This window comes from Eptesicus fuscus, chromosome 2 (genome assembly GCF_027574615.1).
Source record: "Eptesicus fuscus isolate TK198812 chromosome 2, DD_ASM_mEF_20220401, whole genome shotgun sequence".
NCBI lineage: Eukaryota > Metazoa > Chordata > Mammalia > Chiroptera > Vespertilionidae > Eptesicus > Eptesicus fuscus.
Window position 1 is genome coordinate 102,604,595 of NC_072474.1, and position 140,050 is coordinate 102,744,644.

A 140,050-nucleotide genomic window follows, 5' to 3' on the forward strand; every position below is an offset into this window, starting at 1 on the left:
TAGGAAAACCTGTCTTCTTGTTAATCATCCTCTCTCTCCCACACTGAAACTCTCTGTAGGTTCGTTGGCCACATCTCAACATTAGCTGCTGCTGAGGTGTGGCTGGGTGATATGTACATCAACAAATACATGTTGTGGTTTTAATTACCAGGATCTCTCCAAGGACCCGTCCTGTCCTCCTACGAGTGTGGATTCCAATTTGCCAGGTTTGAGATGTGCTGAACAGGGGTCTGTTCCTGTAGCTGGCAAGAGGTCTTAGCACAGGACGCCAGACTGTTTTGATGACAATGTGGCCGCCCTACTCACTCTGCCTCTAAACAGCTGCCACATTCACTTCTGCTTTTTAATAATCTCTTAAGTTTTTTATTTGTTTGTTTTTGTCCTCCACTGATTTGGACACGTTTATACTTTCCGGAGAGAAGTTTAAACCATTTGTGTTACAGGTTTGTTTGTTGTTTTGAATGGTGCCCTGTCAACAGGACAGTGAGGATGACATTTTAGAAACTCAAAACATGTTTATACACAACCTAGTGCATGCTATGGCTCATCATTTGGCATGCGACCTCTGGTTTCATTGTATTTAATGCCACAATCGACACCCTTACTTTAAAATACTTCCTAAGTTTAGTTTTTGTCTTGAAGGCAGTATTTTGTTTTAATGTACCCCATTCAACTGCCTTCTAATAACACCCTCCTTCAAAATACAGTGGGTTCCTATAGTAATTCATATCTATTTGTTTGTCTGTCTATCTATCTATCTATCTATCTATCTATCTATCTACCATCTACCATTATTTATATATAGAAACTAAAATGGCTTGCTCCGGAAGGTGGTCTTTTGCCATATGGCCCCTGGTAAGTGTCACATGGTATTACCTCGCCAAAGTGACATCCAGTCGTCACTCGCTAACACGACTGGCCTTTTATGGAGTAATTTTGCTGCCTTCCCGCTTCACTCAGACTTTCGAGAGTTAATTATTTAATATGTTTGCAAAGTACATGGAGTTCCCTAGGGAAAGTGTGCCACATAAATATATATAAATGAATAATTAAAGTCGAGGCAGATTACTTGGTGAGTTCTTCCTCAACGGCCCCTTTTGGCTAATGAGGCCACAGGCTGGTTTTGTGAACGGCCCCCTCCCCCTTTCTGGCGCCTTCTCCTTCTTCCTCTTCTTAATTTCCTCCGGTTTAATTCTTTTTCCCTTCTGTCAATTCTATCAGTGCCTGCCATACTGCGGGCGCTCGGTCAATCACAATGATTTAGCGCCAGATCCATAGGTAAAAGTCTTCATTAACTTCGACGGGCGTCATAAGCTCCTCCGAACTCTGGGGTGAGATTAATAATTGGATAATGATTCTCACGCGCCGTGAAAAGGAGAAGCCAGACTCATGAAATGCTGAGCACGGCGTGGTGATCAGTCGTCGAGAAAGCCCTTGTTAACTGACCCCTTTTCCCTGATCTGTTTCAAGTAAAACACGAGCTCCCGATGCCCTAAAAATTAATACAAATGAAATCAGACTCCTCCTACAACCTCCCCTCCTCTCTCGGGCTAGAACAAAACAAGGAGATTGCCACTGTCTTTCAGGGAACAGCAGTCGGATTTAGATCTCGTTGGAAGGAGCGACATACAGTAATTGTTTGTTGAATGTTGATGTCCCAATCCTGGTTATTCCTTTACCAGAGATTAAGGGGAATTAGGGAGCAGTTCACGTCCACCCTGCTAAACCTGACCCAGTTTATTTACCCTGTAATCTTACTTCCAAGCGTGAGAGGTAAAACGAGCTGCTCTTATCAATTAATAGCTGAAGAAAAAATGTAAATTTCAAGTTCAATGGAAGAGCTATTTATTCCAGGGCACTACAGAAATGAAGAGACGCTTCCTGCTCTGCTGGGGAGTGCGGCAGGGGGGTCGGGGGTGGGGGAGGAGAAGAGGGGTGCTGAAGATAATATTTTTCTTTTTCTTAAGAGTTTGAATTACTTGTGCAATCTTGGATTTTCTAGTGACCTGTGTTAAAGCCCGAGGCTAAAGTAGACCTATAATGGATCTATTTCTGGACTCTGCGGCAGTATCGGCGTTTAAAACAGCAGCCATGGTAAATGCATATAATGAGACCAGTACTTCCTTCTCAATCCCGAGGTCACAGCCCTGCTCGGCCTCTCAAAGTACAGAGGAGAGAAGCTCTTCCTCAGCTCACTTCCAGAATCCTCCAAGGCTTCTGTCCTGTCCTGAGCAGACACAGAAGTTGCTTTAGGGATATGAGATGAGGGTGAGGAAAAAGACTCTGCCCTCACCCCCAAAAACCTCCCTACCCTGCTTTGCCCACCCCGACCCCCATCCCACTTCCCACTATCAGAAATCCACTTCTCTGGGTTAAGGTATTGTTCCGTGTTCAAATACCTCTGGGAGGTATAACACATTCTCTTTACCAGTCATTAATAATGTAGTGTTCATTCCCCAAACATTTGATGTTTGTTGAATTTATTCATAACATGAATGAATGAGAGTCAGGGAGCGAGAAGAGACGTGTTGGAGTCCAGTGCTGCCTTGCCGCTGGGAGTGTCCCTCCTCAGGAGATCTCCCTGCCTCTAAGACAGCTGTGGGCATGGGCACAGCCAGGCAGTGATGATGGGTAGGGGGTGCCTGGGAGAGCCAGAGACACAACGGAAGGAGCATGGAGATTCCCCTGAAGGCTCGGGGTCTTTGATCTGCTTTGTATCAACCTGAAGCCTTGGGTCCAGTTTCCAGCATTCAGCACAGAGCCTGGCACACAGTAGGTACCCTGTAACATTGGAGTTAAAAAGTACAGGGAAAATGACAACACCTGTGTCGTGTTCCAGGGCCGCTGGAACAGAGTACTCCAAACTGGGTGGCTTGAAACCACAGAAATGTATTGCCCTACAGCTCTGGAAGGCGGAAGTCCAAAATCAAGGCGCTGGCCAAGCCAAGGTCCCTCAAATACCTCTAGACAAGGATCTCTTCTCATCTCTTCCAGCTGCTGATAGCCCAGGTGTTCCTTGGCTTGTGGCAGCAAACCCCCAATCTCTGCCTCCATCTTCATATGGCCGTCTTCCCTGTGTTCACAGGCTATCCTTCTGTGCATGTCCATGTCCACATTTACTTCCTCCCATAAGGCCCTCGGTCTTATTGGATTACGACCCATCCTAGGATCTCACCCAAACTTGGTTACATTTGCAAAGGCCCTGTCTCCAAATAAGCTCATGTGCACAAGTACCAGGAGTTAGAATACAATTCAACCCACAATTTACAATGAACTGAAACATGGGGGTGGAAGCTCCTGATAATTGGAAAGTGTTCATGCAAATGTAGGCCAAGGAACTTAGCCTTGCCCTTCCTCCCAACCATTAGGATACTCACAAAGAGTTTCAGAACAAGGACTGTGAAGTCCAACTTAGGGCTGTGAAGACAAATGAAGGGGAAGATGGTAGACAATGAGGTCAAGGGCACGAAAAGACAAAGTCTACTACCTTCATGGGGTTGCCTGGACCTCGTTCAGGTCCCAAGTGAGTGAGGTGACCTCAAATATTCGTGTGCAAATACCCAGACTTCCCAGAATGGAACTGGCAGGCAGGTGACACCCATTCACCAAGGCCACACTGGAGAGAATGGAAATCATGGGTTCACAGTCATCTGTATGTCTCTTCCTATTGTGGATTCGGAAGGTCACTTAATGAAGAAAGGCTGTAGTAAGCACCAGTGTCAAGCATTGCACTACTCAGAAAACAGATATGGTCCCCGACCTCCTGGGCATGGGTTCTAAGGAACACAGGAAAGCCATGTATATATTTTATGTCTTTTTTTCCTTTCCTTTTTTGGGGGTTAGCACCAGGGAAGTATTGCATTCCAGTTGATTAGGAACCATAAGTCTAAATTTCAGTTCCAGACTGAATAGTAATTTTTTTCCTGAAGGTTTGAATAAATCATCCAATCTGCTTAAGTTTAAACTATTTTCAGCATTTCTATGCAAGGGGCATTTTCTTGTTTGTCACTATTGCAATTCCTGGGTTTGCAAAACTGTAATTTTGATAAAGATAGGAGAGATTTTCATAGAAGAAAGATGGTTTAATTTTCACACTGATTTGACTGCAAGGAGATAAGTCAGATGAACTATCGGTTCAGGTAAACCATCGAACCACAAGATAATAAGTGCATGCAGTCCATCCTGTTCCCCTTTTCACTTTGAATGCCAGGAAGCTCAAAGCTAACTATACCATTCAGTTAAAATATTAATATTAGTCTAGGGCCCCGTTTCCGTTCTCTATTGCTGTGAACAAACTTACACCCAAACTCAGTGGCTCAAAACAACCATTTATTTTTATCTTTCATGGTCCTGAGAGTTAACAGGACTCAACTGAGCAGCTCTTGCCTGGGGAGTCACATGCAGCTTTGGTTGGATGGTGGCTGGGGTTGGAATCCTTTAAAGGTCTAACGATGCTACATGTTCAACATGGTTTTCTCATGCACATGTCTGGTACCTGGGCTAAGATGGCTGGTGTGGCTGGAGGCTGGCCGAGCACCTCTCTCTCTCCCTCCACGTGGCTAGCTTGAGCTTTCTCAGAGTTCACACATGGCAGCTGGCTTCCCCCAGGGGAAATACCACCCTGCGTGTTATAATGGGAGCTGTGGTTCGTGGGTGGGTCCACGTTGGAGATATGCTACCACAGATATTTGTAACCTCCTTCTATTTGTTATGGTCTTATCAGAGAGGTATCTTTCTTTGTGAGCCTTTTTCGGAAGCAGGCAAGTGTGAATAATACACAAACAATGCTTTGCTCTTGTCTAGGGCTTGATCATTTACCATGCACCCACCTATGCTTCCTTACCTAGTTTTCACGACAGCATGGAAAAGGGCCGATCAGCAACTTTATCCCCATTTTTATAGACTTAGAGTCTGAGCTTAGAAGAGGATTAGTGACCTGCCTGTGGTAACACAGCTAGGAAGTGATGGGCTAGGCCCTGAACAGGTGTGTCTGTCATGACACTCTATGTTCTCAAGCACCTGGCAAAACACTGACGGAGACCTACCGGTAAGTCTAAAACCCAGGTGTGACTCCTCCACAGGCTGCACCACACCTGCTGGCCTCTCCATCACCCGCTTCCGCAGCGGGAGTTTAGGGCAGTGGTGTGAGGTTGAGTCCTTGAGCCAAATGCCTAATCTAAACCTGCTCTGCCACCTCCTGGATGGGGTCTTTCCAATGACTTAGTTTCTTCATCTGTAAAATGGGGCTGCTGCTGATGTCATAATGATTAAATGAATTAATTCATTAAAATAATACTTGATAAGAACTTTAAAAAGAAATCTCTCCCCAGTCGGTGTGGCTCAGTGGTCGAGTGTCGACCTATGAACCAAGAGATCACGGTTCGATTCCCGGTCAGGGCACATGCCCAGGTTTCAGGCCTGATCCCCAGTGGGGAGCATGCAGGAGGCAGCCAATCAATTATTCTATCTCATCATTGATGTTTCTATCTCTCTCTCCCTACCCCTTCCTCTTTGAAATCTATCTATATGTGTACACACACACACACACACACACACACACACACACACACACACATATATATATATACACCAGATATATATAGTATATATATATGAAGAAATCTCTCAGGACAAGCTGTAGAGATAAGTAGCTTCTAAGAGAACCCTGGTCTAGCTTTACCTTCCGTGTGCTTTTCTTGATTTTACCTGGACCTTGCTAAGCATCCATATAGGTACAGATGATCTTGACGTTTCGTTTAACTTGACATTGTATATTACCGATAGACGGAAAGCTGCGTCGATGTTAATGTTTGCCTGCGCATCGTGATTCCAGCAGCAGGATGCCGTTATAAAACACTGTCAGGACTTGTAGACACAACCCGCGTTCCCCACGCCGGCATGTGCACTCGCTCTCTCTCCTCCATGATTTACAGTGACATTCCCTCCCTCGGTGCCCAGGCGCTTTCTCCTCTCACTTCTCTGTCCCAAGTGGAACTGCACATTCACACTCAGCTTCTCTCCACTCCACTCCTTGTCACACGCAGGTTCTCAACACGCTCACCCAGAGATCGCCTTCCGCCTACGGACACGCGCCCTTGACCTTCTGCCTCCCAGTGCAGCTTCCTTCCTCAGACCCTCAGTATACAGATATTTCTGTGCTCATTGAACCTGAAATGTCCCCCTTCCCATCTCAGTTCCCCCAGGGATGGCAGGAGAAGTCTCTGCAGCCATGCCCAGCTGGGCAGGTTGCAGACCAAGGTTTGAGTGAGGTGGCTGCGGACATCTGGCTGCACCTGCCCAGCGGGGTTCAGCTCACAAAGCTCTTTATTAATGACCAGAGAATGGATTGCCCCCCCCCCAGCCTGCCCACCTGGACACAGCAAAACAGCCCGTGTGCAGCCCAGAGAGCATCTGGCAGCAGCTGCTTAAGAGGCAAGTGCTCCTGACAGGAGACAAGGCTTGGTTAAGGGAAGCTGCCTGCTTTTTCCCGGCTCAGGATGGGGAAGAATCCAGCTGAATATGCACCTATTCAGAAGGGCAAAGAGCCAAAAATAACCAGGAGCAACAGCATTTCAACTGACAGGTCCGGAAATACAGCTCGGAGCACGCCAGGGCTACAGAGTGCATGATTCGCAGACCTTCAGCATTCCCGTAGAAATACCCGGTAAACTCTTAGGTTACACACGAGCTCCCATCCCATCCCCTCTTCACTACAGCTTCTCAAAGCAAGGGCTCTGTGGCCCATAGGGAGAGAGGGGGCGGAGTCAGGGACTCGAGGCTCAGAAGGGGTGTGGGGACCAGGATGTGAGAATAGTTTTTGGTAGAATGTTCTAAGGGAGAAAGAAATAAGAAGTAATTGGTTAATATGGAGGATGCAAAACAGACAGGAAATGGACTTAGGGAAGGTAAAGCCTAAGCGTCACAGGAAACATGGAAGCACCAACGTTACACGTGGCACGCAGGAGTGAGCTAGATGCTGACGGTCACCCTTGGTAGAAAAACGGGCCCGGCTTTCCCATCGAGATGGGAAGTGTGCTGTCTGACAGCAGTCTTCTATTTTTGTTTTATTCTCTTCTATTTTGATGTAAAGGCAAATGTCACAGTTCATTCATCTTTATTCTGAATATCTGCAATTGCAGAAAGGGAGGAGGGGGTGGGAGGGAGGAGAAGGCTCCAGGATTCCTGAGAACCTGACTGCAGGAAGAGCACAGAGGAGACAGCCACAGGTGAAAAAGGAAAAGAAGGAGGGTGGTAAGGAGGGAGGCAGACAGGAAGGGAGGATGGAAGAAAAAAATGAGAAAGGAAGAGGATGGATTCAATTTTATTTAGTGAACTAGAGGCCCAGTGCATGAAAATTCATGCACTGGAAGGGTTCCCTCAGCCCGGCCTGTGCCCTCTCACAGTCCAGGAGTCCTCAGGGGATGTCCTACTGATGGCTTAGGCCTGCTCCCCGTGGGTGGGAAGTGGGCTAAGCCACAGTCTGGCCTCCCTCTGTGGGAGGTGACCAAGCTGGCTGATCAGGGGAGAGTACCACCCCCATCACCCTGCCATTGCTGCCCGGCCTCCCTCTGTGAGAGGCGACTGGACGGGCTGATCAGGGAACAGTGCCGCCCCTCCCCCCCAATCACCCCTCCGCCGCATCACCGTTCCCTCCCTCTGCCCGCTGGCATGCACCTTGGCTGGCCTGGCGCCACCTGCTCGCCCGCCCCACCCCCACCCCCTGCCAACTGGTTGTTCTGCCATTCGGTCAATTTGCATATTACGCTTTTATTATATAAGAACTTTCTAGGCATGAAAGGAATACCCGGAGCTGGTTAAGAAACAACCTCTGCTTTGAAGGAGCTTACAGTCTACTCGGAGGAGGAGACGAGGCCAGCAAAGTGATAGAGATATGAAATAGGATTAGGCAGTTTCCACATGGGGCTACAGGCAATGCTCAGTGGGGCAGAGACATGACCAACTGAGTTTGAACCTGAGGTCATGAGGGAAGGCTCCCTAGAGCCAGTGGCATTTGGGCCCAGAGGTTTAGGAGGGAAGTGGGGAAAATGAGCGTTCCTTACTCACAAGTAGTGCCCTCTCTCCCCTCCTATAACCCACAGGTCAGGTGTCTCTGTAGGGGCCGATCTCTGTACCCTATGTGCCCTCATTCCCTAGAAATGTGGTTTCCAGGTATCAGCATGGACAGTGACAGTCCAAGGGGATGTTCCCACTGGTGCACAGCAAAAGGAGACAAAGACCCGTTAGGAGTTTTTCACAAGCAAATTAGATTCCGTTTCAAGGACTGTCTTTTATTATGTTCTAGGGCCTTCCTCATTTAGGATGGTAAAAATGCCCTGGCTTTCCAATGAAATAATGTCGATAGAAGATATTATAAGTGTATCTGGGGGCTGTTTTTGCTCGTTTGAAGTATTTTTACTTGGCAAGTTGACAGCTGGCCAAGGGCATTGGTCCTTGAGATTTTACTGATCTCAAACCATTTCAGCACCTGAGAACTACTGGCCTAGGATGTCATTCCGTGCCCACGGAGGCAAGCAGATTCAGTGAAGGTTCTGCCTTGTTTTTAACACCCCCTCCCCTCCAGGCCCCGGATGCTTCTCCCCTGAGCTTCCGTAAGGGACCCTGTTGCCTTCATCCTCGTCCATGCTGAGGTGTGGCATTCGAGGGGATGTGATCAACGGACTCACATAAGCAGCAATGAGAGATACCAGATTAACACAGTCTCCAGGGGCCCGCACATTTTAGTGGAGTATTAAAACTTAATTCAAACTGATGAATTATAATGGCGGGGTTTTAAACCCAATGGGAAAGCATGATATTTTAAAAATAAAGGGCCTTCTCCTGAAATCAGACCACACCCTTCAGATTGCTGACACAAAGGGCTAGAGAGGCAAGGGCAGTCACGATCTGTCTTCTGGATCAGAATGTCACACTGCACTGTGAATAGAAATCCTGACCTTCTCTTCTCTGCCCCCTCCAGTACAGAATTAATCAGTCACCACTGCCACCCCCGCTCTGAGGCCACACAGCAACCTGCACAGCCCTTTTAGGGAACCCCATTGTGTCTTGGTCAGTTTTCTTCATTCCTGCTGCTCCTCGATCCCTTGGAAAGGGATGGCCCTGCCACCTCTGGGTTTCTGGGGCCTTGGGTGGTGCCTGACACACAATAGGAGCGCAATGGGAGATGAGAAAGTGAGGGACTGGATATGCCTGATTTGAAATAGCCCAGCCCCCCCCCCCAACTGGTGTGGCCCAGTGGTTAGAGCGTCCAACAATACACTGAAAAGTCTCGGGTTCAATTCCCAGTCAAGGGCATGTACCTGGGTTCAGGTTAGATCCCTGGCCCTGGTCAGGGTTGTGCGGGAGGCAACCTATCAATGTGTCTCACCTTGATGGTTCTCTCTCTCCACCTCCCCCCCTCCCTTCTTCCCTTCCAGTCTCTAAAAAGCAATGGAAAAAAATATCCCCGGGTGAGGATTGAAAAGAAATAGCGCAGTCCCCGACAGGGGGGCTTCCACATTGACTACAGTTAGGTAAATTCAAACCGTTAAGGCTCACAGGCTTTGAAGGCTCTAATTCCATGAATCCTGATAACGAACAACCTGAGGGAACCATTCGGTTCCCCCAAGACCAACCAAGTCCGTGTCCAATGAAGGAAAGAAACTCTGCAGAGAGGCCCAGGAAGACAGGTGGAAACCCCGTGATATTATGAAGCGCCCCCCCGTTCTCCGGAAATGGCCAATTTCCTTCCACAGACATTAAAAAAAAAGTAGACTGTATATTTCAGCCCGACATGATCTGGGCATGATCTGGGGTGAAGTCACCAAATCCTTTATCCTCTTGGGCACCTGCTAGAATGAATGGTTCTCCACATCACACGGGAGAATTTGAATCCCTCCGGGTCTGTGGAAGTGGGGCAGGGTGATGGTGACATCTGTCAAACAAAGAAACCCTCCAGCGCTTTCATGTGGGGACTGCTAGATGTGAGAGGAGCAGTGCGAGCCTTTCCTGCAAGCCAGCGGTTCTGGAAATGGGGTCTCTGGACCAGCAGCGTCAGCAGGACCTGTGAGCTTGTTAGGAAGGCAGCTCCTCAAGCCCCACCCGGGACCCACTGGCTGGGAAAATCCAGCGGGTCTGTCCAGGCACATGTTGGGTTCACAAGCCCTGGGGGTGATTCGGCTGCAGGCTTAAGCCTGAGAACCACTGATAGGAGGCATCATCTCGCAGCCAGTGAGTGACTCTGGGCCAAGAGCCTGCCCCAGGGCCACAGCCCTCGGGTGACGTACAAAAGGTAAGGGATGACTCCTCGAGGAGCTGAGGGTGGCCAGGCCTGGAGTGAGATGGCTGAGGGCATATCCAGGCCCAAGGGATTCCAAAACCGGTCAAACCCAGCCCCGGGCATCCCCTATGTTCCACCATACTCTTCCAAGGCCTTCTGTGCCTTGACCTGCCTTCTGTGCCTTGACCTACCTTCTTTGCCTTGACCTACCATGGGAGCAGCTCCTCCGGGAAGGGGCTGTGACCTCTCACACTCCCAATCTCTTATTAGTTCCAACCCGCACAAATCCACCAGGGGGAAGGGAGGCTTTTGCTAACTTTCGAAGATTGGGCTGTTTCCCAGCAGCAGCCCAGGGGCCCAACCAGTTGTCTGCGCAGCTAGGCAGAGCCATAGCCATGCCCTTCCCAGAGCGCCAGGGCGGGCCTCGAGACGGCCCCGCGGCCTGGTGACCCAACTTGCGTCCCCAAGGCCACGATATGCCCGGATTTTTTATTTTATTTTTTAAGCTGTTTGTTCCCTTCAAGAACCTCACGCCTCCCATTTGGGGCTTGAGTGCAATTGCCTTGGCCTAATTAATTCATTTTCTTTTCCCTCCAAAGTGGAAGCCGGGGCACGTGGATACAAATTAAATGCAAACCCGCTCTGGGCGCGGATACTCTGGGCAATTAAAACAAAGAGCGCGGCGGCGGCGGGAGCGGCGGCGGCACCGCACAAAACCCTCCGGAGCCGCGCAGAGCCTGCCGCGAGCCAGCCGGCAGGGTGGGGCGCACCCCGGGCTCAGCCACGTACCAGCCAGGAGCTGCCCCACCCCTGCAGGTGGACAGGTGGAGGGTGGCCAGGGTCAAAATCCACCCTGAAGGGCTGGATGCCGGGCCGCTGCGTGGCGCAACTCCAGGGGGCACACGCGCCCCGCGCCCCGCGCCCGGCGCCCGGCGGGCATGGCGCCCTCGCCAAAAAAGCAGCCGAACAAAACCCATTGCACCGGCGGGAACTGGGCGGCGCGCCCCGCCAACGGAGTGGGGGTGGGAGGGGAGGGAACATGCGGGGCGCGGGGGGAGGATTAGGATGAGAAGGAGAGAGGGAAAAGGAGAAAGTGAAAAAAAAAGATGGGGTTACGAAGATAGAGGTGAGAGAGAGAAGAGGGGAGAGGGGAAAAAGGGAAACGGAGGGAGGGGAGAGGATCTCGAAAAGGAAGAGCGGGGAAGGGGGGCGGGGGAGGACAGGAAAGAAAGGGGAAGGGGGGCGGGCCGGGAGCGGAGCCACCCGGGCGGGGGGCGGCGGCCGAGGGGGCGGGCCCGGGGTCTGTCCCCACCTGCGTGGGCGCCGGCGGCCGGGAGGGGTGGGAGCCCGGCGGCCGGAGGGAGCGGCCGGGAGGCGGGCTGGCCAGGGAGCAGGGGGGAGGGAGGGGACGGGGACTAGGAGGCGGGGAGGAGCCGGCGCTGGGCTGGGGCTGCGGGGGAGGCGACGGCGGGAGCAGCATTGGCGGCGGCGGGTCCGGCAGCGGCGGCGGCGGCAGGTGGCCCCGCGCGCGGCGGCCGGCCTGGCCGGGGGCGGGCGCGAAGGTGGCGCCTCGGGCGGGGGCCGGTCCCTGCACCAGGTGACCTGTTCCGGCCGGGATCCGGGCGACCTCGCCATGCAGCGGCGCTGCGCGGGGCTCGGGCGGCCACGGCGGCAGCAGCAGCAGCGGCAGCCCCCGCCGCCCGCGGTCGGTCCCCGGGCCGCAGCCATGGTCCCCCCGAGCGGTGGCGGCTCCCCAGACCTCGGCGGCCGTCCTGCCTGCGCGCTGCTCCTGCTCTGCTACCTGGTGAGCGCCGGACCCTGCCCGGGTCCTTCCCTCCGCGCGGAGCCCGGGGGGACGCGGGTGGAGGGGCCGGGGACCTCGCCACGCGGAGTGGGTGCGGTGTTGCTAGTTTTCTCTTCGCCTGGCCGCTGCGCCCCGGGCACTCTCGGCACCTGGGATGGGCACCCGGGGTTGCGGAGAGCGGTGCGTGGACCAGACTTGCTCTGTGCTCTCGTTCCTGTCCCTCTCCCTCCCGGACTCGCGCCAGACCCGGGTCAGGTTCCCCCCCGAGACCCGGACTGTCCCCCCACTCCACCTGGGATCTTCGGTCACCCCCGTTCCTTCCCCACTCCGCTGCGCACGGCTCTCCAGCCCCTTCCTTATCCGTCCGGAGCTTCCCTTACAACCTTCTCGCAGCTCCTTTTCTTCTCGCGCCCAACTTCGCCTCTTTCCCTCCGCGAATGCCACCCGCCTCGACCCTCCTTTGAGTGCCCACCCGGTCCTCAGGGCCCTGACCGCTTTCTGCCAAAGCGCCGGGCGAGGCACCTCGGGTTTCCAGCTATCTTCAACTCCTCCGTGGTCATTCTAGCCAAGTTGCGGATGCCAGAGAGAAATGGAGTTCTTTGTAACACGCTTACTACCAGAGTGGTGACTTTAGCTGCGTCTTGAACGTTGTCATTGCCGAGAACCCGTCTGGCTTATGCATGTCTGTTACGATGTGCACACTTCTTGGCCCCGGCCTTAGTCATCAACTAAATGGCAGGAGCCTATTTTTCAAAACCAACTCCTTTAAAATATCAGAGTAACTTAGACCCTCACCGAAAGGTGGGAGAAACACCCTCAGTTCCTTGGCTGGCGTCCCTTTCTTGTGCTTGACTTCAGAACAATAGTAAATTTACCGAAGGTGACACCCTTCCAGTCCAACCTACCTTGTTTTCCAGGATCCTGCAGAGTCCTTGGGTTATCTCGCCATATATTACTGTAAATAAATGAAATGGAAAATGCTGAATCATGAAACTGATGTAATAGGAAATTCACAGAATGTGGGGGAAAAAAATTTGAGCAGTGTCATTGTCCAGAATTTTTTTCATTTATGTGATTATCATTATTCGGAGCCTTTCTTCTCAGAAGCTAAAAGCTGCTCAGGAGACACTTGCAGGAATTAGAATTTGGTTCCAAGATAATTTGCCACTCAGCCCAAGTTTCTCTCAACATTCTTTAAGGGTGTGTGAAAATGCAAATTATACTTCTGCTTTAGCATCTACCTGTTGAGCAAGCCATGCTTTTCTTCATATTTTAAAATTAGCCGGTACCAGGTTTTGTGGTTGGGGTTACTTCGTATTTTCATAAGAAGTTGTCAGTTAGCATGATTTTTCTTTCACCCAGGAGATATTATTATTTAATATTTATGCCACAGGGTTACAGCACACAGGCTCGTAAATAAAACTGCCTTAACAAATGACAGGGTTTCGGGTTTAAACAGATGGTCCCCGTCCACAAGTCACTGGTTACCCACAGAGGCAGACATGATGCAGTGGAGTACAGGGTGAAACATGAATGTACAGATGGTCTGGCAATGTTAACGCCCTGCAAAGGGAGACCACTTCTTGACAATTCCAAGAAATCAGAGTAACTATTGGAAAGCCTCGAGGCCTCGTGGTCTGTGGGAACACAGACAGATGGAGGACCACATAAGGAAGTTCTGGATGGACCAAGGTGGTTTAAGAGAACATCACAGACAGAGGGAAGATGACGCTGTGGGTCGACTAGAGTAAGGTAGTGAAGTGGTGAGGTGGGGCTCCGGAAAGGGAGGTTATAGACAATACTGTCACGTGGGAAGTAACTAGAGCGTGGCTGAATGTCTTGGCAGGCAGGGACCGAATGGGTTTTGGAACGATGGGGCGGGAAATGTCAGTGCCTCCTGACTCTGCCTGCTCCCTTCAGAGGGGCCTCAGGGATGCCGCTGAAAAAGCAAGGCTTTTTGCAAAACCCAAGGAAGCAAGAGTGTGAGTTGGAAGGTGGGCTTTCCCGTTGGTTCCGAAGGTCTGGCCACTCGCGAGGGGATTTTGCTCCAGAGGTATGTGCTGAGATATCGACCACAGGTGAGGCTTCTTGACCTTGGAGAGGGTTAGCCTGCAAACTGTAAACATCGGCATGAAAAACATGAAGTAACCGAGAAAACAGTTCTTGACATACATGCTTTCTGCTCATCAAGGAAGACTTCCTAGAAGAAGTGACCCATCTGGGGAGGGAGGGTAGACAGGTGGAGGGGGGTAGAGGTTGAGCAGAATAGCTAGGTAGGATCTCAGGAACATGTAGACACTAGAGGGAGAAAGCTATCATAATTTTAAAGCCTAAATAATAATAATCATAGCAATAACAATGCTAAGTTATTTATATGCATCATCTAATATTAACTTTAGCTATGACCCTTTAAGGGAAGAGATATTATGATCCCCATTCAGATGAGGTAACTGAGGCTAAGAAAGGGTAAGGTGCCCTGGGCCACACAGGCAGTCCATGATTGAAACCCAAATCTGTCTACTTCCAGAGCCCCGGCTCTTAGCCATGTTAACTGATTGCCTTCTGGATTTTGCTGCTTATAACCCATTCCCCTCATGTATAGAGATGTATGGGCCATTAGCAAAGCATTTGCAATTAGCAGCTACCGTGCAATTGGCCAGGATGTGAGGTCATGTCTAAAGTAGCCTAAAATATACAAGGCAGGAAGCACAGGCCACAGAATAGAAGCAGGATGTTAAATAGGAAAAAAAAAGAAGAAGAAGAAAAAAAAAAAAAAGAGGTAAAGCCAGAAGACATTTGCCATCCGTGAGGGAGAGGTAAGAGAGTGGGTCTTTCTACAGCCCAGAGGCAGCTGGTAGTCGAAGTTTAGCATTTGAGTTTGTATAAATGTGTGTCCAAGTGTAGAGCCGAGTGTGCCTAGGAATCCATTCCAAAGCCAATTTTCTGTGATTTGGGGACCAATTCCCAATTTGTGTGATCCCCACCAATTTCCTTGTTCACAAGAGCTGGAGGTTGAGCGTGGCTTTCTGAGCAGGTGCCTTGAAGGCCCTGCCCTCCTTGGAAGCATGCTTCCTGCAGCCAGGGTCCAGAGGCAATGCCCCCCCCCCTTCTCCATTGACTGGGACAGAGTAACCTTCAGTAGCAGCCTAAGAATGGAACTGTGACTGTAGCTAGGATACTGCCGGAGCATGAATAATTGTGACGAGGCCTGAAAGATAAGTCACGGAATGATGCCAAACAGATTTCTGAAAAGATGATCCCTGGTCCTAGCAGCTGCCAGAAAATGCGGAGGTCACTAAAGGTCAAGATGCAGAGAGCCTCCCCAGAGAGGGTGAGAGCCTCAAAAGCAGAAGGTAATGAGATCGAGTCCCCTGAGGCCACGGTGCTGAGTGGTGTAGTCCACACAGGACTTGCTCTGCCCAGCAGACCCCTTGCCATTCTCTCTCATTGTTAACTCTTACCTTTCTCCAGACTTGGCTAGAACATCCCAAGGCTGCCCCAGCCCCATCTGTGACAATGGCACTTGTAGAAAGCAATCTTGTCCATTCTGAACTTTGGTGTCAAAGTTATGATTTCTTTTGTAAATGAGAAGACAAATCTCACAATGGCTAGTATTATTGATGGTCAGCTGTAGACATTTGCACTTGTTAGCCAGAGGACAAAGAAATAAAGAGGACATCAGCAGTGCAGATGTATGTGAGGATCGTTAGCTGATGGTGGCTGTGGCATTTTTGTACAGGATTCTCTGTGATTGACCACTGGTTACCCCTCTAGAGGAATGTGTGTGACACAGGACCTGGAAGGGCAAAAACAGTGAAGAAGCCTCGATTGTCCAGCTTGTGCGAGAGTGATTATGAGTATCTGAAGTCCGGAGATCTCCCTCAAACTGCACATCAGCCAGTAGCTTGCCCATTCATCCTGACCAGAGCTGCTAAAAGCTCCCAAGTGATGGTATTTGCCTCTTGCTTTCTAGCCCTTCTCTTCTTGTTGGTAAAAGTGTAGGAGCCATGAATTGACTGACCCGAAGCAGCTGGGAGAAAGGTTAGAAGAGAAGACATAAAGAACCCCGGTATTTCACAGAGAAGATGCACAGACTCATGTAGAAGATAAATAGCCTACAGTGGGTTCAGTTACCCTGTTTTTTGGCTCATCCCAGTCCCCTGAGGAAGGAACTAAAGGGGCAGGAGGGTCGTGCAGAGTGCAAGCAATGGCGGAGGAGATGCTGACTTGGCAGCTCTGGTCTCCCATCCTCACCCTCAAAGAGCCTGCGAGGGGGCTCAGTGCAGTGTGTGTGTTAGTGGATAGATAACATCTACCCTCTCCAGACCCGAGGGCTAATGACCCCCTAGATGGGAGTGAGGGAAGTTCTGAGACTCCCTCACCTATAGCCAGAAAGCAGTGAAGGTGTAGAGGTAAGTGGGTGAGTTGAGGGTATCATTTGGGGTGTTTCTGGAAGGCAGGAGGCACACCATCCCTGACTTCGGAGTCAGCAGCTATGGATTTGAATTTTTTATTCTGCTGGTTGACCTTGGGCAAGTTACTTACCCTCTCTGAATCCATTTCATTCCCTCAGCTGGAATTCTCTGTCCCTCAGAGGGCTGTTGTGAGGATCAGGTTTGAAGGGAGAAGTTCTATGAAGTTCTGTGTGAAAGGACGAGGTTAAACCCGAGTGGGAAAGTCTTACCGAACCTGCCTGGCACACAGGAGCTGCTCAGAGAAATCAACCCAAACCACGGTTCCCCTCGTATGATTTGAATTAGAAAGAAATAGCCAATCAAGTCACATCAAAGAGGAGAGTGCTCCTACTCCAGCACAGTAGGAGTATTGATCGTCATTGCGATGGCGGGTCCCTAGCCAGCTCTCAGGTTTGGGAAGGCACACTGAGCGACTGGGAAATGTTCCCCAAGGCATATCTTGATTTTGAAGGCCATATTGACATCATCGCCCATTCTGCTTAGTTGCATGCTTCGTTGACATAAACAGAATTTTTGCTTATTTCTAGTCAGCAGAAATTGGAAAAGTAGGCCTTTTAAGCCAATACAATTACCCTTTGACCTGTGGAAAGTTTGATCCAGCCCGTTTGCAGGGAAAGCCCTCATGAACCAAGATTTTCCTAGATGACTGATGGGGCAGAATGGACAGGAATGAGAAAAACAGACAGTCCATTGTTGTTTGCATATCGGGCATACCCACATACACCTGTAAGTGTAAATGAACTTCCCCTAGTGAGATGTGAATGATTTAAGGTTTTCCAATCTCTGTCCCTTCCTTAAATAACAAGTGAGTCAAGTAGAGAAAAGAGCCACGCTTTCTCAGGGCTTTAGAATAAGGGAGGGTTATTTGAATAGAGTTTCTTCTTATTGATTTTTTTAAAGGAATCAGATGCAGTCATCCTGAAAGAAGTTTAGGTGGTATTGATAGATTTCCCCCCTCCCCCCCCCTCCATCTAGAAGATGCATAAATTCATCTGTTTCTCAATTCCCAGGCTGAACTGAATGCATTTAGATCTCCAATTTGGGGTCTTTTTTATCAAGAACACACATGAACCGATCCCTTTCTTTCTTTGACAAAAAAATTTCAATACATATACAATTACACAAAGACAAAGGAATCTGTGTTTTGTGACTGTGTGTGATACTGTCAAGCTTGACTTTGATTAGGGCTTACTTCTGGTCGAAACAGATGTTTGAGGGCTCAGGCGCCTCTCAGAGCTCAGCTCCATTGTGTGCGGAGCAGATCAGTAGCTTCTGAGGTGGAACATCCATGTGGTTGCCTAGATGGCGTCATGGGAGAAGCACAGACATGTCCCCCTGGCCCCCACATATCTTGCTTACAGCTGCAGTGCCTTTGGCCTTTGCTGTTCGGGCATTATTTCCACCAGGCTGGCACAGAAATGCAGATATGTGACATTACTGCAGTATTTTGTCATTATCACATTAACATGGATAAACTTGCCAGATGAACAGGAGCCCGATGGGGGTGGAGGGATATGCATCTTAAAATTTTCCTTTGTGTTTCTGGCATGGAGAAATGAAAAAGTTCTAGAACATGGGGTGGTTGTCTGAAGGTCTGGAGGGACTGGACAGCTGGGAGTCAGTCCACTCCATGTGGGGATGGTGGGTGCCAGAGTGCCACCTTCCCTGACCTCACTCATAGTCCCCACCTCAGCTCTGACCCCCAGGGCCCACTGAGATGCCAGAGGGAAAGGGCTCTTCGGAAGGAGGTTGATGAGGCTGGATGGAGAATAGAGAATTGTCGAGAACTTGTGAACGTCAGGAAAGGGTGGTGGGGGACTCAAGTTGGATCAAGTCCTTTGGTTTATATGCAGGTGCCCCCAGAGCTGTGGAGCAGTGACCTGGGATGGACTACCAGCCACCTGGTAGAAATGCCCATGCCCAGGACTTTATTTCAGGAAGAAACACTTACCAAAATCCTGTGTACCAAGCCGGAGACGTAACAATGAGTACGACATGGACTCTGACCTCATAATTCCTCAACAAAGGAACGTTTGGGTAATTTTTAGCTTGTGTTAATGCAACCTGGCATGTGAAAATACCTATGAAGGTTGTACACGTGTCATGCCTGTAGCTGAAACTCTTCAAGTTAATTGCCTTGTTTTCCTGGCAGGAAACAGCTCATAACCACACACATGACTTGAGCCAGGAAATCAGCTTCAGCTTAATCAATATTTAGAGTGTGATGTGTTGATAATCAGTGTTGGTTTAGTACATAGCAGAAGTAGCCACAGCTCATGATGTAGCAGCTGCCCACTGGGTCGGCTCCAACCCACAAGATGCCAGCTTCCTGCATTGCACAGGTGCCCAAAGGACTGAAGATTGTAACACCCTCTTGCGTGGTTTAGACCACGTTCCTAAAGCTACAATATGGTGACTTTATGGTCCTGCCTGGGGCCAGCACACCTGTGTCAGAGTCAGAAAACATTGCCTAATCCCTGAACTTGTTTTTCTTTTGTACCCCAGCTGTCAGTCAGGCTTTTCCCACTTCTCGAATAATCTTTCTCAGTCCAGGCAATTTTATCTCTTTTCCCAGTCTAGCTCCAACGTCTCATCCTGCTTAGATCTTTCTTGAGAGAAACAATAGCAAGATGTCAACACCACCACCAGGGAACCTTAGCGAAATAACAAATCAAGCCCCAGCAGCTACACGTGTAGGAAATTATGCCTAATTGGGTTATTCATCTCATTTCGCCTATACCAGTGGTCGGCAAACTGCGGCTCACGAGCCACATGCGGCTCTTTGGCTCCTTGAGTTTTTAGCAAAGGCCAGCTTAGGAGTACCCTAATTAAGTTAATAACAGTGTACCTACCTATATAGTTTAAGTTTAAAAAATTTGGCTCTCAAAAGAAATTTCAATCGTACTGTTGATATTTGGCTCTGTTGACTAATGAGTTTGCCGACCACTGTCCTATACGATCATAATTCCTTTAAAAAAGTTATGTCTTCTGTCACTTTGTGTTCTTCCGAACTCCATCTGAATAGAAGTTTGATAATCCAGAAGAGTGGTGGTCAAACTAAGGCCCACAGGCCCATCCAACCAGCCGCCTGTTTTCGTAAATACACAGAGTTGCCCTGGACGACAGCCAAGCTTATTGGCTCCTGCGTTGACGTGGCTGCCCTCCCGATACCACGGCAGAGGGGAGTAGCTGCGATGGACACCGAGTGGCCCGAAAACCTAAAATATTTACCACGCGGTCCTTTGTTACAGGAAAAGCCTGCTGATCTCAAATCTAGAATAGTGCCATCCAGTAGATTACACAAGCCACCTGTGTAATCTCAAAATTTCTAGTAGCAACATAAAACAAGTAAACCGAAAAAGGTGGAATTAATGCTGGTAATATATTTCATTTAACTCACGGTATCCTAATACCATTTCAACATGTAGTCAGTATAAACATTACTAATGGGCTACCCTGCCTCCTTCTTTATATCGGTTTTGAAGTCCAGGGTGTATTTTACACTGACGACACCCCTCAATGTGGACCAGCCACATTCCGAGTGCTTACCGTGACTTGTGGCCTCGGTATTGGATAGCATACAGCCAGAACCCATAAGCCTTGGATTTACTTTTACTGCCCTTGGAAGCAGGTGGAAATAAAATAATCTTCCTAGAAGTGTGTGGAGGTTCCCTTTAAAACAGAATTTCGAGTTGAAGGCCCTGGGGAGGGTCTGCAGTCAGGTGTCCCGTACCTTCTTCATTCTCATCTGTCACCATCGATCTGCAGTGATGAGCCGAGGTCTGGAAAATCACGGGCCATCAAGCGGAACTGAAACCATGCTCAGCACACTGCACTTACTGACGCGGAGAAGTGGGCTGGTGCATTTTTAGGAATAAGATGTAAAATAATGGCCCTAGCTGGTCTGGCTCAGTGGATAGAGCATCAGCCTGTGGACTGAAGGGTCCTGGGTTCAATTCCTGTCAAGGGTACATACCTGGGTTGCGAGCTCCATCCCCAGTAGGGGGCATGCAGGAGGCAGCCGATCAATGATTCTCACCATTGATGGTTCTCTCCCTCTTCCTTCCTCTCTGAAATCAATGAAAAATATATTTAAAAAAAGAAAAGGAGCCGGGCTTCTGGGCTTGCCTCTGCTAAGCCACCAGCTCGGTGATGTTGGAGATCGTACCTCGTGGTTGCCATTTCGTTGTCCAAAACTTGGGGTGGGCTGGCTCGTCACCAAGGGCTCACCCGCTCTACCATTCTCTACTTGTAATTATAAGACTATTTTTTATATCTGTTCTCCCTCCACCCCTGTGATTTGGAAGTATAAATGAGAACCTAAAACAATTCAACCTCTTCCTGAGGGGTGGACAGTTGGACTTTATACATTTCTTCCCACAGGTTTCCCATCACGAATCAAAGAGAAGGGCCAGCCTTTCTAGTCTCCCTCCGCAATTTGCAGAAGCCAGGTTTTCCATTTTTATTTTTTTAGGACTGGTGATGCTTCCCTCTCTGCCCTCATTTTGGGGAGTGTTCATGTAGTACAAAATTAAATAGATATGTAGGGATGGCCGTGCTGGTCTCTCTCTTAACCCTGTCTCCTGGTCGCCTCGTCCTTCTCCATAGGGGCATCCAATGCTGTGTACCCAAGCAAATCTGTCTGTGTTTCTTCTTCTTCTTCTTTTGAACCCAAATGGTACTTAAGAACTTGGAAGTTCAAAAAAACCCCACAACTTTGAAGATCATCCCGTTATCTGTGCAAGAAGATCTTTCTCATGTCACTAGCTGTATTGTACTCCAGAAGCAGAGGCACTGTCATTTCCTAACCTGCCCTGTCTTGATGGGCATTTAGCTTTTCCATCTTTTGCTGTTATAAGCAGTGCTGCAGCGAAAAGCTGTACATCCATGATTTGCACAGATTTGATTATATTTGTAGGGTAAAGTCCTAGAAGAGGAATTATTGGGCCAGGGGGCGGTGCATGGCCTGATTGCAGTCCACAGGGATCACCCCACCAGCGGGCTATGAGGGGCCATGCTGCCCTCCACTCCAGCCACTGTCATGTGTTATTGGGCTTTCTGATGTCTGTGACTCTGCCAGGTTCAAAATGGCATCTCGGTTCACTTTCAGCGCGCATTTATTTCTCTTACTATGAATGAGAATTTACTTATCAATGAACTCAGTCGTTTGCTCCTTTCTCTTGCTCAGCAGCTTTGCTTCTAATTGTTGACTGTCAGTGCTTTGAAATAGAAACACCACCCCCTTTTACAGAAACTTGCATTGATTCTTTGCCATCAGTAGAATAAAAGTCAACCTTTTTTGGGTGGGAATTCAACGTCCTCCAGAACCAGGATCCTGTCTCTTTTTTCAGCCTCATATCCTCGTGTCCTTTCTATTCTCTGGCCAAACCCAGCTGCTTGCTTGCCCCCCAAGGCATCTGCATTTCCCTGCCTTCTTGCCCCTACTCAAGCTGGTCATAGTACTTGCAGTGTCTTCCCTTTGCCCCCCTACTTAAAGAACTTCTCTTCATCCCTCAAAGCCCACATGAAATACCGTTCCTTCCATAGCACTTGTCCTGGACACCCCGGTCAGAATTACTTTCACCTGGGGCTGTGCTCCTTCGGGGCTGGTATATAGTTTAGGTTGAGGACTGGCCACGTCCTGCTTTGTGTTACAGCTATTTGTAAACATGATTCCTTGATACCATCTTTCTGTCTTGGCCACCTTTCCCTAAACCAGAAGTGAAGAAAGGGCTCCCTAGTCCGTCCTTCTTTGGAGAAGACTACACTGACATTTAAAAAAAATTGTGGTAAAAATATTCGTAGTATAAAATTTTGCCATTTTAACCATTTTAAGTGTAGAACTCAGTGACGTTAAAGTACATTCACGGTGTTGTGCAACCATCACCACCACCCACCTCCCGACTCTTCATCTCGCAAAACTGAAATGTGCCTGTTGAACAGTCATTCCTCTTTCTCCTCTTCCCCCAGCCCCTGCTTTCAACTCTTTGGGGTATAATACACCCAGGAGTAGAATTGCTGGATCATATGGTAATTCTTATGTAATTTTTTGAGGATTCACTGTACTGTTTTCCACAGCTGTTGCCCCATTTTACATTCCCACCAGCAATGCACAGGCTCCTGTTTCTCTACATCCTTCCTAACACTTGTTTGTCTGTTTGTTAATATATTTTTATTGATTTCAGAGACAAAGGGCGAAGAAGAGAGAAATAGAAGCATCAGTGATGAGAGAGAATCATTGATCGGCTGCCTCCTGCACGCCCCACACTGGGGCTTGAGCCCACAACCCGGGCATGTGCCCTTGACGGGAATGGAACCCAGGACCCTACTGAGCCAAACCAGCTAGGGCTGTTCTGTGTGTTTTTTTATAATAGCCATACTAATGGGTGTGCCGTGGTCCCAAGTAACCTTTTTGCGACTGTGTTTGGGGTGCCTGAATCACAAAGTCAGATGTAGGAGACCTCTCTTAGCACCTATACATCACGCCCAAAACATTGCCTTGACTTCATGACCAAACTTTCCAGGTTTCTTCTGGAACGAATGTCCGCGTGGAGAGGGCTTGGTCATTCAGAGAACTAGATAAATAACCAGGCAAACAAAACCTTCCTTGGCACGTGTTGCACCAGCCACGGTGAAAGAATCAGACAACACGGTCTGTGGTCCCTGCCTGCCCGGGCGTGATTTCGAGCAGCAGAAACCTCCTGCTGGTCCATCCATCACGCGTGCTTGTCCTGGCTCAGAACTTACGGAGAAAATGAGGCCGGGTTGGAGTCCCTGCCATGTTCCCTCTCGGGTGCACTTTGAGCTCTTCTCCAGCCCTCGGATTTGGCTGCGGCTCCCCAGCATTTGCAGTCAGGACAATAGTTTGGAAATGTCTGAAGCCCGATTGTTCTCTTTTTCACTCAAAGGCAGACGCATTGTGCCTGGGTGTGTTATGAACTGGCTCCTCCGTTTGGAAACCAGCTCTGGCATGACTGCCACGCAGTTTGAGAGGCACGTTTCTGATCAGCAGATGCTACTGAGTCTGGGGAGAGAGTTAATGTGGCCTAATCTTCATGTGTATGTGTGTGTGTGCATGTGTTGGTTTTTCTGCAATTGCTCAGTAGTGATTTCGACATCTTTTATCTTCCTCATTCGTTGCTTTATGGACATGGACTTTTTTTTATCCCGGGAAAATCGTGATTCACTTACCTTTTAACCTTTTGCACTCGGATGTCAAGTGTGACTCGACACGGTTAGCATTAGAATAAAGGAATCAAGAAAAAAGCAAGCTAGTGCAAAGGGTTAATATGATCATTTTTAAACTTTCTCTACATTATTTTTCTTTTCAGAATTTTGTGCCGTCTTGGGGCCGGCAGACCTCCCTGACCACGTCCGTGACATCCAACGCTGAGCAGAGCGTGGCTCACAAAGACTTCATTTATTTCACTGTCGCTGAAGGAAATGTTCGCAACATTTCTGAAGTCTCGGTTGAGTACTTGTGCTCTCAGCCTTGCGTTGTCAGTGTGGAAGCGGTGGTCTCCTCCGAGTTCAGGAGTAGCATTCCTGTGTACAAAAAACGGTGGAAGAACGACAAGCACCTTCACACCAGCAGGACACACCTCGTGCAGGTGAAATTTCCAAGCATCATGGTTTACAGAGATGATTATTTCATCAGACACTCCATTTCCGTGTCGGTGGTGATACTCCGCGCCTGGATTACTCACAGATACAGTGGTGGAGACGTGAATGTTAAATGGGACGAAAACTTGCTACACGCTGTCGCGAAGAATTACACTCTGCTGCAGACCGTCCCGCCTTTCGAACGCCCTTTCAAAGACCATCAAGTGTGCCTTGAGTGGAACATGGATTATATTTGGAACCTTCGGGCAAACAAGATTCCCCAGTGTCCTCTTGAAAATGGTAGGTCACTTGCCTGGCCAGGAACCTGATTCATTTCTTCAGATAGCCTGTACCATAAGAGGGGCAGGGGAGAACTCTTATATTAGCAGTTGGGGGAGACTGAGGGAAATGGAGCCTGTAACCTTAGACTCTGGGGATGAAAGGGGAAAAGTGACTAGGTGAGGAGAGGAGAAGCAGTTGGACAGAACAGGACTGAAAGGGAAAGAGAGAGGGGGACAGAGGGTCTATGGAAGGGGGACCTTGAGAGGTGTGGATCTGCTTTAAGTTGGAAAGGAGCATTAGTGCCACTGGAACAAGCATTGGGAAGGTCTTCCTCCCGTCTCCCCTCTGAAACCCCTCCAGCAGCAGTGAGCTTCCCAGCCAAGCAGGCCTGGCTTCCGCTCCTGGCTCTCCCACTTTCCTGCTGCCTATGTAATTTCGGAACTCTTGGAGCCTCAGTTTTCCTCTCTGTAAAGTGGGAATACTAAATAACAGTTTTCTCAGAGCCATGTTGTGAGAATGAAATGAGTTGTAATTTGCTTAGCACATAATGAGCCTTCAGTGAGAAGTAGCCGTGATGACGGATGATAGAGTCCAAACTCAGCGCTTTATCCTCAATGCCATGTGGGCACAGCCTCCGAAGGATCCGTACAGGAGGCTCCTGCGCCCTTCTGCAGTCTCCCTTAAGCACGGGGGTTGGACCGCTCTGACTATACACAGTTAGAAGAAGGGGTCTGAATATCGCTCCGTCGGTGACAGGGGCACCTTGCTATGCCGAGTGCCTGCCAGCTCTTCTCCGTGCCCTGCAATGGGGAGCCACCCTGGGCATGCTCCCAGGAACCACCTGGGTCTGGTAGCGTTTCCCAAAGTGTGGCCCTAGGACACACTGCAACAGAATAAACCAGCCAGGACTCTAGTTGCAAGTGAAAATTCCCAGCACCCATCCATACAGACTTGGTCAGAATCTGTGGGAGCAGGGCCCTGGAATCAGCATTTACACATTCTCATGACGGTTCTGATAGGACCCTAAGGCGTGAGAACCTCTGGACCGGGGTAGAGCTGCGGCCAGACCCAGGCAGGGTTGGTGGGTGGAGGAAATCCATGGGCCTGTGACAGCAGACCCTTCCACAGGAAGGGGCTGACACCTCCTGATCGTCTAGCTCAGTGGTCGGCAAACTCATTAGTCAACAGAGCCAAATATCAACAGTACAATGATTTAAATTTCTTTTGAGAGCCAAATTTTTTAAACTTAAACTTCTTCTAACGCCACTTCTTCGAAATAGACTCGCCCAGGCCGTGGTATTTTGTGGAAGAGCCACACTCAAGGGGCCAAAGAGCCGCATGTGGCTCGTGAGCCGCAGTTTGCCGACTACGGGTCTAGAGGACTGGTGCCGGGAAAGGTGACTTAAGGACATGGGGAAAACAGCATTTCCTGGGGCCATCCTCACACAGCCCCGCATGTAATGAAAACTTCAAGGCCTGTGCAACTAGATATTATAGCCTGTCAGAGGCCACTTTCCATAGAATCAACACATTTGGCATTAAAAAAACTATTTTGAGATAATTACAGATTCATAGGAAGTTGCAAAAATGGTAACGAGTTCTATGTATCCCTCCCCTGCCCCCTCCAGCTGCCCCTTAATGGTGACATCAACCATAGTGAGAGCACGGTATGGAAACCAGGGAAGGGAAAACTGACATGGAGCTAAAACTCTTAACTCAACTACTGGCCTTTATTCAGACTCCACCGCTTTGATTGATTGATTTCAGAGAGGAAAGGAGAGGGAGAGAGAGATAGAAACATCAATGATGAGAGAGAGTCATTGATTGGCTGCCTCCTGCACACCCCCTACTGGGGATCAAGCCCAAAACCTGGGAATGTGTCCTGACCAGGAATCAAACTGTGACCTCCTGGTTCATAGGTCAACGCTCAACCACTGAGTCATGTCAGCTGGGCCAGACTCCACCTCTTTCTTTGTGCACTTTTGTGTGTGTGCAGAGTTCTGTACAATTTGATCCTACATTTTGTTTTGAATCTCCGTGTTCTGTGTCTGGCTTAGCCCGTGTCTGTGTGGTGCTTTAAGTATGAGATACCTGGAAGCAGAAGACGAATCCCTTTCCTGCGTGTGTGAGCATCGGTGTGGGGTGGGTGATTAAACGTTGAAATCAGTGAATGGCATGCATTTTAATGATCAGTGCGCATCCCTCTCCCAGTCAGAAGCCTGCGCCAGCGTCCGTCTGAATGGCCTTCTGCAGGGGGACCTGGTTTGTTAAGGAGAAGGAGGCAGGGGGCACACACAGCCACAGTCTTGCTTTGCCTTCGATTTTGTCAAGATTTAATGATCCCATTTCGTATTTGGCCAGATCACATATTTCTCATTAAAGAATGACTGGATTGCAAGCTGGAAGTTTTCAAATGAAGTCATTTGCGGCCTGGCTGGGTTCTTGGGGCCCCTGATCACAGCCTGAAAATGGCTTTTCTTGGACCTTCCCACATTCACAGGGCTCAGGTTTTTCTCCCCACCTTGTCCGGACCGTGCCTTGTGGGGCGAGAACCGATCTAATGCCAGCATAACACAGAGCCACTGAAAACGGGGGAGCTCGTGCACCCTCAAAACCAGCTCTGCTTGCACGGCTGTGATTTGTTCTCCGGGAATGGGGAACGTTTCCTCTCCCTCCCTTTAAAAGACAATCAAAAGAGCAGCCCTGTGGAAAGTACCCACGACCTCTGTTCTCGACCTCGGCTGTGTGTGTGTGTGGGGGGGGAGGGGGTGCGGGGGTGTGGCAGGAGCCAGGCCTCTGGCTTGTTCTTTGCAGGGACTCTTGGTGAACGCAAGTCAAAACAGAACAAGATGGCATTAGGGAGCCGAGCAGCGCCTTTCATGTCGGGGTCCCTGTCTGTAGCCGGCTCTGGTGGCGGGTGTGGGGACCGGTTTCTGAGTCAAGGTGCCTGGTATCCTACGAGGGTGCTGCCTCTGGACTGAAGCACCTCCTTTCTGCTTTCGTTTTCTTTTTCCTTTATAAGGGGAGTGAGCCACAGTCCCCGTGCGCGGTGGTGCCGTGACTAAGGCTGGAGTGACCATGCGCATGGCCGAGGCGAGGCTGTGCCCATGCACACACCGCTGCAGCTGATCTCCGCTGCCAGGACCCGTCCCAGGCCAGGCCGGGGGTCTGATTTTCGGGAGAAATGCAGCAGACTTTTGTCCGGCCCTGCTGCGTAAACTTACCCTGGGTCAGAAGTGGGCAGTCGCCCAGGACACCTGTGTGGCCAGGCTCGGCCACCTGCATGCTGGTGCACCTGTTCCTGCTATGTTCCAGGCGCATGGGCCGTAGGTGGCCAGGTACACCACACCTGTGGCTCTACATACTACTGTCCATTTCCTTGGTGGGGGGGGAAACCAGGCCTTGGCGGAGGGGGGACCAGGCCTTAGCCGTGGTCCCTCACCCATCACATGTGTGCCTGATTCGTGAACTCACCCAGAGAGAGAAATCCACCACCCGGGTGGGTAGCTGTAGGCCCATCAGACTTCTCTTTCCTATCATGCCCTACTGTGAGAGGCCAGCTAGTCCTGTTCCCTCTATCTTCATACTTCATTGCATATTCAGTTTCCTTGTACCACCTGCATTGCTGTCATGTGGTCTAAACCTCCCCGGCTCCGCCTGGACTGTGGCCACGGCCTGCAGGTGGCCTCCCAGCTTTGCTTCCTCCCCCACATAGCAGCAGTGCTAGCAGGTTCCATCACCTCCCGCAGGCAGTTGCTCCTATGCCAGTCGCTAAAGGTCAGCCTGTGTCGCTTACCATGGCCCGTGGAATCTGTTCCTGTCCCCGTCCCGCCCCATCTCCTGCCACGCTTCCCGTGCCCACCTGTTCTAGCCACGGGAGCCTGTTTGCTTCTCCACCAATGTACCGAGTTCTTTCCCACTTAGGGGCATTTGCATTACTGCTCCCTCCTCCTACGATGCTCCTCCCCCACCTCTCTTACCTCATCATACCCCTGCACAGACGGCATCTCATCAGGCGAGACTTCCCTGCCCACCTTATCTCAGACAGCAGCCCCACCCCTGCCACCCCACCCCATTGTTACCACCTTTCTTTTCCTCCATAGCCTTATTGCTCCTGGACGTCGTCATTGACTATCTTTTATTGCTTTTTGCTGGTTGCGTGTCTTCATCCTAGAAACACAAGCTCCATCAGGCCGGGGTCCTGGATTGTTTTGTTCCAGGGACACAGTGCCTGTGTGTGTCAGGTGTGCGGTGACTGTTTGTCGCTTGAGTGATGAGACTGAGTAATGAATGCTCTTCGCCAAGGGGCAAGGACCTTGTTCTCTCTTATGCTTATGTGTGACCGTCACGCTGTGACAGCATCCTCACTCTGCGGGCTATTGCCACATTAGGGAGCGTGTGGGGGTAGGCGGGGGCTGCGTGCCTTCCCTGGGGCTCCGTGCACACACTCACACTGCAGTTTCCCAGGTGGGGCCCATGGGGGCTGTGCTGGTTAAGGCTGCAGGTCAGCGATCCTCCTTTGTAACCACACGTGAGCTCGCCTTCACCCTGTGCGCCTGCCCTTGTAGTTTGAGTCTGATTAGTTTTATTCTGCACCCCTATGCCTTGGCTAAAGCAGGTCCTTTTACCTGGATAGCTGCCATCCCTGACTCCCACTCCCCACCAACATCCCCCCACCATTGCCACCTGCCCTCTCTTCCTGGCAAAATTATGTCCACATTTCAGTAGGCAGCTCAGATTTCAACCCTTCCCTCACCCCACCTCAAAGCATCTTTCTTTCCTTTATTTTTTTTTTCTTTTGGATCCCCACAATCAGAAATTAACTCTCCACCCTTTGGCCTTCCCTAGTCCTCTGTTGTTCCACCACCCCATAGGATGTATGTCATGTTCAATTTAATTAAACAAAGGTTGATTGAGTACCTACTATGTGCCAATTTCTTTACTCAGTCTGGGCACTCAAAAATGCAGACACCATCTTTCCCTCTTTGTAGGGAATTATTCAGGAGGTAAATATAGCTACCAATAGAATAGCTACTTTCTATTACTGCCAGGCACTATGTGAAGTGCTTTCGGTGGGTATCTAATTTAGATCTGCCCAGTGCTCTGGGTCATATTTATAGAGGAGGAAACTGACTCAGAGAGATAGCGTAAATTGTCTAAGGTCACACAGCTATTCATGATGGAGCCTGGATTTGAACCCAAGTAGTTTGGTTCCCAAATGCAACACTTAACCATTAATCACTGCTGGGTAATCCCATGGAGCTCTTTATTTAAGTCATTAATTCATTGGAAAAAAAACGTTATCAAGCAGTCTTTAGTGTTAGGTGCTTTGCTAGCCTTCTTCACAGAGGAGGTGACATTTGAACAGAGACTGGAAGGATGAGTTGAGTTTTTCATAGTCAGAAAAGGAATGGAGGGAAGGGCATCCAAGCAGAAGGGACAGGCACAGAGGAGGGCGTGCAGGCTGATGGGGGTGTGTCGGCGAGTCTGCATCCCTTCATCTGAGGGATAGCAGATAGGTTTCGTCTTGCATGCTGACCCAGAGTGGTTGGGTGTGGCTACCTCCATTGCAGTGTTGCGAAGGGTTCTGAGACTGAGTCTCTGCCTAGGGAGAGAGAGTGCCATGTGGATGGAGCACCAAAGTCCACCACAGGGTGGAAACGTGGAGGAGCAGCACTCGAGCTATGCGTATGTTCAGCTAGAATCTCAGGTGGAGATGAGCAGTTCAGGAAATAAGACTAGAAAGGCAGGTTGGAGCCAAGCCAAGGTGTGCTAAACATTCTGCCCTGCCCTAGCTGGTTTGGCTCAGTGGATAGAGCCTTCAGCCTGTGGACTGAAGGGCCCCCTTGGCTTTAGCCAAGGCATGTACCTTGGTTGCAGGCTCCTGGCCCTGGTTGGGGGCATGAGGGAGGCAACCAATCTATGACACATAAAATCGGTGGGAAAAATATCCTCGGGTGAAGATGAAAGAGAGAGAGAGAGAGAGAGAGAGAGAGAGAGAGAGAGAGAGAGAGAGAGAAAGAGAGAGAGAGAGAGAGAGAAAGGAAGGAAGGAAAGAAGGAAGGAAGGAAGGAAGGAAGGAAGGAAGGAAGGAAGGAAGGAAGGAAGAAGAAAGAAAGAAAGAAAGAAAGAAAGAAAGAAAGAAAGAAAGAAAGAAAGGAAAGAAAGAAGAGAAAATTCTACCCTCATGTTTCCCTGTATGAACATTTTTCTAATCTTTCCTCTTAGTTCAAAAACTGGGGAGCATGGCAGTTTCCTTCTTTCCCACGTTTCTTTCCTTTCACTTAAAATGTATTCTCATCTTCAGATCTGTTGGATTGGAAGAATGGTTTCTTAGAACAGAATTCCATTATAACAAACCAATAGGAGATTAAGTCAAATATTGGAGCCAGACTTCGCCTGTCTCTATGAAATATCAGTTTATGCAGCAGGATTATTCAAGTCAATGACATGATGATACTGTCTGTAATTACAAGAACTGTGTATTTGGCACTTTTAGAAGAAGAAGAAAAAAAAGACTTAGTTCCTTTGTTTTCCCCCCAGTTAATCACAGTTGTCTGAATCTCCCCGTAAGAACACTAATTAATGCCTTGTACCTGCATTGCCCTTTATGATTCTCAAAACACCTTTTCCATGCACATTGCCTCATTTAATCCTCATAATATTCCCGTGGGAAAGAGTATTATTCTCGTCCTCTCTTTACGGAGGGGAAGCCCAGGCTCAGGGGCGTGGTTAGCTGGAGCCCAACTTCCTGGTGCTCCTGCTTTGCTATTTCCGTCTTTTACTGAAGTATGTTCATACAGTCCTAGCCCAGGTTCCAAATCAGAAGGAATACCCTTTTTTAAAGAATTCTTTAGTTTTATTTTTAAAATATATTTTATTGATTTTTTACAGAGAGGAAGGGAGAGGGATAGAGAGCTAGAAACATCGATGAGAGAGAAACATCGACCAGCTGCCTCCTGCACACCCCCTACCGGGAATATGCCCGCATCCAATGTACATGCCCTTGACCGGAATCGAACCCGTGACCCTTCAGTCCGCAGGCCGACGCTCTATCCACTGAGCCAAACCGGTTTCGGTGATCCTTTGTTTTAAGTTGAATTTTCACCGATGTGTATCATCCTGTTTTCCTCCCCCGCTGGACTTAGTCTTTTTGAAGTGGACAGAACGTCCATGGAGGCCCAAGGGCGGGGAGGCCTCTGAATATGACCAGTCCCTTCTCCCTGCCAAACAGAAATGCTCAGAGGATGTTGTCCTCTTTTCTTTTAGCCAAAACAGTAACACGTGCACCCGGTTTACAAAGTTCAGATGGTGTAAAAGGGTTTGGGGGAAGAGCAAGCTCCCACTCCCCGCACCCCCACACCACATTCTTCTTGTCCCGTTCCTAGAGGCAAACTCAGCAGTGCTCATTTCTTGTGTCTCCTCCCAGAGATGTTCTCTGCACCTGTGAACATTACGTAGATGGCCCCTTCTCTTCGTACACCGGAGGGAGGACACGATACGCTCTGCCCCGCACTCACTCACAGGGCAGCCGAGATTTCTCTGTGCCAGCGCGTGCTGCACAAACTCATTCTTTTCAATAACTGCTTAGCATGGCATTGCCCGAAGGTCCTTCATTTCACTTGTCTCCCGCTGATGGTCATGCAGGTCATTTACCATTAACAGCAAGGTTTTGCCACACATCCTTGTACATGTGTCTTTTTGCACACATACGTATGTTTGGAGGGAAAGTGACTGGGAGTGGAATTTATTAAGACTCCTTGTAGTGAACATTTCACAGACATCCTTAGTCACTCACTTCCCTGCCTAGCATCTTTTGGGGAAAGTTCTGACCTAAATTGTACTTGCTGGAGAGTAGGGTGTTTGTTCTCCGTCTTCGGCTTTAAGGAAAATAAAACCCCCGCTCACCGCTGTCTTTTGAATGCCCCGTGCTTGGAAAGCATTATTGAGTTACCTGCGCTCTAGCTTTCCTTCTCCAGGTTGAAAAATCTTAGCTTGTTGTCCTCTAGGTTCTGTTTACAGATTTATAGTCATAGTTATTCCTTGCAACAAGACTATTTCTTAACTTCTCCACAAAGGATCTCAGCCGCATTATTGTGACATGTTTGATGCACACCCAGAGTAGGGCTTTGTTTCATGGAAACGAATCTTCCCTGGAGCAGGTGCCTTTGTCAGGGCTCTGATCGCTTAGCTGAACCAAACAATGGGCTCCTAGACGTCCCAGCCACCCCACCCAAGGGTGATATGCAAAATACTTAATAACCAGGAAGAGGTGGGGGGTGGGGCTCAGTCAGTCCCCAGGCGCTAGCCCTAGTGCTGAAATAGGACGGTGCTGGAGCCCTGCTGAGCCAGGCTCTACCCTGAAGGAGAGGCCAGGGTGGGTGGTTGGTGGTGGGGCCTTGGACATATATCTGTATTTAACAACCAGTGTGGCCTCACAGGGGCATGCCAGCTGGACATCAGCCCTGGTTCTCGGGGAGGCCTTGTGACATGTGATGTGGTTTAAGAACGAGCCCATTGGTCTGTAGTTGGAGACCAGGTTTGTGTCATACCTGGGTCCCTTATTAGCTATACAACCTTCAACAAGACCTCACACTTTCCTTGTCTTCAAGTGAAGGAGTTTGCACCACATGACATCTAATGCCTCTTCCTGCTCTAAAATTAGAGGAAATAAAACAAAACAGCCAGGCAGGTGTAGCTCGGTGGTTGAACGTCAACCTATAAAGAAGGAGGTCACAGTTCGATTCTTGCCCCGAATGGGGAATAACAATCAGTGCCCAGCTTGTGGGCTCAATCCCCAGTAGGGGACATATAGGATGCAGCTGATCCATGATTCTCTCTCATCATTGATGTTTCTATCTCTCTCTCCCTCTCCCTTCCTCTCTGAAATCAATAAAAATATTTAAAAGAAATAAAACAGTCAAGGAGGCGTGTTCCAAACCTGAACTTTTTTTCCTGGCATTTTATGTTTATGTTGTAATGATGGCCTTTTCCTACCCAACTTCCTCATTCCAGAGAAGCCAAAGAAATGGATCTGGAGGGAGGACCTGAAAGAAGAGAGACTATTATTTGGCTTAGGCAGCATGGGCCACATTCTAGAATTGTGGAAAGTGTTGGGCCAAAGAGAGGTTCAAATCCTGACTTGGCTACAGCGATAGTCATTTGTTCGTTTATTCATTCGCTCACTCACTGAATATTTCTGGAGCTTCTGTCAAGTGTCGGGCCCAGTTCTGGGCTTTGGGAACGGAACAATGAATGACGTAACATCCCTGCCCTCGTGGAGCTTACATTCTAGAGGAAGTTGGACAAGCCACTTCACCTCTTTGGAGCTCAGTTTTCCCAGCTGTGAATTCTTTCTTGGTGATTGACACTGGTTGTTACTCCCCATTCTGGTGCCTAGGAGAGCCACCACTAACCAGTTGCCTCATTCCAAGCAGCCACAGGCAACAACTAGAAAGGAAGCCCGTGTGTTCTCCTAGGCTTGGTGAATTTGGAAGTCCTTTCCTGCCACAACACTTCATTCTCATTCACTCTTTCTAATTAAGTGTAAAAACAATATACTACTGAAGGGAAGTTGCACTAGAACTCCACATCATAGAACTATTATTGAAGCTACAGATTTTATAAGAAAACCACCGTCACTTTGGCCTTGTTGGCTACAGAAGGCGTGTGTTCTTGTAAAATGATTTTAGATCTTTGGGTCTTAGGTTTTCCCTCCTCAGTGTCTTCGCTGCAAGTTCCCTTGCTCAACCTGCTTTACTTTGATCCCGAGCTAAGGGCAGGCTCGTCAGCATTCACTTTTCATTCCTGGGTGGAATGAAATAAAGGAGGTCTTCCCTTTTGGAGACCTCCTTTATAACACCGCCCTTTACTGGAGTCAGGTCGGGCAGAATCAAATCCTGCTCATTTGGATAACTGCTGCTAATACCCACTGGATAACTCAGCAGCAATCGCTAGCAGAGGGCCTGGGGGAGGGGGGTCGGATATGGCCATCTGGTCTCTTCTGTGCCAATCAACACGGTGGAAGCCAAACCAGAGTTGGGCTGATATCAGCCTCTTGGTGATTTTTTTTTTTTCCTCCCGGATTCCAAAGACACATTGCAGTATTTTTATTTCTAATCCCCCCTCTCCATCCCCATTACCGACCAGCAAGTCCAATGTGCCCAACTTGGGCTCAAATTGTAAAGAAAAAAAGTTTGAAGTGTTTCTGTTGGAAGTGATAATGCCACACTTTTGGGTTTCCAAATGCATCTGTACATAACGAAACAGGTGGGTTTGTGGGCACCGGGGAGATTTGGCTTACTTACTAGTAATTCTATTAGATATGTACACAGAAGCCTGAGATTATGAAAACTTTACTCCTATGATGTCCAAGTATTAATGATCCAGAGGTACCTCTTTCTATAATAAAACGCTTTTATTTTTTTTCATAGAGAAATGAGAGCTGGGGTGTTCATCATCCCAGACTGAGGCTCCCATGATTTGTGCCATATTGGCTTTTGGTAACTTGTACAGAAATCAAACCTTCCCTCTCCAAGAAGCCCAGGGAAATAGAATATTTCCACCATTTTAATCATGGGCGTTTAAACCGAGGAGTACTTTAAAGCAAGAAAAAAGTGATCTTTATTACTAGGTTGAGTTTAGTGAATTCATTCTTTCTGGGGAGAGAGGTATAGGAAATAAGAAATTGACATTAGCCTTGTTTAAAGCAATAGGTATTAAATATAGGTGAAGTAACTCAGTTCTCCCTTTAAGATTTGTTATGGACACCCTCTTTTCTAGAGCCACAGAGTTCTCCCACATTAGCAAAATGAAGTGGAGGGCTCTCTATTTGGTTTTGAGGGGTATGGTTAGTAATATTTGCATAGGGTATTGTGTTGAGTATATTAGAAAAGTCTGCACAGAAGAAAAAAACATAACTGTGCAATTTTAAGAGCATGGATTTCTGAACCCAAACTGCTTGAGTTTGAATCCCAGCTCCACCTCTTACTATATAACCTCCTCTAAGACTCGGCATCTATTAAATGTGAATAATAATAGACCTCATCTCATAGATTGTTGTGAAATTAAATGAGATTTTTTTTTCCCTGAAATGTGCTTTGCATATTGCCTGAGCATAGTCTAAGTGTTAAATAAAAGTCATTATTTTGGCAACTGATCTTCCATTTCTTCACCTGTAAACTGGGGACAATAATGAGGATTAAATGAATGTATATATTTTGTACATTAAGTTATTATTATTTCATAGCATTGTGGACCATAGTGTATGCTGCTGACGTGTTAGCTTACTATTATGACACAAATTCAAAATGCTTTTCTTAGCATTAGAAGGACAGCATGTAAAATGGTTAAGCTCCTAGGAGCTGAGCTCACAACGTGAAATTTGGATCCAACAGTTAGTAGCTGTGTGACCTTAGGCAAGTAATTTTACCTCTCTCTGCCTCAGACTTCTCTGTAGAACGGGGAAAATAATACAGTCTAATTTATGGGGTTGCTATGAAAACTAACTGGGATAGCTCTGTAACGTGCTGAGCAGGTGTGCCTGGTATATAGTCTATGTTTGAGAAATGTTTGCTAAGCTTTGCAGACTATTTCCTTTCAGTGCTTGACTGGAGCGAGGCAGAGGGGTCCGGGAAGAAGGTGATTTGGGAAGCAATGCTTTTCTGGAGATAATTGAAAGGCAGCGTCTTGTCTTTTGCAGATGCGGTCACCCTCCTGGGCTTTCTCTATGCCTCCAGTGGAGAGAACACAGGCATCGTGAAGAAGTTGCCGAGATTTCGGAACCGTGAGCTGGAGGCCACCCGGCGCCAGCGGATAGATTACCCAGTGTAAGACTGGGCAGAGGGTGGGGGCTGGGGGGACCATGCTCTTTTTGTTGTTGTTAATCCTCACCGAAGGATATTTTTTCCATTGATTTTTTTAAAGTATATTTTTATTGATTTCAGAGAAGAAGGAAGAGGGAGAGAGAGAAAGAGAAAGAAACATCAATGATGAGAGAGACTCATTGATCAGCTGCCTCCTGCACGCTCCCCACTGGGGATGGAGCTGCAACCCAGGCATGGGTCCTGTCTGGGAATCGAACTGTGACCTCCTGGTTCATAAGTCCACACTCAATCTCTGAGCCACGTAGTTTAGTTCCATTGATTTTTTTTTTTTTTAGAGAGTGGAATGAGGGAGGGAGGGAGGGAAGGAGGGAGGAAGGAAGGAAGGGAGAAAGGGAGGTAGGGAGGGAGAGAGAGAGAGAGAGAGAGAGAGAGAGAGAGAGAGAGAGAGAGAGAGAAACATCGATGTGAGAGACACATCAATTGGTTGCCTCCCACCTGAGCCCTGAAACTGCAACCCAAGCACCTGCCCTCGACCTGGAATCAAACCTGTGACCCTTTGGTGTGTGGGCCGATGCTCTAACCACTGAGCACACCAGTTAGGGCTGGCCATGCTCATTTTACCTGAGGGCCAGAGCAGGTGAGTGGAATCCCTTAAGAAGACAAGAAAAACCTTTCGCCATATACTTTGAAAAAATGTTGAGATCTACATGGCTTAGGCAGAATTTGTGGACCGGAAAACTTCAAAGTATTCTTGAGTTATTCTTGCACTTACCAACCCTCAATTTGCCTTAGACTTTCCATGTCACGGTCCCAGGAAAGACACAAGTGGGGGGCAAGGTGTGGGAGCCTGAGGCGTTTGCAGGGTTTCGAGGGCAGCCAGCCACAGCCAGCACAGATTGCCGCCTTTGTCCTGCCTTTTCTGTCTTGGAAGATTGGATGAGCTGCTGGAAATCGCACCACTTCTGATCTTCGTTGATTTCAGCAAAATCCCAGATATATATTTTTTCCTTCTGCTGAATTAAAGATGCTGAAAATGGTTCCTGGTTCACCTCAGACGGGATGGATTTAGCAGAGTGATTTAATTCTTCCCCGGCTGCTGGCTGTAGAAAGATCTTGAGTCACTTTACTGAGCGTATGTTCTTGCTAAGCTTCCTTGTAATAACTTATCTTCATGAGCTTGCTCAGCTGGGTGGGTCAGGAGGGAGCTGTGTGGCACCATCTGTCTGCATATCTTACCACTGATTTGGAGGCCAGATTACAAAGCCCAGAATAAGCTAAAGGACTTGTTTGGCTATATCCCCAAAGGGCCCAAGGCCACTGCCACGTTAGCCCCAAACTGTGAATCGGTTCCTGGGGGGATGGAGAGAACTCTGTGCCTTTGTTTTGACCTTGATTCCTGTTTCATGTATGCAGTTACTCCCCGTGCCCCATTTCTGAGCTGCTGGCCACTCACGCAGTGTGTGACACCAAGCAAGTGTTCAGCAAATATTTGCTGAGTGATTGATGGGTCCTATATCTTGGCTAAAATCTATCCTAGTTAAGTTGATGACTGTTATTTTATCCTCTCTCCACAAATCACAGATGTACAATATTTTTTTTCCCCAACTAAAACAGCCCCAATTCAGAAATGAAATAATTAGATTAATTGTCCCATATTGGTCAGCCAGAACTGATACTCAACCTAATGTATGCCTTAAAATAGTATACACGTGTCCCAATTAGCATTAGTGATGCCATTTGCAGATTACGATACTTTTTTCTACCTTACGCTTTTATCCTTGAAAGAGACAAAATTGCTCAGAAAGCCCTAATTATGTTTTTCTTTTAATCATCGAAATTAGAATAGTTTCTTATCAAATCACCCCTTATTAAAATCCAGATTCTCATTCTGCGTCTGGCTTTAGAAGACTTAATCAAGAATTCGAATGGCAGGCCTGTGAGGTTCTCAGAGAGGCACCGAAACAGAGGTTTAGGTGCAGGTAGAATGTCTGCCAGTTGAGTACCATGATGCTTAACTCCTGTCTTTTGCAGTTGCCATAACTATACCTTCTTTGTCTCAAAAACCAAGCTTTGCAAGCTGATCTCCCCGATGAACACCAAGGCAGATCTATCCCTTCATTAAAAAGAAAGCAATTTACTTGGTCATTGTTAACTATAATTACCTGTGCGTGGATGATACCAATCTGCATAATTTCCTCCCCCTCACTCTTATAGGTTTACTGTTTCATTGTGGCTTTATTTACTCCATTATTGCAAGGCCAGTCTCTGCGGGATTCTGTACTTTGTTGATTCCAACGAGATGTACGGCACGCCTTCTGTATTTCTTACCGAAGAGGGTAAGTATGAAATAGAACCTTAAAACGATATTGTCATTTTCTCATGCTCTGTCTATTGGCATATATGTCTGTCTAGAATAAGGAAGATACTGTCAACGTGGCAATTTAGTGAGAGTGATGGTTTTCAAATGCAGGCTTCAAATTAAATTTTTTTTTTTCTGGAAGCTTAAAATAGCTGTCTCTTTACAAAAGAATGCACGCATGCAATTTTTTCTTTTTTTTTTTTCTTTCTGGTTTTGTTTTTGTTTAAAGGGAGAAGGAACGTGAGCTAGTCTGGTAGCTTCTTAGGATAATTGTTGAAAAGGTGTAGCCACTTCATTCACGCCTGAGTTTTTGGTGGTTGTTTTTTTGGTCATTTTCATGAGTTTTAACTTTCCCTTTAGGCCTCTTGCATATTCAAATGCACCTTGTCCAAGGAGATGACCTTGCTGTCAAGACGAAATTCCCCCTGCCTTTGAAGGAGTGGTTTCGCTTGGATATCTCGTTCAATGGAGGCCAGGTACCTATGCGTGCTGCTCTGAGACGCCTATCAGCTCATCACGTAATGTGAAGCCTGGCTTTAACGTCAGGAAGCAAGACAATCTCTAATAGCAAATTTGTGGCAAATGGTAAACTCCTCACAACTATACACTTTTTCAATCAAACTTTTATGGATGGAAGTTTAAATCAAAAGAATCCCATCCCATTTAATTGGGTCTTTAAAGTGCTTCTTTCGACCATACTGTGAATGAGTAAATAAAATAGCCGGCTATATAGCCACAATTATCCGAGGAATCCAGCGCTTTTCCCCTGGCGAGATAGGCTTTGTGGAGATAAATGCGAAAACAGCACCAGCCATGTTTATATAGTGTCATTGGATCTACAGCTTTTTTTTTTTTTTTTTTACAGGAAATTTATTAGTTAGTGGAGTCAAGAAATTGTTTGACTGTTTTTGGCAATTGAGACAATTGCTTATGTTTGGCATAAACAGACAAATAATAATTAACAAACCTAAGTGATAATCCTAGTGGGACGAAGGGTGTTTTTCTACTTCGTGCTATAAAAAAAAAAAATGTTCATAACTGTTTCAAACTCTCATAAGGCAGATATTATGGATTATGGCAAATCCGCTGTTATAATTGAATGCAATTCCCTTTTTCAATCTACACAATGTCAGTATGCTACTTTTTCTTCTGGTGACTTTATTTTCTCATCGGCTTTCCTTATTGATTTGTGATTTTCCGGCAACAAAACTGGAAGAGACGTCTTGTTTGTCTCGTGTATTATTAGATGGTACGCAGACCTCCCTCGGTGGCCAGGTTTATCTCATTTCCTTTTTCTGAAGAGAAAAGAAATCAGGCCAGTCCTTGTTGCATTACTGAGAAGAGTCTGTGAGATGTTGGCTAGGGTTGTTTTTATGTTGGTTTATTTCTTTAACGATGTTAGGTGACATCGCTGTGGTCCGTGTTTTAGCTTCTCATTTCCATGACCATTTTGATGGCATAGCTTGGTTGCTGCTTTTCTCCTAACGAGGTCAGCTTAGGACTATGTGTCACTTAGGTATCAAATCACGTTAGAGCAAATCACAGATCTTATTTTGCACCTGCTGTATGCAAGACACTGTGCTCAAGCAGCTTATAGACTATTTTGGGGATTAACATTGAGCGGGTGAAGGGATGTCATAAGGTGAGCTTAATTGCCAAATGACTCACAGTGATTTGGAGACGAGAGACAGCGCTTCATGCTGGGATGCTCAGGGAAGCTTTCACAGAGAGGGTTCCTACGGATGGGCAGGTTGAGATGCAGAAGAGAGCCGGGAGCATCATAGCATATCGCTGGGGGTGAGCGGATAAGCCAGTTTGACCAGAGTAGAAATTTGTAGACCACGGGACACTAATAGTAGAAAACATGTCTTCAGGGCTAGCATGTGGAGAATCTTGATTATCATGGAATTTGGGTTTCTGCTTGCAAAGCAGCAGGGTGTTGTGGAAGCTTTGAGAGCAGAAGAAGAGTAAATCAAAGTAGTTCTTTAATTAAAGAGAAGGATTCAATGGCAGAGCACATGCTCGGATAAAGCAGGAGAGAAGAATTAGGCAGGCCAGATGGGGTGGAAAGAAAAAAGATTTTTTTTTTCCTAGTAGACTTTTTATCTGTTTCCTTTCCATTCCATCAGTTCTGCCTAAAAAATGTAGGCCCCGAAACAATACTTAATTGTTTTCCTACACAAAATCCATCTCTGTGGTGGGACGCCCATATTCATCACTTTGACTAAATGGACAAATTGAATGAAAGTGAATGGTTGGTTTGGAGAAACAACTGGCTTGAGTCATTTCCTTCATTTTGTAGTTGGCTGAATTGGGTTGGTTTTTATGGGCTCGTTTGTCTTTCAGAGACACGGTGTTGTAGGCACATCTTTGAGAACCTAGTTAGGCCCGCACGTGTTTGGCAAACACTGGCTCTGGGCTAGCGCTAGGAGGGTAAAGAGCTTCTTAACACCAGGGGTTTGTGTTGGAATCCAAGATGCCAAGAAGAATACATGACATTTAATGACAGCTGATAACATCTGGGACACAAACATTGTCACCATTGAAATGACTTGGGAAAAGAGAGTGGGAAACAGCAGTGCGTGAAGCCAGTCGGCACCAATTTTGTCTCCCGCCCCCACCCCGCCCCCCAAGGCTTTCATGGAATTCGATAAAAATTTCAAAAACTCCTTGTAGTAGTCTATGCATTTTCTTGTCTTCCTTCCTTCCTTCCTTCCTTCCTTCCTTCCTTCCTTCCTTCCTTCCTTCCTTGTTTACGATTTTTAAAATTGATTTTTAGAGAGAGGAAGAGAGAAACATCAATGTGAGTGCAGAACATCCATCGGCTATCTCTTTGGCTTGTAGTTTGGAAATCTCTGAAACCCACCAGGAAAAACTGCTTTACAGATCTTTTTACTATATCAAGTCATTTAGAGAAATTAAATTTCTTAAGTCTTGCCCTCGCTGGTTTGGCTCAGTGGATAGAGCATCAGCCTGTGGACTGAGGGGTTCCAGGTTCAATTCCAGTCAAGGGCACATTCCTGGGTTGCGGGCTCGATCCCCGGTGGGTGTAGAAGGCAGCCAATCAATGATTCTCTCTCATCGTTGATGTTTCTATTTCTCCTTCTCCCTTCCTCTCTGAAATCAATCAATCAATCAATATATATATATATATATATATATATATATATTATAAAAATAAATAAATTTCTTAAGTCTTAAAATACACACAGGGCTAGTAAACTGTTAATTTTATTTTTGCAGAAACTGATCAGGCAAAAGGCTATGCACCCCTTTTTGAGTAATTTATATTCAGGACTATATTTATGATGTGGGGTGTTAAAGCATAACTGATTCTTGTGTACCTCTCCCACCACAGGTAGTAGTCACCACCAGCATTGGACAGGATTTGAAAAGTTACCACAATCAGACCATTAGGTAAGTGTGATCTTTCTTGTGATTCAAATGTTGCTGAATGAGGGTTAAGGAATCTTCATGCCTTAGCCTTCAACCCTAACGTTATTTGTTATTCTCACACCTCCTTATTCAGCTTTCCAAGCATGGACTAATCTGCCCTGTGGCTAGTCTTTGTACTTTTTTTTTTCTTTCTCCTTCTTACTGCCCACAAACTCTTCCTTTTGCCCCACAACCTTTTTTCCTAAACAGGAGAAACTACTTCTCTCTCCAGACCGCATTGTAAATTCTTTCTTTCATGGCATTTTGTATTATTCATTTTCTTTGAAATTATCTTCTACGAAGGATTCTGAAAAATAAATCAAAATATTAATGTTGCTTATTGAGAATGGTTGGTAACGTTGGCCTAGTATAAGACATAAAAGCAGACAGTCTTCATATTTATGTTTATAATCTAAATTTGAAATGTATGCAACTATTGATATTGGTGTAACTTTTCATCTTTATAGAACTGTTCTCTATAAGAGTTATAGAAACTGAGGATTGGGTCCTTTGCCTTGTATTTCATAATTTTTTTTTTTTGAATTTGCTTCTTCATCCCTGTATAATAGCAGGTGTTAGTGGCAGAACCACAGGGCAACCTTCTTTAGGAACTCAGGATACCTCATCATAGTTTGATAATCCTATATAATAAAAGCCTAATATGCTAAGTGGCCAGTTGGCCAGTTGGCCACTCACCCAATCAAAGTGTAATATGCTAATGATATGCTAAGGCTGCTCAACCGCTCGCTATGACATGCACTGACCATCAGGGGGCAGACGCTCTGACCAGTAGGTTAGCTTGCTGCTGGGGCCTGGCTGATCAGGACTGAGCAAGATGGGCCGGACACACCCTGGAGCCCTCCCACAGTCCCTCCCCAACTGGCCAACCTCCCTCATCCCAATCCCACATGCCAGGCTGAGGGACCTCATTGGTGCATGAATTCATGCACTGGGCCTCTAGTATATATGTAACCAAATGCTTAAGAATGAGTCTAAAGAACAGAAACAAAAATTACCAGCTTCGAACATATAGTATTTTTTAAAATGTATCAGGACAGTTGGACACCTTGCCTGGGCTGGGGTGGGGGGTCATTCGTCCCCCCTGTAGTCATTGACTACATCAAGCACAAAGCTGCCTTTCCAAACACTTCCATTCACTCAAAGGCCCCTCACAACTCGTATTTTCTTGAAAACCAATTATTACTGCAAGGAAAGCAAACAGGAGGAGACAGGGGAATAAAGGGACATACTCTCTACTCCCCGCCCCGCCACCCCCTCACCTCAGCCATTTCTGTTTGTATTTAAGCCAAGCTGATTCCTTTTAGGCCCTGGGCACATAGAACAATTCTTAGTGTCATGGCCGGATTAGAGGATTAGAGTTATAGGAAAGGCTAAAGAAGTGTTACTCCTTAACGTGCACAGATAGGTCAGTGGTGACTTGATAGCTCTATTGTACGTAGACCGAGGCCCAAGACTGGAGCAGAAGTCTGCATGTGCACTGACTGGATTTAGACCAGCCCAAAGGCAGTTGGCAGGTGTGAGTTTTGCTGTGTAACAGGTGGCTGTGAACTCTTCTCTGAAGAGTGAAAGAATAGGAAGGCCCTCGCGTTTGCTTTGGTGAAACGGATGATAGTGGCTCTTTGGAAATCCCTCGAGTACCCTGTAAAGGGGACTCCAGAAATTCAGGGTTTGTGTTTCAGGATATGAAGTCTAAAATAATCCCTCCCTCAGCCCAGCCCAGCCAGCATAGCTCAGTGGTTGAGTGTCGACCTATGAACCAGGAGGTCATGGTTCAATTCCTGGTCAGGGCACATGCCTGGTTTGGGGCTCAACCCCAATGGGGGTTGTGCAAGAGGCAGCCAATCAATGATTCTCTTTTTTTTAAAAATATATATTTTTTATTGATTTTTCACAGAGAGGAAGGGAGAGGGATAGAGAGTTAGAAACATAGATGGGAGAGAAACATCGATCAGCTGCCTCCTGCACACCTCTCACTGGGGATGTGCCCACAACCAAGATACATGCCCTTGACCGAAATCGAACCCGGGACCTTTTAGTCCGCAGGCCGATGCTCTATCCACTGAGCCAAACCAGTCAGGGCTCAATGATTCTCTTTCATAAATCATGTTTCTATTTCTCCCTCTCTCTTCCTCTCTGAAATCAATAGAAATATATTTATTTAGAATAATCCCTTCCCTTTCTCCCTTGACACCCACCTCCAACCCCAGGACATTTATGACCACCAATTGAATTTCATAGGCTCTTTTTCATTTTTTATGTAAAGGCTTTCTTTCCTTCTAAATTCCAGAAATCTAGAGGCTGACATGAGTGAATCATAGACGCAGAGGTCACAGTATGATCCAGAGCTGGGAACAGGGTGAGGAGAGAAAGCGGGGGGAAAAGCCAACCACCCTCAGTATTGTGTGTATTTGCTGGGGCTGCTGGAGCAAAGTCCCACAAACTGAGTAGCTTCCACCACAGAAACATATTGTCTCGCCATCGAAGTCCAAGGTCACGGTGTCAGCAGAGCCATGCTCCCTCTGAAGTCTCCAGAGACGGGTCTGACCCAGGCCTCTTTCCCAGCCCCGGCAGTTCTTTGACATGTGGCAGCATAACTCCAGTCTTCACGTGGTGTTCACACGGGTGTGCGTGTCTGTCTTTGCCCAAAGTTCCTCTGATTATGAGAACCCCAGGCACGTGGGATTAAGGGCTCCTAGGATGGCCTCCTCTTAAGTCACTACATCTGCAATGACCCTGTTTCCAATAGGGCCACATTATGAGGCCCTTGGGAGTTCAGACTTCAACATACGAATGCTGAGGGGGGATACAATTCAACTCATAACAATAATCACGGTAGCTAACATTTACTACAATATTTTCTACAATCAAAATTAATGTCAGGACTCCATGATGAACAGAATATCACAGTGTTAAGAAAAGACAAAATCAGTGTGGTCATAGAAGATTGTAGAGATGAGGGCTGGTTTCCCGGTACGTATACACACCAATCCAACATCCCAGGTAAAACACCGAAGTGAGTCCTTACCTGGCAATACTGGCAGTGCTCACACCCAGGAGTGCCCTCCCCACCCTCAGCTGCCCTTCCCTGATCCCTGGAACCTCTCCCATCAAACTAAAGCATTAACACCAGGCCCCCTGGGGTCCTTGTGGTTAGATATTTGCAGTTGCACTTTCAGAGTGGGCCAAGCCAGTGGACTAAATAGTCCAGATGTTTCTAGAGGTTCCAAGGAAAGCCTCTTCACCTTCCTTTCTATTTAGTTCTTAAAGTGCAAACATAATGACAGCTGCTCTCCCACAGCAGTGGTGTAGGAAGGTCAGTAACTGACTGCTCAAAAGTGCAGTGCTACCCATGCATGAAAGGCTGCCAGCAACACTTGGTGGCAGGTAACAACTGAACACCTGTATAGTGTCAAATTCACTCACCCATCCATCCGCCCTTCCGTCCGCCCTTCCGTCCACTCATCCATCCATCCCCATCCATCCATCCATCCATCCATCCATCCATCCATCCATCCATCCAGTTTATATTCACTCATTCAGCACAGCGGCCACGTGGCAGACACAGTGCTGGACTCGGACCAAATACAGTCAGTCCCTGCCTTCCTGGAGCTACGAAGTCTAGTGGGGGAGACAGATCTTCGACAAATACACAAATAAATTTAAAATGACAAATTGTGGCGAATGCTGGGAAGGAAAGGAGTAAGGCAGCCTGAGAAGATGACAAAGGGTCAGCATTTAGAGCAGGTCCTGAGGGAATGACATTAAAGATGAGAATTACTCTCAGGAGTGAGGGGGGCAGCTAGTTGGCGGCTCCAAGTTCCCCTATGAAAGCCCCCTCGAGCTGGAGCTGTTTCCTGATCCTGAGTGAGGTCTGTTTGACAGCACTGGCTGCCCATGCTCTGCAGTTATAACCCGGGAAGCTCTCCTACGTCCAGATGAGAGTAGACGTCTGCCAGTGTGTCTGAGTTTTCTAAAGGAACCAGCCTGGGTGCTGGAAGATCCAGCTCAGCTCTTATGTCAGAGAAATGGATGACCACCATGCAGTGCACCCCACAAGGAATCACTTGCAATGAGGATTTTAGAGGAGAAAAAAATGTTGGAGACCAAGCTGGAAAGATCTCCTATTTGGTTATATTATCATCATGATGAAAAAACTAAAAAACATAACCCAGTATCATAGGCACCAAGTAATTTATTGTTCAACGTCAGTTAAAGCAACGTTCTATTTTAAAAAGATACCTTAACCATTTTATTTTAACTAAAAGATAGAAATGTACAATCATGGCCAGTCTTTCCAGGTAGGGCTTTTCCTTTGAATACGAACCTCCCGATCAGAGTTCTCTCTGATCTTTTGAGTAAACGGCATGCAGTGTCTGTTTCTTCCAATGAAAAGGAAACAAAGACACTTGTAAAATGATCAGAGCCTAAAATCCATCTAGATGTCTTTGATTTCTTTTTCCAGTCTTTTACAATTGTCTTACTTCCACAACAATTTTTCAGTAACCTTTTTTTTTTTTTTTTGTCAGAGAGGAAGGGAGAGGGAGTGAGAGATAGAAACATCAGTGATGGGAGAGAATCCCTGATCGGCTGCCTCCTGCACACCCCACACTGGGGATCAAACCCACAACCCTGGCATATGCCCTGATGGGGAATTGAGCTATGACCTCCTGGTTCATTGGTCAACGCTCAATCACTGAGCCACACTGGTTGGGCAGTAACCATTTTTTAACTGAGTCTCCTCGAAGTATTCAACTCAGAATGAACAACTTCTTTTTTTACAGAATGAACAACTTCTGCTCCACCCATATTTTATTGGGTAACATAATATCTACACTAATAAAAGAGAAACATGCAAATTAACCATCACTCTGCTACACCCACTAGCCAATCAGGAGGAAATATGCAAATTAGAAGGACAAACATGGCGGCCACCCAGCTGCTCCAGGTGCGGAGTGGCCAGTTGGGGCAGGACACCTACTATGGGAGGGCTAAAGGGGCAAAGGGATCTACCAGAGTGGCACTCTGGCAAAGCGAACACAAAGACTGCAGACTCCGGAGTCTGCAGCAAAGACCAAGACGGCAGTCTCCAGCCGGGGTCTGCAGCAAAGACGAAGAAGGCAGACACTGGCCAGAGCAAAGGCCTGTGTCCCGGATGCCGGAGGAAAACCGGTGCTGGAAGCCAAGGGAAGGAAGGCCTATTGCACGAATCTCTTCGTGCAGTGGGCCTCTAGTTTAAATATATTGTACAATTAAGTGACCATACAATTGGCATTAACATGTTTGGAAACAAACACATCTGACTTGTACTAAGCATGTCACTCAAGAGGTGGTAGAAAAAGTCCAACTGTGGACTAGGTTAATAATAATAATAATCATAAAGTTATGGTGCCTACTATGTGCCAGGCACTGTTCTAAATGCTTTGTTTAAATACTAGTTCATTGAATCCTCTCAACAATGCTGTAGACAGGTATTATTATGATGTCCATTGATAAAATGAGAAACAAGGCTCCAGCATGCAGGGATGGGCCGTCAGGGGAGCGGGCAGGCTGGTTAAGCAGGTTTCCTGAGAGCTTTTACTCCAGAAGCATTGCTTGGTACCCACGGGGTGCCGGGTATTGTCTCAGGAGGGCAGTTCAAGTCTTTCCAAGGCCTAGGAAAACAGTCAGTGCACAGCTCTGAGATAATAACTTTGTGGTCCCACCTAAAATAAGCGAGGGGAAGAGACCGTCCTCTTCTCCTGGTCCTTCAATTCTGAGATTCTGCAAAGAGAACTATGGGGAGAGGAAGCACTTCTTTTCCATGTGAGTTGCCTTTGTTTAAAGCGCAATCCGGAGTGCTCATTCCTCATTTGGTTCTGTCTGCAGGGGCCCATCTCAGGCCCATCTAGTCACTCTTTTGTCTCCCTCTCCAGCTAGATGTGCCTGCTAAGGGTCAGGTTCCTTGCTAACAGTCAGCCCCCTCCTCCCCCCACTCCCTGCTTGGCTTTTTTTGATGCAGCCGCTGGTAGCTTTCTCTGTCCCCACGAGCATCACCCTGGCCCGTTGCCCCCGTGGCTCGCTGGGCTCCTGGAGGCCTACCTGACATTTTATGCTCTTTCTTTCTGCTTCCATCTGCCTTCTGCGCTCCCTGGCTCTTTGCTCTTTGCCTGGCTTGATGTCCACCCCCACCCACTTGCTGGTCACATATGCTCTCATCGCACCTTTCCTATTTTAATTTTTAAATAAATAGGCAATTAATGCACATGGTTTAAAAAAAATTAAAATGATATGAACAGGTCTACAGTTAGATGTCTTGCCTCTCTCTCTGCCCCATCCATTCCACCCCTAACATCCCCACCCTGTGCCATGAGGAAATACTGTATTTGTTTCCTGTATACTTACAAAGTTTTTATGCAAATACAAAAAAATATATTCATTTTCCTCTTTCGTAGGTTAAAAGTATACCCTTTGTTCTGCACTTTTGTTTTTATATTTTTCACTTAAGCAGTGAATTTTGGAGATCTCTCCAGGTCAGCGCACTGAGTCCCCATCCCTTGTTTAAGCTGTGTAGTGAGAGAGCTCACGGCCAGGCCCCAGGATGGATGTGGTCAGTCCTCACTGACAGACATCTGGAGCCCTCCAGTCTCTGGTGAATATAATCAAGGTTGCAAGGAACAGCTTTGGGCATTTTATTTGTGCTAACCCAGTTTTCCTTCCATTTTCCTTCCTGATCCTTTGAGTCTTTGAGGACAAAGCGGACTTTCGTTGTGTCACCTGTGCTGACCTTTTGTCTTTGGCCAAGACCTTTGACCTTGCTGTGGCCTCCTCCTCCTAACTGAATTTACATAAGTTCTTATTTAATAGGATATGTTTTTAGTTTTTCTCCACAGATGCCTTCTATCCATTCAAGGTTTTTTTTTGTGGGTTTTTTTTTTTTCCTGTTAGAGTGAAATAGTTCCTGTTATGGCCAGCAATTCTGAATAATTTTAATGATTCCAAACAGTTTCACCAATTTCAATAGCCATTCCTTTCTGACAGTGAGCCAGGCACTCAGCTAGACGTTTTATGTCTTTCTATTCACTTAATTCTTTTAATGATCCTATAAGTGAGGAACTAATTTACTAATAAGAAAACTCAGTCTCAGAGAGGTTAAGCCACTGGTTCGAGGTCACACAGCTGGTAAAGAGCAGAGTTGGAATCGTAGCCCAAGCCTGCCTAACTCCACCATCATCTCATCTGCTAGAACTCAGAGTGAAGGGCCTGTGGGAATTTGGGATAAGTTAATGAGGGTCAATGCAAGAGTTTCTTTGTCAAAATCTGATTCAAGCACAGAGCCTTTGTGTTTTTCTGTAGATTCCTGGAGGACTTGCATTATAATGACACTGCTGGGTACTTCATTATCGGAGGGAGCAGGTATGTGGCCGGCATCGCAGGGTTTTTCGGACCCCTGAAATACTACCGCCTCCGCACCCTGCACCCTGCACAGGTGAGCCCTAGGGATCGAGGCGAAGTTTGTGGGTGCTCATGGGTGTGTGGCTCAGGCTTGGAACCCTGGGGAAACAAAAGATTTATTTAAGCGGGATCTCTCATCGGCTCTGTCACCAAACATTATTAATATTGAGTCGTTTCCCCTAGCTAACACGATAATAGATTTCTGTTAACGTTTGGTTCATTTAGTACTCATAAAATGGAAACCATTTACTTCCTCTGTTTTAATAACCACTGGCTTAATTATAGAGTAGGTTTTTATCAGGCTGTTGCCCATCCAGTGATTAAACTAATGAAAGGAGAGAGTCTTAGTTATTTGGTAAAAAGCTTCCGTTAGATGCTATTTTTTAAAGTAGCAACGGAGCAGCCTCGCTAGCAGATGAGGTTCTGTTCACCACGCCCTTCAGAAACTCGGGCCTCCCGCTCACACCAGAGGGCTTTGTAGCTGCTGTTGGATGGCTCTCACTTCCGAACCCACCCCCCGAAAGCACCTGTCCAGGTGCCTAGGCCAGCCCTCGGGGCTGCTGCCCAGGGCGGAGGCTGCCCCACCATGGCCTTCACAACCATTGTTTTCTCTGCTTTTGTAAAGAGATCACTGAATACCTGAAAAAGGAACTTTCTTTCATTCCTGTGACCCCGTGGGGTTTGTTCTGGAAAAAGCAAGAGTCACTAGACAGAGTCATTGAGGAAAAAATGAGGATCCCTACCACCCATGGTGCATCTTAGTACCCCAAGTGAGAGACCTCTATGAAGAGGAAAAAATGAGATTTATTCATTTGTGCGGCCAATACTTATTGAACACCTACTCTGTGCTAGCCTCTGTGCCAGGTGCTAAGGTGTCCAAGGTTAATTAAGATAGTAGCTTTCAGCTTTGCGTAGTGGCAGTATCATAGCCAATGAGGTTTATCCAAGGTGTGATTATCGCTAATTGAAGAAAAAAAAAAAGATAGTAGCTTTCAAACTTGTTTTTTGAAGATGGTCCACAATAAGAAATTTATTTAATATCATGAACAGTACATATGTATGCCCATATATACACACACATATACATATATACACATACATATACACACCCTTGCTACGTTCAGTGTACTGTGTTTTATTTTTTTTTAAATCACTGCTTGTGACAGCCACTAAAGTGATTTCATAACCCTCTAATGGGTCACAACCTATATTCTGAAAACCACTGAGTTAGGACAGGCCTTTATATATATTGATTTCAGAGGGGAAGGGAGAGGGAGGGACAGATAGAAACATCAATGATGTGAGAGAAACATTGATCGGCTGCCTCCAGCACACCCTCTTCCCCCGCCCCCTGCCCCCAGGGTATCAAGCCCACAATCCAGGCATGTGCCCTGACTGGGAATCGAACCGTGACCTCCTGGTTCACAGGTCAATGCTCAACCACTGAGCCACATTGGCCAGGCCGTGAGACAGGCCTTTTTTCTTAAGGAGCTTCCTTATCTCTCTTAAGCAAATATGTCATGAAAGAATGTGGTATGTGCATTCATTCAGATGTGAGCACAGTGTTTGGGAGCACCGAGGTGGGAACATGGATGAGGGCAACCAGGTGAGGGTGGGGTAGGCTGTTAGGGAAGCTTCCCGGAAGTGATGACCTTGAATCTGGCCCTTGGAAGTTGAGTAGGAGCCTGCCAAGCAGAGGAAAACAGGAGAAGGGCTCCCAGTCAGCTGCACAGCACAGGTAGACTTCCTGTCCCTTGAGAACTGAAGAGGAGATGAATATGATTTTCTGGGGTCAGCATGCGGTGGGAGCAAGAAGAGGGTGGAGGCCTGGCCTCTGGGAAAGCCTGGCATTTAAGAAGCTCTGCGGAGGAGAAGATGCCACAAAAAGAAGGCAGAAGGAAGTGGCCAGAGCCAGAGTGTCCTTGAATTACACCCTCCCTTTGCGAATCCAGATTGGATGATCTGAGTACAAACAAGCCAGCTGGTAATGTCAGAGGGAGAAGGACATCAGCCCGGACACAGCCTCATAGGTATTTGATGGGTGTTTGATGACAATTGATCACTTGATTTTCTTGCCTACTTATAGATTTTTAATCCCCTCCTTGAGATGCAACTTGCTGAACAAATCAAGTTATATTACAAAAGGTGTGCAGAAGTTCAAGAAATAGTGTCTGTGTACGCATCCACAGTACAGCAAGGCCACGGGACCCAAGAAGCATGTAAGTATTGAGCTTCAGGAGAGCAATCTTTTTTTTTTTAAATATATTTTTTATTGATTTCAGAGAGAGGAAGGGAGAGGGAGAGAGAGATAGAAACATCAATGATGAGAGAGAATCATTGATCGGCTGCCCCTTGCACTCCCCGTACTGGGGATTGAGCCCGCAACCTGGGTATGTGCCCTGGCCGGGAATCGAGCCGTGACCTCCTGGTTCATAGGTCGATGCTCAACCATTGAGGCACGCAGCAGGGCCAGGAGAGCAATCTTTAGCTCTGTGCATCTGTGTCAACACGTTTGGCTTCTTTCTGACGGGGTTGGGATGGAACATATGTGACTTGACCGATGGGGAGAAGTATGACCTCTGCAGACAGATGCAAGGGAAGGTGTCTATTCCACCTGGATTCCAACCAAACCAACGGCTGACAGCAGCCCAGCCTGCCTCGTAGCTTTCGCCGTACGTGGTTTGGTTTAAGCGCATAAATGAGAGTGTTTTGAGCCTCACATTTCATTATTCCCATTCAGAATGGGATCTGAGGCCGGTCTAAGAAAATAAAAATGAATTGGAAAATAAATTAATCATTAGAAACGTTTCCCCATCGGTGCACTTTTGTCTTGGACCATTAATATCTGAATATTAGCTTTCAGAAGTGTTGAACAATGACTTTGTTGTTCGGGGCTCGGTTTTATTTTTTAAATCCTTGAAATCGACTCATGCTGGAAGACATCGGTCATTTGTAACAGAAGGAATGAGTTTCAAATAGAAGGCTTTCGTGCCTGCTCAGAGTGGCGCGGGCATCCTTTCACTCATACGGGGTGTGTTTCTGTTATAAAATGGGTCTCGTCTTGTCTTCCAACGTTCCAGCTCAGATCTGGCACTTACCAATTTCTCTGTGCTAGGGATCTTCTTGCTTAATGTGGTGGCAATAGAGTTAGTCACATATGTTCCTTCTGGAAGAGAAGTTTCTCTGGGGCCTTTGCCATCAGCAAAAGCAAATTGAGTATTTCAGTGCTTCCCCCCTACCTCTCCATCTCCAGATCTGAACTTCCCGTTTTAGGCCAGGGAGGAACGGATGCGTTGTGAACATACCCCAGTCCCACAGGGTTCCCGTAGCACAGTCCCAGGGAGTGACTGGAGGTGGTGATAGGTAAACGTGGAAGGACGGCTCTTCTGCAATTCGATTTAAGAATAGGCTATACTGGTCCCCAGCTATTGCTCTCACTGCTGAATCATCCAGAAAATATGATGCTGTCAGAAGAGAGGGGAGATATATAGGAATAGGAATATCCTGAGCAGGAAAGAAACTGATATTGATAGCTGATGACATTGTAGGAGAGGTAGCCTGCGTGGGCAGGCCAGCCTTGCATGCTGATCTGTTTGGGGCATTGGGATGAATTTTCTACCATCTACCGCCTTGTGTCCCGGGGGATCGTTGGACTTTGCTCCTCAGCTCACACTGCCAACAAAATGGCCTAGATATTGGCCTCCTGGGGACCAGTCCGAGGCCAGCTGCTCATTCTGTAGAATTATTCAACAGCCATCAGCAGCTTTGGCACATTTCCCTCGGACTTGGCTATGAATTTGTGACCTCAAGGCAAAGGCATCGTACCCGTTTCAAATCCCTAATGCAGCCCAACCCATATCCTGCAACGGTACATCTGACCTCTCATTTCTAGTTCCCCTTAGGGGGTAAGGGTGCAGAGAGGGGAGGCTTACCCCGTCCTAAGGGGAGTGGTACCTTATGCTTCCATCTCCTGCAGGTGACCTGCAGAACTCCTACGTGGACCTGAGGCGCAGGTACGGGAGGCCCTCGATGTGCAGAGCCTTCCCCTGGGAGAAGGAGCTGAGAGCCCAGCACCCCAGCTTGTTCCAGTCCCTGATGGAAATGGGTCTGTTGACGGGTAAGTGTGTCTCTGCCTTGCCTTTGGATACCGGTTAGGAAGGCTCCCGGGTTTCCCACCCTCTTTGGTGATTTATGCCTCCAAGTTATTTTTAACCCTCGTCTTCTAGCTTAACTTTAAATTTAAATTCTGCCTTATCCACAACCCTCAATATATCTATGCACACTTCCAACACTAAATACAAAAACTTATATTTAGGAATTGCTTGAGCAACTCTCTCCTTTTTTTTTTATTTTATTGATTTCAGAGAGGAAGGGAGAGGGAGAGAGATAGAAACATCAATGATGAGAGAGAATCATTGATTGGCAGCCTCCTGCACACCCCCTACTAGGGATCAAGCCCAAAGCCCAGGCATGTGCCCTGACTGGGAATGAAACTGTGACCTCCTGGTTCATAGGTGGATGCTAAACCACTGAACCACCCTGGCTGGGTGCTCAAGCAATTCTTTAGTTAAAGCCAAAAACCTCAAGTGGACAGCCTGCAGCCAGAGCTGGTCCCCAAATGCAGTTGGTTTGGCTCAAATATTGTTGTTGATTAAAAAAAAAAAAAAGTTACCAGTATCAAAAAACCTTGTGTAAAAATGTAAATTTTTAGCTTTTCTCAAAACGTTCAAAGACCTGGCAACCTGGCCTGCATCGCAGCAACCCTGGAGGCGAGAGAACGCTCGGGCCATTCGTAGCCTCTTCTCTCTATTTCAGCAGCACCTCACCTGCTTGCCTCTTTCATGGGCCTCACCTGCCTGGCCATAGACACTTGAACTTAAGACCCCTGAGATGCTACTTAAAGTGCATCTCAAGAATCTTCCCAAATGTGGCCAGCTTCTCCCCCTTGCAATTTGGGTTTGCTCAGGAATTCTGTCCCCCCTGTAAGACCATGAGTTCTCTTGAAACCATGCCATTTAGGAAGAAGAGAGAAGCTGAGATGTTCCGTCTGGGGAAGGGGATTCCAAGGGGAAGGGTGATGATAATTATCTTAGAGGTTAGAGGCAACCCCGTGGTGTTCCGGGCACAGGGCTAGACTTTTGAGTCAAGGCATTGCTGAAACTGACTTCTGCTTCATGTAAGAAGGAACTCAAGCCATACGGGATATTTCATCTTTCATTCATTGATACTTGCTGAGTGACTGCTGAGTGACTTGGCCAGATTTCAGAGGTAAGGAAGACAACACAAGGCCCCTGCCCTTGAGGCACAGACTTGAAAGCAAGGAAAAGGGCAATAATATTGAATAAAGGCTGTGGAAGTAAATGGTAAAAGAAGGGCAGAGTCAGTTTTACCTGGGGGGCTGGGATGTTCAGAGGCTCCCAGGGGAGGTGATGCTGGAACTGCTATTTGAAGGGTCAGTAGGTGTTTCCCAGGTAAGTAAATGGAGGTGGGCACTGCAGACAGAGTAGCTTCGGGGAGGTGGGAACAGCACAGCAGTGTTCATGATGGGCAGGGGTTGGAGGCAGGAGAAGGCCTGGAGCGGAATGATTCCCACCAGAGCTCAGACACCATTGGAAGAGTTTGGGCTTTACCTTGTAGGTGATAAGGACCTGTTGAAGGGCTTCAGGCAGCTGGTAGAGGTGGGATCAGATTTGGGTTTTTGAGGTCCCTCTGGCAGCCGTGGGAGGCTGAGAGGAAGCAGGGCTGTGGAGCTGGAAGCAGTAAGTCCATTGCCACGGTCCAGGGGGAGAAGACACAGGCCAGAATGGGACAGAGTGATGGAGTTAATGAGGCCTGTAAAGAGGTTGGCTCAGAGTCAGGCAGGGGAGGCCATGCAGAGTCGTGTGACAGCATAGCCTCTGGACCAGGTGGCCTGGGCCCCATTTCAACTTCGCACACAAACTAGCTGTGTGATCTTTATCCAGTTACTTCATTTCTCTGAGCCTCAGTTTCCTCATCTGCATGATGGGAGTGATAATGGTACCTCTCTCCTAGTGTTGGGTTAAATGAGTTGATCTATATAATAAAAGCCTAAGTGACCGTTATGGTGGAACGACCAGAATGACCAGCAGGGGGCAGACGCTCAATGCAGGAGCTGATGCCTGGTGGTCAGTGCACTCCCACAGGGGAGCACCACTCAGCCAGAAGCCGGGCTCACGACTGGTGACTGGTGAGCACAGAGGCGGTGGTGGGAGCCTCTCCTGCCTCCGAGGCAGTGCTAAGGAGCAGCAAGTAGGCAGGTGGTAAGGAGCGAGGAGTCCTGGACTATGAGAGGGATGTCCCACTGCAGGGGAGTGGGCCTAAGCCAGCAGGCGGACATCCCCCAAGGGGTCTCTGAGAGGGTGCAGGCCTGGCTGAGGGACCCTTCCCACCCCCCCCCCCTTACCCCAGTGCATGAATTTCATGCACCAGGCCTCTAGTAGAAATATAATACTCAGAACAGTATAGCACACAGTAAGCTCTTTGTAAGCAGTGTTTCTGAACCTTGGACTGGATTCTCTGTTGTGCGGGATTTGTCCTCTGCTTTGTGGGATGCTTAGCTGTGTTTCTGGCCTCTATCTGCTAGATATCCATAGCACTCCCTCCCCATGACTCCCTTCTCCGGTTGACAACCAACAACTCCCTCAGGTGTTGGCAAATGTCCCCAAGGAGCCAAATCGCCTCTGGTTGAGAACCACCGCTATACAAGTGTTAGGGCTCTTATCACCCGGCAGAGACAATTCCCAGATTTTTGTTGGTCACCTGGGAGGCGATGGAGCCGCCCTGCAAGACAGGCGACCAGGAGAGGGAGGCCCATGCCGGACAGTGTAGGCCAGTGGTCGGCAAACTCATTAGTCAACAGAGCCAAATATCAACAGTACAACGATTGAAATTTCTTTTGAGAGCCAAATTTTTTAAACTTAAACTTCTTCTAACGCCACTTCTGCAAAATAGACTCGCCCAGGCCGTGGTATTTTGTGGTAGAGCCACGCTCAAGGGGCCAAAGAGCCGCATGTGGCTCGCGAGCCGCCGTTTGCCGACCACGGGTGTAGGCGAAATTGGTTTCTGGGATTTCCAATCCTATTCAAATGTCGTTTTGCCGATTAGGAACACGAGTGAATCAATTCCACAATTCTTTTTAAGGTAAATACTCTCAATAGGATGTTTTCATGTTTTTACAGCTCAGGAGTTTTGTTTATAAGAATTCAGAACGATTTCTTCTCCGTGGAGTTCTGGAAGTGGAATTTAATTAAAAACCCAAATCATGTGCTCCCCAAACCCGAGGACTCCCTGGGCTGTGGTGCTGCCGCTTGTCACATCGCAGCCGGCTGTGAACACCGCTGACCCCAAGGGCCCCCGCAGCCCCCGTTCTGCCTTCAGCCCCTGTTCTCCCAGGTGACGGTGTAGGCTCCTGCAGAGTCCTCATTGAAATTCCTCTCTACCTGGCACACTGCCCTCGCTTGGGGCTGTCACAGTTCTCCGCTCACCCTGGAGAGGCTGGTGCCAGACACTGTGCCCGTTTTCTAACAAGGCTGCGAGCAACGCAGAACACTTGATTTCCTAAATCGAGGGTAAAAAAGTAAGTGTACAGTTCTTACCATATCTTTCCTCCGGTCTATAAATAGAAGAGTAGTAAGACTGGTGTGACTGTGTTTCCATTCCTGGTTTCTCACACACCTTTCCTTCCAAGCTCATCTTGCTGTGCGTGTCTAGCCGGCTCCGGAGGGCTCTGACCCACTCCAGTTGACAGGAGCTATGTTCGCAGTGTTTTCTGCCGCCGCCCCGCGCTGTCCAGTCTGTTGACTAGTGGGCTTGAATGAAGTCCGTCCTCATCATAGGACAGTGTTCGTTTCTGAGATACGCCAGGAGGATGGGCTCGAGGATCGGATGCTGGATGCTTGGGATTCTTGCTGTGGGAACTGACCGGGTGCAGGCACAAAGATCAGGATTTTAACTGTCTCAGGAATTTTTTTTCTTTTTTAAGAAAATTTTCCCTTTTCCCCCACTCTCACCAGCCCCCCCTCCCCAGGACTTCACTATTGTCTGTGTCCATGGGTTACGCATATATGCATGTGAGTTCTTTGGTTAATCTCTCCCCCACCCCAATCCCTCTTAACCCTGAGATTCCTCAGTCTGTTGCATGCTTCCATGTCTCTCGATCTGTTTTGTTTGTCAGTTTCTTTTGCTCATTAGGTCCCACATATGCGTGAGGTCACCTGGAGAGTATGATGCTAAGTGAAATAAGCCAGTCAGAGAAGGATAAGTATCACACGTGTAAGGAATTTCTTAAGTTACTCGTGTCACAACTTTCCCTCCCCCCCTCCCCCCTCCCTCCTTCCTTCCTTCCTTTCCTTCCTTCCTTCCTTCCTTCCTTCCTTCCTTCCTTCCTTCCTTCCTTCCTTCCCTAAACAAGTGTTGACTGAGTGCCCTCTGTGAGCCAGGACAGGACAGCAATGGGTCCGGGTTTCTTTATATTTAGGGAAATATAAAGAAAATACCAACACCCCTAATTTCTACCAAGGGAATTACTTTATGGGATTTTCTTTTCGTGGCATTTTGAAAAGAAAAAGAAAATAAGACAGCGTGAGACACTGGCCTGCGATTTCCGGTTCTTGGCGGCAGCGTCCCTCTTCTTGGCAGCCGCTCCTCAGCGAGACGGCCGACTCCACTTCCAGGCGGCCACGCGCGTGTGCGTCTCAGACTGGAGAGTGTTTTCTCCCCACGCTGTGTGATCACCGGCCCTCACTGTAAGCTAACAACACTCTTCAGAGGAGCCACGAGAACCTTGCAGGGGTGAGGGGTCAGCAGCTCGGGCTTCATTAGCCACCGGCAGAGAGAGTGTCCCCTGCTTTCCAGCCAAGTGTGGTCAGGAGCGGTCACCACCGTCCAGTGTGCCCAGAGGTGGGGCTGTGTGTCCTCCTGCAGAGGAGAATCACCAAGTATTCCCACCGCACTCTTTCAGGACTGGAATTAGAAGTATCTCCCGGCCGGCGTGGCTCAGTGGTTGACCTATGAACCAGGAGGTCACAGTTCAGTTCACGGTTGGGGCACACGCCCAGGTTGTGGGCTTGATCCCCAGTATGGGGTGTGCATGGGGTAGCTGATCAGTGATTCTCTCTCATCATTGATGTTTCTATCTCTCTCTCCCTCTCCCTTCCTCTCTGAAATCAGTAAAAACATTTTTTAAAGGATATACAAGTGTATACGTTTGTGTGGTAAAACACAAATGATAGCATTCCCCATTTTTTAAGTGTACTCTAAAGTAGTGTTAAGGACCTTCACATCGTTGCTCAACGGATCTCTAGAACTTTCTCATCTTGTAAAACTGAAACTCTGTACCTACTGAACAACAGCTCCCCCTCCCCGCTCAGGCCCTAGTCACTACTGTCCCACTTTCAGTCTCTATGAACTTGGCTATTCTGGATACTTCATATTAAGGGAATCCCACAGTGTTTATCTTTTGGTGACTGGCTTATTTCACTTGGCACAAAGTCCTCAAGGTTCTTCAGCATTGTGGCATGTCAGAATCTAATTCCTTTTTAAGGCTGAATAATATTCCATTGTTACGTAGACCACATTTTGTCTGTCGATTCATCCGTTGATGGACATTTGGGTTGCTGCCCCCTCTTGGCTATTGTGAATAGTGCTGCTATGAGCATGGGTGTGCACATAGCTCTTCAAGACTTGGCTTTCAGTTCTTCTGAGTATATACTCAGAGGTGGGATTGAGGGATCATATGATAATCCTGTTTAATTTTTTTTTAAATATATTTTATTGATTTTTTACAGAGAGAAAGAGAGAAGGATAGAGAGTTAGAAACATCGATGAGAGAGAAACATCGACCAGCTGACTCCTGCACATCCCCCACTGGGGACGTGCCCGCAACCAATGTACATGCCCTTGACCGGAATCGAACCTGGGACCTTTCAGTCCGCAGACCGACGCTCTATCCACTGAGCCAAACCGGTTTCGGCAATCCTGTTTAATTTTTTGAGGAACAACCATACTGTTTTTCTTAGTGGCTACATCATTTTAGATTCCCACCAACAGTGCATAAGGTTTATGATTTCTCCACATCCTTGGTAACCCTTGTTATTTTCTGTGTTTTTTTAAAATATATTTTTATTTACTCCAGAGAGAGGAAGGGAGAGGGAGAGAGAGATAGTAACATCAATGATGAGAGAGAATCATTGATCAGCTGCCTCCTACAGGCCCCCCTGGGGATCTAGCTCACAACCTGGGCATGTGCCCTGACTGGGAATTGAACCCTGACCTCCTGGTTCAGGAACTGACATTCAACCACTGAGCTACCGGGCTCTTGTTTTTATAGTAGCCATCCTCATGTTTATAATTTATATACTGGGAAAGTCTGGTTTAACATCAGTTAAGAATAATGCTGTCATAAAAAAAGAATAATGCTGTCATAAAGTGACATGATGTCTATGAAAGAGCTTTGTGGATAGAAAGGTACCATATGGATGTGAGGAATGGAAAGGTACCATATGGATATGAGGGATGGGATTGTCTGAATAGAACTCATCCACTCTGCCCTGAGTGACAGCCATTTGATCCCGTATATGCCTCTATCTCTCGCTCAGTTGCAAACTTGTTGAGGGCAGTGCAAGCAGTGTTAGTATCCCACTTACACTTTTTTTACATACATTAGTCTTTTAATTTAAAAAAAAAGCTACTCATATTTCAATCCACTTTTAAAGTCACTCTTTCTTTTTTTTTTAAGTATGTTTTATTGATTTTTTTACAGAGAGGAAGGGAGAGGGATAGAGAGCCAGAAACATCGCTGAGAGAGAAACATCAATCAGCTGCCTCCTGCACACCTCCTACCGGGGATGTGCTCACAACCAAGGTACATGCCCTTGACCGGAATTGAACCTGGGACCCTTGAGTCTGCAGGTCGACGCTCTATCCACTGAGCAAAACCGGCCAGGACAAGTCACTCTTTTATTTTTCACTTAAGACTGATTGGTAATTTATTTATTTTTTTTAAATAAATCTTTATTGTTCAGATTATTACAGTTGTTCCTCTTTTTTCCCCCCATAGCTCCCCTCCACCCAATTCCCACCCCACCCTCTGCCCTTGCCCCCCACTGTCCTCATCCATAGGTGTACGATTTTTGTCCAGTCTCTTCCCGCGCCCCCCACACCCCTTTCCCCCTGAGGATTGTCAGTCCACTCCCTTTCTATGCTCCTGATTCTCTTATATTCACCAGTTTATTCTGTGCATCAGATTTTTTATTCACTTGATTTTTAGATTCACTTGTTGATAGATATGTATTTGTTGTTCATAATTTTTATCTTTACCTTTTTCTTCTTCTTCCTCTTCTTAAAGAATACCTTTCAGCATTTCATATAATACTGGTTTGGCGGTGATGAACTCCTTTAGCTTTTTCTTATCTGTGAAGCTCTTTATCTGCCCTTCAATTCTGACTGATAGCTTTGCTGGGTAGAGTAATCTTGGTTGTAGGTTCTTGCTATTCATCACTTGAATATTTCTTGCCACTCCCGTCTGGCCTGCATAGTTTCTGTTGAGAAATCAGCTGACAATCGTATGGGCACTCCCTTGTAGGTAACTAACTTTTTCTCTTGCTGCTTTTAATATTCTCTCTTTGTCTTTTGCTCTTGGCATTTTAATTATGATGTGTCTTGTGTGGTCCTCTTTGGATTGCTTTTGTTTGGGGTTCTCTGCGCTTCCTGGACTTGTAAGTCTATTTCTTTCACCAGGTGGGGCAAGTTTTCTGTCATTATTTCTTCAAATAGGTTTTCAATATCTTGCTCTCTCTCTTCTTCTGGCACCCCCATAATTTGGATGTTGGTACACTTGAAGTTGTCCCAGAGGCTCTTTACACTATCTTCATATTTTTGGATTCTTTTTTCTTTTCCAGTTGGGTGTTTTTTGCTTCTTTGTGTTTCAAACCTTTGACTTGATTCTTGCGATCCTCTAGTCTGCTGTTGGATCTCTGTATATTATTCTTTATTTCAGTCAGTGTATGTTTAATTTCTAGTTGGTCCTTTTTCATATCCTCGAGGGTCTCAATAAATTTATCGGCTGTTTCTAGAAAATTCTTGAAAAACCTTATAACTGTGGTTTTGAACTCTATATCCAGTCGTTTGCTTTCCTCCATTTCTTTCATCTGTGACCTGTTTCTTTGTCTCCGCATTTTGGCTGCTTTCCTGTGTGATAGAGTGGCTTTGTGTGCTATGTGTCAATAGGGCCCAGTGGCTCAGCCTCCCCAGTTACCTGAGGTGGACACTCTTGGTGCACCCCTTTGTGGGTTATGTGCACAGTCTTGTTGTAGTTAAGCCTTGATTGTTGTTGGTATCACTGGGAGGAATTGACCTCCAGGCCAATTGGCTGTGAGGATCAGCTATGTCTACGATGGGAGAACTTCTGTGCTGGAGACACCCTTATGAGGCAAGACTTGCTTCAGTGGGGCTTTGGTGCTCACTGAGTCTGCCCCCTGAGTGTGTTCCTTATGGATCTGAGGAGTTGTAATCTGGATGGTCCCACTCTGACCACTGGGTACACTGGCTCTTGGATCTCCAAGGAGGTGCTAATTTAGCCTCCGCCTGACGCCACTCAGCAGGAGCTACAGAGAGATCTGGAGATTCCTCTTCTTTGTTTGGGGTTTGGAGGTGCCCAGATGAGGCCCAGCTGTGAAGCAATGCAAGCTGCTGTGGGGTCTTGGGCCTTCTTTTGGATGTTCTGGGTCTCTCTGACTCAGCTGCAGTTTGTTAGGTAATTTTAAATTTCAAAGGACCAGGCCATTCATATGCAAAAAGCTCTGCGCATAGCTTGGGTGGGGGCAGGGTCTCAGGGCAGAGCAAACAGCAATGGCTGACAATCGGCCCTGCCCTAAGAGGCCCCCGGGTCTCAGTGTCCCATGGTAATCGCTTAAGCACCTCTGAGAGAAAGCCACCCTCGAGTTCCGCCCGATGCCAGACAGTCCAGTTTCTCCCCGTATGAGTCTGAGTCCCCAGAGTCTTGCCCTGAACTGGAGTTCAGAGCAGTCGGGAGCTTGTGTCTCCCTCCAGCTTGAAAAAGACAGCGTACTCAGTTGCCAGCCCTTTCCGCATGCGTGCCTCCGTACCTCTGCACTTTACTTCCGCACCTCCTCTGAGTCTCAGTGTGCTTTTCTCTTTCCTTCTAGTTGTAGAATTTCCACTCAGCCTGCCTTCCTGTGGTTCTGGATGATGTCCGTTTTGTCTTTTAGTTGTAGTTTTGAAGTGGTTGTGCGAGGCAGCAATTTCAGTTGTCTACCTATGCCGCCATCTTGGTTTCTCCTCCCCACTTACACTCTAACTCTCCACAGTGCTGCACGGTGCTGGGCATACGTTAGCTGCTTAGTTGCCATTCTTGCATATGACCCCACCCAGCGTGCTTCTGTAGCATTCCCCTCAAAGAACATACCTCGCCCACCCACGCTTCTCAGCTCACCTGCCCTGCAAACAGCCTTCAAGTCCCACCTCAGGTACTGCCTCCTCACGTCATCTTTCCTGTTCCCCAGGCAGACGGCTCCATCTCCCAGGCTGTCCCCGCCAATGTGTAGGTTTCCCCTTGGCAGTCCCTGTCTTACTGCATTACAGTGGATTTGCCCATCCGATTCCACAGTGGAGCGTACATGACAGGAGCAGGAGTAGGATTTCTTTGAAGACCCGCAGGAAGTATTTGATGAGTAACTGAATGCACTCTAGGTGAATAGGTGATCCCATTGGAAGGACTAAAACAGTCTTTGTTGGGTCAGTGAGTCACTCAAGGAGGGAGGAGGTAGACTTCTGGGAGACACAGGTTCAAGGTCTGCCCTAGCCAAGCCGTGACACCACTCCAGCCGGAGAGTTCTGTGGGCTCATTTGCTTTCTCTCTGTATTTTTCCCATTTCTCACGCACTCCTTAGCCTGTGACCTCTCAGGAGCTGCTGTCCTGGCTCCGAGATCACCTCTACAAACGTAGCTCTGTTTCCAGGTCTCCCAGGACACTGTTCCCCAACTCTCCCCGGCAACAAGAGACCAGAATCCCTCTTAGTCTATGCACGCCCATTACAAAAGGACTCTCGCAATGGGGCCCTCACAGTTCTTGCTTTCATATGTCGGTGGTCTAATTGCTGAGGTATGCGGGTGCCCAGATGTAAAACAACCCCTAGGTCCAGAGCACCCACGTGTTGGGTACCTCCGAATACTATGCTGGGCCCTGGGGCAACCGTGATGAACAGCGTGGACCAGCCCCCACACGGATCTCTGCCAAGTGCCCGGGAACGTGGGGGCGGGAGACTCCATGCTGACAGCTGATGCGCTGCTAACCTGGTGTAAAATGCAGCTGTCCCCTCTGGTGGTTCCCATTCTGAAGTATCCTAGGACGAATGCCTCGCCTCCCAGAGTTGGCATGCCTTTGAATGAAAGGTGGCAGCGCTGCTCGGGGCCCCAGCTCTATGCAGTGCATTTAGATGTGGCAGAAATACTCATCCTGCCTCCCGGCATGCCCGGCCGCTGCCCTGCACCCCCATGTCCTTGCTTGGCTCGGGAATTATCCTGGGCTGCTCTGTCCCGAAGCCCACCACTGTCCAGCTGCTGGCTGGCATCCAACACTAGGCCCCCCCACCATGCTCAGGTCTTCAGGGGGGCCATGCTGATTGGCCAGCCTCTGCGTGGTTTCCTGGGGAACCTCCAGTTCTCCAGGAAAATGGCTCCTGGCAGAGCATGGAAATTGCCCTATTAGCATTCGGGCTTTTTCTGATGCTAGGACGGTAGTATTTCAGTCCGCACGCTTGTTCACTGTTTCAGAGGTGTGCTGGCTATTTCTTCTGCTCTCCTTCACTTTTCCTTGTTGAAATGGAATGCTTTGAACCCCAAACCCCTTTGAATGGGGCTCTGGCATCCAGGGAGAAGGGGTGGTGGGGACTGGGCTGGGATGACAATGACAGGGGGGGCTCGAGGCCAGAGAGAGCTGGTTGTGGGAGAAGTGAGAAAGGGCACAGAGACTCCGGTGCAGGTGGGATCTGAAGAAAGGGAGGGACGAGTGAGGGAAGCAGGTGAGCTGGCCGGCCCCTCCAGACATCTGCCCGAGGCCAGAACAGCTTGCTCCCTTCTTGCTCCCTTTTATCCTGCCCTGGGCACCTCTGAGCCTGTGGCTCCAGGAAATCCGAGCTCTGCCAGCAAATGGTTCTCTGGAGAAGGCCAGGTCTGAGGATGGGCTCGGCTCGGCCCCCAGGGCGGACACCATCTGTGTTTCCCTGCAGGGCCGGGGCCGGACTCCCGCCCCAGGCTTTGCCGAGCCCAGCGCTGGGGAAGAGGTGCCTCCGCACAATATGCCGAGGTTGCCGGCTGCCCTGGCTTCACTCTAATTTGTCATTAACTCTTCTCATTGTGGCCCATGATCGCAGTGTTTATTTGGAGACTCTGAAATGCAGAGCATGGAAATGATGTGACTTAATAACTCCAGGATACTGTGTCCTTTAAGGGCTATTTCATTGTTGTTCGTTGCAGAGCCATCATCTTTATTTTTTTTTTATTTAAGAAAGCATACGTTATAATTTTTTTTTAACTCACTGAAGCACAAAGAAAGGGCCCTTTTTTTCCTGCCCAGATAATCCCTGATGACAGTACGGAAAGCTGGGAAGGAAGGGAGGAGGGAGAGAAATTCCATGTATAAAACCAGAAAATTTGCACAGTACAGTAAAGTACAAATAGTTTCCTTTTGAGATCGAAGTAAGCTACCCCCTTAGGTCTCGGGAACCCAGTGGGGCTCACCTGACCAGAATGCACACGAGGAACACCCTGAGTTTTTTAAACCAGTAAACTTGGCGAAGATCTTCCTTTTCTGGTTAAATGACATTTTCTCCTTTCACTTTCCCCCCACTTTCTAACTTCTACTTTGGATGCGTTACACCTTTCGGAAGCTTGGAACGAAAAATGACTTTCCTATTGATGTCCCCATCCCTCTCCCAAGAAATGAGTCTGTCTTTCGCCTTCTGAATTCGCAATCACTCCGGCCAGTGGCTACCTTCTCATTTTCTGCTTTTTGCCTCTGGTAACGATAAGTGCACACACGGTGGTGACCTTATGACGTTGCTATAAAAAAGAAAAAAGAGGGAAATAAGCAGTGCTGCGCTTTCTGGAAAACAGTAAGGATTAATTAACTGGTGATGTCGGTTGTGTCCTTAGCTTCTGATGCAGGAAGAAGAAAATGGGAAAATGTCTCTTTTTTTCCTATTTTGTTTGTTTTTCATTACACCATTAATCTCCATAAACAAGGCATGTTTTTTTAGTTACAGATCGACTAGAAAAAATGCATATGCGGAACCAGATGGGTGAAATTAACAGTTTCATTAAACTGGTTTTCAAATTGCCAGTTCTACAGTTATCACCAGTGGCATCATGGCTTGGATTTTGTGCTACAGTTAGAATTTGAACTTTAAAGAATGTGCAAAAAGGAGCAGTTTTACTCTAGACTTGTTTTTTTGTTATTATAGTCACTAGTGCAGAAAATTGTTTAGATGCTTTCGCAGAGGAAATACTGATTGGTATATTTGGGAGGGAATTTATTTTAATATGTGAAAGAACTAACGAAGCCGTCTCAACCTGCCCACGTTTCCGTGTACAGAGTGTTTTTGTGCTACGGCTTAGAGCTTCTGAATGATTTCCCTTTTGCTCCTCATTCTCCAGCAACCCCAGCTACCTGCACACTCTGCTAATGATTTCTGGGGTTCTGTGCCAGGGGTCAGCGGGGCGAGTGTTTCATTTGGAGCTTCATTTGGCTTGGAGTCTCTTCTCTCCTCTGAGCCCACAAAGCCCGCCCGTCCCCGTGGGCACTCAGGCAGAACTCATTATCTAGGTTGGGGGTTTGGCAGAACAGGTGAGGCAGGGATGAGTTGTTAACAAAATGCTAATGTTGCCCTGCTCTGGATGTGGACCGAAGGGCATCGGAGATGGTACATATTTAAAAGCAAACATAATGCCGGGCCGGAGTGGCTCAGTTGGTTGAGCATCATTGTTCTATGCACCGAAAGGTTGCTGGTTCAATTCTCGGTCAGAGCACATAGCTGGGTTGCAGGTTTGATCCCCAGTCGGGGGAGCATCCAGAAGGTAACGGATTGATGTTTCTCTCAGATTGGTGTTCTCTCTCCCTCTCTCTCTCTCTCATATTTTCTCTCTCATTTTCTCTTTCTCTCTCTCCCTCTCTCTCCCTCTCTCCCCCTTCCTCTCTAAGTATTCCTCAGGTGAGGGTTAAAGAAAGGAGGAAGTTTAAAAGTAAACATATGCACAAGCAGAAGTAGGATTTATTTTGCAGCTCCATCGGAGCGCTGCAGGCACTGCACCCAGGGAAGGTTCGCATCCTGCCTGACAGCGGAGCAGGATGGAATCCTTCTCTCAGCTAGGCAAAGGGAACATCCGAAATGAGATCTCCAGACTCCTGGTGGAAAAGGGGGTTGTTATTCAGATATATCCCCACAGATGAGCAGAGGGAACTATTCAAGGATGCTCACTGCCATCTTGTTGGTTAGAGCAAAACCAAGGGAAGCAACCCAGGAGTCTAAAAATAGAAAACCGGTAGGACAACAGTGCTTCTTTAGAATGCAATCCTATTGAAGCTTTAGAATGAATGAGCCTCCAGCCATAGGCAGATACTCAAGAGATATGGTTAATTTTTTAAAAATATGTTTTATTGATTGAGAGAGAGAGAGAGAGAGAGAGAGAGAGAGAGAGAGATTGGTTACTTCCCCTATGCACCCCAACTGGAGATTGAACCTGAAACCTGAGTATATGCCTTTACTGGGAATCGAACCAGCAACCTTTTGGATCATGGGATGTCACTCAACCAACTGAGCCAGACCGCCAGGGCTGAGATATGGTTAATTTCTAAAAGCTGAGGGTCAGACTCTATAGGAACTTTTTGGAAGAAATATGTGTATGTATATATGCAAAGAGATGTGTATGTGAATTATTGTCTGTGCAAAGGAAAAGTCTGGAAGCATGCATACCAAGCTTTTAACAGTGTTTCCCTTCGCTATTAAAGAAGGCTTGGGAGAATATTTGTTTAAATGACGAGAATCATTTTGCTACCCCTGACACAAAAACATATCGAATTACTTGATTGTTTTTTTATTCTTATTTTATAATGATTCTTCTTATTAAAATATCCAAAAGCAGCAGCATTTTCTCAAAATCTTCATTAGAATCATATATGCTGCCTGTTTACAGCCCATTTTTAATTAGTGAAGAAAACTTTAATGGAGTTTATTGTACTTTTGAAGCAAAATCCCTGAAACAATGACTACTTCTAATGATAAAAAGGGCACTATTTTTAAATCTCCTGAGGATAAACAGGTTTTAATTTGAGGGGCGGGGGAAGAAGGATAGGGACAGAGGGAACTTCTGTTTTTATTTTATACAAATCTGCACTGTTTGATTTTTAGTTTTTTTTACAAAAAGCTGCTATTTCTTTAGGGATTAAAAAATACAGAAAGAGGAGCAAATTCCATTTGTTCAGTAATGTGATTTTTTCCCAGCACCTACCACTTGGGGTGGAGAGAGTAAAGGCGGGCCCAGCTGCTGGCTCAGACCCTGTGAGGGCTGGAGCAGGAGTGCCAGGAGCCAGGACATGTGACTTCTTAGCTCTGGGTGCAGGTGCTGGGTGGCCTCCTTCCCCATAGCTTAGCCGAAAAGACACATGCCACCTCTCGCCAGCTACTGTAACCTTAGACAGGTTCATTGGACCTCTCCAGACTCCGGTCCCCTCTTCCGAAAAAAATGAGGATGCTAATTATAGTACCACCTCATAAAATTGTTGGGATTACGTGACATACTGGTAATTTGCCTACGACACCTAACGCAGTAGTTGGCGTTTTGTAAGCCTTCAAGAAACGTTGACTAGTTATTGTATTTAGAAACCCACGAGAAAAATTGGAGACAAAACATAGGAGAGCATCTCAAAACAAGTTTCTGTTGCTCAACATTTTAGAACAGCACCTAGGAACTAATCCTGAAATAAAACACATTCTTCTTCAGAGAGTCTTAGAGGGGAAAAAAGTCTCTGGAAGATTCGGTGATCCTGATTTGGTGATGACTTATACTGGTTGAGTAAATTACTCCCAAGGCGCTGTCTCAGCTATATAAGGCACATCCTTTTTTTCCCAGGATACTAGGCTGTCATTTGGTGCCAAAGGAAAAGCTATTTACAGAATGATACCGTGGCATCCCCAAAGGGTTTGATTTATCTCCCCACAAGGTGGTATATTTTAAGGCTCTGCAGAACCAACCATATTAATAACTTAGGGGGGGGTTAATTGGCTTTTCCCTCTTCTTTCGAAAGCCACGTCGATCCCATGGTAATTAATTGTGTGGGCTGTGAATTGTGTGACTTACAGTGCCAACGCACCAACATGAGTCCGTGTTGGAGATCGGCGGGATGATATTTGAGAAGGCTGCAAAGAGACTCTCCAGTGTTGATGGTCTTCACCAAATTAGTTCCGTGGTCCCCCTCCTGATGGATTCCAGCTGCTGCGGGTATCATAAAGCATCCTACTACCTCGCAGTCTTTTATGAAACTGGATTAAATGTACCCCGGGATCGGCTGCAGGTAGAGTATTTCATGGGCTCCAGGAATATCCATCACCCACGTTATATTTGCAGAGTAATGCTCTCACGCCCCCGGTGGACCTGGACAGGTGCATGCTCCCAGGTCTCCTTTAGAATCTTTACATCAAGATGAACATCCTAGCCCAGCTGGTGTGGCTCAGTGGTTGAGTGTCAACCTATGAACCAGTAGGTCACAGTTTGATTCCCCATCAGGGCACATGCCCGGGTTGCAGGCTTGATCCCCAATGGGGGTCATGCAGGAGGCAGCCAATCAATGATTCTTTCTCATCATTGATGTTTCTATCTCTCTCTCTCCCCTTCCTCTCTGAAATCAATAGAAATATTTTTTTTTTAAAGAAAAGATCAATATCCTAGGGCTGGGCTCAATACAAGCTCTGGCTTTCAGTATCCCTTCCTAGGCTCTGGGATGTGACTGGTCCATGCTAAGGAACAGTTTGGGCAGGGCTTACCAGAATCTCAGCCCTTCACGAACAGGCGCCTCTTACCCAATTCTTGTAACTGCTCTGGCTGTGGGACCATTACCCCATGACTTCTTAGCTAAGTGAAGTCATTTAGACCTAGAAACCAAGTATTGACACATCCAGCCTTTAAAATAGAAGCTATCCCAGCCGGTTTCATTTTTGGTTCTGGATCCAGATGTGTCATGCCACTTGCGTAACATTTGGAATCACGTTTGTGTTAAGTGCTGCTGAACGGTCCCCGTCACCTTTTTTCTGGATTTGTTCGTCATGGGTTTGGAGAGTCATACTGCTTAGACATGCCCAAGTGGCTCCGTTTTTTGTTTTGTTTTTCGGTGACGCCTTTGAGCCTGTCTCTGGCTTGTAGAAGCTCGTGAGGGATGGCATGCTTTCCTGAGTCCCTGAGGCAATCCCCACAAAGTTGGAATAGTCTAGAAGATTCTAGCCCTGTCTCTGTCTCAAAGTGGCTGGCTGGTTGGCCATAGACAAATGACTTCACCTCTCTGGGCCTCTATTTCCTCAACTATGAAATGAGGTTGTTCCATCAGTTGATCTCAAAAGACCCTAACACTGACATTCTGAGAGCATGGGGTTGGGACATGGCCCAGTCTTCAGATCACCTGGCCATAGATGATGTAGCTGAAGCAGACCAGGGACCCTTAAAGCAATCGGCGGATACACAGAGATACTGGGAGAGAAGGCAGGGAAAGCCCCGTTTTTCATTGAAGAAGGGCAAAAAATCAAGGAATTTTAAGCTATTAGACATTTAGAAGGCGTGATATCTGGGAATCTGTAAGCCATGAGAACGAGGCTGTGCCTTCTCTAAAGAGATTTTTAGGGCCTGTTAACGTGCTTTGGAATGACTCGGATCATATAAGGACGGGCCCCATGACCTTTCAGTGGTTGGATTTTAAGACCCTTATCTCTAACCTTCTGAACACTGTCCATTTCCTCCTAACAGGGCATGTTGTATAGCTTGGTTGGAGGCCAGGGCAGTGAGAGGCTGTCTTCAATGAACCTTGGGTACAAACACTTCCAGGGTATTGACGACTACCCCCTGGACTGGGAGCTGTCCTACGCCTACTACAGCAACATTGCCACCAAGACACCCCTGGACCAGCACACGCTACAAGGAGATCAGGTACGAAAGACAAATGGGAGGAAGTGGCCGTGGCCCTGCCTACCAGGGCTTCCCGAATTTTCATAAGGTGCCTGCACCTGTGGCTGTCTACCTCCGCTGGCCTCCTGCGGATGAGCGTCACTGCATGGAGAGAAAAACTTTCTTGCATTCTCCACTTCCTGTTTTCTGTCTGTGCTCTCAGGCTGAGTGTAGGACCAATCCTCCATGTGTCTATGCAAAGCTTTTCGTGAATGGGAAGACTCGTACACAAAGGGTAGATCTGGCCCTGAACAAATTTTGATTTTGCAAGAAAATGTGTTCCACAAATATAGGTGTCTTGACTTTGTTCCAAGACCATGTGACATGGTAGGTCCAAAGATGTTAGGGGACATTTTGTCAAATGGAAAGGGGGAGATAGTAAACCAAGGGCTCCTATCAGTAGGTAATGAGCAAGAAGGGTCTATGACATAAGGAAGCAAGCTCCGTCCCTAGCTTTGCTCCCCCTGCTGGGTGCCTTGAGAAGCGTCTATCCCCATTGTGTAGCCTTGCTGGCCCAGTGCTCCCACGTGACTGACAGCATGTGACGCTCGCACGAACTCCAGCCCCTGACTTTGGAGGCTCCCAAATCTTTTTGACTCTTTGGGCAAAGCTATCAATGGCTCATATCAACTCACAGAGTGTAATGTGTTATGTTAGACCAACCAATGGTTGTTTCCAGACTTGAATGGGTGGCAGCAAATAAAAGGGTATGAGGAAAGGAGACAGTGTAAGAACAAAAGGGAGGCTGTCTCCAGATGACAGAGATTTGTATCCGGTGGGAGTAGACCCTGATGCAGTTAGCTTCTTGGAATGTGTTTTATATACACTGAGTGGCCAGATTATTGTGATCTCTGAACGCATAATAATCTGGCCACTCAGTGTGTGTGTGTGTGTGTGTGTGTGTGTGTGTGTGTGTGTGTGTGTATTAGAGACCCGGTGCATGAATTCGTGCAAGGGTGGGGTCCAGCCAGCCTGGCCAGGGGGAGGGGACATGGGCGGTTGGCCGGCCTGCCTGCCGGTCGAACTCCTGGTTGAGGGGACAATTTGCATATTAGCCTTTTATTATATAGGATATACACTGAGTGGCCAGATTACTATGCGTTCAGAGATCATAATAATCTGGCCACTTAGTGCATATACCCTCTTTCTCCAGAAAGGATTTAAGATGTTTTAATGGTCTAGCACTGGAGATGGTCGAGAGGAAGCACGAGTAGTCTGTACCAGGCGTCAGCAATGTTTCTCTGTAAAGGGACAGTTAGTAAATATTTTAGGTTTTGCCTATATAGTGTCTGTTGCAACTACTCAACTATGCCAAAGACAATATATAAATGACAGGGGTGCCTGGGGTTATGCAGCCGCAGATAGTATGTAAGCTGCGTTGCCGCATTTGGCCTTGATCTAGGCCCGTGGTCAGCAAACTGAGGCTCGCGAGCCACATGCGGCTCTTTGGCCCCTTGAGTGTGGCTCTTCCACAAAATACCACTGCCTGGGCGAGTCTATTTTGAAGAAGTGGTGTTAGAAGAAGTTTAAGTTTAAAAAATTTGGCTCTCAAAAGAAATTTCAATCGTTGTACTGTTGATATTTGGCTCTGTTGACTAGTGAGTTTGCCGACCACTGCTCTAGGCCATAAGCTCCTGATTTTCCCTGCTTATGCTCTGTGAGCCAAGGGAATGGGCCTGGCTAGGGCAGGGTCGTGGAATCAGGCTGAGCAGCTAATTGGGAACCAGACCCCTCACTGTGCCCTCAGGAACCCACAGTGCAGAAACCGTGTGCTTTGATGATGGGGAATGGATGGTTTCCGGAAAAGAAATCCACAGTGACCGCTGTGCAGTTATGAAATAAATGACTCGAAGATACATGCCGTCGGTGCACATTAAACATGAGTCAGGCTATAAAACACCAAAAGGCTGTTGGTGTAGACATCGAATTCCTTTAGAAAGTGATTTCTTTGCAATGAACTTACACATTCTTATCATCATCGTATGTATTCTCTCAGTGCATATGAGCCAAGGGCAAAATTTGATCGCCATTTGACAGGAATTAATTTAATTGATAAAGTTTTGCTTTTAATTCTACTGAAAAAACATTTCATACAAAATCAAGCCACGAAATAATATTGCCATTGTTCTACTAAGCCTGGATATGTTAATGATGCCCTATATGTATAATATACTTTTAAGAATCCTAATTCAGCATAAATTAGCAACGGGAAATGGTATGTTGCTAACAAGATCTTCTCCTTTTGAAGATTTGACACATGAAACGTTATGATTATGAAAGAAAATGTTTAATTGGTCAGAACCAGCGAAGATGAATAGAAATGATCCATCTTGCAGCTGAAAAGTCGTCTGATTAAGAATGCCAGATACGAATTACACAGTTAGAAGAGTTGCATCATAGCTCATTTTCTTAAGAATGTGTAATTAATGGCTGCTTGAGAATCTAAGCAGGTGTCATACGTTGATGTAAATGTCCTTTTGTCGAGAAATCTATTAGCTCGGCAGCAGCACGTAACAGAGGAGGAGATCTGGGAGGCCAGACCTCTAATTAACAAGCCGAGGATCCGTCAGAAATTCTTTTCTTGATTCTTGTGTCATTGTCTCTTTTATGTACCTCGCGGTTCCCATCACTTCATCTCCTTTATGAGGACTCTCACTTCACGTCACTTCTTTACGGTTTCATGGGGCTCTGCTTCGATTGCAGAGAAAGAAGATGCTCTCGGGTTTTGTTTGTTTTTGTGGCTTAATCACAGATGTGTTCCTCTCAGTCTCTCAGTACTAGCTTTTCCACCAGATTTTGGTCCACAGCCTCCTCTCTCTACGCCTGCCAGTGAGCAGGGGTCTCAGCTCATCCACACCCTGCTTTCAAGTCCTCCATATGCTGATGACGCTCAAACCTTCCTCTCCATCTGAGCTATTTCTTAAGCCCCGCTCTGCAGTCTTCACCGAAAAGGCAGCCCAGCATCTCCTCCCCTCGTTTCCTCACAAACACCTTAACCGGTGGCACCATTTCCCATGCTAGCGACTGGCGTGTCGTCTTTGATCCCCCCATCATCTGATCAATTACAGTCCACAACAGCTTTCATGCCAGTCTGTCTCTTCCCATTTCCATCCCTGCTGCCACAGCCTACAGCCTCCATTTGTCCTTCATCGTCTGTCCTCTGAGCCTCTGTGACAGCCTCCTGTACGGGCTGAATTATGTGCCCTCTCCCCAAATTCATATGTTGAAGCCCTGGCCCCCAGTACCTCAGACTGTGACTGTTCTTGGAAATAGGGCCTTTAAAGAGGCAATTGAGTCACAGTGGAGTCATTAGGTGGGCCCTAATCCAGTAGGACGGTGTCCTTACAAGAAAAGGAGATGAGGATGCAGACAAAACAGGCAGAGGAGTGACCCTGTGAGGACCCGGTGAGAAGGTGGCCATCTGCATGCTAAGGAGAGAAGCTTCAGGAGAAAATGAATCTGCTAACATCTCGGACTTCTGGCCTCCAGAACTGAGGAAATAAATGTGTGTGGTTTGAAGCACCCAGCCTGGGTTATTTTGTCACGGCAGCCCTAGCAAACTAATACACCTCCCAACTGTCACCGGTCTTGTCCCTTCCCATGCTCTTCCCATTCTTACGGAGGCCAACGTGGGCTGTCGACCGTGGAGGTTTGAAACCTGGCTACGCATCACAATTACCTGGTGGCTTAAAGAACACATCTACACAGGCTCCACCCCATAATCTTACAGAAGTGAGGGGGGCCCAGACGTATAACATGCATTTACACTGAGTGGCCAGATTACTATGACCACCCCATCAGTACTTCGTTGGGTCACCTTTTGCCTTCAATACTGCGGTGATTCTTCTTGGCATTGACTCCACGAGATGTTGAAAGGTGATGTGAGGAATCTGACACCATGCCTGATGAATAGCACTCTCCAGTTCTGTGAGATTTGATGGTTGTGGAACCAGCTGCCTGATGGCTCTTTTAACTTCGTCCCATAAATGCTCAATTGGATTGAGATCTGGTGATGGTGGGGGCCACCTAAGCAAGGTACAGTCTCCCTCATGTTCTTGAAACCACTCCTGCACAATACGAGCACCGTGGCATGGCGCATTGTCTTGTTGGAAGAAGCTATCTCCATTGGGATACGCCATCAACATGATAGGATGAACTTGATCAGCAACGATACTTAGGTATGTTGTGTTATTCAGATGTTGTTCCATATGAATTAAAGGGCCCAAATCATGCCAGGAAAACATGCCCCAAACCATAACACTGCCCCCACCAGCTTGAAGGGTTGTACTCATGCATGTGGGGTACATGCTTTCATGCTGTTTCTGCGTAATTCTCACTCTGCCATCTGCATGATGCAACTGGAAACGTGATTCTTCGGACCACATGACTTTTTTCCAATACTCGACTGTCCAATCCTTGTGTTCCTGTGTGAATTGGAGATGTTTTATCTTGGTAACTGCAGACAGCAAAGGTGTTCGAACAGGCCTTCGTCTTCCATATCCCATACGATGCAGTGTACGGCTAATTTGCCTATAAACGTCAGGTGGTCATAATAATCTGGCCACTCAGTGTATATATATGTGTGTATGTGGATGTGTAAAAGCTCCTCCGATGACCCTAATGTGCAGCCAGTGTTGAGAAGTACTGACCCAGAGCACTAGGTCCAGCTCATCACGTAGGAGACACTCCTTGCCTGATTTCTCTCTGCTGCCCCAGCCTCAGCTCTCAGCCATCCCCACCCGGCCTGCCCACCCAGGAGAAACTAAGTTTTTGGCCACATTTCCTGGCCTTGCTGGGTCTCCTCTGCTTGGGGTCCTTTCTCCATGCCCACCAGCCTTTCCCCGCCTGCTGACTCCCCTCCTACTTGAACACAAGGCTCAAACTTCACCTCCTCCTCCTGACCTTCCCTTTGCTATGGGCCTTGGAACCAGGCACCTCCCTGCCATGGCTCTTATGGTGAGTGTTGGGTACGTGGTCATAGCCCTGGCTTCCCCAGTAGACTGTGAGCTCCGAGGCAGGCACCTTGTCAACTCACATCAGTGGCCCCAGTGCCCAGCCCTGTGCTTGACATACAGTTGGCGCTCAGTGTTTACCGATCGGATGATGGAGAGGCTGGGGGTGCACAGCGTCCAGTCCAGTGATGAACACAAAGGGACTATAATTTCTTGTTGACTCTGGTGCTTTGTGATGCGACCGGTGTTCATTGTTGACGGCCAGGACCCAGAGCAGTGGCTGTCAACTCTGCCTCTCTTGCGTTCAACACCGCTTAGTATGCGGCACTTCCTGTTTGGGGAATCTTGGGTACTTGCTTTCTTGTCTCTCCATAGTTACTGACAATATTCCCTCATTCTTACTTTAAAATCCCAAAATGTTACATTTCAACAAAGAACACACACACACATACCCTATTGGGAGCCAGCCAACCATGATAGCTGATTTTAACACACACACACACACACACACACACACACACACACACACACGGGCAGGTGCACAATGGGGGCTCCTACAGGCCCCGGAGGAGGTTAGTGGAGGTCGCTGGTTTAAGTGGAAGCCCTGAAATGGCTCTACACTGAGTTCCCCGGAGTCCTGGCTGCACCCTCACATTTCACACCCCCAGAGAACACAGGTGATGGGAAGGGGCGCTGCTGAGGGCCTTCGTGCCCAGCTGCAAAGTTGGCGGGTTTTCCTTCCATCCTCTTTTCTCTGTCCCTTTCTCTCTCCCTCTCCTCTCCCCTGTCCCCCACTGTTTCCCTCCCTCTCTTTTCTTCTCTTCCTTTTTTCTTCCCTTCATTTCCTTCTCTCCCTTCTTTATATCCCTACCTCATTTTCTCCTTTCTCTCTCTCCGCCCTCCTCTCTCCCTTCTCTTTCTCTCCCCCTTTGAACAAGTGAAGGAGGAGAAGAAGAAAAGCAACTCAAAATCCAAATTCTCTAGTCGGCCAAAATACTTCTAGGTGAGAATTCCATTGTTGGAGCTGCGCAAGTTCAGGAGGTCATAGGCTTGTCTCAGGAGGTCATAGGCTTGTCTCAGACGACTGTGTCCCGGAGTTTAAGCTGAAGCACCCGCTCGTTGGCCAGACAGCTGGCGAAGAGTTAACACAAGAAAGTGGCTCGTGCCCAGGCAGGATTCCAGGACCTCTTACTGCTGGTAGAGGACTTCATGAGGGAGCTGATCTGAGCCCTGCCTTCAGACTCAAGCCAACCTGGCTTCCAGGGCCAGCTCTACAATGGGACCTTGGGTTCACCTTCTGCACCTCGGTTTTTTGCTTTGTGTATAAATTGAGGACAGTGTTATTTGGGTCACAGCCCTGTTGTGAGGACTAAATGAAAAAAAAAAACAAAAAAACACGAAAAAAACAGTTGTTAAACATCCAGCACACAGTTGGTTTCAATAAGAGGCCGTGAGCATCATTATTCTCACTGTTGCCCTATGCATGGTGGCCTCCCGAGTTAGACATTTGGCAGGAATTAATACCTGCTGGGTTCTGAGTCCTCTGTCTCTTCCCCAAGTCTCAGTGCCCCAGTGCCTGAGGGACCTCTGACTCCACATGGTGACAGTGGAGAAGGCAGCTGAAAGACCTTCTCAGGAATGGGGTTGTGGGCGAGTTTGTGAATCTAAGTACTTTTTATTTGTTTTTGCTTTTTTGTTAATCATCACCCGAGGATATTTTTCCATTGATTTTTAGAGAGAGTGGAAGGGAGGGGGAGAGACAGAGGAGAGAAACATCAATGTGAATCAGACACATTGATTGGCTGCCTCCCACACATGCCCCGGCCAGGGCCAGGGATGGAGCCTGCAACCTAGGTATGTGCCCTTGACCGGAATCGAACCTGGGACTCTTTAGTCCTTGGATCCACACGCTATCCACTGAGTCAGCCCAGCTAGGGCATAAGTACTTTTTAAAACTAACCAACAGAGAGGCCAGAAGGGAAATCATCTCCTTGTTCTCTGAGGCTTCCTTCCCGAGCTCACCCAGATCCAATTTTCCCACCCTCTGCCTGTGGCTGCACTGGCCTGGGAAGCCCTGGCCAGGACTCCTCGCGGTACTGCCGATAGATTCATTATGCCTAAGGGGAAGCCGAGAAACAACGGGACCGGTTTTTTTGATAAACAGCCAAAATTTATACTTCAAAAATGAATCTTATTTTCTCCAGGGGAATTAGAGACCTGGGAGGCTGTTCACAAATTCAAACCTTTTGTAAACTTTCCCTGCGGGTTGGTCTCCAGCGCATCCCTGTGCATCCTCAGAGCTAACCTGCCCTCTCTCTTCTTTGCGAGGTGGATTGAATTTTTGGAAATAGCCCAAAGATATCTGAAGCTGAGCCTGCTAAATAAAAAGGATTAGTCATGCAGGATAATAACACTTTGGGATAAAAAAAATAAGGTTATTCTTAGAAAATATTGATTTACCTTTTTCGATGCTACGTTAATCTGGCTCTGAGATCGGAGGCACAAGAGCAGACTGCTGAATACATACGCTTAAGCGTCAGAAGTGGAAGTGGAATAAATTGTGTCCTCCCAAGGCAAAAGCTTCCATAGGAACAAAAATCCTCATTTAGATACATTGGCTGTGATGCATTTGTTTAGAAAGAACTTGAGCTGATGACATAAATAGTGGACAACCCTCACTTATCAATTATTCGTAGAGTTTTCCTTGAGCAATGCCTGGTTGAAGAATGATGTCCCATCTTGTGCATGCCCATATCATTTAGATGTTTCCTGTCTCCTTCTCTTCCTTTCCTTCTTCTCTCCCTCCCTCCCGGCCTCCCATCCTTCCTTGCCTTCTTCCTCTCTCCCTTTCTAGGCATATGTTGAAACAATTAGACTCAAAGATGATGAAATACTCAAGGTACAAACCAAAGAAGATGGGGACGTCTTCATGTGGCTGAAGCACGAAGCTATCCGAGGCAACGCGGCGGCTCAGGTAAGGATGTGGCCCACTGTCCTGAAATTCTCAGCGGTGACAGACCAGGTTATGCCATGGTAACAGAACACCCCAGCCACAGTGGCTTAAAACAACGCTGGCCTCTTCTCAGAAAGTGGCACAAGCCACTCCTCACATTTCATTGGCCAAAGCAAGTCACTGGGTCACTCTTGACTCCAGGAGGCCTGTCGTGTAGTCCTGCCCTGAACACAGACAGGGACAGCGCCACCGTGTTTATGGCCAGTCCTAAAGACCACCAGTGGACACTCCCGTGCATGAGACAGAAACAAAAAGAAGCATCTTGGAGTGCAGGAGAGCGTAGATGGACATCAAGAAGGCCATGATGCCCTAGCGTTTGGCTCAGTGGATAGAGCGTCGGCCTGCGGACTGAAGGGTCCCAGGTTCGATTCTGGCCAAGGGCACATGCCTGGGTTGCGGGCTCAATCCCCAGTAGGTGGCGAGCAGGAGGCAGCTGATCAATGATTCTCATCATTGATGTTTCTATTTCTCTATCCCTCTCCCTTCCTCTCTAAAATCAATAAAAATATTTTTAAAAAAACAAGGCCATGAACTCAGCTAGAATAATAGAAAACCATGTGCCAAAAAGATCGACTCTGTCTCTTGAATATGTCTTGAACATGTCTTGTCTCTTGAACATGTCTTGTCTCTGGTTGGACTTTTAAGAGGTACTAGGAAGGGCAGGGGGCTGGAGAATGGCCCCTACCTGCCTTTCTGCCTTGATTTCACTATGAAGCTGAGCCCCGGATGGGAGCCTGCTAAAGTGGATTGCACCGGGAGGGTGGGGCCCCCTTCCCGGAGGATTTAGCTTTGGCTTCATGCTCCTGATGAGCACAGTGTCGAGAACCGCCTCTGGGTCTGCGAGGCCAGAAGACCAGGAATGGAAAGAGAAAGGAAACAGCAGAGAACAAACACATCGACAAGCACACATGTCAGACACTAGTAACGGGTCTCCCACCCTCTGTAGAAGTCCTCCTAGCCTTTCAGGAGGAACTTCACTGGAAGTTGTATTTGGCGGAGAGTGGATGGGGGAGGAGAAGGGAAAAGAAGGAGATGAGAAAAGAAGCAGAAAGAAGGCAAGACAGTCAGGGGCCCACATGGGGCCAGAATTAACAGACGTTGCTGCTGGCTCCATTCGCGGGCATCTGTCCCCAGCCTGCACGCTTTCTGGTGCAGGAAGGAGTTCCAGTGCATGGTTCTGGAAGGGCCCCTGCGAGGGCCACTTCCGGGTGCTTTAGAGCCTGCGTGAACTTTCCCAGCAATGGACACTTCTTCCTTCCTTCCTTCCTTCCTTCCTTCCTTCCTTCCTTCCTTCCTTCCTTCCTTCCTTCCTTCTTCCTTCCTTCCTTCCTTCACTTTGTGGAGTGGTTCCTATGAGTTCTGCTGGGTGGAAGCTGAGGGGACAAGGGCAGACAAATCACATCTTGGGCTTTCTATCCCCCAGAGGGCTCCCAGTCTTGAGTATAATTGTGAAGCCAGGCTTGTGGACAAATGCTGGGCTAGGAGGAGATGGATGCCATAGAAAGACACCCTAACTGATAGGGATGTACAGAGGCCTCGGCGCTGTTCACTGGGCCAAGAGGGCGGGCAGTACCTCTAGAAGGGGGCTCTGGAGGAGAGGAGACAATGTGCTTGGGCCCTGGGTGCCATTGATTCGTTCATGCACTTGGACGTACACACAAGCACACACGCACACTCAGACGCAGCATTTCCAACGTGTGTCAAGGACTTGCATTGACACAAGTCCACCTTTAGGGCTCTCTCCCCCCACACCCCCACACCCCTTTTGGAAGATAACAGGTGTCTACCTCATTCTTGGTTCTCAATAGGAAAACATTTCAAGCCAGCTTTGACCTCCCACCTTTCAAAACCTTATGTTGAGCATCACGCAGGAAAGTCATTATTCTAAGTTGCTCTTGTCTTGCAGCAACGCTTGGCCCAGATGTTGTTCTGGGGGCAGCAAGGCGTGGCCAAGAATCCTGAAGCGGCGATCGAGTGGTACGCCAGGGGTGCCCTGGAGACTGAGGACCCCGCTTTAATATACGACTACGCCATTGTGTTATTCAAGGTAAGAATCACTCATTTTGTGCTGAAGTTGTGCCATTCTCATCAGACTTCTGGAGCCATTGCCTGTAGGCATGCGTCAGACGGAGTCCAGAACTGAGGACACTTAGTGTACGCTTCTGCCACTCCTAATGGAGAGGGGTATTTGCCGAAAGGGCAGTACCCTGGCCTCGTTTTTAGTCATTCGTCTCAGGTTTGGCACCTGGATTCTCTTTGCTTTTGCCAGAGCTGTGGCATTCTGGAGGAGACACCCCGTGTTTTATGGATTGGAATGTGGCCGCCAGCCCCCAAGGTGCTGCAATTTTGCCGGCAGGCGGTGTTGTCATTAAATTGCAGCATAGAGTGTGTGTTTGGGCGGCATCCCAGCAGTCCTGTTGATCAAACGAAGATCTTGGTTTTAAGCCCGAGGAGAAGAGGGGGACACGTGGGAAGAGCATTAGCCCAGGACACAGGATGGAGTTCAGGTCCCTCTTCTCCTGTGTCCTTAAACTTACCTGGTCTCATGGGACAACACTGGATTAAATAATATGATGAATGGGCCTTGAGAACCATAAAACACTGTGTGTTTTACACAAAACAATAATAGTTCACAGTGATGGAGCATTTATTACCTGATTTACATGTGGGAACGCGTTTAATCCTCACAGCAACCTGGCGAGGTAGGCACTGTGGTGTATTATTATTGCGGCTCATGTATATGGTAACAGGGGCACAGAAAGGCTTTGTCACTCGCCCAAGGTCGCACAACTGGTACATTTCAGACCTGGGACTGGGACCCAGGCAATCTGCCTCCAGCGTCTGTGCTCTTCCCCCCAGACACAGAGACATCAGCTCGCCAATCTGGGCAACGTGAAAAGCTGTTGGTCCGGTAAGGAAACCCTTAGACCCTGTGCCCATGCCCAAAGGAAGCAGCTGCCCCCCAGATAGCAAGTGTCTTCAAACAAAGGCGTGGATTCATGCGGCCAGGCCCACCTCCAGAACCACAGCTGTGGCCACTCGCTGATTAACAACCAGGACTGTTCTACGTGCCTAACCTTCCAAAGCTTTAAAACCTAGTACTGGTTGTTATGGTTTCCAAATTTATAGCCTGGACTTTCTCTTTCCAGTTGTCAGATCAACATAGAAATGATTTGACTCTTAGCCATATGCCAATACATTCGTGTATTTGTTCAATAAACACTCATTCGGGGCTGACGAAATGCCAGGCTCTGTGCTGGGTGGAGGGACATATGGATGCATGAGCCATGTTCCTGACCTCCGGGGGCTCATGCACGGGTGGGGAAGGCAGGAGAGACCGGCATGGAGGAGAGGCACTTGTCCAGCAGAGCTGGAGCTGGCCACTGCCCAGAGTGCACGACTCAGACCTTAATTCTGCCCACCAGGAACTCGAAATCTACAGGGAGAGGCAGACACATAAATAAATTACTCTGCAGGTGGCAATGTTTCTCCGGGGCCTAATCCCAACCCTTAAAGCTTTTTTTTATTCTCCTGCATTTTAACTGAGTTATTCCTAAGTGGGACGAGGAATGCCCTTGATCAGCAATTACAGGAAAATTTTTAACTCTGGCCAGAAGGTCTCTTTAAGTGTATTCCATGTGAAAAGCCCCATTCAGAAGATGCGCTTTCCAAATGGGAAGAGCAGTAACGTGCACTTACTGTATTGTGAGGGTATCTGGCTAATTGTATTCAAGGATGGCGCCATGCTGGTGGCTGTGGTTTGCCCACAACAGCCAAGTCCATCCCACTTTGCATCCACGTGAAGATGGTGCTTTGACTTTCACTGCGTAACTGCCCTCAATGAATTTATTCGGTGAATATTATTGGGCACTTACTATGTACCAGGACTTTACACTTTACACAGCTCCTTCCAATACTACTCAGATTTCAGTATAATGAGTAGTCGTTGTGCATGACATTATCCCATTTCTGATTAAGTAACAAGTATACTGGAAAATCCCATACCTAGGAATCAGAGTACCTGAGTTCTAGTTGCAGATCTAACCATGAGTTTTCAGATAAGTCAGCCTCTCTGAGCCCCAGTTTTATTTCTTCAAAATAAAGAAGATGGAAAAGATCAACTTTGGCTTCAACATTCTGTGATTCTGTTGCTTTCCCAGAAGTAAAGAAAGGTTGTGCCATTGGCATCTCCAGTTATTCCAAGTAGCCTCATGTCTCCTTCCCCCTCCTCTCCCTCTTTAATTAAATGAAGTAATGGTGCACTTCTGAAAAATATTTTCATCTTCCACTTTGCTTCAGCTCATCGGTTTTACTAAATAGGTAAGTTAAAGTCTAATAGAAACGTGGTGTGTATAATTTAACCTGCAGCTGGATTCACAGTTTTATTTTGGGTCTTGAGAAATAACAGAGACAAACATAGTCTGCGTGTTTTCTGTGTCCTGCAAGGAGGTTATGAATCGTTATACTTTCTCAGCACAGAACTGAAACAGGGGGAAATATGGTGTGGGGATTCTAAGCTTGGGCTCTGGAGCCCGCCAGCCTGAGTTCGAATCCTGCTTCTACGTCTCTCTCACTGTGTGACTCTGGGCAGATCTCTCAGATGAGAATGACAGCCGCACCTTGGCGGGGTTGCTGTGAGGGTTAAAGATGATGGGACAGTGCTTGACCCTCGTTAATTAACACAGGAATGCTTACTAGTGCTGTCTCCTTTACCATAGAGCTAAGTGTTTAATTAGAGTTAAAAGTGGGATTCTTTGCAAAACCTGCTCACCTTATATTATACTAGAGGCCCGGTGCATGGAATTTGTGCACTGGGGAGGGGGGGTGTCCCTCAGCCCAGCCTGCATCCTCTCCAATCTGGGACCCCTCAAGGGATGTCCGACTGCCCGTTTAGGCCCGATCCCCACTGGGATCGGGCCTAAACGGGCAGTCAGACATCGCTCTCACAATCCAGGACTGCTGGCTCCCAACTGCTTGCCTGCCTGCCTTCCTGATTGCCCCTAACCACTTCCACCTGCCAGCCTGATCACCCCTAACCACTCCCCTGCCAGCCTGATTGATGCCTAACTGTTCCATTGCCAGCCTGTTTGCCCCCAACTGCCCTCCCCTTCAGGCCTGGTCACCCCTAACTGCCCTCCCCTGCAGGCCTGGTCACCCATAACTGCCATCCCCTGCAGGCTTGGTCCCTCCCAACTGCCCTCCCCTGCAGGCCTGGTCCCCCAAGCTGCTCTCCCCTGCAGGCCTGGTGCCTCCCAACTGCCCTCCCCTGCTGGCCATCTTGTGGTGGCCATCTTGTGTTTACATAGGGGCAGAATCTTTGACCACATGTGGGCAGCCATCTTGTGTGTTGGAGTGATGGTCAATCTGCATATTACTCTTTTATTAGATAGGATAGAGGCCTGGTGCACGGGTGGGGGCCAGCTGGTTTGCCCTGAAGGGTGTCCCGGATCAGGGTGGGGGTTCCCTTGAGGCGTGGGGCGGCCTAAGCGAGGGGCCTGTGGTGGTTTCCAGGCCGGCTACGCCCCCTGGCGACCCAAGCAGAGGCCCTGGTATCTGGGATATATTTACCTTCTACAATTGAAACTTTGTAGCCTGTAGCAGAGCCAAGCCTCCTGCTCGCTCTGTGGCCACAGCCATTTCTGTTGGGATTAATGTATCTTCTATAATTGAAACTTTGTAGCCTTAAGCGGAAGCCTGGGCCAGCCAGGGCTGCAGAAGCTTTGCTTCCTCCATTGCCGGTGGCAACCTTTGCCTCCTGCTCTTTCCAGCTCCGTGGCTGCCTCCATTTCTGTTTGGATTTGTTTACCTTCTATAATTGAATCTTTGTAGCCTTGAGTGGAGGCTTAGGCCAGCAATGACAGGTGGAAAGCTTGGCTTCCTTTGTTACCGGGGAAACCCAAGCCTCCCTCCTGCTCTCTGTGGCTGTAGCCATCTTGGTTGGGTTTATTTGTATATTTGCTCCTGATTGGCTGGTGGGCGTGGCTGGTGGGTGTGGCTTGTGGGTGTAGCGGAGTTAGGGTCAATTTGCATATTACTCTTTCATTAGGTAGGACTAGAGGCCTGGAGCATGAAATATGTGCACTGGGGGAGGGAGGTCTGCTCTCTTGCAGTCCAAGAGCCCTCGGTGGATGTCCAACTGCTGCAGAGGTGGGAGAGGCTCCTGCCACCGCCGCTGCGCTCGCCAGCCATGAGCCCGGCTTCTGCCTGAGCAGCGCTCCCCCTGTGGGAGTTCACTGACCATCAAGGGGCAGCTCCTGCATTGAGCATCTCCCCCCTGGTGGTCAGTGCGCAACATAACGATGGTTGTTCTGCTGTTCGGTTGATTTGCATATTACCCTTTTATTATAGGGTGTGACCCCATCAACCACTCTGAGGGGCATGTGTAGGGGGAGGGGTGTCCATAACAGACTGAGTGAGTTTGCTCTCTTTGCCTGCCATCCTCCTTGTCAGAGCCATGTCAAGAGAGACCTACGGGAACCTTCCCCTGCCCCCACCTCGTCTCATTCTCAGACCCACCATTTCCCCACGTGGTCCTGCAGACAGCTCAGCACCGTCCCGTGGAGGTCCTCTCTTGTAACAAGAACCTCAAAGCCATTTCTCTCTATAGTATACCAAACACCTCTGCTGGGAAAACTTGATTTTACTGGAAGAACCTTGTTCGTTTCTGTCAGTGTTTGACACAGCCAATTCCAAGGGTCCTTACTCCTTCAGAGAAGTTCTCAAGCTGGTTCTGAAGCCACATGTCCCACCCTGGGGACTCCGCTGAGGACCCCGGGGGCTGCAGATGACAGCCTAATAACTCTTTCCTGTTGGACACAGATCAAGTGCTTTGTCTGGCTGCAGATTAGATAATCCCCAGAGAAACACATCCAGGATGACCAAACTCATTCAACCTCATTCCCGGCTTCTCCCAACAGCACCTGTGGGTTGACAGACATGCCTGTCACTCGATGATAAATGGGGGCTTTTGTATGGATGCTGAGCTGGGAAGCAGAGGATGTTGCCTCTGCTCCATAGATAGAAGCAAAATGATGATGATGATGATGATGATGTACAGCACTGCTTGTAGAAATCTTTAAGATTAGATTTATAATTAAGAAGGCTTGGGTTTTATTTTTTTAAGTGTTTTGTATGAAACACCAACGTATCTGTGTGATATTTTTGAGTGCAAGCTGAGTTTCTTTTCTTAGTAATCTTTGCTGTTTATCATTGTTTAGGGTCAAGGAGTAAAAAAGAACAGACGGCTCGCCTTGGAGCTGATGAAGAAAGCAGCTTCCAAGGTAACACTTTTGCATATTGTCAGAGGAAAACATTCGCACCAGACACACCCATTGGAGAGAATAAAAGGCCAGCGTCTCCCCACAAAGCCCCAAGGTAGAAATGAGGTGGGGAGGGAGGGATCACTAGCATTGCAACATTAGTCATTTTTGAGCCACACACATACAGAAACCCACTACAATGGGGACAGCAACATTCAAAAGCGGAATTCACCTTCAGTCAATAGAATTCAGGCCAATTTTGTTTGAAGGCTAAAATTATAATCAAGGCTGCCCATAACAAGCAGCAGGGGCTCCTTGAAAGTGAATGGATATAAATGCCATTGAATTAGGAAAACCAAAAGCCTAATTCCTTTGAAGGTTAACCCTGTCATGGCCAATGCCCACTTGCTTGAATAATGGGGCTGTTTATCAAGGTTAGGGCTAGGTTTAGGAATTATTTTGCTTTTGTCACTATTTACTCTTCAGTGTTGTCACCAAGCCTGCTACTTGTGATATAGCACTACAGAATAGGGGTTAGAATGTCCCTTATTGAGGACACACACACACACACACACACACACACACACGTGCATACATATCACTGCATGGAAACATATGCCCAATGCGTGCCCACCCACACATGTATACTCATGCACATGCATGTAGATTTGCAAATAAATAGACTTGTAGAAACCACTGTAATGTTACAGCCTTACCAGGCCCTTGATAGCCCTTCTGGCTCTTGACTGCTTCTCCATCCCCAAGGCCACTCGTGTTTGCCTCTCACAGACTCCTGCTCTTCCTCACTTCCTTCCTGTCGGGAGCCCCAAGTTTCTCTGTTTCTGTAAGTGAGGGCCTGGAGTGAGCAAGCCATGAGGCTCTCCTCCACCTGTGTGGTGGCAAGAGGGCGTCGGACCCAGGAGCAAGGAACCCCCCGGAGTGCACAGCAGCTCCTGACCCCAGCACAAATCACAGCGCAGAAATGGAAAAGCAGCTGAACGCTGGTCACAGGAGGCACTAGTTTCAGAGCGCCCTAAACTGGGGCCGGGCTGGGGGGTGGGGGGAGGGGGGGGGGGCCGTCTTTCCTGGCAGGTGTGAAATTTGCATCTCTGTGGCCGTTCTGGCGGAGCTCTGGTATCTGACGTGCTCTATTTTGGGTGTATTTTTAGCCGGGCTTAGACAAGCCTTGAGGGAATTGCCGTTTTATGGCCTGGAGTAGTCACATCCTTAAAAGTGGTGAGTGAGACGCACTCATTCCCTCTGCAGGGAGTTGCTCAGCCCCTCCTCTGCGCCAGACACTGTAGTGCAGGCTGCACATAGTTTGATATTTTGGAATTAGCCAAAAGTCACTTGGAGGTAAACCTGTTGACTGAGCAGTAAATGTCCGGAACAAGGGATGTGTAAGAAACAAAACAAGCCCTACCTGGATAGAGCGTCGGCCTGCGGACTGACGGGTCCCGGGTTCGATTCCTGTCAAGGGCACATGCCTAGATTGCAGGCTTGATCCCCAGTAGGGGGCGTATAGGAGGCAGCCAATCAATGGTTCTCTCTCATCATTGATGTTTCTAGTTCTCGCTCCCTCTCAGCTTCTCTGAAATCAACAAAAATATTTTAAAAAAGAAAACAAGATTTCTTGCGGGGTTCCTGCATGGGGTCCAAATACAATTCCTAGAGGAGTTCTGCGGACATTGGGGTGATGGCCGTGAATGAGCCTGTGGCCTCTGGAGGAAAGCACTGCGAAGCCGTGTGGGTGTGCCCGTCGGGGGTCTGCTCAGAGCCGGCTCCTGCCTCTTCATACCACGGCCTGGTCTATTACGTCATTGGAATGCACAAGTTCTGCAAGACCCACCGGGAGCCTGCCTCGCCCCCGGAACTGTGCGAGGCTCACGAAGAAATGAGTGGATCCACGGCACGGACTCTTTGCCGAGCGTCAGCTGTCTGGGGGCCCACAAACCTGAACCCACTCTGGATCCTCAGGGTGTCAGGTCTGGGTTCCATTGTGTTGAGCATCTGCATCCCGAGGGTGGCTTTGGTTCACCGGTCGGATACTTGACTGAGCACTGACTCTGTGCCAAGCACTAATGTAGGTGCCTGGAACATAGCGCGAAGGCCCTTGCCCTCATGGAGCTCCCATTTGATGGGCTTTGTTCACTTCTTTCTCTTGGTCTTCTTGGCCCCCGGATTCCACATGAGGACCAGGAGGTGTAGCCTTTGGGAGCCATGGAGGCGGGAAAGGCTGCAGGCTAGGACCTTAGCATCTACCGTTAAGGGACACCCGGTCTTTGCTTGTGAAAAGGGAGGTGAAAGAGATTTGGCTCTCACTTAACAAGTCTCGCAGATGCGAGGGCACTCTGCCCGCACGCCTTTCCCCCCTGCTTGTTCACGGTCTCATGGGTCTGGCAGGAAGGGAGGAATGAGCGCCGTAGGCCCAGGTTTGCACACACACCGCTGCAGGCACCTGAGCCTTCAATCAGCAGGCCGGAGGCTGCCCGTGGAAGCAGGCGGGAGCCCTGGGGAGAGCAGAGGCCACCTGAGAGTGAAACTCAGCAAGAACAAGGAGGCTGGAGGCTAGAGTCACAAACCAGCCCTTCCCTGGTACCAGCCCCGGTTCAGACTCAGTTCTGAAACCCTCCTCCCTCTTCCCCCCCCCTCCCCTTCTGCCTCAGCCCTGAACTGGGACGCTAAGCAGTCACAAAGCACCTGTGACTGCAAGTAGGCTGTCGCAGCCGCTTCCTTCTCCTTCAGCGGGTTTGTGGGTGTGCAGGACAGTCATCAACAGATGGGCAGACCGGTCACCTGGAAACCGTCCCCACCAGGGCAGGTTGCAGCCGCCTGGCGCAGCCGAGCGCGCATGGATGTCAAGGGCAGCGTTGATACTGCAGGACAATAAGAGGCTTTTGCAGACAAGGGCGTCGTGTCAGAGCCCAGAGGAGCCGAGTGATGATTCGGGGCCAGCGTCGCTGCCGAGCTGGAAGGCAGGAATCCCAGCGGCAGCCGCGTGGAACCCACCTGGGAAGACTCTGAATCGGGCTCGTGTGTTCTAGCACTCAGCTTCTCTTTCATGCCATCTGCCCAAAAAAGAGACTGGGGAGATTTTGTTTAGACTCAATCAGAATGCTCTCACAACAATTGATTCTCTTTAGGTTTCATTAAAAAACAATAACAATTCTTTCTTGTTGTTCTAAAATCCAGGGATTGCATCAGGCAGTCAATGGTCTGGGATGGTATTACCACAAATTCAAGAAAAATTATGTCAAAGCGGCAAAGTACTGGTTAAAAGCAGAAGAAATGGGGAACCCAGATGCGTCCTACAATCTTGGGGTCCTGTACTTGGATGGCGTTTTCCCAGGAGTTCCTGGAAAGAATCAGGTGAGTAAGACTGGAGACAAGCTGGGCAGCTGGGCAGTCCCTCGTTCATGATGCCCTCATGAAGGTTACTGTGTGCACAGTCCAGACAAGGCCCCGTGGGTGGTACAGACACCACCCAACACGCAGACCACGTTCTCGAGAGGCGAAAAGGTCCAGTTAGGAAGGTAGAGAGTGGAGATCAAAGAATGGCATTTAGCCAGGTGCCCAGAGTGTGCTAATTGATCCGACCCGAACAGTTCTGGAAAGGGGAAACGTTGAAGGTCAAAGCAGTCAGGAAGGCTTCCTGGAGGAGGAAGGCTTGAACTGAGGAGAGATGGGGAGATGACACAAGGTGAGGATGTACAAAAAACCAAGAGACAGTGTAGAGATTGAAGAGAGCTGGCTTCCGGTAGGGTGGCCTGATATGAGAACAGATTTTAAAATAATAAAAACAACAGTGATCATCTTTAGTGTTTGTTGAACACTTCTCTGTGCCAGACACTCACAAAGGGTTTATATGCTCAGTCCGTGTCATCCTACCTACCTCTGGAATAGTTACTATTAAGTCCATTTTACAGAATAAGCAACTAAGGCTCTGAAATGTATGGGACAGCATCATACATTCTTGGAGTCAGAATCTGGATCTCTATGTAACATTCAAGCCCCTCCTATTACTAATAATATTGATGATGATAATAATAATCTGAGTACCATTACATATAACAAGGTTCATTGAACACCCGCCATGTGTGCGAGCGCTCTTCCAGGCACAGGGATACAGCAGTGGACTAAACAGTCTCTGCTCCTAGGAAGCTTACATTGCAATGGGGGAGAAAGGCAACAGACTATTAAATATATAATATGAGGATGTTATGGGGAGAAATAAAGCAGAAGAAGGAGAACAGGGAGGCTAGAGGTTGGGGGATATTATTTTATAGAGGAGATCAGAGAAGGTTTCTCTAATAATGTGACATTGTACAGGCTCCTAAAGGAATCTTGTGGATATCTGGGAGAACATTCCAGAAAGAGGGAACAGCCAGGGTAAAAGCTCTGAGAATTTCCAGGAACAGCAGGGAGACCAGAGTTGCAGGAGCAGGAAGCAGAGATGAGGAGGTGGGAGATAGGTCAGGAAGGCAGGTGCCCAGATCACTGTGATGACTCAGCTGCTCTGAGCAAGATGGAAAAGCCCGGGACAGCTTTGACTTGGGCAGGATGTGCTGTTTTAAAAGGCTCCTGTGTCCTAGCAGAGATTAGGCTTGTAGGAGACAAGAGAGGGGACGGGGTTAAGCATTGAATCCAAGTGAGAAAGGATGGGCAATATCTCAAGAAGGGCTGTGATGTGACTGGATTCTGGGTATATTTTGAAGGTCAAGGTACAGGATTCGCTGATGATTGCATGTGAGATGTGAGAGGGAGAGGAATCAGGACAACTCTGGAGCACATGGCCTTTACTGAGATGGAAAGAATGGAGGGGCCATTTGTGGGATGGGCAGTAGCAGATCTGGGGGTGGGGAATCTGATTATTTTTCATGAAGCACCAGGCTAATTCTGGAGAATTTGTTTTCTCATTTAATCCTCACAACAACCTTTCATGCTAGGTACTATCAGACACCACACTTTTTAAAAATATATGTATTTTATTGATTTCAGAGAGGAAGGGAGAGGGAGAGAGAGAGAGAAACATCCATGATGAGAGAGAATCATTGATCAGCTGCCTCCTGCATGCCCCACACTGGGGATCGAGCCCACAACCTGGGCATGTGCTCCAACCAGAAATCGAACCGTGACTTCCTGGTTCCCAGGTCGATGCTCAACCACTGAGCCATGCCGGCCGGGCAACACATTTTGTAGTTGAATAAAATCTCTCAGGTGGAGAGATTAACGTGCCCAAGGTCTCACAGCTAGTAAGGCGCAGAACTGGGATTTGAACCCAAACCTGTCCAAAGCCCATGCTTAAAAATGTCAGCTCACTGCCTCAGGAAAATAATAGTAATCAGCGGAACATATACTTAAGTGTTTTATTTTCCCCCCTCTACCTCTCTCTGACGACATGTGAGACTGTATATTTTTATGCATTGCGAGAATCCTCCCACATATCTGAGAGCGTGGGTTTTTTTATTGTCATTTTTCTAATTCTCACTTTCCTCCTAGAAATGCAGTTTTTGTGCATGAGTTTGAAGAAAGGTCTTAAGCAAGGTTAGGAACGCAAATGCCTGAATTTTCGCCTGGTGTGACTTCTGATACAAGTCTTCTATCTTGCTGGCAGGGGTTACATGAGGATCAAATGAGGTGACAATGACATTCCTAGTTACATGATGTCTTACTTCCTTGGCCAGCCTAATCAACAGAATACCAGGGCCAGAGGCTGGCTTCTGTGATTGGCTGTCTTACTTGACTTGGTTTCCTTAAAGATGTCAGACGTGATAAGCCTGTGATAATACCTTGGCTCTGGTGAAACCAGCCCAGCCAGGGAGACTCCTCACCAAGGAGACTGACGTTTGTTCATCTCTCTTCACAGACTTTAGCTGGAGAATACTTCCATAAGGCTGCGCAAGGCGGACACATCGAAGGAACCTTGTGGTGTTCCCTCTACTATATAACAGGCAACCTGGAGACGTTCCCTAGAGACCCCGAGAAGGCTGTTGTGTAAGAATCGAGCAGATGTTGGGTGTGAAGGGAAGGCCATCCACAGTAGTCCCCCCTTCTCCTTCAGAGATATGTCCACGACCCCCAGTGGATGCCTGAAACTACAGATAGTACTGAGCCCTATAGATACTGTGTTTTTTCCTACACATACAGACCTTTTCACTTAAAGGAGGCACTTTACGGCTTCTCTGTGGCATATCTGAATTGCCAGCATCACTACTCTTGTGTTTTGGGGCCATTATTAAGGGAAATAAGGGTGACCTGAGCCCAAGCACTGTGATCCTGCAGTAGTCGATCTGATAACCCGGACAGCTGCTCAGTGGCTAACGGGTGGGGAAGTGTCTACAGTGTGGAGACGCTGGACAAAGGGATGAGTCACGTCCCGGGCAGGACAGAGTGGGATGGCTCGGGATTTCATCGTGATACTCAGAATGGCACACAATTCAAAACTATGAGTTTTCATTTCTGGAATTTTTATTTAATATTTTTGGACCATAGTTGACCATAGGCAACGAAAACCTTGGAAAGCGAAACTGCAAATAGAGGCGACTATACTACTATATTCACTGTGCCTGGAAGAAGAGGTCCTCTTCTTCTTCTTTTTTTTTTTTTTTTTTTTTTGCATTTAAAAAATTTTATTTTTTATTGGGTTCCAGTCAAGATGGCAGAGTAGAAGGAAAAAATAAAACTTCTTAATAATAAAAAAGGGAAAAAAATTAATTTTTATTGGTTTAAAAACTGATGGAGTTCACATAGTTTAAAGATCCAAATAATTTGACAAGACAAAAATAAAAAGAATCTAATAAATAGAAAATAATTCGATAAGAAAAAACCAACAACAACAAAAAGGAACTCTCTGCCTATAGCACACCAGACTTTTTCCTGCTCCCAAAAATAAATCACTTACATTTTCACATTTTTAACCATACTTTTTTTTTTGCCTCTACTGCTAAATAACATGCATCTCCCGCTATTTCTTGTCATCTTCATTATAGACATTGTTTAAGATGTCTCACTGTGAAAGATGAAGATATAAGTCCTCTCTCACTCTGCCACCTCGCTACCCCACACATTCCCACTTTTTATTTCTCTCCCATCTTCCCAATAAGTGTGTCATTATTTTGGTTAGATTAGTATCGGGGTTTACATTATTATGACTATGTAAATCCTATTCACAGCTGAGCCATGTAGTATTCTATGACCACCTTTTCTTTCTTGTACAACTTTGTGTTTTCCATGGAGTAATAATTATATTTTATTGTTCTTTAGCTGCTTGACTTTCTGTGTACTCATCATTTCCCTGTACTTGGTCTCCCAATTCATCTACAGTTGTCTAAATCTCTTAGTCTGTCCACACCCACCAGGTATTAATTTAATCTTGGTGATGTCTCTCCTGGAGTCTTTGTTCAGGCCACAGCTGCCCTCCCAAAATTGACTTTGTCATCCTTTCCCTTCATCTCTGGCTTTCCGGTCCTCTTTGTTGGACCCCATTTCTTCCTCTTTCTTGGTTAACGCTTGCATTTTGGTAAAACACATCCTACAGAGGCTTCCTGAAGCACAGGGAACAGGAGGCCCATTTTAAAAATATATATATTTTACTGATTTCTTACAGAGAGGAAGGGAGAGGGATAGAGAGTTAGAAACATCAATGAGAGAGAAACATCCATCAGCTGCCTCCTGCACACCCCCTACTGGGGATGAGCTGGCAACCAAGGTACATGCCCTTGACCGGATCGAACCTGGGACCCTTGAGTCCGCAGGCCGACGCTCTATCCTCTGAGCCAAACTAGTTAGGGCAAGGAGGCCCATTTTTGATGTCATGCATATCTGATCATGTTTTACAGGGGCTGGCAAACTATGGCCCGCACATAACATGTGGCCTGCCAAAGAGCTAAGAGCACTTCCTACATTTTTAAAGGGTTGTAAAACAGACATGGAAAAATATGCAGCAGAGACCATAGGTGGCCCACAAAGCTTAAAATATTTACTGTCTTACCCTTTGTAGAAAAAGTGTGCAGACCTCTGCTGTAGATCACCCTCACACTATAGTCAGCCTCTCCAGGGGTGTGTCTTAAGGCATTTGAGAGCAAATCTACCTGAACTCAGTGATGAAACTCACCTGAGACAGACTTGAGGCTTTTGTCATTGTTAGTTGGTGAGGATACTTACTAGTATTGTGAGCATTCATATATTTCCACGGACTTTTGTTATCCTTTTGTTATTGATCTCTAGTTTAAACACATTGTGATAGAGAGTATATTCTGAATGACTTCAATCCTTTGAAGAGGGTTGGGGCTTGCTTTATGACCAGCATAGGGTCAATTTTGATGTATGTTTATCATCTCTTGAAAAGAGTGTGATTTTCTGAACTTGTCGGGTACAATGTTCTACATATATTATCAATTACGTCAGGTTGGCCCGATCTCCTATATAATTCCTGATGTGTGTGTTTTACTACTTGTTACAACAGTTACTGAAAGAAGTGCGTTAAAATCTCCCACTATGAGTGTACACTTGTCTCTCTCTCCTTTTAGTTTTGTCAGTTTTTCACTAGATATTTTGAATAATATTGGGTCAAATAGGATGAGAATTGTTTTTCCTTTCTCGTTGACCCCTTTATCGTTTTTGCAGTGTCCTCTTTATCTCTGTTGGTGGTCCTTGTCTGTAAAGTCTACATTTTATGTTAATATAGTTATATGTGCTTTTTTTGGTTAGAATTTGCATGTTCTATTTTTTCTACCCCTTTACGTTCAGTCTTTCTTTGTCCTTATTTTATCTATATCTCTTAAAAGCAGCATATAACTTTTTTGTGTATTTTTTAGTCAGTTTGACAATTTTAGTATTCAATTGGTGTAGTTAGAACACTTACATTTAATTAGGATATATTTTATTTTAAATCTGCCAGTTCACCATCTATTCCTTATTGTTACATCTGTTTTTGTGCCTTTTTTCTTTTATATTGCCCTTCCTTTATGTTAATCAATATTTATTTATTTATTTATTTATTTTGTTTGTTTGTTTGGTTAATCCTCACCTGAAGATACTTTTCCATTGATTTTTTAGAGAGAGTTGGAAGGGAGGGGGAGAGACAGAAAGAAACATCGATGGGAGAGAGACACATCTATTGGTTGCCTTCTGAACGCAAACCAACCAGGGCCAGGGAACCTGCAACCAAGGTATGTGCCCTTGACTGGAATTGAACCCAGAGCCCTTCAGTCCATGGGCCAAGGTTCTATCTACTGAGCCAAACTGGCTAGGGCTAGATCAAATATTTTTTAAAAAGCATTTCATATCCCCATTTCATTAACTTGTTAGTTATGCATTCTTTTAGTGGTTGTAAATCTAAATATTACAGTATGCTAGTTCATTAATGGTAGACCCCCTTGAGGATAAATTAGGGAGCAGAAACAAAATAGGAAAACCTTATAATAAATCAGTAAAAATGTTTTAATGAAGTAGTAGAACTCTTGGTAAAGATGATCTTTTCGAAGGTGAAGGGATATTAAGAAGTACAAATTGGTAGCCATGGGGATGTAAAGTACAGCACAGGGAATATAATCAATAATGTTGTAATAATTATGTGCAATGCTAGGTAGGTACTTGAAATATCAGGGGACAACTTTGTCAAGTTTATGATTATCTAACCATTATGCTGTACACCTGAAACTATCCTAGCTAATAAAAGGGTAATATGCAAATTAACTGTCACTCCATCACAAAGATGGCGTTGCCGATAGCCACAAGACGGCGGCGCCCAGGCCCCTCAGCCTTGCCGGAGTCCCCCAGTCCTGGGGGGGCTGCCGCTGAGAGCAGGCAGCGTGAGCAGCCTGGCGGGCCGCCTGCCTCTGGGGGATGGTGGCCGGCCCGCAGCCTCCCTGGCCAAGCGCAGGCCCTGAGAGGAGACAGCGGGCCCGCCTCCCACGGAAGCAGTGTGGCGGAAGCGGCAAGCGGCCTACTGTGCACGATATCGCACAGTGGGCTACTAGTGAGAAAATAATACTGAATGTCAACTGTAATTTAAAAATAAAATTAGCTCTGCTGGTGTGGCCCAGAGGTTGAGTGACGATCTATGAACCAGGAGGTCATGGTTCAGTTCCGGTCAGGGCACATGCCCAGATATCGGGCTCAATCCCCAGTAGGTGGCATGCAGGAGGTAGCCAATCAGTGATTCTCATCATTGATGTTTCTCTCTCCTTCTCCCTTCCTCTCTGAAATCAATAAAAATATTTTAAAAATGAAAATAAATAAATAAAAATTTTTAAATACCCAAACAATGTTATAAATCCTCATTCTAAAATCTAGGAAAAGAAAAGTATTATTGATTAATTACCATACAGATGCCAAAGCAAAGATCCTCTTTCCCTATAGTGGTGGATATTGTTCATTGGGAACCTTTCCTGTCCTGCCTTTGTTTCCATAAACCACAACGCCTCAGCATTGCTAAGAAAGGACCCTGGTTACAAAGCTCTCAAAATGTTTCTCTCCTTACCTTCTTAACATTCAGTTCTGGTTTGTTGCTCTGTAAAAATTCTAACAAGCAAAATATTCCCCAAGTGGGATTTATTGCCATCATATGGAGAAAGAAGCAATTATTTAATTTGCCACAGTTTGGATATTTTTCTCTTCCCTTTCCTTTTCAGGTGGGCAAAGCACATAGCTGAGAAAAACGGCTACCTGGGCCACGTCATTCGGAAAGGCCTCAACGCCTACCTGGAGGGCTCATGGTAAGCTTGGGACTCACGTTACCCTGAACTTCCTCGGCCCTCACCTTTCAAAATATGAGACGGAGCTTAAAATGCAATCAAACAAAAGCAATTTGCAGGGAAATCACGGCCTCTCCGTAATCCTGTTCGGAGTATCACAGACTGATTGGCTGTTGATTGGAAAACATAGCATTTCCATGTTTAATTATACTCAAAAATTAGTTCTCTAGGGGGAGCATGCACATTCATCAAGTTGAAAGACCCACGAATGTGTTGACTTCCTCCCCTCAAGCTTGTTTCTCTTGGTTTCAGAATCTAAACACAGCGCAGGGCGTCTTGGCTGACGCTCTGCTTCTCGCTGGCAGGTCACAGGAGGTCTGGGATTCCCGCCTTGTCTGTGGGAAGCCGAGAATTGGGGCTCGGGCTACATCCTTCCATAGCTTGTACTGCATCCTCCGTGGCCAGGAGCCTGGGATTGCAGGAAGTCACTCACAAGACCTCTCATGTCACAGCCAGATAGGCTCCCCTTTCTAACCTTCTTCTGATGGAGGTAGCAGATGAAGAACCCCCATGACACCGCGCAGGAGGACTGCACATGCCCCCCATTTGCTGTTACTTGATTTTACAAAGAAGGGCACATCTCTCCAAATGCCACCTGACTTCATCTTTTTCCCTTCTGTCAGTGCTCGCGCTCCGTCTTACTTTTCCCTTGGGCTACATTTTCTTGGCTGGTTTATTGCCTAAATGATCTGGGTATTTCAGTAATAACTGGAAAGGCTATGCAAATCAGCACATATCCCTTCGGAACACTGCCTCAGAGACATTAGACCAGACTTACCATCGATCATTCTCTGATCCGAACCTTAATTAAAAATTTAAATATGAGTCCAAAAGAACACTATTTTCTCCTTTGGTCCGTGGGTGCCCACGTAATCAAAAGATAGCATCGCAGTAATGGAGAATCTTAAATTAGATAATGCAGGGGAAATGAACCCAATGGAAAAAGCACCAAGTAGCAATGTTTATTATGAACTCCCGTGAAAGTTTGTTATTTGTGGCCTCACTTTGCACAGCAGGAAAGAAATTCTTATGAAATTGTTATTTTCTAATTGATATACCTTACAGTTTTTGTGCTATTTCATCTTGCAAAACTCCCAAATTTGACTTTAGCTCATTCTCTACAGTTGCCCTCCAAACTTCCCACCCTGACTCCTCACAAGCTTCTTAGGGGGAACTAAGCAATCAAATATCAAAGTGTTTATATGTGGGGCATTCCCAAAGGGAGAGCACATCTGTAAATAGTCCCCCACAACACACACACACACACACACACACACACACACACACACACATACACACACACACACACATACACACACACATACACACACACATACACACACACATATATACATACACACATACACACATACACACACATACACACACACACACACACACACACACACACACCCCAAGATGTCTGTCACCTTTTCCCATAAAGAGAGGATAAGTCAGTAGCTAGGCTTTTTTTATTATTATTATTATTTTTTTTGCCTATTTTTGAATTTAGCATCCCTTTAACATTTAAAAATTTGCAGTGAAAGTCCAGAAGAATTAAGATTTGTGTGGCCTGCTATCTTTCTTAGACTATGCAGCCAGAGATCGATTTTTTTTTTCCTGGTTGAAAGGATCAGGGAATTAAGTGTGCTCTACACTATTTGTGTGTTTGCATTCAGTTCATCAGACTTGACTGAGTCCACTCGCAGGGCACCTTGCCATGAGCTTCAGGGATGTCACCAAGAAGGGCTTGGGGTAGTTTGCTGCCTCAACTCTTCATCATGCTGAACTGCCTGCAGTTTCCCACATGGCCGTTGTGCTGTCTGACCTCTGGGCCTTTGCACGTGCCCCGGAGTCTGACCAACTTCTTCCTTGCTTGGGTCCTTCCATGGATCATGCTCGCCCTTTACTTTGATTGCCCTCTGACTTGTGTCCCAGTGCCCAGCACTTGATGGCACCTGTGAAGTGCTCAGAAACTACTGAGTGGATGAGCTGAGGCAAGTAGAACAAACATAACGTAAGCGCCATGAACAGTATTTGAAGAACATTGGGGATTCTGAGGAGGAAGAGATGCTACCTGGTTTGAGGGACTTAGGCCAACCTTTATAATGGGGGCCTTGGGGGATGGTGGCATGTCCACCCTAATGGGGGCCTTGGGGGATGGTGGCATGTCCACGGAGCCATGCAGGGAACAGCATTTTTTGAGAAGGGAATCGCAGGAACAAAAGCAAAGAGATAGGAAAATTCTGGAAGTCTCTAGAAAATTTTAAGCCACCCAGTTTGCCCTGAGGGTAAGATTTGTACAGGGAGTGATATACAACAAGACTAAAGAGGTGCTACTTTATGGAAGTTTGAAGGGAAGGGTATGTACTTTCTACTTAATTTGTGGAGCAGCAGGGAGCGTTGATGGTTTGGAGAGAAGGTCGTGATGTGACAGAGCTGGGCTGTGAGATGCTTCACCCAACAGTAAATAATGGTGAAGGGAAGGAAGATCCGGAAAGAGTTCTGGTAAAAGACGCTGATCATTTGAGTTGGGGAAGTGGCATGAGCCAGTTGAGTTGTTTTTCTCTTTTTTTGTGATCTGAGTTGATACATACGAAATAATATGTGATATATATGTAAGTTCCAACAATAAAACAAACACCTACTTAAGAAAATGAACTATTGAAGCTCCCTGCATTGCATGTCCCTCCCAGATTAAACCCAACCCACAGCCCCAGCACCCAGAAGTAACCATCATCCTGAATCTTGCTGTCTTTATAGTTGTTTTTTTGTTTTGTTTTGTTTGTGTGGTTTTTTTTTGCTAAACATGGGTATATTCCTAAGCAATAGATTTAGTTTGACTTGATTCTGAGCTTTCTGTCATTAGAATATTATTATACATCAATCTTTAACTGCTTCTTGTCACTTAACATTATGTTTCTAAGATTCATATATTTGGATGCATGTCCCTGTAGGTCGTTCCTTTTCGCTGCTATCATATACCACAATTTACTTACCAATTCTCCTATTAACACGTATTTGGGTTGCTTCCATTATTTTGTTTTAAGAACAGTGCAACCATGAACATGTTTTATATATCTCCTGACCCATAGAGGAAGAGCTTTTCTAGAATATAAACTTAGGAGTAGGGTCACATATTGGACTTCACAAGATAATGCCATTTGTTTTCTAAAATGATTTTATCAGTGGATTCTCCGGTTGATCGTCAATATTCTTGCCAATCTTGATGCTGCTACTAAAGTATTACTAAAGATAAGTCTTCATCTGAATTTGAGGCCTTTTCATAGCTACAGGAAGAAACATCTACTACCCATGACAGTGGGAAATTTTTGTCAAAATCTATTTGACAAAGAGTGCTTTCATCTCTCCGAGCCCCCAAACTTGCCCTGGGGGTTAAATAGGAAATATAAGAGCATGGCCTTCCCACAACATGGCTTTTTCTGGTACCATCTATTTTGCCATCACAGAACTACACCATCCATCAATGTCCCAAGTCCATCCCCTTCTTACGTTTTCTGTGAGTGAATTTATTCTGGAGTTATTTTCAGATTACTCATGCAGGTTTGATGAGCTTGTGTTTTTCTATGTTGCTCCAAGATTTCTATGGGATAGCAGAAAAGAGGAGGGTGTTGGAGAAAAGGGCTTTTTGCTGTGTAGGCATAATATGGAAGATAATGTTGTCGTGCCTGAGGCTGTCCTCAGATACCAGGAGCAATCAGCAAAGGAGAGGCCAGCTGTCATGTTTCGTTTCTCTCTGCCTTACCTCTGCGTATGTTTTTTCTGTGAACTATGTATCTTATTGTCCTTTGTCTTAAATACACCCCCAATACTTAACCCGATTATGGTGGGCTTGAGGCAAGACAAGTAGGCATGCTAGGTCCCAGTCCAGAAACTCACCTGTTGCCCTAGCTGGTTTGGCTCAATGGATAGAGTATAAGCCTGACTGAAGAGTCCCTGGTTCGATTCTGGTCAAGGGCACATGCCCGAGTTGTGGTCTCAATCCCCAATGGGGGGCCGTGCAGGAGGCAGCCGATCAATGATTCTCTCTCATCATTGATGTTTCCATCTGTCTCTCCTTCTCCCTTCCTCTCTGAAATCAATAAAAATATGCTTTTTTTTAAAAAAAAAAGAGAGACTCACCTTTTGGCAATGGAGCAGGGGCCCTGAAATCCACTGAGACCCCAGGATTGTTTTTCCTCCTTCCAGTTGGAGCTGCTTCAGGCATCATTAGCAAGGAGCACAGAGAAAACAATGTAATTGTTTGAGAAGCTGCTCAGAGGTCGTCCGACGCACAGTTCACAGCCAGCAGCCCAAGGAGTGGTTACGAAGCATCGTTAGGAAAGTTCTATAAATGTGTACGCTGGCTTTGAAGCGGGAGGGTAGCAGATGTGCCCCAGCCTCGTTCTTTACTCTAAATTTCCTCCTCTCTGCATCCACCCCACCTCCCCATCACAATGACTGTCTGGGAGACAGTTTCACTTGAGTGAAATAAAACTCGAAGCTCTGGCTGGCCTCCTAAACCTTGAGGAAATGTCTGGAAGGGCAGTACGGTCTTGTGGCTTGTTTGGGAGCTTCCTGCACGTAGCAAATGCTGAGGACATGACTATCCCAACAACACGAGTCTAGAAATATCTGTAATCAATGCTTTCAGGCAGTTTCTGTTGAAACACAAGCAAGAGCCCAGTGCCGGGAGGGAGCGTGAATGTGGACAGGGTTGCTGCAGACGGGGTGTGTCTGGGAAGTCTGAGTAAGCTGAGGAAATGCGGTCTTCCGCCTGCTAACCCTGGCCTACAGCTCACTCCTCTGTATATGAGAATAGATGGCGGTGGAGTCCGGGTGCGCCGGCCTCTGCCGATTGCTTCTGCAAGATGGAAGACAGAGGTGGATTTCTGCTCAGCACTTCTATTGACCTCGCTGTTTCCTGACGCCTCTTTTTGATGGATCACAGCGCTTCTTCAAAGGAAATGCACGAGGGTTCTATGAAATTTCCTCCCGGCTTATACAATTATTGGACAGGGAAAGTCTCTCTATAAAACTTGTTTCCCCCGTCCCTCTCCCACCACAGGAGAGACTGTCTTTGCCAAGTTTATCCATGGTGACTCTGTCTTACGGGAGTGTTGGCCTGGTGCCCCCCACCCTCGCTGCAAATTCTAATAGTCTGCCCGACTGCTGTCTAAGAAAAACTCATGTTGTTACAGTTTAATAACATGACTCACATTCCATGCAGCCACAGCAGCAGAGGGGGCCGGCTCAGTATTCGCGTGTGGGCTGGCAAGGGTCCACTGTCTCATTCCTTCACTCATCCCTGGGGAAACCGAGGCACGGGTGCAAGCCCAAGTGTCTCAGAAGACACTTGAGATGGTAAGACCTTTGCAACAGGACCTTATGGCAGAATGACGGGGAGTCGGTGCTGGGTCTGACTGGAGGATTCTGGTCACCAGACATGATTTTTGCAGTCCGTGTGAGAAAAACGCCTGTGCAGCCCTAGTTGGTTTGGCTCAGTGGATAAAGCATCTGCCTGGGGACTGAAGGGTCCCGGGTTCGATTCCTGTCCAGGACACATTCCCGGGTTTGGGGCTCAATCCCCAGTAGGGGGCTTGCAGGAGGCAGCTGATCAGTGATTCTCTCTCATGATTGATGTCTCTATTTCTCTCCCTCTCCATTCCTCTCTGAAATCAATAAAAAAAGAAAACGCCTGTGCGTTTTTCGAAGTGTTGTTTCGGCTCCAGTCGTGGGCTTGTTAGCTGACCTGCCTATGCAGGGGACACCGCATAGCCAGCCTCGTGTCTCTTTAGAATGAGTCATGGCTAATTGGTCGGCTGCCTTGGGTGTCTTGGAGATGGAGAATCGGCTCACTCAGCAGCCACGTGGCCCGTGACCTGCAGCATGTCTGATTGAAGATCCGCTGTTCTAACTTGACTCCCAGTCACCTCTCTCTGTCCCCGAGGGATGATCTGCCAGAGCTGTTTTAACGATGTAGAAAAGGTGATCTCAGAGTCGGCCTCCCTTAGTCCCCCTCACCCAACCGGCCCCTGCCCTTCCTTAACCCACTTCCTAGGGGGAGTGGAAGTCCAGGGAGAGTTCTTCATGTCAGCTACTTGAGATGAAAAAGATGCTTTCGAAATAACTTTTATGGTTAAAATAAATTTTTATTCATAAACTGGGTGACACTAAGAACATGGAGGGATGGAGGGAATCAGATAAGTCAAAAGTAAAGAATAAAAGTGACTTGCATTGTCACCACCTCGTGATAAGTACTGTTAGCTTTTTGGTAGATAATTTTTATGGTTTAGTTTTCTCGGCATATATGTATCTGCATCTGTGTGTGTGTGTGTGCATGTGTGTATTCAGTTTTATTCCAAAAATGGAATTGCATTGGTTTTTATCCTGCCTCTTTTTTTCACTGAACAGATAATTTTGCATAGACATCTTCCCACATTTTTGGATATGTATTCTTTCACATCATTTTTCATGGCCTCATCTGAAAGTGGCTGTACCAGGGGTTAATTTTTTTTTTAATGTATTTTTATTGATTTCAGAGTGGAAGGGAGAAGGAGAGAGAGATAGAAACATTAATGATAAGAGAGAATCATTGATGGCCTGCCTCCTGCACAGCCCATACCGGGAATCGAGCCCGCAATCTGGACTCTGTGACCTGACCTGGAATCAAACCGTGACCTCCTGGTTCATAGGTCGATGCTCAACCACTGAGCCATGCTGGCCAGGCTGTGGGTAAATTTAAATAGTCATCGATTTTCAGATATTTAAGTTCTTACCATTTTTTAAAAATTTTTCAAACATAGCAAAAGCTCTGCCGTAAACTCTCTTGCCCCAGAATCTTGGCACGTCACTGATTTTTTTTTTTAGAATGAACCCCCACAGGGAGAACTGTTGGGCAAGTGGTCTGTGCAGTCTCAGGGCTTCCCACAATCACCACATTGATTGACCCTCCCACCAGCAAGTGGTTGTAGGAATATGTCCGTTTCCCCGACCCCCTTGCCCTTACTGGTATTACAAATCGTGTGGCAACCTTTCAACAGGTAAGGAGTGGTCTCGCTGTTTTACAATTATTCAGTTCCTAGTGGTGTCGAACTTTTATTTATTTATATGTGCTTCTGGCCATTGCTATCCACACTCCTGTAAGCTGCATCTCCTTTGCCAGACGTCTAATGCGCCACAAAAGCCCCGCTTTAATTACGCTTGTTCGGAATCCTAAGCCCCATAGAGCCTTTCACAAAACAGAGGGACTCACAGGACTTTTGTGTTAATACCACTCTCTCCTCGAAGCGAGGAAGGATCCAGGGACCTGAGGCTGTTGGACATGCCATTCGGCCAGTAGAGGTAGCTGTTGCATTAACTAGATCCCAACCTTATCTGCCACTTCAGCCTTTAAGACAGAAAATAAATCAGTACATGCAGTATTTTTAACAACAGTATTTATTTTTTTAAAAAAAAACCAACAAACTCATGGTTTTGTGCTTTAAAAAGAAAACTGCTTATTTTGTGCCCTTATGTTAGAATATCGAGCTCTCTGTGAATATTAGTAAGAGCCACTATATGAAATTTATTATTAATCGTCTATTTTTAGGCACGAAGCTTTGCTGTATTATGTTTTAGCAGCAGAAACTGGTATTGAAGTGTCACAGACAAATTTAGCACACATCTGTGAGGAGCGGCCGGTGAGTAAATGTATGCTCTGAATAGAAGCTCTAAGGTTAAGGATGATGGATGGGGGGTTTTAGGGAGGCAAAATTAGTCACTTGGCTGAAATATTAATGAATTAACATTTTTCTCCTCCTTCACTCCCTTAGGACCTGGCCAAGAGATACTTGGGTATTAACTGTGTTTGGAGATACTATAATTTCTCTGTTTTTCAAATTGATGCTCCTTCATTTGGTATGTATAGAAAAACGAGTACTGAATTGAAGTCGTGGAGGCTTTTAATCCTTAGTAACAGGAAACATCGAAGGCCTTTGTGTTCAGTGTGATATTTCCAAACAATTAGGAGAGGGTGCAAAGTCTCTGCTATTAAGATCATGACTGAAATCTGCTCTCAGCCTCATGCCGCGTCTGTCTCCCGGCCCACTGTCCAAAAGAGAAAGCTGTGATGGACAGAGTCTGAGCCAGTGGTGGGTTGGTTCCCTGCCTTCTGCTCTGTGTGGTAGGGGGCTAGCCCCAGGAACTGCAGTTCCCAGACTCCTTTGCTCTGGGGCTTCTGATTAGTGTCAGCCAGTGGGAGGCTGTGGCGGGAGACTGCATGATGGGAGGAGTGGCGGAGCCCAAGTATTTCGCTCCTCTCTCTGCTTTGGGCTGTTCTCTGGAAGTGGCTGCATTTCCATGGTCCCAGCAGACCCTTAGCACAGGGATGGATGGTCGTAGCTTCCTGCATTGCTGACATTTGGGTTGCCATTTGCCTTTTCAGCTCTCCCAACACCCTGGTTGAGCATGAATTTCATTCCTTCCCAGTGTTGAAATCCCTCTTTTGAGCGACCTGGTGTAGATTCTATTTTCCTGAGTGAGACATACATTCTTAAACAAAACTTATTCTTCGGAGGAAAAATAAAGCATACGGTTGAGTAAAGAAATACCCGTTAGTCATCAAACACAGGCAGCAAAATTTCAGATGGGAAATAAAGTGCTCCCCCACCCCCCTCACCCCCCAGCCCCCGGTCCTTGGCTGATTGGGCTGCGATTCTCACAAATAGATCTATTCGGGAGGGCTACCAAGCAAGGCAGGAAAATGTGTCTGGAAATGTGGGTACTCAGCAGAAAAGCGGTGTGTGTGTTTTTTCTACTGACACATGAAACACACACACACACACACACACACACACACACACACACACCGAACATGTTCTGTGGTAGGAGTCTGGCAGGAAAAACTCTCCATCGTGGGAATGGGCCGATCATTTAAGGTGTCAGCCTGAAATAAAACCCCTGGACAAACGCATCGGTGCTTTTCGCCCCGCAGCCTATTTGAAAATGGGAGACCTTTACTACTATGGCCACCAAAACCAGTCACAGGACCTGGAGCTCTCTGTGCAGATGTACGCCCAAGCAGCACTGGATGGGGACTCGCAGGTAAACGGCAGCAGCAGAAATTAGTTCTTGGTGGTGCCCGTTCGTGAGGTCGCAAAGCCTAGAGTTCTCACCAGCCCTCTGTCTCTATATAGACTAGAGGCCCGGTGCATGAAAATTCATGCACTGGAGGGAGGAGGGGTCCCTCAACCTGGCCGTCCCCCTCTCACAGTCCGGGAGCCCTCAGGGGCGGGAGGCGACCCGGCGATCAGGGGAAGGCGATGCCCTCATCACACCTCTGCTGCTGCCACTGCCGGCAGCACAAGCCTCGGCCGGCCCTGGTTACCTGAGCCTCGAGTGGCCCTGGGTGGCTGGGCAGCCACCATCTGAGGCTTGCCTGCGCCTTAGGCTGGCCCTGGGCAGCTGGGCAGCTGACATCTGAGGCTTGCCTATGCCTCAGGCCGGCCCTGAGTGGCTGGGGGGGCTTAGGGTGGGTCCGGCCACACCATGCGCCTGCCACCCCCCCCCCCCAGTGGGGCTGAAAGGACTGGGGGGCTCTGGCGGGGCTGAGGGGACTGGGCGCTGCCATCTTTGTGATGGCGTGATGGTCAATTTGCATATTCCCTCTTTATTATATAGGATGCTTCGCAGATGGCAAAGTCATTTCCCACCCATTTTCACAAGTCCTTCCCATAGGCCCTCTGAGGACACTAACCATGTGGCGAACCTTTACTGAGCGCCTGCTGTCTTTCCCACACCATCCTCACGGCAACCTCGTGGGGTGGGGATTATTAGACCCTTTGTATAGTCGAGGACACCAAGGCTCTGACAAGGGGGTGCACTGCTGAAGGCCAAGCGGTCAGGTAGTCGGTGAAGCAGCCAGAGCTTCAACCTAGGTCTTCTGGCTCCAAGGCCGGGAGTCTGTCTACCAGATTCCATCAAACTAACTCGCCAGGTAGAAACTCAAGAAACTGGAAGCGTGGTCCAAGTGGAAGTGTTTTTGCTTGTGTAGTTGGGCCAGCTCTTCAGCAATAGGACTTTGCTCTCAGTGATTTGTTTTAAACTTATTTGGGAATTTTTTAGATATATAGACTCTAGATTTATAGAAAGAGGACAAGGGAGTTGCTGTGTGCCCTTCGTCCAGCTTCCTTTAATGGATATAGCTTTCCTGACCACAACCCTATTATCAAACCAAAAGCTCCACCTTGGTTTTGCTCCATAAAGTACACTTCAGACTTTATTTGCATCTCACTAGTTTTTGCACTAATGTCCTTCTTCCATTCCAGGATGCCACCTAGCATTTAGTTGTCATATTTCTTTAGCCTTCTTCAATCTGTAGCAGTTCCTCGTTCTTTCTTTGTTTTTCATGACCTTGATACTTTTGAAGAATATTAATCAGCCAAGTATTTTGTAGAATGTCCCTCGATTTGGGTCTGGCTTCTGTTTTCTCGTGAATAGATTCAGATTCTGCATTTGGGGCAAGGACAGCACAGAAGTGATGTGTCCTTCTCACTGTAGCCTATGAGGCATACGTGATGTCTTATTGCTGGGGAGGTTGATCTGAGTGACTTGGTTAAGGTGTTTTCTGCTGGGTTTCTCCCCTGTAAAGCTAATATTTTTCTCTTTCCAATTTATAGCTATCTTGGGGGGGGGAGAGTTTGCAACTATGCACATATCCTATTTCTCCTCAAATTGCTACCTACTAATTTTAGTATCCTTCCATACATCTTGCAGCAATTATTACTGTGTGAGCTAATGAAGAGTCTATTCTCTCATTCCTTATGCATTTGCTAATCAGGATCACTTGCACAATGGAATTTGGAATAGTTGTTGCCCTCTCAGGAAACAGGTTTCTGGTATTGTGCTTTGGAATTGGATCATTTATTTTCATTTGAATAATTTCTTTGAGGGATAGTATTGCTAAGTCAAACAATCTAAACGGTTTTACAGCTACCTAATAGTAGTTTGTTGCCGATTTACTTTCTGAAAGGGTTTTCCAATTAATACATCACCAAGCAGTGGTGAAGGGTAGGAGGGTAACTGAAATCTTGTCCGCACTGGGTGTTATCATGAGTTAATTTTGCTAACTGAGTAGTTTTAAGTTGATACTTCGTTATTGTTTTAAATTGCATTTATTTGGTTACTAGTGAGGAGGGACACTTTTATATATATATACTTGTGTATGATAATTTACTCTTCATATTTTTATGTGAATTCTCTATGCTCGTTTGTTGCCTGTTTATCTATTGAAGTTTTGACACCTTTTAAAATTTAAATTGAAGTTAGTTTTTTTTATACATTTGCCTCATAGATAATGAATCTTAAGTTATTACATTGCATATAATATTCCTCTAGCCTATTTTCCCATTTATTCCAATCTTGTTATGTTTCCATTCTTCAGGGACTTTAAATTTTTATAGGTCATTTTTTTTCTTTTCTTCTAATACGTTGTTTTAAGAGCACCTTCCTTTCAAAGTGCAGAGAAATATTGTATTTTCTGTGTGTGTGTGTGTGTGTGTGTGTGTGTGTGCATCTTAAAGATACTTAACACTTCCATCTATTTAGAGGTTATTTGGCAACATGGTGGAGCTTAAGATTGGAGACTCTGGACCCTGTCTGCTCCTGTTTGAATCCCAGCTCTGCCCCTTTCCAGCTGTGTGACCTTGGGCAAATTTCTTAACCTCTCTGTGCCTCAGTTTCTTCATCTATGACATGAGGAGGATAACAGTACCTATCTCAATTTGTGGCTATGAGATTTAGTGAATATATAAAACAGCACAATGCCTCGCATAGAGCAAGCACTCAGAAAATGCTAGCTGCTGATATTTTTATCATGGTTATTGCAGAGGGTGCTTGTGGGAGTGCTGGTGATACACCCAGGCGGATGATGATTTTCATTGAGGTTGTCAGTGGCAACTGAAAGGAAAGGCCAAAAGGAGAAGATGTCATTAAAACATGACCATGAATTCTTTGAAGGGCAACAAGGCAGTGAAATCTGTAAAGCCCTAATGCTAAGTACGGCCGTCTTTTGTTTATTTCTTGGTCTGGCCGCTTGCCCGGCTCATGATGGACAGTGTGTCGCCTCCAGGTAGCATAACAGCTCCCATCCTAGATGAAGGACCTCTACCCTCAGGCTCTTAACTATGTTATCTCATTGGACCTGCACAGCCCCACGAGGCAGATCGTACATCTGAGGGTCAAGGACAAGGTGTATGATAAGGAAGACGTAGGAAAATGTACCACAGTGGAGGTCTGTGCCAAGAGGAATCCTGAGAGGAGGTTTTCCACGCTGGGAAAACCTGGGGAGCTGAGACAAACACCCGTCCGTTATTCTGTGCATAGGAGAGGCTCCCTACGTGAGAATGTCAGTCATCAGTGGCACCCCCAGCCACAACAGCATTTTGGTAGGTCTCCGACATGCCGATGGGGACCCCGGGCATGGTTTTAAGTGATGGACATGGCCTTCACCTCAGCGTTCTGGTTCTGCTGGTGACACAAGAGCACGTTTTCCCGTGAGCTCCGTTTTGAGAGAATGAGCAGGAAAGGATAGGTCCCCGGTTGACTGGCTTCTGAGCAGATGGGACCCAGCATCCTCTGAAAGCCTCCTGGTTCTCTTGCAAATAAATTTCTCAGACGCATGTATTTAGGGAAACCATTCATCAATGACGATGACAAAGCCATCTGGCTCTGGGGACTGGGGGGAAAAGATCTAGAGGTTGTAAAAGTTTGCATTTCGATGAAGGGTGTGTGTCTGGGTTTTATTATAAGAAGCTGCTGAGGTTGGTTTGTGGCTTGTTTTCAGGGATTTTTTAACCTGGCCCTGCTCATTGAGGAAGGTGCTATCATCCCACATCACATTTTGGATTTCTTGGAAATTGACCCAACTCTCCATGCAAATAACATCTCCATCCTCCAGGAACTATACGAAAGGTGAGTTCAGAGCCTCTTTAATTCTGTGGAATCTGGAGGGACCCAGGGGATGCTGTTGGCTACTTGGTTCAAGTTGATCTGACTCTTATTTTGTAGCGTTTCTGGCTCTGAAAAGGCTCAGGATTTGTTTTGATTTGAGAACCTTCAGCTGGACCCAAACTTACTTCTGTCTTCTAGTTTCTAAGGCTTAAGATAACAGAATGAGCGTGATCTGAAGTTAAGGTGCTGACCAAGGTTTTCCACGAGAGTGGAAAAAATAACGTGTCCGATTAGACCATGCCTTTCTGCACGACTGGGCGGCATTCTGGTGTCTGGATTCAGAGAGACCCTTGGACAGAAGTGTTGTCCCGGTGGCCCCCATGTTTCAGGGACCTCCTTGACCTGTTGGCGTTTTACTAGTATTAAGGACAGAGGTGACCTTTTCCTGAGATTTCTGGCAGGATCCTAGAATTGTGGGGCAGGCCTCAACCCCTCAGAACTGCCTTTCTTCCTTTGCCTCTCATCTCAAGTGTGCCTGCTTGTCTCCAAGCAGAAGGAGGTGGGTTTGAGGATTTGAAAATGCCCGTCGTAATAATGCCACCAAGGTTTGGCTGACACCTCAAGGTGCCCTCTGCTTTGTGTCTGCAGGTGCTGGAGCCACAGTAGTGAGGAGTCCCTGAGCCCCTGCTCCCTGGCCTGGCTCTACCTTCACTTCCGGCTCATCTGGGGTGCTGTCCTGCACTCTGCCCTGGTAGGTACCCTCTTCCGCCGGCCCCGCCCTCACGGTCCCTGCCCCTGTCAGTCATCTGACGCCCGTTTCCGGTGTTTGTAGATCTACTTCCTGGGAACCTTCCTGCTGTCGGTGTTGATCGCCTGGACCCTGCAGTATTTCCAGTCTGTCTCAGGTAAGGCTTCCTCACAGGCCAGGTCAATATAAAAACATAGCAATTCCTTTCCTTACCAGGAAAGTCACCCTCTCCCTCCTCCTGCCCTTGGCCATGCTATTTCCTTTTGTTAGGATGGTCATTCAGGGGTCGGGGGTCCTCCAAGGGGTGTAGCATAATGTCTGGATGATGGAAGACCCCAATTACTATTACGTTTTTCAAAGTAAGCAGAATTCTTTTAATAAGAAGCTTAATAAATTGAACTGAAATGTCTTCCCCCATTGAAAATATCTGCTAGCAAAATTCTACCTCTGTGTGCCTTAAAACCCAGCCCGGAGGCCCCTCCAACATGAATGCTTATCCTATTTATCCCAGTCCACGGACAGCAAGTCAAATGGGATGATAAACAAGCACCCATGATGAATAAAAATACCCAGCCACCACCCGGCAGGTGTGGCTCAGTGGTTGAGTCAGGGCACATGCCTGGGTTTTGAGCTCGATCTCCAGGTGGGGGCATGCAGAAATCAGCCAATCAATGACTCTCTCTCATCACTATGATTCTCTCTCTCCCTTTCCCTTCCTCTCTGAAATCAATAAAAATATATTAATTTTTTAAAAAATACCCAGCCACGTGGATTCGAGGGAGGGTCTGAGGAGGAATGTAAAGTGAGCACTTATTTTAGTGTGGTTTCCACAAGTTGCTATTATTTTTCTGTGCTAGTGTAGGGCAGTAGTTAAGGAAATGGACGCCTCTGTCTTTCTCTTTGGGCTTAAAGTCCAGACTTGGCCGTGTGACTTACGGCGAGTTATTTCACCTTCTTGATCCTCCAATGCCTTGTCAATAAAATGAGGTTATAATAGTAGCTACGTCCCAGGGATGTGAAAAGGGTTAAGTGAAAAAAATATATATATACATGACACTTACCAAAAGACAACTGTAGTTAAATCTTAGCTGTTATACTTATCTGGCTTATAAAACCCTCTCAGTAAATATTAGCTATTACGTTTATCTGCCCTGTTGGACCATAAGTTGAGTTGGAGGATGGTTTGTCATTTGTGGTCTCATACTTAGTAGATGCTCAAATTTGCTAACATCTCTCGTGGAGGATTATAGTTTCCTACCATCTTGGATGGTTTCAAAGGACATTATCACTCATGAAGACCAACAGGGACATTTACAAATGGACACGTTAGGACTGGACGTGGCATTTGAGCCTTTGCGTAGCCATTATTTATGTCACAGATAATGACAAGCAAAAAGAGCACTTTTCACCTCCAATTCGATGGGGACACAAAGGTCACTGTTACGAGAGGCTTCTTGTAAAATACGGAATCATTTCCCTCTGACTTACCTGAGGAGGTTAACAGAGAACCAGCAAGAGCCCTCCCAGCTTTGAGGCCTTGTGGTGTTCCGGCTTATAAATTTTCCCCATGCAAATTCTGTCCCGTCCCCAAATTTGTTGCCATTTATTGTGCATCTTGTCACTGTTTTCCATTTCAAATTATCGTTGTCATTTTTACTCTGTAGAAATATTGTTATGATTATTACAAATGCAATTCCGATGGAGGAGCTAAAAATTGTCTTTATGATTTTATGCCAGCTGGTCGCCATGAAAATTCATGGGCTGGTGGAATTGCTTGGATCGGAAGTCTTCATTGTCAGTCCCTCCACAGTCTCATCTCCCTGTCCGTCCTGCCCTTTTGTAGATTTTCCCTTCCTGTGTATCCCTTACTCCTTCACACATTTTCTTCATTTTTTTCAAACTCTTTTCTTTTGCTTCTTCCTTAACATCCCCTCCCTCCCTGTTGACCAGCCTTAGAGAAGTCTGCATGGAATCTTTAAAAATTTTTAATTACATATATATATATATATTTCTTTATTGCAGAGAGGAAGGGAGAGGAGAGAGAGAAACATCAGTGATGAGAGAGAATCATTGGTCGGCCGCCTCCTGCATGCCCCCAATGGGGATCGAGCCCACAACCCAGGCTTGTGCTCTTGGCTGGAATCGAACCTGGGACCCTTCAGTCCGCAGGCTGATGCTCTATACACTGAGCCAAGCCGGCTAGGGCTGAATCTTTAAAATTTTTAATTCTAGCCCTGGCCGGTGTTACTCTGTGGTTAGAGCGTAGGCCCACGCACCAAAGGGTCATGGGTTCAATTCCCAGTCAAGAGCACGTACCTCGGTTGCAGGTTCGATCCCAGGCCCCAGTGGGGGCGTATGCAGGAGGCAACCAATCTCTCTCTCTCTCTCTCTCTCTCTCTCTCTCTCTCTCTGTCTTCTCTGTGTGTTCTCTCTCTCTCTCTCTCTCTCTCTCTCTCTCTCTCTCTTTCTCTTTCTCTCCCCCTTCCCCCACCCATACCCCCCATCCCTTTCCTCCTTCCACTGTCTCTAAAAATCAGTTGAAAAAATATCCTCGGGTAAGGATTAACCAAAAAAAAAAAAAAAAAATTAATTATCTGTTCTTCATGTTCCAGATGAAGAATTGAGGCCAAAGGGATGAAGTGGCCTGCCCCATAATCACAAGATAAAGTCCCAGAGAGCATGTAGGGCAGCAGAATTCCCAGACTCACCATACTTTAAAACAGCCATTATCATCTGCCTCCGACCTATTGTCCCCTTACATAAGAAATATTTTGCAGCACATTTTTGGTACCCTGAAATGAATGATAATTACCCTGCCTACACACTTTTTTTTTTTTTTAAAGAGTGCCCTCACACCAATATCAAGGAGAAGTAAAGAGAAACTAATTATCATAAAGTAATATCTTTTTCAATATTTAAATTCTAGCCCAGTGCTTCTTCATTATAATGTGCACACGAATCACCCAGGGAGCTTGTTAAATGCAGATCCTGACTCAGCAGGTCCCGGTGGGCCTGAGCTTCACCGTCTCTAACAAGCTTTCGGGTGATGTCCACACTGCTATCCCATGGACAACACTTTGAGTCATAAGGGCCGAGAAGTAAAAACAAAAAATCTCCATGTATTTCCAAAATGTGCCCCACAGTGGTGCCTACCAGCTCTGGTAGAACTTAGGGTTGAGTTAAAATATAAAGTAAATTATTTTCTTGTGTTTCAGGTTGTCAGCATTAAGTGCATACCTGTCAATAACTGTGAAACAAGAGGGTACTATTCCATCAGCGATGGGGCGATGGGGTCAGGGCGATAGAGGCGCAGAGAGCGGAGAAGCCACTGGTGTGACCCCGATGGGCGGGTGCAAGGTCCCATGACCTGCCCCATGGGAAGGGAAAAGACGTCCTAGATGCCCGTGGCAGCTGTGGCATGGAGAAGCAAGCGCAGTAATGAAGATGGGGCTGGTTTGAGGATTAGGGGCCTCCCTTCAGCAGCCTTGTGCAGGGATTTGTGCTGTCAGTTAGGGATCTTTGTCATTTCGTGACTTGCATATTTCCAGTCAGTTGTTTTTAAAAATTAGTGATTTATGGTCAAGCCTTTAAATTGAGCTGTCCATCCATTTTGCGTTCAGCTCCAGCTACCTTCATTTCCCCCCTGAGCTTATATGCTCTGTGATTTATACTCAACACTTTGCTGCGCTTGCCACATTAAATTGTCCCGCGTTCGGAAGGCTGGCAGCGCACGCCGGTAGCTAACGGCACAGGCTCAGAGTCAGGATGCTGCCGGGACTCTGACCTGGCCACTCGCCGTGTGACCTTGGGTAGGGATCCTATCTGTGCCTCAGTTTCCCCTGCGGAAATAGTACAGCCCCCTCCTATTGTAGTTGAGACAACAGGATGTGAAGTGCTTGGAACTCCACAAATGTTAGCTGTCAAGGAGCAATGTCCCAGGGCATGTTCCCTGCAAGGAAAGCATGCTGACACCAGGGAGCGCCTGCCCTTGGGTAGCTTGGTTTACCTCCAAAACAGACACAGTTGCCAGAGCCTAGCATGGTCTTCTATGTGGTGAGACTCTTTCTAAAACATAGAATGCTTAAAAAGCATCCAAACAAAGGTGTTGAGTAGTCTATCAAAAGCACCAAAACGGGTACACAAAAAATACTACACACCTATTTTATTTCATTTAAGGGAACTTACTTTAATATATATATATAATAATAAAAGCATAATATGCTAATTAGACTAGATGTCCTTCCGGGCTAAACCAGAGCTGCAGCCACAGGATTGAGGCAGCCGCAGCGGCTGCAAGAAAGGGATCTGGATCCAGGCAGCCGCCTGCGGCTGTGAAGGCCCACTCTTGCACGAATTTTGTGCATCGGGCCTCTAGTATATATATATATATATATATATATATATATATATATATATATATATATACTAGAGGGAGAGAGAGACTTCAGAGAGAGGAAGGGGAAGGAAGAAAGAGAGAAACATCCATGATGAGAATCATCGATTGGCTACCTCCTGCACACCCCACACTGTGGATTGAGCCTGCATCCCGGGCATGTGCTCAGACATGTGCCCTGACTAGGAATCAGCACAATCTCCTGGTTCATAGGTTGATACTCAGCTGCTGAGCCACGCCAGCTGGACTAAGGGAACTTACTTTTGACTCTTAGCCTCCATTCCACCAGGCAGCTCTGTCTTTCTTGGGGCTGACACCTCCCTGAGTAGTACACAGGTCCCTGGGTCTTAGGTGACACTAGCAACACTCATACGGCCACAAGTCTGAAAACAGAACACACACAGCGCCCCAGGGCCTACCTGTCCCTCCAGGTTCTTTGGCTTGGCAGCTTCAGGGTCACGGGGAGTCCCATCATCTTTGCCAAAGCTGGGCTCCGATGGCCTTTTTCCTTCCAAATCTTCCTCCAAGGGCTGAAGGTGAGGGCTTCCCTGATGGTGCAGCCCACAGCTGGGCTCAGCCACTTCCCCAGGCTCCACAAGCTCCTTTTCCCGCTTCATCGCATCTCTGAGGCACTCTTCCTCTCCCTTCCCTGTCAGGGACGCCAAGCATAATTGCCTTAATGGACTCAGGCTTTTGGAAAAACACACACACACACACACACACACACACACACACACACAAATCCCAAAGCAAAATATGTCTAAAACCAACTCCATTTCTGTACCACCACAAATCTCCCCTGAGACAAAAAGAAAAAAAAAGCATGGATCCTGGTTACTGGAAGGAAGGGAAAGAGAAGAAGAGGGGAGAAAATGTAAATGACCATTTCAAAGAAAGAGCCCTGCCTTACTAGTATCAGCACAATCTTTATGTTTAAACTAGAGGCCCGGTGCACGAAATCCATGCACTCAGGGGAGGCTCCCGCCACCACCACTGTGCTCACCAGCCATGAGCCCGGCTTCTGGCTCATGGGAGTGCACTGACCACCAGGGGGCAGCTCCTGCATTGAGCGTCTGCCCCTGGTGGTCAGTGCATGTCATAGCGACCAATCGTTCCGCCATTCGGTCGATTTGCATATTAGCCTTTTATTACGTAGGATAGAATACACAGTATAGAGTGAGATGTGCAGAACTACCAGCTCCTCGGTATGACTGGGTAGCCTTTTAAAACAATGTCAGCCTACTCAAAACATTCATAATTTAAGCCGACTCATCCTTTCTGCCTGAGTGGTTAGCCAGTGTAGGAGGAAGATGATACGAACAAGATTAATTAAACCTTTTCCCACTCTTTTCCTGTCCTCCACATTTCCAGTTAATGAGGTTTCTACTAAAATTACAGTAAAATGACACAAAATGTGGTGCATGTGAAAGAAGCAGTGGCCTGCAAGTCAGAGCGATGTCCTGGTGAGGTTTCACCTTTCTCCTACCTCATTACCCTCTGCGCCCTCCCAGTACCTCCACTCGCAAGAGATGCTTCAATGACACGGGTCACGTTTGTGCTGGGCCCTGCTCGATTGAGAGGCCCGAAGGAAGTAGGCTAGATCTTATTCATAGCTGAGATTTCTAGGGCTTCCTCCTCAGGCACCCCCTTCTACCCTATCTTTGCAAGCATTCTGCAGTCTCAGGATGCACCCAGTATATTCCCTCGTGTTCTCCTTTCCCATACGCTCCCGTCTGGTCAGCTGGCAAGCAGATGTTTTCCCTACAATGGTCCACAACAGGGTTTGGCAAGCTTTTTCGGTAAAGGGCCAGATATTAACATTTGGGGCTTTGAGGGCCATCTCTGTCATGACTCAACTTTCCTTATTTTATTTTTATTTTTTTGTTAAAACTCACCCAAGGATATATATATATTTTTTTAATATGTTTTTATTGATTTCAGAGAGGGAGAAACATCAATGATGAGAGAAAACCATTGATTGGCTGCCTCCTGCACGCCCCCTACTGGGGACAAACCCACAACCGGGCATGTGCCCTGATCAGGAATCGAATCATGACCTCCTGGTTCATAAGTCAACGCTCAACCATGAGCCAGGCCAAGGATATTTTCTTCATTGACTTTTAGAGAGAGAGGGAGGGAGGGATGGAAGGAGGAAGGGAGGGACGGAGGGGGAGAGAGAGGAGAGAGAGAAAAACATCAGTGTGCCTCTTGATTGGTTGCCTCCCTGTACCTGCAACCCAGGTATGTGCCCTTAACCTGGAATTGAGTCCACAATCCTTTGGTGCACAGGCCGACACTCTAACCACTGAACAACACTAGCCAGGGCATGACTCCACTTTCCTTATTGTGTGAAAGCAGCCATTGACAAACCATGAAAATGAACGGTGTGGCTGGTTGCCAATCATACTTTACTATGGTCATGAAAATTTTAATCTTGCCCTTGCTTTTAAATAGTGATCTTAATTAAACTCAGGAATCCTAAAGTTTCTTACAGTTTCCAGTCAGTGGGACCATTTTTAAAGGTTCCATCCTGAAACGTATTGACTTTAAGAAGATGCACATATTGCCAATCTGACTTCTAGAAAAACCTTGGCTAGTGGTTAGAGCATTGGCCTGCAGACTAAAGAGTCCTGGGTTCGATCCCGGTCACATGCCCAGGCTGCAGGCTGGATCCCCAGTTGGGGGCATGCAGGAGGCAGCCGATCAATGATTCTCTCTCATTATTGATGTTTTTATTTCTCTCCCTCCATTCCTCTCTGAAATCAATAAAAGTATATATTTTTAAAAATTTGAATCTCATGTGGTTTTCATATGTCATGAAATATTACTTTTTTAATTTTTGTCCAATCATTTAAAAATGTAGGAGCCATTCTTAGGTGGTGAGCCATACAAACACAGGCAGCGAGCTGCATAGCCTGCCCACAGGACTCAGGGCCAGCTCTTGATTTTTCTCACTAATGTACGGAAAATGGTCCCCGGAGTGGCAAGTAATCCAAAAATCACTTCTATTTGGCTCTGGAATATGATGTGTAATTTTTTAAACAACACACGTATTTCCCTGGTTACCTTGATTCTAGTCCAGTAATCAAATTCGCACACATTCCAGGTGAGCACAGAAAAAGAGGCCACTTGGAAATGATGGCGGGCTGTGGGGGGCTTGTCCGGTGATTGCAGACCCGCAGTGGGAGGGGAGAAGTCCTTCTGTGCGCAATAGCAAGCTTCCTGTAGAAGCTTCGAGCTTTTTTATGACGCTCTGACGAGAAGGTTTAAACGGTGGCCATGCTGATTATGCATTCCTTCCACGTCCCCGCAGTGGCACTTTCTGGTTTTAATCAGAAAACTGATTGCTGGCTTATCTTGTTACCATGGTGATTTAAACATTTCCCTCCGCTTGAAAAGGGAAAATGCATGCCTTCATTAACTTCTGCAGAGATCATCAAAAAGATCCATGTGAGGGCCTGAGGGGGTCTTGGGCCATCTGATCCAAGCCTCTCTGTTCACAGATGAGGAAACCAAGGCCTACGAGATTCATTTAGAAATTCATAGTATCTACCCCAAAGCCATCTATGAGTGGTGGTTAAATGAGACTTGACTAGACCAGGTCTCTGGAGTCCAGCCAGTGGTCTTTGTGCCACATCCCTGTGCCTCCTGCTCCCTGCCACGGTTAGATCACCTGCCAGAGATGGCTTTAACCGAGAAATGTCACATCATTATGCAACCCCCTTGCTCCCCCCACCCCACCACTGTCCTGTTCTCGAAGAACAGTCTTTGGGTTCACAAGAGCTCCTGTAGGTACTGAAAGAGATTCTGGGAGGCTTTGGAGCTCATTGCTGAATTTCTTAGACTGGCCTCCTGGAGATGCCTCTAGGTACTTGGAGGTGCAACTCTCGAAGGGTTTTTCTAGAAGTCAGATTGCCAATATGTGCATCTTCTTAAAGTCAATACGTTTCAGGATGGGACCTTTAAAAATGGTCCCACTGACTGGAAACTGTAAGAGACTTTCGGATTCCTGAGTTTAATTAAGATCACTACTTAAAAGCAAACTACCGGTTGCGATTGTTGCACAAACTGTGGCCATTGTGTTAGCCATATGTCACGCATCCCTGCATACCGCTACCCTCATTTTACAGATAAGAAACCAGCTCAGCGTGGTTAAGTAACTTGCTCAAGATCACTCTGCTGGTAAACATCAGAGCCATTTGACTTCTGGTCTTTCTGGCTCCACAGTTTTCTGCTGTTTTCCTAGGCTACTGAGGCCTGAAGGAAAACTGTAGGCATCTCAGAAACAAATGCACCAGCTCTGTCATCAGTCCTGCAAGCCATGTGCCTAAAATTAATAAATCCTAACACATGTTCTACAGTAAACCAGGTCTCTAGTAGCAATAACTGACATTTGTTGAGTACCTTCTCCTGCCAGGCACTGTTCTAAGCACTTTATGTACATTAGTTCATTTAATCCTAACAGCTCAATAGGGTCTAGATACTTGTATTTTCCCCATATTTTAGAAGCAGAGTGAAAAACTTGTCCAAGGTCACATGACTGATAAAGGGCAGAGCAACCCAGTTCCAGAGCCCACAGTCTATAACCAGGACACCTCTTGGCCTCGATACACAAAGCAGGGATGCCAGCCTCAGCCCTATGGTGTTTAGAGCTGGGTCATTCTTTGTTGTAGGGGGCCTGTCCCACACATTGTAGAATGCTTAGCAGCACCACTGGCCTCTACCTACTACCCGCCCTCCAGTGTGACAACCGAAAATATCTCCTAACATGGCTAGCTGTCCCTTAGAAGGCAAAGTTCCTCCCATTTGAAAACTACTGACATCTATATATATAAAAGGCGAATATGCTAAGTGTTCATCCAACTGGTAGCTGTGATGCACACTGACCACCAGGGGGCAGATGCTCAACACAGGAGCTGCCGAGCTGCAGTGACTTGGCAGCGGTGGTTCTCGGGTGACGCCCCCCAGAACCAGAAAGGAGGGAGCCCGATTCCTCGTGGAGCCACGTGATTCCACCTTCGGCTGTGGGATATGTTGTTGCTGGGGCACTGTCAGCCCCGAATCTGGTTTACTGCACACTTGTTCCATACCCTGTACATACAGCAACTTTGCAGAGTGCCCTCTCGGACTCCTCAGGGGATGTTGGAGAGATGCTTTTGGCCTGATCCCCGCAGGCCAGGCCAAGGGACCCCACCTGCCAAAGGGACTCCGCTTATTCTGCAGATGCCCTTAGAGCCACGGCGCCACCCCAGGTGCAGCTGGCAAGGGAGGGACTGCAGGAGGTTGGTTCCAGGGCGTGTCTGGCCCGTCTTGCTCAGTCCCGCCCTGCCAACCACTAACTAATTTCCTTTCAATGTGCATGAATCCATGCACCAGGTCACTAGTAAAATATAAAACTTTATAAGCCTCCGTAACATGTTGGTGGTCCAACCACCTACCTAATGGTAGATTGATAAATAATTAGAACTAGTAATTATGTTTTTCAAAACTTAAATATATTTATTTAAATAAAATAATTTAAACCAAATTTGGTACATCATCCAAATGGTATCTTATATAATAAAAGGCTAATATGCAAATTGACCAAACAGAGGAACATCCGGTCGCTATGACGTGCACTGACCACCAGGGGGCTGACACTCAATGCAGGAGCTCCCCCCTGATAGTCAGTGCGCTCCCAGAGGGGGAGAACCGCTCAACCAGAAGCCAGGTTCATGGCTGGCAAGTGCAGCGGCAGTGGCGGGAGCCTCTCCCACCTTCAGTCAGACATCCCCCAAGGGCTCCTGGACTGTGAGAGGGCACAGGCCAGGCTTAGGGACCCCGCCCTAAGTGCATGAATTTCGTGCACCGGGCCTCTAGTAAATAAAACCAACAGTTCTTTCTAATTGATTGGTATAATTTATAGCATGCATTGCATCAGTGCCATGGGGGAAGGAGAAGAGGTGACCACAAGAAACATCAACCAGAGAGTTGTTTTGTTTTGTTTGTTTGTTTTGTTTGATTAAAATATTAACCTGGAAGTCACAGCATAAGTGCAGCGTCCCAGGATGTCACGACCATTAGAAATCTTTGTATATCTCCTTCCACCTGCCATTTTAGAGAAGGTGACACCAAAGTCTAAAGAACTTCGAAAATGGGTCCAAAATTACTTACCTAGTCAGTTTCAGGGCCCCCGAATTAGAAGCATCTCTCCTGGCTTGCTGGATTCTGGGTGTGGTTGTGTGCCCTGCATGTACTGTTGTGAATACCCACCATCTGTTTGTGTGTCTCTGCAGCCAACGGTTTCAACCTGACACCAGCCGGGGCCTCCCCAGACGCCACCGCTCCCACTGCAAGTCCAGCTGTGACTCCAGCTGCAGATGTCTCTGCTCAGGACCAGCCCACAGTCCCTAATAACCCAGAGCCACGTGGGTGAACTGTGCACCCCAGGTCTCTCTCGATGAGAGAGAATCCTTTGGACAGGTGGTATTGGAAAGCTGGGGCCAGGGCATTCTACTGATAAATACCTTAAAAGTCTTGTCAACTGGATGTGAATTTTGCACTTGGTGTCTTTTTTTTTTTTTTTTTAATCAAATGACAAAGGAGTGCCCAGAGCATTCAAACAGTACAAGGACCATCCTGATCTAGGAGTGTGTTGGGCGGTTAGCTGGGTCATAGCAGACGTCCATTCCCGGTGACTCTGTGTATTGGGAGTCACAGTTTGCCCGGCAACATATCGGAATCCTTCTATCCTGGGACGTCGTTTACGAATCTTAGCCCCTTGTTCATCCCCTTTTATTCAATAACAGAAAATTGTGACTTTTCTACAAGTTAGGTAATATTCCAGTACATGTGTTTGCCACAGCCCTGCTCCTCGGAGTCCAATCAACAGATTGCAGTTTGGCTTCCAACACCCAGCAGTTCTGAGGCGCCTTGACATAAATCGGTTGTGGCTGGAAGTGCAGGGAAGGCAATGGCTTTGTAAATTGGTTTACATTTTGCTCCTTGAATTTTTCTAGGGTTGTAGTGCTTCCAAATCATTCAATGACATTGTTGGGCATCGGTTACCTTTCAATTGCAATCCATAAAATAACATTTAGAAAATTCTTAGTATTTAAGTGTAGCCTTCTCCATGAATTACCCATTAGAATAGATTGGCAGCAGTGGGATGTGCAGGAAAAACGCCTTTAGTTCACAGTCATCCCACCCCTTATGCCTGCCTGAGTCCATGTACGGGTGTGTGTGTGTGTGTGTGTGTGTGTGTGTGTGAGTGTGTGTGTGTGTGTATGAGAGAGAGAGACAGAGAGACAGAGACAGAGACAGACAGAGAGAGAGACAGAGGGAGAGGAGAGGCGGACTGTGCACTGTATGCTGCTAAGGTGGTAAATAAATCAGTAATGCAATATTGTGGGTCCAAACTACTCTTTGCACTACTTTATTTACAGTAGTAAATAAAAATTATTTTTATACATTAACTTCCAGGAAGTGTTTTTTCTCTCCTTTTTCATAGTTACTGTTGTCATTGTACGAAGTCTTCAGGTGTATGCATTCCCCTCAAGAGACAAAAAAAAAAAAAGTCCTTAAGAAGGGATCCTTCTGGTAACTCTTGAACGCTGGCGGGAGGTGGCAGGCAGCTGCTCTCCAGGAATCCGAGCTCAGGATCTGACCCCATGATGTTTGCACGGGATCAGACATTGTTTCAAGGTTTCTGGTTGCTCTGAGGCTGGGTTCATATCAATTCTGGGTTAAGTTTGCAGTCTACCCTCTTTCTCCTCTGTGTGCTCTTGTCTGATAGCAAAGCTTATCCTTCCTGCTTTCAAATGAGCCAGACTTTGGAGCCCTGGATTCAGATCCTGTTTCGGTAACTTCCTAGCTCAGTAAGCTTACAAGAGTGATTAACCCTCTGAGTTTCAGATCATCCTATATAATAAAAGGCTAATATGCAAATTGTTCCTTCAACCGGGAGTTCGACCAGGGGGCAGGGCCGGCCGGCCGGCCAACCTACCACAGCCCCTCCCCCTGGCCAGCTGTTTGTGCTGAGTTTCCCCTGCAGTCCCACCAATGACCAGCCTGAGCCCATCAGTAGATGGGGAACCCTACCTTAGAGCGGCACCGTGGCAGAGTTGTGCGGACCTGAGGCTGGCAGAGGTACGGGCACAACCCGACACTGAGAAACATCAAGACTGTTTTGAGACCATCTCCAGAGGGAGTTTCCTCCTGAGCAGAGGAACCATTCGAATCAGGGACCAATATGAACGTGACCTCCGTTGCATTCTCAGGATGTTGAAATCTGAGACAATACATTTATATTTCACTTAAGTTTTCACAATACCACTGCAAATCAGATATACTTTTTTTTTTCATTTTCAAATAAACAAACTATTCTTCCAAGCATACCAAGTAACAAGCAATCATTAAGTCTCAGTGGCACACTGCCATAAGCATTTATTTCTTGCTCAGGCACCTATGCGTTGGCTGTGCTTTAGCTGATCTAGGCTGGGCTCAGGGGGGCTCAGGTCCAGGCTGTGGCGGGGGGCGGGGGGTGGGGTCCAGGCAAGCTGAATATGTCTTTTATTCTCTGGGGTCAGCAGGCAACTGGGGCATGTTTATATTGAATGGGATCAAAATATGCAATCCCAAAATATGCCATTTGGGCATAAGGGTTATTGAGAATCAGCAGATGCAGGAAGAGTTCGCTGCCCTCCGCCTTTTCTGCCTAAAAGCAAGGCACGAATTTCCCTTTGTGAAGGTGTCCCCTCCTGTCCTGTACAGGAAGAGGAGAGCTACTCTTCTCACTAGGGATGGAGAGTGGGTGCCGAGATGGTGTGCATAGACCAACTTTACAAATTAACCCCAGTCTTCCATTAGTTTCCCCGTGTAGTTCCTAGTTGCTGTCCCACAATTCATCATTCCTCAAATCCCAAACCCCCTGACCTTTGTAAAAAATGGTAGGTAAGCCCCTGAGACTAATTACTACTCGTTCTCTTTTTCTGTAAACTCCTGCACGTGTAAAATATTAGTTAAAATGGTACGCCTTTCTCCTGTTACTCTGTCTCCTGTTAGTTTAATTCACAGGCTCCCATTTACTGAACACAAGAGGGTAGAGGAAGTTTCTCTTTCCCAGCAATCTCTTAGCAAAAGGCTCAAAAACCCAACTGCACAAGCATTTTTGCAACCTTCATTCACATCACCTCTGCTAATGTCCCATCGGCTAAAGAGTTAAAGGTCACACGGGTAAGCCACGTGGGCAGGAAAGCTATGCCTCCTGCGGAGGAGGGAGGGGGGGGCTACTTTCAACTCCCATTTGTCTGACATCAAAGCTGTACCTGCTGCTTGCAGCCTTAGTTGACCGGCCTCCTGTGAATTCCCTGGCACACTGTCTTTACCACTCAATGAAGTCATTAATTAATTACTTTCGTCCTGTTCAGGACTTGATTCTTTGGTATTTACTTTGTGTCCCTAGTGGGATCGTTTAGTTCTTCAAGTGGGAGTGGGGGCACTTCTAGTCACCCAGGGCCCCTGCACAACGCTGGCTCAGAGGAGCACAGCTAGTAATCAGACAAGGACTGGTCAAGTATGTTTTTCCTACCAAGAGGTCCGCGAGAAGTGCCACTGTGGATATTCCGGCAGAGTCCCTGAAACAAGCCCAAAATTGCTGAGCTGGTAACTGCAGCCCACGGTGCTGGAAGAACATGACAGTTCTTCATTAATTCGGCGGATCTTCCACCAGCAGGTACAGTTGGATTAATCAGCAAGACATCCTCCTCACAGACTTAATTAGCAGCTCTTATCAAAACTCCGCTTCCTGTTAAAACCAGGCTGAAAAACAAATCACCATTCCAAGCTTATATCCTTACTAGAGGCCCGTGCACAAAATTCATGCCTGGGGCAGGGGGGGCCCTCAGCCTGGCCTGCACCCTCTCCAATCTGGGATCCTTCTCGCAATCCAGAATCACTGGCTCCTAACTGCTCACCTGCCTGCCTGTCTGATGCCCCTAACTGCTCCCCTGCCAGCCTGATGGCCCTAACTGCTCTCCCCTCCTGGCCTGATCACCCTAACTGCCTAACTGCTCCCCACTGTTGGTCTGAACCCACCCCCCCAACTGCCTATCTGCTCTCCCCTCCTGGCCTGATCACCCTAACATCCAGACAGACGTGAGACCAAAATCTCACTTTCTTCTTTTTATTGAGCTATAATTGACATACGACATTGTGCAGTTTAAGGGTGTGACTTGATACACTTATAGTGTATGATCACTTCCATAGCGTTAGCTAACACTTCCATCACATCACATAATCACCATTTCGTTTTTGTGGTGAGAACATTTAAGGCTTCGTCTCTCAGTAACTTTCAAGTATAAAATACAGGAGTGTTAAAAAATTAAAAATAGAACTACCATGAGATCCAACAATCTCACTTCTGGGTATTTAGCCAAAGGAAGTGTCCATCAACGGATGAAGTGATGGAATAGAATGGCATATAATTCAGCCAAGAGAAAGAAGGAAATCCTGCCTTTTGCATCCATGTGCTTTGGATAATCATTATTATTATTTTTAATCCCACTGAGCGAGGTGAGGAGGGAAGGAAAGAGTTAAAGAACACTTGCTCTGAGAGGCAAATTGGACCGTGTTTTCCATCTCACAGCAGTCCTGTGCCATGACAACTATTATTCCCGATTGTAAAATGCAGAAGCTGAGAAGTTGATGGGTGTGTGATTCGCCCAAGGTTACGTTGCAGGCTGGACGCAGAGCGTGAGGTGAACGTGCGCCTGCCCACCGCCAAGCTGTGTTGGTGGCTGCTGTTCGCACATGCGCGAGAACCAACAGTCACTCTCCTGCATGAGGTCAGCACTAGGAGGCTTGGTAACCCCTAACCAGTGCCAGTGCTCTAATGCCAAGTATAAATCCAAATGAAACATTTAAAAAAAGCCACCTCTGATGAATGTTTTTAAAGTATTGTCAGGCCTACGCTATCTGAAGAACTTAATGGAGAGTGGATAGACCTCCCTCCTAGCTTTTGAAGGAACCTCTGAAGAGAGTCAAAGGGGCTTTGTCAATCAATTAACAACATGCAATGAATGGGAATTCTGAGCAAGCACTGCATCCCTCCACGCTTGTTGAGCTGGCGGGTACCTGCTCTGTAGCCAGGAGACATACCGACCCCTGGGCCTGATCCCACAGGAGATAGTGGCACTAGGTAAAAAAGAAATCAGCCCCCGGGATACCACAGCCACGATGTAATCTGCTCTCGGCTATCCAGGTTGATCACTGACATGGACCAAATATATGCTTAGAATCACGTCTCATCCTCTGGAAGGCAAATACTATTGAAGCGCTGAGCTCTTATGTTCCTCTCCAAACCAAGCTGTGAGGTCCTGGCTCTATTTTAATTTTTGTTTAAGTAATTTTTTTTTTTTTTACTAATTCCAAAGGTAATACAGAAATTATAGAAAATCTGGAGAATATGAAAAACTACAAAAATCTCCATAATTATCATAGCTGAGGATTCCCATTGCTAATGGGGTTTATACTTTCAGGTTTTGGAGATAGATTTGATGGACAGGTAGACAATACTGCTTTGTAATCTTTTTTACTTAACTCTCGTGTTTACCTAACAGAACAACTTTCTATGTCAAAAAATTGGTTTTCTTTACCCTCACTGGGTGGTTCAGGTGGTTGGAACCTCATCCTGTATACCAAAAGGTTGTGGGTTCAATTCCCAGTCAGGGCGTGTACAGGAGGCAACCAATTGATGTTTCTCTCTCACATTGATGTTTCTCTCTCTCTCTCTCTCTCTCTCTCTCTTTCCCTTCTGCTCTCCAAACATATCTTAAAGTAAGGATTGGAAAAGAACATTTTTTTTTTGTTTATCATACTTTTAATGGCTAAATTGTATTTTAATATATGGATGTATTGTATTTGGTTTATCCAATCCCCCCATCTGCTATATTTATGTTATCTCTAATATTTGGTTATTATAATAAACTAGAGGCCTGGTGCACAAAATTCGTGCACTCAGGGAAGGGGGCGGGGAGGTCCCTCAGCCTGGCCTGCACCCTCTCACAATTCGGGAGCCCCAAGATCGATTGCCCCAAAGAGGTAGGCTCCACCCACCCAGCTGGGGTTCCATGATGGATCACCCCCACAGAGGGGTAGCCTGGGCCTCCCTCTTTGGAGAGATTGATTGCACCCTGCAGAGAGAGGCCCCGCCTACCTGCCTCTGCCTGCCAGCCGGTGGCCTGGGCCTCCCTCTGCGGGGCAATCATGGGGCAATGGCCAGGCCCCCTCATTGCACCCGTCTTGGCTGGCCTGGCGCCAGTGGGTGTCATAGCGTGGTCATCCGGATGGTTGTTCTGCTGTTGAGCCGTTCAGTCAATTTGCATATTACGCTTTTATTATTATAGATTCTGAGAAAAAAATTCTAGCCAGATCTGTAGTTTCCACATTCATTCCCTTGGGATAAATTCACAGAAGTAGGGTTACTGGGTCAATGAGAAAGTGCCACTTAAGACTTGCTGCTCGTGGCTGGCTCTGTTCATCCCCTCAGGCTGGGGCTGGGGTGACCACTCAGCTTCAGATGAGAGGTTTCCAACAGGCCTCCCAGCAGCTCTGGCCTCAGGGGTGAAGCTGACAACCTAGTGCCTGGCCTGGTGACCAGACCCTCCTCCACCTGTTGCTCTCACCCCAGAGGATTAAAAGCAGACGCAGTCCTGAGGGAAAGGGTAGATCTTTCTGGAGTTCTCTAGAAGTTCTGAACCTAGAACTTGATAGATTCTAGAACTTCTAGAACCTGGAGTGAAACCCAACAGCTCCGGGTTAGAATCACCTCTGAAAATCTCTTGGGAATCTGTTTAGGGGAAGGAGAAAGATAAAATTGAGTCTTGAAATCATCAACTTCAAATAAGGGAGTCAAATGATTCTAAAACAGGCGCTGATGTTCTATACAGTAGGAGTTCTATCCAGTTTATTAAAGGCCCATGGGATATTCCACTGACTTGCCTTAAATATATATAGACAAGAGAAGCTCCAGTTTGAATTAATTGGGTCAATTGGGGCTTATTTCCATTTTTTATTACAATTTAACTAAATTTTGTTTCCACTCTTTAAAAAAGAGTGTGTGGCCTGGCTGGTGTGGCTCAATGGTTGAGTGTCGACCTATGAACCAAGAGATCATAGTTCCATTTCTGGTCAGGGCACATGTCTGAGTTGCAGGCTCGATTCCCAGTAGAGGGTGTGCAGTAAGCAGCCAACAATGATTCTCTCTCATCATTGATGTTTCTATCTCTCTCTCCCTCTCCCTTCTTCTCTGAAATCAACATACATATGTGTGTGTGTGTGTGTGTGTGTGTGTGTGTGTGTATTTAAAAGAGAGTGTGTAGATTTTACACTTTTTAGATTTTACTCTGCCATGAGCAAGAGAATTAACTTTTTGTGTCTCAGTTTTCACTTCTGTAAAATGGGAATCAGAGTACCTACTTCACAGGCTGCTTCAAGGATTAATGAGAAAACAAAGGCTGTGCACCTGAGTGCCCCGCATATAGTAAATACTTAGAAAACATTAATCCTCTTTTCCTCTTCTCCTAGTTCAACAGCGATTCTGGTGTGACTATATATATATATTATATTATATTATAAACATTGAGTCTTTCCCAAGTATTTTATTTACAATCTCAAGTTCATTGAATTCGAGTGAGGTCTTATTTCAGTTAAGCACTTGCCACAATAGAATGTGAATAGGTTTTTAAAACTGTAAGATATTATACTATAATCACCAGCTTGGACAAAGTTCTTCACAGTCAGGAATATTAGAAAAGCAAACAAAGAAAGTAAGTACCGTATTTTCCGGCATATAAGACGACTTTTTTTTTTTTTTTTTTTTTTTTTTTTTTTTTTTTTTTTTTTACAGAGAGGAAGAGAGAGAGATAGAGAGCCAGAAACATTAATGAGAGAGAAACATCGATCAGCTGCCTCCTGCACACCCCCCACTGGGGATGTGCCCTCAACCAAGGCACATGCCCTTGACCGGAATCGAACCTGGGACCCTCGAGTCCGCAGGCCGACGCTCTATCCACTGAGCCAAACCGGTTCCAACAAGACGACTTTTTAATCCAGGAAAATCTTCTATACGCCCAGTCGTCTTATACGCCTGAAAATACGGTAACTCAAATGATGGAAATTACATCCCCTTCCTGTGCAAAGGCTCATCTTACCTGTCTGTGTGACGCGTGCACTGGGCTCTGATTTGGGATTTGCATGTTACCACAGTGGTTTACATTATTCATTCTTCTCATTGTATTCTGTAAATCAAATAAATTTGAAAGGATCCCTGAGCTCATGTTTGATAAATCATAGAGAGGGAGCAGCACCCCCCCACACACACACACACACATCACATACATGCAAGTCTGTAGCTCTAGAAATTTTCTTCCCCATTCTCTGACATGCTGAACAATCTGTCCTGATTGGTCCCCTTGTTCCCATGACAGGGCTTGGAGTGGCTGGCTGTTCTTTCACTGTCTTCATGCCTGTTCCACATAGATCAAATTCACAAAGGAAAGACCAGTCAATGAGAAAGAACAGTTTCATTGGAGGTGGGACAACTGAATTTCCACATGCAAAAGAATTGTTAGATGTCTACCTCATATCATATACAAAAATTAACTCAAAAGAGGTCAACAGCCTAAATATAACAGCTAAAACCATAAAGCTCTGAGCAGAGAACTGGGGGTAAATCTTCATGACTTTGGATCTGGCAAGGCATTCTCAGATGTGACACCAAAGCACAAGCAACAGAGAAGAATAGCCCTGGCCGTCTCGGTTCAATGGCTAGAGCATGGGCCTGTGGACTGAAGGGTCACAGGTTTGATTCTGGTCAAGGGCACATGCCTGGGTTGCTGGCTCGATCCCCAGTGGGGGGCGTGCAGGAGGCAGCCAATCAATGATTCTCTCTCATCATTGATGTTTCTATCTCTCCCTCTCCCTTCCTCTCTGAAATCAATAAAAATATTTTTAAAAAGAGAAGAATAGATTAACTGGACTTCATCAAAATTAAAACCTTTTGTGTATCCAAGGACATTATCAGGAAAGTGAAAAGACTACCTATGAGTAGGATGAAATATTTGCAAATCACATATGTGATAAGAGTCTAGTATTCCAAATATAAAAAGAACTCTTACAACTCAATAAAAAGACAAGCAACCCAACTAAAAAATGGGCAAAGAACTTAAGTAGAGATTTTTCCAAAGAAGATATGCAAATAGCCAACAAGCACATGAAAAGATGTCAACATCCTTAGTCATTAGTCATTAGGTATAAGTATTCCCTCTTTACCACGACCAGCACAGCTAGAGAGCAGACACGAGTCATGAGGAGGGGCGACGGGGGATTGTGAAAATGAAAGAGACAGACACAGAGACAGTAGGGAAAGCTGGAACCAGGTGGAACAGCTGGCCCTCTGATGGAGAGACAGTGACCTAGAGCTGGTGCAGTGCATTTATTTTATACAGTACTAGTAGCCCTACACACGAATCCAGGCGTGTGGCTTGCCTCAGCTGGCCACCTGCCCACCACCGCTGGTAGCTCTCTGCTGCTCATAGCTCACTGCCCCGCCCTCCTGGAGCTCTCCACCTGCTGGCCCACCCTCCTGTAGCTCCCCCCGCCCCTCCCTCCCTCATAGCTTGCTGCCCTGATCCTCCTGTAGCTCTTCGCCACCCACTTATAGTTCACTGCCCCACTCTCCTGTAGATCTGTGATCCAGTCATTATGCGTCCGGTCGTTATGCTTCAGGGCATAATGGGTAATTATCATATTGCTCTCTTATTATATAGGATGATTCCAGGAAGTTTTACTAGAATTTAAGACAAAGGAAATTATGTGAAATCATAGTTAAAGATCAAGCTGCAATTCTTCATTCTTGTAGCTTCTTTGTAATTGTCACTCCTGGCTGAGCCCAGATAATTGCGCCCATTCCTTGCGCCCAGCTGAACTTAAATAATGAAACCCACCCCCTGGCACCTGAGCTAAGAGTGAGGTTGACAACATACCTGCCTCTGGCACGGTATGTTCCCAGGACGTGGCTCTGCCAACGCCACTAGACTCGGCTGACAATAATCAAAGAAATGCTCATGTGCCTTCCCAGGCGCTCTCTACAATTAGGGAAGTGAGTTGCCACTTCACAGCCAGGAGAATGATTACAATTTTTTTTTTTTAAAGGGAAAATAAATGTTGATGAGACTGTGGGGAACTTGGAATCCTCATACATTGTTTATTTAATGTAGACTGGTCCAGCCACTGTGGGAAACAGTTTGGTAGTTCCTCCAAAAGTTAAACATAGAATTACCCAATGATCCCATAATTCTACCACTTGGTAGAATTATATACCCAAAATAATTGAACACAAGGACTCAGACAAGGAAACGTACATGTATGTTCACATCATCAGGACTTACAATAACCAAGCAGTGGAAGGAGCCTAAATGTTCATCAATAGATGAATGGATAAGCAAATTGTGGAATATACATACAATGGAGTGCTGTTCGGCCATAAAAAGGTACTAGTTGAACCTTGAAAACATTATGCTAAGTGGAAAAAATTCAGAAACAAAAAGACACATACTGTTCCATTTGTAGAAAATATCCAGAATAGATAAGTCCATAAAGAGAGGATACAAATAGAGGGTTGTACAATAGGGAGGAACTGCTGAATGGGTAAGGGGTTTGACTTTGGAGTAATGGAAATGTTCTGAAACTAGATAGAGCTGATGGAAGCACAACATTGTGAATGTACTAAATGACACTGAATTGTTCACTGTCAAATAGTTTATGTTACGCTATAGAAATTTTGCCTCAATAAATTATTTTTTAAATCGTGAGAGCACCAAAGCCAGTCTTTAATAAGCAAACAAACAGTCTAGCAGGAATAAAGAGGTGAGAACGCTCCCCAGGAGACATGGGTATCTCTCCTCACCTGAAAATGAAGAATGATAGTAGTTCCCGCCTCACAGAGCTCGCGGGGGAACAGATGCGTCAGCCTGTGTAATGTACTTAGAAGAGGGCTGTGCACATGGTAAGTGCTCTCTACATGTTATCTATCCACATTATTAATTCTTGTCCAAGGAATCCACTAGAAAGCGTCCTCAAAAAATTCTAATGCAAATCAGTTTCTCTTTTATTTCTATTAACTAGGGTCCAGTGCACGAATTCATGCACCTTGAAAGGAACTGTGGGCTGTGAGGCTGCAGTGGGCACAGGGGCCAGTCATGGCTCATCCTCCGCACCTCTACCCTGTCCCTCCCACCCCAGCCCCTGGTCCCCTGTCTGCTGGCAGCCCCACTCCCACCACCACCACTCCCAGGTACTCACTGCACTGCCCCTGCTCACACACGCTGACAGCATGGAGCAATTGGGGTCGGGTGGTGCTGTCAGCAGGTGCAAGCATCGGCTGCTGCCCCAATTACTCCTCAGGAGCAGGGGGAGGTGGAGAAGCTCTCAGGGGCGATCGGGGCCGGCAAACGCCGCTTGCACACACTGACAGTGCCGAGTGATCAGGACCAGCACCAGGCACCAGCTTCGGGTGCGAGCGGGGCCAGCCCCAGCAGCAGGTGTGAGTGCCAGGCAGGACCACAGCGCACAGGAGCAAAGAATTTTCAGTAACCACCAGAGGCTCTCCCCGATGACAGTGACCGGCACCCCGCCTTGATCTGGTGCCCCCGCTCACCTGCTCCACCATCCCACCATGACCGACACCTGCCATGTTCTGCACGCACCCCCTATCAGTCAGCGCATGTCATAGCGACCAGTTGTTCGGTTGATTGGTTGTTCTGCTCTTCAATCTATTTGCATATTAGCCTTTTATTATATAGGATATTGTTAAAGTCACAGCCTATCATTTGAAAAACAGAGGTGGGACAGAAACAACCAGAATCTACTTTCCATTCCTTTGCAAATACAACCACCTTCGTGCTTCCATCTTCTGGGTAGGTATACAGTCCCCATTTTGCAGCTGGAGAAACTGAGGCTCAAAGAGGTCAAACACATTGACCAATACCTCACAGAGGATTAGTGGTAGATCCAGATTTCAAACCCAGCCTGGCATTTACCAAATCTCATAAGCTTCCTAGTTCACTGCATTGCTTCTCCTCTCAATGTTACTCTCTGGCCCCAGCTGGTTTGGCTCAGTGGCTAGAGCATTGGCCTGGGGACTGAAGGGTCCTGGGTTCGATTCCGGTCAAGGGCACATGCCCGGGTTCGATCCTCAGTAGGGGGCATGCAGGAGGTAGCCAAATAATGATTCTCTCTCATCATTGATCTTTCTATCTCTCCCTTTCTCTCTGAAATAAAACAAAAATAAAAAAAAAATTAAAAAATCTACTCTCTGGGCCAAGTCCGTGGAGAAACCATGGGAGAAAGAGAAAGCTCTATAGGGGTGTGCAAACCCTGCTGGCTGGAATTCCCAGCACCCCTGACTTTCTGATTAGCCTCAGCCACTTCCTTGAATCCTTTCCTGATACGTCAACCTGCTGATTTGAAAGTTCTGAGACCTGTCTCTGTCCACTGTTCCACCCAACACTGGAAGAGAAGCTTCTACTCATGCTGGTGTGAGGGGTTCAAGACAGAGATGTCTGCCCAGAACACCCCTGATAGGATGGTGCCTTGCCTCTGCCCTCTACCTCCCCAATTCCAATACCCTTTGCACTGGATCCAGAGTTGCCTGTGTTATCAGCAGGAGACGGTTATCAGAGCATAGGAAAATGACCTCAGCTAATCAGCATATGGTGTAGTAGCTCAGGGCCAGGACCAACCAACCAGGAGGTGAGGGAAGGGGTGGGGGGCTCTCCCTTGCTAGAAGGTTAAGCTGGGCATGGGGAAAGTATAGACACTTAAATAAGGAATTGTATATTAACAGTGAAAGGTGCAGCCTACTAGCCAACCTGTGTCTACTCAGGGTTGATAGCAGATCTCCGCCCCTGCACAGCCTGGGTGCCCGGGACACTGATATTCATCTCTTCCCCATACTCCCTTCCCATGATGTCGCTGTAACCCTAAACCTCCCCTGGTCTCAGACCTCTTCCTCCTACCTCCTCGGGTCTTAGGGAATCTGGCAGGCTGCGTTGGATCTTGCTTGCTTTTTACCAAAAGCTAGAGAATCCGGTTCTCAAGGTAAAGGGCCACTCAACCAGAGGAAAACGAAGCCGACTGCAAGCCCACCTTTGGAACGGGGACACGCCTTTAAGGAAGCACTTGCATGACCCTGAGGACGAGAGCCTCCTGAAAGGTTGTGTCTCAGGTGGCCCCTCGCCTCACCCTGGCCTCGCCCTTGCTGACCCTCAGCCACAATGCTCAGTGCCCTGCACGCAGAGGGCACCTTTGACTCTCTGCACAGGCTCTGTGACTAACACCAGAAGGCCAACGCATTCACTTAAACAGTCGGGACATTTTAGGCAGCGGTAGATTGCAGAATGAGGGGAGGGCTATAATAATACCAGCAAATCCTTATTGAACTTTTATGTGCCATGCATCAGAGTAAGTGCTTTACACACAGTATCTCACACAATCCCTTAACAGCCCTTGGACACGGATATGTGAACACGTTATCCCCATTTGACAGATGAGGGAACTGAGATTTAGTGAGATTAAGGGATTCGCTTATGATCCTGTTGCTACTACGTGTAGGAGTCCAGATGTAACCAGCAGCGGCCAGACTAGTTTGGAGACAAAGCCCTGAGTCAAGAGATGGAAAGGGTACGAACCACAGGGGCAGTGGAGAGCAGAGGGGGCAGGACTTGCTTAGAATAGAAGAGGAAATTGATGGGCTGCTGAGCCTAGTTGAAGAGGGTGGGGCAGAGGAAGGAATATGTGATGACAGTAGCAGCCACAGTTCTTTGGGACAACAGAAGCTGATATGGGAAACCAAGTGCTCATTTCTGCGGAGATGAACTAATAGTTCCATAGGGGTTGCTGTGTGTGGCAGCCCCAGCTATGGAAGGAAGGGATGGAGAGCGTGAGAGCTGTTTTGACAGTCATCAGGCAACCGTGGTACAGACTGGGGACCTTCTGAGACCTTCCTAGGCTATCAACAGGAACATGTGACTTCTCAGTATTTCACCATATCCAGTTCAAACTCCCCAGAGAGCATGGCGCCCTTTTTTTCGTTATCTGAACCAGTTGATCTATGGGCTCCGGGTTCATGCTCCAATAGCCCAGCCCGGCTGCCCTGCAGGCAATTCTTCAAATGTTCTAAGGTCCGTCGCCCTCTTCCTGTCTCCCTTTTCCCCTCCTCCCTTCCACAAGCCCTTCACCTGTCCAATGAGAGCGCAGGCAGCAGTGCTGTGTCCAGGGAGCCTTTCTTCCCTCCACACCTCCCCTTTCCAAGGCACTGGGTCCTCTCACCTTCTCTGTGCTTCTCAGAATCAACAAAATTTGTATTTAAGCCTTGCCACAACCAAGCAAGGTGCTAGGTGCTTTAATTATGAATCTCAGCATCTCCCTCCGTGTAGTATTTATATCCCTGGACACACATGAAATGTTTCTAAGTAGATCTGAATGAACTTTTAAATTTTTAATAGCTATGCCTTTGCTTTAATGTTCATTAAGGGGGAAAAAATAGCAGGACTCACACATCAAACCCACGATTTCACAAGCATTGCAGCTTAAGATTAAGCGAAAGTGGGTAGCATGTTAATGAGCTACAGTTGACTCTGAACATCATAGGGGTTAGGGGTGCTAACATCCCCTTACAAGTGGACCTGGGCAGTTCAACCCCGTGTAGTTCAGGGGTCCACTGTATTTTGAACGGGTGGTTGGAAATTGTATGCCAAGGGCCAATTTAAGTTATAGACAAATTTTCCATTGCCCTAACCCACCGCCTTGTTCAAAGGTCAACGGGGATTGTAGAGGTTACAGGGGGTTATAGCCGACATTTTAAAGGAAAGATGCTAACACTTGAGGCTTGAGGAAATCTCACTTAATCTCTACAACAACCCTGTGAAATACATATCTTTGCATTTCTGAGATTGGAAGCCTGAAGGCCACAGAGGTTAAAAACTTGCCTCAGGTTGCAGATTCTTTTTTTTTTTTTCTTTAATATATTTTTATTGATTTCAGAGAGGAAGACAGAGGGTGAGCTGGAAACATCAATGATGAGAGAGAGAGTTCTTGATTGTCTGCCTCCTGCATGCCCCACACTGGGGATCGAGCCCGCAATCCAAGAATTGAAACCGTGACCTCCTGGTTCAGAGGTCGATGCTCAACCACTGAGCCAGCCGGCCGGCCGGGCAGGTCGCAGACTCTTCAGGCGGGGACAGGATGGCTCTCAGTTGCATTGTCTACTCCTCCTTCCCTATGAAACTCACACTGGCTTTGTGTGTTTGCATCTCTCTGTCTCTGGGCAGTGGGAGATCCTTGAAAGCAGGACCGGGCCTTCATTGTCTGCATGCCCCAGGCCCAGTGCCCTTCCCATGGCTCAGTAGGGTTTACTGAGGTTCAGTGGAAAGAATGAAGGCCTGGAGTGATTCCCAGGGCAAAGCACCTTCACCAGCATTTGCCTTGAATTCTCCCAACACTCCTTGGGAGAAAGGATTATCACTACCATTCCTGCTTCCCTAGTGCAAGCACTGATGGTCAGTCTTGCCTTTGAGGAAGGGTAGAAGCTAGGAACAGTCCTTGGGAATGGAATAGGAAAACTGAGACAGATTTCTGAACAACCTGGCTGAGCAATTTACAGGCAGGTACAGAAGACCAGGGGGTGGAAAGCTACCAGGGCCTAGCAAAGGACAGTCAATTGTAGGGTGGGACCTCCTGGTTATGTGTGTGTGTATATATATATATATATATATATATGTGTACATATATATATATATATATATATATATATATATATATATATACTGTCATATATATATATACAGTAGGAGCAAGGGAAGACTCCCCAGCTGACATACTTCCTAGGGGAAGGGGGCATTCCAGTTTGTTAGTGTTTTTCTTCATTACATTTTTTTTACTAGTGACAAAATAATATAAGTCATGTTCAAAATATTGGGAGGAGAGTAGATTCATATACATGTAAATCATAATATAAATGGAGCCACTTCAAAATGGAGTCAGAGCTGCCATTCCCGAGGAATAGCCTTGCACAGCTAACTCCTCAAACCCTTAGCCGAAAGGACCTTTGGACTGGGCTAAAACAGCACTATATTCCAAACAACTGCTGTTAAAAATATGGGAGTGACAAAGATGTCCTTGAGAATGCGCATCACTATGTTATCTTATCTGTACCTATAGAAAGCCCTTCCTTAGCTTCTTAGCCGTGGAAATTCCCTCCTTCTGTTCCTGTCATTGTCCCCCTCCCCTTCCTCATAAACACCACATGCCTTCACCTCTGGATCAGAACACTGCTTGGCTTTCTGCCTGAATCACAGCTTCCCCAACAGCTACTGCTCATCTCAATAAATGCTTGTTGCCTCTCACTTTGCCATGTTATTTTTAGGTTAATATATATATTAATTATTTATAATTATATAATATATAAAAATATATAAGATACACATATTCTTGTATCTTATAAGCATGATTTAGAAGCTCTTATAAACATGATTTAGTGATGACCTGCATCAGAATTGTGGTTGCTATGCATTCTTTTAAAAAATGCAGATTCCTGCCCAGCTGGTATTACTCAGTGGTTGAGCATCGACCCATGAACCAAGAGGTCACCATTCAATTCCCCATTAAGACACACGTCCAGGTTGTGGGCTTAATCCCCAGTTTGGGGGAGGGGGGGTGTGGAGGCCACCAATCAGTGATTCTCTCTCATCGTTGATGTTTCTGTCCCTCTCTCCCTCTCCCTTTGTCTCTCTGAAATCAATAAAAACATCTTTTAAAAATGCAGATTCCTGGACCTCAAGCTACTGAAGTACAGTCTCTGGGAGAAGGCCTGGGGTTCCACAGTTGAGAATATTCTGGAACAAGTGCCTCACAGAAGTCGTCCTGGGGAGAGGGGGGTGGAGGGGACTTTTTGTGGTGAAAACCCTCCTCAATGCTTATTCCCAGGCCTACCAGGGCATCTGCAGTTTTGAAGAAAGCGTTCCATTATTCTTTGCAGGAAAGGGTAGGTGTGCTGCCTTGGCCTGCTAGGATGTTGGCAGATTTGGGGCTTCCTCCCTGGACATCGGGGATAGAGTGTTTGCAGATCCCTGGGGCTGAGGGGAGGAGAAATTGAAAGGAGGCTGAGATCTAAGAGGCTGAGCACCAGGGAGGTGAGCCGAGGAGAAAGCCGGACATTCGCAATGCCCGAGGACAGAATTCCTGGAGACTCACATTAGTGGGAGCACAGCAGGACTCAAGTACAAGGTGAGTGTGTCAGGTCTGCAACCGAGTACGCTGACAGCCCCGAGGCTATGCTTTCCATTCTAACCAGAGCTGTCTTTGCAGGAAACAAAAGAACATGAGAAGCCCTAACCACATCTCACTCTTACTTCCTTACTTTTGTGCATTAGTCACCTGCCTAGGCTGAAAATGAGGATGTTGAAGCAAAGGCAGCCGTAGTTCCTTCTCTCTTCCTTACTCCTCAGTGAGGTCAAGTGTCAATACAATGTGCACGCACCAGGGAATGAAATCAAACAACTGAGCTAGTTCTGTGCAATGTTCCTGCTGTTCTGGTAGCAATGAAATACACGTATGAACCATACAATACGAGCGATGCGATTTTACCAAGTCTGCATTTAAAACCGGCCTCACACAACACAAACAGAAAAATCCATGCTAATATTTAAATTTCATAAAGAATAGTCTTACAGATGTTTGACGAGTTACAATGGTGTGGCTTGTGATTTTCTGACTTATGGTTGAGCGAAAGCAGTATGCCTTCAATAGAAACCAGACGTGGAACTCTTGAGTTTGGAGCTTATGTAGGAGCCGGCGAGATGCGGGTCCCTGAGCAGTGGTAGCGAGCCACAGCTCTGTCAGCCACACGACCACGAGGGTGAGTAACCAACCCTCCAGTCTACTTACTGTGGTGCCAGTGTTTTGTGGAAATTGTGTTGAGCAGGTTTAAGGTAGGCAAGGCTCAGCTAGGCTGTTCAGTAGGTTAGGTGCATTAAATGCATTTTCAACTCATAACAAACTTTTAAAAACTCAAAAAACTTGCCCTGACGGGTTTGGCTCAGTGGATAGAGCATCGGCCTGCGGACTGAAGGGTCCCAGGTTCGATTCCGGCCAAGGGCATGTACCTTGGTTGCAGGCACATCCCCAGTAGGAGGCGTGCATGAGGCAGCTGATGGATGATTCTCTCTCATTGATGTTTCTAACTCTCTATCCCTCTCTCTTCCTCTCTGTAAAAAATCAATAAAATCTATTTTAAAAATAAAAACTCAAAAAACTAGAAAAAGAGGAGGGGGAAAAAAGGACAAGGCCAGAGAGACCATAGAGGAACCTGTAAAGCATTATGGTAAGTGAAATAAGCCAGTCAGAGAAAGACAAGTACCACATGACTTCACACATATGTAGAATTAATGAGCAAACTGAACAAACAAAATAGAGAGCAGGCAGACAGCTGATGGGGGAGCTGCTGGAGGGATTGAGAAAAGAAAAAAACTACAAAGGCCATGGAGACGCTGGAGGAAAGCTTTCTGCCGGTCGTGCCTGTAATGGCACTTTGCTCCTGCCTTTTTGACCAAGGGGACCAACAAATTATGTAGCTGGCCCTGGCGGGTAGTAACATTTGAGGGGGAAATGGCCTCAAATTTGTAGTAAACAGTTCCAGGAGGCCTTATTTCCCTGTAATTGAAAGCAACACACTCTTTTGGGGTTTGATCATCTTTATTTTTCCCTTCCCACAACCAGTTAAAAAAAATACAATCAATACAGGTACAAGGATCCAATTTGTAGAGTGCAAAGAGGGCCGCAGCCCCGCGCAGGCTTAGCTTTCGTATTTACAGGGAGGCACGGGCAGGGCTAACAGAGGCGTGTTGAAAAGCCAGCATCACAAAATACAGAGTCCTGTTTCCCTTGACATTTCCAAATGAGAGCCCCAAACAAGTCCCGCTACTATTACTATATAACTTATAAAAACGCTGTACAGGTGCACGGCTATAAATATGGCGTAGAAATGGCTGTTAGTTAGGGAATTGGTATCTACATGGGGGAAGGCCGGGGGAGGGCTTGGTTTGTTGTCCCGGCCTGTCATGACGGATGCGCTGTGGCATAGTCCCCCCGTCCCCGGACCTGGCTGAAGCTTCCTCTCCAGGGAGAACTAGAGGTGAGGAGTGTGGAGGG

At 47.0% G+C, this 140,050-nt stretch overlaps 1 protein-coding gene and 1 pseudogene across 1 annotated transcript; both read left to right on the forward strand.

The window, feature by feature from the left end:
* The first annotated feature begins 11,909 nt into the window (after positions 1-11,909).
* Positions 11,910-121,461, forward strand: SEL1L3 (SEL1L family member 3). Its single transcript, XM_054724015.1, has 24 exons — positions 11,910-12,080; positions 23,887-24,457; positions 36,141-36,267; positions 38,479-38,600; positions 38,984-39,099; positions 41,982-42,040; positions 49,412-49,544; positions 51,597-51,729; positions 53,487-53,627; positions 68,905-69,116; positions 70,556-70,735; positions 78,560-78,679; positions 80,625-80,765; positions 85,936-85,998; positions 89,170-89,346; positions 91,844-91,971; positions 96,612-96,695; positions 104,326-104,416; positions 104,549-104,633; positions 105,709-105,818; positions 109,558-109,685; positions 110,313-110,415; positions 110,497-110,569; positions 121,081-121,461. The coding sequence occupies exons 1-24, from the start codon at positions 11,910-11,912 to the stop codon at positions 121,218-121,220; spliced, it is 3,408 nt and encodes a 1,135-aa protein (XP_054579990.1). The 3' UTR covers positions 121,221-121,461.
* On the forward strand, positions 50,414-50,533 carry LOC114231069 (U4 spliceosomal RNA; annotated as a pseudogene).
* Positions 121,462-140,050: the final 18,589 nt, after the last annotated feature.

Bases quoted from the DNA above. Each gene is read 5' to 3' on its own strand.
- SEL1L3 (XM_054724015.1), top strand. From the start codon at position 11,910: ATGCAGCGGCGCTGCGCGGGGCTCGGGCGGCCACGGCGGCAGCAGCAG. The intron at 70,736-78,559 runs GTACGAAAGACA...CTCCCTTTCTAG, and splicing joins ACACGCTACAAGGAGATCAG to GCATATGTTGAAACAATTAG. The intron at 80,766-85,935 runs GTAAGAATCACT...ATCATTGTTTAG, and splicing joins ACGCCATTGTGTTATTCAAG to GGTCAAGGAGTAAAAAAGAA.